The 142,615-nt window shown below is 48.4% G+C and overlaps 3 protein-coding genes and 1 pseudogene across 7 annotated transcripts; 2 read left to right on the top strand and 2 right to left on the bottom strand.

Moving 5' to 3' along the window:
- Nucleotides 1-705: 705 nt before the first annotated feature.
- On the top strand, nt 706-1,472 carry LOC115514264 (annotated as a pseudogene).
- A 59,404-nt stretch (nt 1,473-60,876) lies between these two features.
- On the bottom strand, nt 60,877-67,979 carry JMJD4 (jumonji domain containing 4). Of its 3 annotated transcripts, XR_003968844.1 has the most exons (7): nt 67,629-67,979; nt 67,363-67,528; nt 65,242-65,367; nt 64,766-65,033; nt 64,230-64,376; nt 63,404-63,774; nt 60,877-60,936 (listed from the first exon to the last, which is right to left on the bottom strand). XR_003968844.1 is itself a non-coding variant. In XM_030315526.1 (6 exons), the coding sequence occupies exons 1-6, from the start codon at nt 67,891-67,893 to the stop codon at nt 63,466-63,468; spliced, it is 1,281 nt and encodes a 426-aa protein (XP_030171386.1). In that variant the 5' UTR covers nt 67,894-67,979; the 3' UTR covers nt 63,334-63,465. The 3 variants fall into 3 exon arrangements, 2 of the variants coding, with proteins under 2 accessions (XP_030171386.1, XP_030171397.1); XM_030315526.1 differs by lacking the exon at nt 60,877-60,936 and having other exon boundaries at nt 63,334-63,774; XM_030315537.1 differs by lacking the exon at nt 60,877-60,936 and having other exon boundaries at nt 63,334-63,774; nt 64,278-64,376.
- Nucleotides 67,980-68,221: 242 nt separating this feature from the next.
- Nucleotides 68,222-119,622, top strand: SNAP47 (synaptosome associated protein 47). 3 transcript variants are annotated; one of them, XM_030315506.1, is made up of 5 exons: nt 68,222-68,358; nt 76,376-76,902; nt 97,043-97,533; nt 107,975-108,099; nt 111,353-113,492. In XM_030315506.1, exons 2-5 carry the CDS (start codon nt 76,418-76,420, stop codon nt 111,392-111,394), a joined length of 1,143 nt encoding a protein of 380 aa, XP_030171366.1. In that variant the 5' UTR covers nt 68,222-68,358; nt 76,376-76,417; the 3' UTR covers nt 111,395-113,492. The 3 variants fall into 3 exon arrangements, with proteins under 3 accessions (XP_030171366.1, XP_030171373.1, XP_030171357.1); XM_030315497.1 differs by lacking the exon at nt 111,353-113,492 and adding an exon at nt 119,149-119,622 and having other exon boundaries at nt 68,225-68,358; XM_030315513.1 differs by lacking the exons at nt 107,975-108,099; nt 111,353-113,492 and adding an exon at nt 119,149-119,224 and having other exon boundaries at nt 68,223-68,358.
- Nucleotides 69,077-74,647, bottom strand: LOC115514199 (vegetative cell wall protein gp1-like). Its single transcript, XM_030316027.1, has 4 exons — nt 74,564-74,647; nt 73,975-74,058; nt 72,197-72,282; nt 69,077-70,553 (listed from the first exon to the last, which is right to left on the bottom strand). Exons 1-4 carry the CDS (start codon nt 74,645-74,647, stop codon nt 69,077-69,079), a joined length of 1,731 nt encoding a protein of 576 aa, XP_030171887.1.
- Nucleotides 119,623-142,615: the final 22,993 nt, after the last annotated feature.

Raw genomic sequence — 142,615 nt, 5'->3', positions numbered from 1 at the left:
AAAGAACTTATGATGGGTGTTTGTGCCAGGTTTGTTTAAGGGTGATATTTACTCACCATTATCTATGGTTATGTACATAATTTTGGCTTAAAATATTGAAAATACCCTCAAGTAAGAGCATACACATTAGAGTGAACTTCATCTGCCTTATCCGTCTTCCAGGACTGTTTAGTGTTTGCACCCTCAACCCCAGGAAGAACTAATTATCTCTCTTCATACTGAGTACTGAGATGTGCATTTAGATTTAGAGGTTTTCAATATTTGTGCTAAGACCAAGTTCCTTTTTATGTACTCACCAATAAAATATACATATTTTTTAAATATTTCATTTCTACAGATAGAATCCATGTCTTCCAAATCCCATTATTTTTCTTGGTAGAGTTTTCAGATTTATTGAATATAATCACGGGATGCAGGAACTGAAATTCAGAAAAGTGGCAGTGACTTTTTTGGACGACTATATATTACTTGCATACATGCATTTAATGTGTATGCAATAGTTGGTATATACATCTACTAAAATAATTATTCATCATTTTTCTGATAAATTTAACTGAATGTCTTACACTTGATTGTCCAACTCAAACCTATGGCAAACATGGTAATTTCTTGTCTAGGCTCAACACCAAAACCATCAAAAGTGTCACGGTGGGGGGAATGGCAGAGAACATTATGTATCTACTCAGCAGAAATACACCTTCTGAAATGACCATCTATCCCTTGGCTCTTGTCCACATAATAAAACTCTTCCCTGCACTGTTTTTAATGTCTACAGACATATTTGAAGTACTGAACATTCTAAGTGATTTCAAATTCAAGGCTTTATTCTGCATGATCAGGGAGACACGGGGTCTCTCCTTGAGCACCACCTGCCACCTCGGCATGTTCAAGGCCATCATGATCAGCCCTAGCACCTCCTGGTTGGCCAGCTTTAAACATACGTGCAAAAAGTACATCTTCCATTCTTTTATCATCTTATGGTTTCTCAGATGTCTCTCATTAGTAACTGCATCTTGTATACTGCTGCTCCTTCTAAAGTGACCCAGAGCAGTCTACTGCGTGTCAATAAATACTTCTCACTTTCTCACCTAAACTCCATCATCAGGGAACCGTTTTTCACTTTTTCAATATCCAGGGATGGTTGTTTGTTGGAGGCATGCTGCTCTCAAGTGCATACATTATGATTCTCTTGTGCAGTCATCAGAGGCAGTGCCAGCACCTCTCCTCAAGAGTCTCCCCCTAGAGAAGGGCCACCCAAACCATCCTGCTGTTGGCGAGTTTCTTTGTGGTCATGTGGGCGTCATTATCTCCTTCTCTTCCACTCTGTTATGGGTGCATGACACATTCATTCTGGATGTCCAGAAGCTTGTGCCAATGTCTATGCCACTGTCAGTGCATTGGTGCTAACAAGTTCTAATAAAATAATAAAAAATGTGTTTCAAAAGTGTGGGAAAATTACAATCAAGTTATAGGTACACGTTCTGAAAATCGTTATCTATAACTGATTATTTTGATTTTATTCAAATTATGGACTGTTTATATATAATATTTAAATGTAATTTTAATTTATATGTAATTGAAAGTTTTACTGTATCCAAATATGTTTCAAACCTCTGTTACCAAGTACCCTCGAGTTTCTTAGTATAGTATCAAGGAGGATTTGATATTCCCATGTGTTGACAATTCCTTTATCTTTCATTTTATTATTCAAACACCCTTAAGGAAAATTTTTCTGTATACAAGAGAAATACACTCTAAAGCATGACTACTTTAGTACAATGCTAGTAATTACCTATTGGTAATGCAACATTTGAAAATTCTATTTACTCTTTTTAGTTCAAGATATTTAGCTGTGCATTTAATTTTAATTAAACAAGACTTTTCTGACACTATATTTATTTATCTGTGTTCTGGCATCTATTAAGGCTGCAGAGTGTACTCTCACCTCTGTAGGTTTTCTAATTTATTTTTCTCTGCTTTAAAACGCTGTGCTTTTTAATGTTTTTGTTGTAATTTCTTTTGTTTACACAATTTGATTAAGATTTCTGGTATCTTTATCTGCTTTGTTGCAATGCATTTTTTTTATAACATCATGACTAGTTTTTAAATTAGAAATTTATAATCATTTCTTTAATTTTGCTTTATTATTTTGTATAGACTAGTGAAACAATTAAATGATTCTTATTTCTTCCCATTCTGATCTTCATATTTCATCGTGACAACTCTATTCTCCATAAATATTCTCTATTTATGTCTTTAGCTTCAATATTTTTCTTCAATATCTAGTATATTTCTCTCATCAACTCAGACTAATATAATTAACTAATATATTGTGTACTAAATTGAATTATTTAATTTTCTTTTTTTTGTATTTTAATATGAATTTTATTGTCAAATTGATTTGCATACAACACCCAGTGCTCATCCCAACTGGTGCCCTCCTCAATGCCTATAACTCACTTTCCCCTCCCTCCCACCCCCCATAAACCCTCAGTTTATTCTCAGTTTTTAAAAGTCACTTATGGTTTGGCTCCCTCCCTCTCTTTTTTTTCCTTCCCCTCCCCCATGGTCTTCTGTTAAGTTTCTCAGGATCCACACAAAGAGTTTCACAAAGAGTGAAAACATATGGTATCTGTCTTTGTATGGCTTATTTCACTTAGCATGACACTCTCCAGTTCCATCCACGTTGCTACAAAAAGCCATATTTCATTCTTTCTCATTGCCAAGTAGTATTACATTGTGTATATAAACCACAATTTCTTTAACCATTCATCAGTTGATGGATATTTAGTCTCTTTCCATAATTTGGCCATTGTTGAAAGTGCTGCTATAAACATTGGGGTACAATGTCCCTATGTATCAGCACGCTTGTATCCCTTGGGTAAATTCCTAGCGGTGCTATTTCTGGGTCATAGGATAGACCCACTTTTAATTTTTTTGAGGAACCTCCACACTGTTTTCCAGAGCGGCTTCACCAGTTTGCATTCCTATCAGCAGTGCAAGAAGGCTCTCGTTTCTCCACATCCTCTCCAGCATCTATAGTCTCCTGATTTGTTCATTTAGCCACTCTGACTGGTGTGAGGGGGTGTCTCAGTGTGGTTTTGATTTGTATTTCCCTGATGAGGAATGACATTGAGCATCTTTTTATGTGCCTGTTGGCCATCTGGATGTCTTTAGAGAAGTGTCTATTCATGTTTTCTGCCCATTTTTTCACTGAATTACTTGCTTTTTGGGTGTGGAGTTAGGTGAGTTCTTTATAGATTTTGGATACTAGCCCTTTGTCCAATATGTTATTTGCAAATATCTTTTCCATTTCCATCAGTTGCCTTTTAGTTTTGTTGATTGTTTCCTTTGCGATGCAGAAGCTTTTTATCTTCATGGGGTCCCAATAGTTCATTTTGCTTTTAATTCCGTTGCCTTTGGGGATGTGTCAAGTAAGAAATTGCTGTGACTGAGGTCACAGAGGTTTTTTTCCTGCTTTCTCCTCTAGGATTTTGATGGTTTCCTGTCTCATATTCAGGTCCTGTATCCAATTTGAGTTTATTTTTGTGCACGGTGTAAGAAAGTGGTCCAGGTTCATTCTGCATGTTGCTGTCCAGTTCTCCTAGCACCATTTCTTAAATACACTGTCTTTGTTGCATTGGATATTCTTTCCTGCTTTGTCAAAGATTAGTTGGCCATCCTTTTGTGGGTCCAATTCTGGAGTCTCTATTCTATTCCATTGGTCTATGTGTCTGCTTTTGTGCCAATGCCATGCTGTCTTGATGATGACAGCATTGTAGTAGAGGCTAAAGTCTGGGATTGTGATGCCTCCCACTTTGGTCTTCTTATTCAATATTACTTTGGTCATTCGGGGTCTTTTGTGGTTCATACAAAGTTTAGGATTCTTTGTTCTAGCTTCGAGAAGAATGCTGGAGCAATTTTGATTGGGATTGCATTGAATGTGTAGAATGCTTTGGGTAGTATTGACATTTTAACAATATTCTTCCAATCCATGAGCATGGAAAGTTTTTCCATTCTTTATATCTTCTTCAATTTCCTTCATAAGCTTTCTATAGTTTTCAGCACACAGATCTTTTACATCTTTGGTTAGTGTTTATTCCTAGGCATTTTATGATTCTTGGTGAATTTGTGAATGGGATCAGTTTGTCTTTCTCTTGCTTCATTATTAGTGTATATGAATGAAACTGATTTCTGTACATTGATTTTTTATCCTGCAATTTTGCTGAATTCATGTATTAGTTCTAGTAGACTTTGGTGGAGTCTATCGGGTTTTCCATGTATAATACCATGTCATCTGAAAAAGTGAAAGCTTGACTTCATCATTGCCAATTTTGATGCCTTTGATTTCCTTTTGTTGTCTGATTGCTGATGCTAGAACTTGCAACAGTATGTTAAACAACAATGGTGAGAGTGGACATCCCTGTCATGTTCCTGATCTCAGGGGGAAAGCTCTCAATTTTCCCTATTGAGGATGATATTAGCTGTGGGCTTTTCATAAATGGCTTTGATGATGATTAAGTATGTTCCTTCTATCCTGACTTTCTTGAGGGTTTTTAGTAAGAAAAGATGCTGAATTTTTTCAAATGCTTTTTCTGCATCGTTTGACAGGATCATATAGTTCTTTTATTTTCTTTTATTAATGTGATGTATCACAATGATTGAATTGCCAATGTTGAACAAGTCTGCAGCCCAGGAATGAATCCACTTGATCATGGTGAATAATCCTTTTTATATGCTGTTGAATTCGATTTGCTAGTATCTTATTGAGAATTTTTGCATCCATATCCATCAGGGATATTGGCCTGTAGTTCTCTTTTTTGGCTGGGTCTCTGGTTTAGGATTCAAAGTAATGCTGGCTTCATAGAATGAGTCTGGAAGTTTTCCTTCTCTTTCTATGTTTTGGAACAGCTTGAGAAGGATAGGTATTATCTCTTCTTTAAATGTCTGGTAGAATTCCCCAGGGAAGCCATCTTGTCCTGGACTCTTATTTGTTGGGGGATTTTAAAAAATATTTTTAATGTTTATTTATTTTTGAGAGAGAGAGATAGAGCATGAGCAGAGGAGGGACATAGAGAGAGGGAGACACAGAATCAGCAGGCTCCAGGCTCTGAGCTGTCAGCACAGAGCCTCACGTGGGGCTTCAACTCACAAACTGCAAGATCATGACCTGAGCCGGAGTTGGACACTTAACCGACTGAACCACCCAGGCGCCACAATTGGGAGATTTTTGATGAACTGATTAAATTTCTTTGCTGGTTATGGGTCCGTTCAAGTTTTCTATTTCCTCCTGATTGAGTTTTGGAAGTGTGTGGGTGTTTAGGAATTTGTCCATTTCTTCCAGGTTGTCCAGTTTGTTGGCATATAGTTTTTCATAGTGTTCCCTGATAATTGCTTGTATTTCTGAGGGATTGGTTGTAATAATTCCATTTTCATTCATGATTTTATCTATTTGGGTCATTTCCCTTTTCTTTTTGAGAAGGGTGGTTAGAGGTTTATCAATTTTGTTTATTTTTTCAAAAAAACAACTCTTGGTTTCACTGATCTGCTCTACAGATTTTTTAGATTCTATATTGTTTATTTCTGCTCTGATCTTTATTATTTCTCTTCTTCTGCTGGGTTTAGGGTATCTTTGCTGTTCTTCTATGTACTTGGGATTTTTCTTGTTTCTTGCAATGTATTCCCTCTCAGCAGTGACTTCGCTGCATCCCAAAGCATTTGGATTGTTGTATTTTAATTTTCATTTGTTTCCATATATGTTTTTAAATTTCTTCTCTAATTGCCTGGTTGACCCATTCATTCTTTAGTAGGGTGTACTTTAACCTCCATGCTTTTGGAGGTTTTCCAGACTTTTTCCTGTGGTTGATTTCAAGCTTCATAGCATTGTGGTCTGAAAGTGTGCATGGTATGATCTCAATTCTTTAATACTTATGAAGGGCTGTTTTGTGACCCAGTATGTGATCTATCTTGGAGAATGTTCCATGTGCACTTGAGAAGAAAGTATATTCTGTTGCTTTGGGATGCAGAGTTCTAAATATATCTGTCAAGTCCATCTGATCCAATGCATCATTCAGAGCCCTTGTTTCTTTATTGATCCTATGTCTAGATGACTTATCCATTGTTGTAAGTGGGGCATTAAAGTCCCCTGAAGTTACCTCATTCTTATTAAGATTGCTTATGTTTGTGATTAATTATTTTATATATTTGAGGGCTCCCTTATTTGGCGCATAGACATTTATAATTGTTAGCTCTTCCTGATGGATAGACCCTGTAATTATTCTATAATGTCCTTCTTCATCTCTTGTTACAACATTTAATTTAAAGTCTAGTTTGTCTGATATAAGTATGGCTACTCCAGCTTTCTTTTGACTTCCAGTAGCATGATAGATAGTTCTCCATCCCCTTACTTTCAATCTGAAGGTGTCCTCAGGTCTAAAATGAGTCTCTTGCAGACAGAAATAGATGGGTCTTATTTTTTATCCATTCTGATACCCTATGTCTTTTGGTTGGAGCATTTAGTCCATTTACATTCAATGTTATTATTGAAAGATATAGGTTTAGGGCGCCTGGGTGGCACAGTCGGTTAAGCGTCCGACTTCAGCCAGGTCATGATCTCACAGTCCGTGAGTTCGAGCCCCGCATCAGGCTCTGGGCTGATGGCTCAGAGCCTGGAGCCTGTTTCCAATTCTGTGTCTCCCTCTCTCTCTGCCCCTCCCCCGTTCATGCTCTGTCTCTCTCTGTCCCAAAAATAAATAAAAACTTTGAAAAAAAAAAAAAGAAAGGTATAGGTTTAGAGTCATTGTGATGTCTGTAGGTTTCATGCTTGTAGTGATGTCTGTGTACTTTGTGGTCCTTGCAAAATTTCCTTCACAGAATCCCCCTTAGGATCTTTTGTAGGGCTGGTTTAGTGTTGATGAATTCCTTCAGGTTTTCTTTGGGAAAACCTTTATCTCTCCTATTCTGAATGACAGACTTGCTGGATGAAGGATTCTCAGCATTCCTTTCAGACCTGCCAAGTTTCAGTAGATAGGTCTGCCACTACTCTTATGGGTCTACCTTTGTAAATTAGGGCCTGTTTCTCCCTAGCTGCTTTCAGATTTTTCTGTTTATCCTTGTATTTTGCCAGTTTCACTATGATATTTCGTGCAGAAGATCCATTCAAGTTACGTCCGAAGGGAGTTCTCTGTGCCTCTTGGATTCCAATGCCTTTTTCCTTCCCAGATCAGGGAAGTTCTCAGCTATGATTTGTTCAAGTTCACCTTCAGCCCCTTTCTCTTGCTTCTTCTTCTGTAATTCCTATGATGCGGATATTGTTCCGTTTGATTGCATCACTGAGTTCTCTAATTCTCCCCTCATACTCCTGGATTTTTTTAGTCTGTCTTTTTCTCAGCTTCCTCTTTTTCCATAATTTTATCTTCTAATTCACCTATTCTCCCCTCTGCCTCTTCAATCCGTGCTATGGCTGCCTCCATTTTATTTTGCACCTCAGTTATAGCATTTTTTAGCCCTTATGACTATTTCTTAGTCCCTTGATCTGTAGCAATAGATTCTCTGCTCTCCTCTATGCTTTTTTCAAGCCCAGCAATCAATTTTATGATGATTATTCTAAATTCTTGTTCCATTGTATTGCTTAAATTGGTTTTTGATCAATTCGTTAGTTGTTGCTACTTCCTGGAGTTTCTTTTGGGGAGAATTCTTCCATTTTGTCATTATGGATAGTCCCTGCGGTGGCTCCAAACTGCAGGGCACTTCCCATATGCTGTCTGGAGTAACTTGTGTTGGTGGGCGGGGCCGCAGTCAGATCCGATGTCTGCCCCCAGCCCACCTTTGGGGCCACAGTCAGACTGTTGTGTACCTTATCTTCCCCTCTCCCAGGGACAGGACTCACTGTGGAGTGGTGTGGCCCTTGTCTGGGCTCCTTGCACACTGCCAGCCTTGTGGTGCTGCTTCAGTGGGATCTGGCGTATTAGCTGGGGTGGATCCACAAGGTGCACAGGGGCGGGAGGGGCAGGCTTAGCTCACTTTGCCACCAGTGGTCCCCTGCGGGAGGGGCCCTGCAGCACCAGGAGGGAGGCAGACCTTTTGGAGGGATGGATCCACAGAGCACAACATTGGGTGTTTGCATGGTGCAAGCAAGTTAGGTGACAGGAACTGGTTCCCTTTGGGATTTAGGCTGGGGGATGGGAGAGGCAGATGGTGCTGACCAGTGCCTTTGTTCCCCGCCTAGCTGAGCTCTGTTTTCCAGGGCTCAACAACTCTCCCTCCTGGTGTCCTCTCTCCCTCTTGCTCTCTGAGCAGAGTTGTTGACTTATAACATTCCAGTTAAGTCCCGCTGGCTGTCAGAACTCAGAGTCCAGCCTCTCCGCTTCTGCAAGCCAGACTTTGGGGGCTCTGCCTTGCCGGGCTGGTTGCCCCTCCACTGCCCTGGCTCCCTCCCACCAGTCTGTATAGTGCACACTGCCTCTCTGCCCTTCCTACCCTCTTCCATGGGCCTCTTGTCTACGCTTGGCTCTGGAGAGTCCATTCTGCTAGTCTTCTGGCGGTTTTCTGGGTTATTTAGGCAGATGTGGGTGGAATCTAAGCGATCAGCTGGATGTGGTGAGCCCAGTGTCCTCCTATGCTGCCATCTTCCATGCACCCCCCTTAATTTTATTTTATTCCCACAGTGAAGTTTATGCTCATAAAACAATACTAATGAATAATAAAGCCACCCAATCTTACTAGGCCATTTCTCTTGTGGGATACTTGAATGGGCCATATTTTCTAATTTTAAATTTCTCCTTATATGTAAGCAAAAGAAATCATGACATGGGTGTCTGGGTACCTAAGTTGGTTAAGCATCTGACTTTGGCTCAGGTCATGATCTGGTGGTTTGAGTTTGAGCTCCACATCAAGCTCTGTTCTGACAGCTCAGATCCTGGAGCCTGCTTCAGATTCTGTGTTTCCCTCTCTTTCTGCCCCTTCTGTGCTTATGCTTTGTCTCTGTATGAAAAATAAACATTAAAAAAATTTTTTAAAGAAATCATGGCATGCCTCTTTTGAAATCTCTTTACCACTTATTTGTTTAAAGTTATTGAAATAATGAATGAAAAATGGAATATTCTTCCTGCAACATCATCCTGGATCTCACACAAGTCAAACTCGTTTAATATTTGATGAATGTTGAAGGGTAACTAACTCGGTCACCTACACAGTTCATGAAATAAGGTTATTCCAGCACCTCAATTTTCAGAACAGGAAAAAATGCCAAAATTCTCTAGTAATAATCTTTCGGATTGTGATTTCCTAAGGGTTCATATTGTTTGCCAGTCACACTCAATTTCCTTCCATAATCATCATTTGTATTTCTATCCTTATTCTCCATTTTGGAAATTAAGATACTGAAATCTAGCACAGGTTCCTTTTTAAATGTCTTATTAAACACCAGGGACCAACTTCTAACTGTTACATAAAATGACCTTAAATAGTTCTTTCAATGCTCATAGCTATATTCAATTTTAAGGGGATACTAGCTTTCTGTGAGAGATCCACCACCTCTTATTTGTTAATTTTAAAGTAAGAAAATGAAAGACAGATTTCTTTTCTTTTTCACATTTTTATTTGATTTCTAGTTAGTTAACATAAAATTTAGCATTGGTTTCAGGAGTAAAATCCAGTGATTCATCACTTACATATAAACCCAGTGCACATCCCAACAAGTGCCTTCCTTAATACACATTACCCATCCCCTACCTACTTCCCCTCCAACAACTCTCAGTTTGTTTTCTATATTTAACAGTCTCTTTCATTTTTGTTGATTGTGTCCTTTGCTGTGCAGTTTTTATCTTGATGAGGTCCCAACAGTTCATTTTTGCTTTTATTTCCCTTGCCTTTGGAGATGTGTCAAGAAGTCGCTGCAGCTGAGTTCAAAGAGGTTGTTGCCTATTTTCTCTTCCAGGATTTTGATGATTTACAGTCTCACATTTAGAACTTTCATTCATTTTGAATTTGAATTATTGAGTTAAAATTGAGTCATTTTGAATTAGAAAATGGTCCAAGTTCATTCTGCATGTTGCTCTCCAGTTTGCCCAGCACCATTTGCTAAAGAGACTGTCACCCCCCGCCTTTCCACTCTCTTTCACCCTAAGTTTGTTCTCTGTATTTAAAAGTCTTTTATGGCTTGCCTCCATATATAGATTTTTTTCTTTCCCTTCCCCGATGGTTTTCTGCTAAGTTTCTCAACTTCCACATATGAGTGAAAACATATGATGTCTGTCTTTCTCTGAGTGACTAATTTCACTTAGCATAATATCCTCAAGTTCCATTCATGCTATTGTAAATAGTAAGATTTCATTCTTTTTCATTGCCAAGTACAATTTCACTGTATCTATATACCACATCTTCTTTATCCACTCATCAGTTGATGGATTTGGCTCTTTCCATAATTTGGCTATTGTTAGCAGTTATGCTATCAACATTGGGATACATGTGTCCCTATGAATCAACACTCTTGTATCCTCTGGATAAATTCCAAGTAGTGCTATGGATGGATTGTAGGGTTATTCAATCTATACATTTTTGAGGAAATTCCACACTGTTTCCCAGAGTGTCTGCACCAGTTTGCATTCCTACCAACAATGCAAAAAGGTTCCACTTTCTCTATACTTTGTTTTCTGAGTTGTTAATTTTAGCCACTCTGCAGTGTGATGTATCTCGGTGAAGTTTTGATATGTATTTCCCTAATGATGATGAGTGATTTTGAGCATATTTTCATGTGTCTATTAGCCAGTTGGATACCTTCTTCGGGAAAATGTTTATTCATGACTTCTGCCCATTTCTTCACCAAATTATTTGTTTTTCAAGTGCTGAGTTTGGTAAGTTCTTTATATATTTTGGATTCGAACCCTTTTTTTGATATGTCATTTGCAAATATCTTCTTTCATTCCATTGAGTGGCGCGGGGGAGTGGAGGGCAGGGAAAATAGATAATGGCCATTGAGGAGAGCACTTGTTGGGATGAGCACTAGGTGTTTTATGTAAGTGATGAGTCATGGGAATCTACTTCTGACGCAAAGAGCACACCATATATACTGAATGTGTGTGTGCGCATGCACACACACACACACGTATATATATATATGTATGTATAGTTCATTTCCCTCTCCTTTTTTCCTTTCCCATATTCATCTGTTTTGTTCTTAAAGTCCATGTATGAGCATAATCATATGATATTTGTCTTTCTCTGACTTATGTCACTTAGCATAAAACTCTCTAGTTCCATCCACATCATTGCAAATGGCAAAACTTCATTCTTTTTGATGGCTGAGTAATAACTATTATATACATATATACCACTTCTCCTTTATACACTCATCAGCCCATGGATATTTGGGCTCTTTTCATAATTTAACTATTGTTGATAATGCTGCTATAAACATCAGGGAGCATGTGCCCCTTTGAATCTGTATTTTCGTATCCTTTGGGTAAAGCCAGATCTTTTGAAAGCCAGATGATCAGTTGTAAGTATTTTGTAGTAAAATTGCAAAACGTGCTAGTTTAACTCCCTGATTCCCAGGAGGAAACAATTTTAAAATCATCACCACAACCTGATGACAGCCTTGTCAGAAAAAATAACATAAAAAATAAAAACAAACAAAAACGAACAAAACCTTTTACTTAGTGATGCCCAAAATCTACAATTAAAGAGTCATTCTCTAGGTCACTGTTTTCAAGATTTGGCTAATTTTGATTTACCCAACCCCACCTGAGTTCTAATGAATCAGAATCTTCAGGAGAAGGCTTGGGGATGTGTATTTTTCACAAGGATTCCAGATGTTTCTGGCAGTTTACTATGTTTGGAAATTTCTATTTACATTTCTCATTAAGGGGCACATCACTAGCAAATTCAAGAAACGTAGCTCTTTGATGTGTTGCTTGCATCTGAACCTATATTATCTTATTGTAGCAAGATTCTGAAGCAAGAGCTGTAACACTACTGAGGAAGAAAGAAGAGGGAGTAAACAGCAAAGGCTAACTTCCACAATAGTTCCCAACAGTGGACGTTGGACCCACTCTTGATATCAACAGGAGACCTAAATATTTTTAAATGCAGGGATGATGTGCTTCTATTAAATGAAGTCTTATGAAAAAGATTTGCACATTTGGATGGAAATTCACATATGACATAAAGTAGAGAAATGTGTGTTTTTCTTCTTGAAAATTGAGAGCTTGTTCTTCAGTAATTCCCTCCTAAGGTTATAGAAGAAATTTCTGCAATGGAAAATAAAAGAGAGTGAGCCAACTTTAAAAAAAAAAATAGGGGAATGGTGGTGGTGCCTGGGTAGCTTAGGTGCTTAAGTGCCTGACTTTTGATTTTAGTTCAGGTCATGATCTCACATTTCCTGACTTTGAGCCCTGCCTTGGGCTCTGCTTTGACAGCTTGGAGGCTGTTTGGGATTCTCTCTCTCTCTCTGCCTCTTCCCTTCTCTCTCTCAAAAATAAATTAACTTAAAAAAAGAGATTGATACAGGTTCATGTTGAATAAACATGTTAACAGAATTTATGTCAAAAATAATTGTTTATGTACACTCCTCGAGGATGTCCACATCCAATTTCTAGTACTGTGATGTGAACACACAAGGTTATGCAACAGTGAGAATTAAGGCTATAGATAGAAGGAAAATTGATAATCATATGTCTTTAAGGTGAGGAGATTATGTTGAATTTACAGCACTCAGAAAGATCCTGTCAGGTGGAAAAATAGAAAGTTTTAGAATATCTGATCTGGAAAGTATTTTCTCCCAATTGTTTATTTTGATAAATTTCCCCATTAATATAAAATTATTTCAGTTGAACTATACAAATGCTTATGAGTCCTCTGTATGTACATCACCATTCTCAGTGCTGAATATTAAACAGTGTAATGCGGAACAGTAAAGCAATTCTAAAGAGGAAATTTATGCACCATAGTGTATGAATACTGAGCACATCCTGCCATGACTGTGAAATGTTGTTTGTATCTTTCTATCTCTCTGTCTCTCTGTCTCTGTCTCTCTCTCTATATATATGTATATGTGCATATATATACATATAAATATATATACATATACATATACATATATATATATCCAAACATATCCAACTATATCCAAATAACTATATCTCCAGAATTTGTAGAAACCCCAGAACTATACCCACAAACGTATGGCCAACTAATCTTAGCCAAAGCAGGAAAGAACATCCAATGGAAAAAAGACAGTCTCTTTAACAAATGGTGCTGGGAGAACTGGACAGCAACATGCAGAAGGTTGAAACTAGACCACTTTCTCACACCATTCACAAAAATAAACTCAAAATGGATAAAGACCTGAATGTGAAACAGGAAACCATCAAAACCCTAGAGGAGAAAGCAGGAAAAGACCTCTCTGACCTCAGCCGTAGCAATCTCTTACTCGATACATCCCCAAAGACAAGGGAATTAAAAACAAAAATGAATTACTGGGACCTTATGAAGATAAAAAGCTTCTGCACAGCAAAGGAAACAACCAAGAAAACTAAAAGGCAACCAACGGAATGGGAAAAGATATTTGCAAATGACATATCGGACAAAGGGCTAGTATCCAAAATCTATAAAGATCTCACCAAACTCCACACCTGAGAAACAAATAACCCAGTGAAGAAATGGGCAGAAAACATGAATAGACACTTCTCTAAAGAAGACATCCGGATGGCCAACAGGCACATGAAAAGATGCTCAACGTCGCTCCTTATCAGGGAAATACAAATCAAAACCACACTCAGATGTCACCTCACGCCAGTCAGAGTGGCCAAAATGAACAAATCAGGAGAATATAGATGCTGGAGAGGATGTGGAGAAACGGGAACCCTCTTGCACTGTTGGTGGGAATGCAAATTGGTGCAGCCGCTCTGGAAAACAGTGTGGAGGTTCCTCAGAAAATTAAAAATAGACCTACCCTATGACCCAGCAATAGCACTGCTAGGAATTTACCCAAGGGATACAGGAGTATTGATGCATAGGGGCACTTGTACCCCAATGTTTATAGCAGTACTCTCAACAATAGCCAAATTATGGAAAGAGCCTAAATGTCCATCAACTGATGAATGGGTAAAGAAATTGTGGTTTATATACACAATGGAATACTACGTGGCAATGAGAAAAAAACGAAATATGGCCCTTTGTAGCAACGTGGATGGAACTGGAGAGTGTGATGCTAAGTGAAATAAGCCATACAGAAAAAGATACCATATGTTTTCACTCTTATGTGGATCCTGAGAAACTTAACAGAAACCCATGGAGGAGGGGAAGGAAAAAAAAAAGAGGTTAGAGTGGGAGAGAGCCAAAGCATAAGAGACTCTTAAAAACTGAGAACAAACTGAGGGTTGATGGGGGGTGGGAGGGAGGGGAGGATGGGTGATGGGTATTGAGGAGGGCACCTTTTGGGATGAGCACTGGGTGTTGTATGGAAACCAATTTGACAATAAATTTCATATATTGAAAAAAATATCAAATAATTAATCAATGTAATGTACCATATTCAGAGTATAGAAGAAAAAATTATCATTTCAATACATACACGTTATTATTTCTCCTCTATCGTTGTTAGATAGATACATCAGTATCTATCGTTGTTATTTCTCCTCTATCCTTTGTGATTTTGTTAATTTGAATCGTATCTATCTCTATTTCTCTTTTTATGACTCTGGCTAGAGGTTTATAAATTTCATTAATCTTCCTAGAAACAATCTTTTGGTTTCATTGATCTTTAGTTTCCATATCATTTAGTTTCCATATCATTGATTTCTGTTCTAATCTTTATTATTTCCTTTCTTCTTCTGGTTTGTGGTTTTGTTTGTTCTTTTTCTAGCTCCTTTATGTGTAAGGTTAGGTTATTTACTTGAGGATTTTCTTGCTTCTTGAATTAGCCTATATTGCCATAAACTTCCCTCTTAGAACTGCTGTTGCTGCATCCCAAAGGGTTTGGACCATTTGTTTTTATTTTCACTTGTTTACATACAATTTTTTATTTCTTTGATTTCTTGGCTGACCCATCCATTATTTCATAGAATGTTATTTAATTTCCATGTATATGTGGTCTTTCCAGAATTATTATCGTGGTTGATTTCTAGTTTTACAGAAAGGAAATATGTGAATTTGTGAATTTGTTGAGACTTGTTTTGTGACCTATTATGCGATCTATTCTGGAGAGTGTTCCATGTGCACTTGAAAAGAATGTGTATTCTGCTGTTTTAGGATGGAATGTTCTGTATATATCTGTTAAATCCATCTGGTCCAATGTTTCCTTCAAAGCCACTGTCTCTTTGTTGGTTTTCTGTTCAGATTATCTGTTCCTCCAAATAAGTGGGGTATTAAAGTGCCTTACTATAATTTTATTACTATGGATTAGTTACTTTATGTTTCTTATTGACTGTTTTATGTATTATTTGCTCCCATATGAAGAACATAAATATTTACAGTTGTCACACATCTTCTTGGTGAATTGTCCCCTTTATTATTATATAGCGCCCTTCTTTGTCTCTTGTTACAGTCCTTGATTTAAAGTGTATTTTTTTCTGGGGCATCTGGGTGGCTCAGTTGGTTGAGCATCCAACTTCGGCTCAGGTGAGTTTGAGCCCGTGTTGGGCTCTGTGCTGACAGCTCAGAGCCTGGAGTCTGCTTTAGATTCTGTGTCTCGCTCCCTCTCTGCCCCTTCCCCACTCATGCTCTGTTTCTCTCTGTCTCTCGAAAATAAATAAACATCAAAAGGAGAAATTTCTATAAAAAAAGTGTATTTTTTTCTTATATTAATATTGCTACCCTGGCTTTCCTTTAGAGATCCATTTGCTTGATAAATGTTTCTCCATCCCATCACTTTCAGTCTGAAGGTGTCTAGGTCTGAAGTGAGTTACTTATGGAGACCATATAGGTTTTTACTTATGTTTTATTCACTCTATTACCTATGTCTTTTGATTGGACTATTTTGTCCACTTACATTCAAAGTAATTATTCATAGATATGTAGTCATTGCTATTTTGTTACTTGTGTGGTTGTTTTATAGTTTTTCTCTAACTCTTGGATTTTGGTCTTTTTGTTTGTTTCTGTCTCTTTCATGGTTTTCTTTTTATTTTTTTTTTCAGTAATATATTTGTATACCTTTTCTTTTTCTTAGCGTATCTGCTACAGGTTTTCATTTGTGGTTAACATTTTGTTTATAACATATATTATAGTACTATCAAGTTGATGGCTGCTTACATTTGAGCCAGTTCATACTCCTCTCCTTACCATGATTTACATATATGGCGTCATATTTTACATCCTTTATTTTGTGAATGCCAAGCTTCTTTTTACAGAAATACTTATTTTTACTGATTTTGTGTTTCCTATTTTTCAAATTCTTATTCGTGGTCTTTTCTTTTCACCCCAAGTCCCCTTCAACAAGTCTTGCAGGACTGGTTAATGGTCATAAACTCCTTTAGTTTTTGTTTATCTGAGAAACTCTTTATCTTTCCTATGCTGAATGATATCCTTGACAAGTAGAACATTCTAAGTGACAGAGTTTTCTTTTCAGCATTTTGAATATGTCATGCCAGTCCTTCCTTGCCTGCAAAGTTTCTGCTGAAAAAACTTTTGATAGCCCATGGATTTCCCTTGGATATTACTTTAGTTTTTCCTCTTGCTGCTATTTTTTTTCTTTATCACTACTGTTTTCTATTTTGATTACTCTCTGTGTTGGTGTGGACTTCCTTGGGTTAAATATGTTGGGCGTATCTCTGTGTCTCATAGATCTGGATATCTATTTCTTTCCCCAAATTATGAATGATTTCCATTATTGTTTCTTCAAATATATTTTCTGCCCCCACTTTATTTCTTTTCTCTTTCTGGGATTTCTATAAGGTGAATGTTACTAGTCTTGATGGATTTGTTGAATTAAAGTCTATTCTAATTTTGTGAAATTTTCTTCTCTCATCTGCTTCCATTACTCTGTTTTCTAGATCATAAATTCATTTCTCTGCTTCCTCTAGTATGCCACTTATACCAATTTCATTTTTATTTATCATGTTCTTTATCTCCAATTGGTTCTCTTTTGTCTCTTCCTTTAGTGTCTCACTGAGGTCATACACTCTTTTCTCAAGTCCTGTCAGTATCTTTATGATCATTATTTTAATTTCTCTATCAGGAACATTACTTACATTTGTTGCAGTTAGGTCTCCTGCTGATTAGTCCTGTTCTTTTATTTAGGACATATTCCTCTGTCTCATTTTGTTTAACTCTGTGTCTGTTTCTGTCTGTTAAGAAAGTCAGCTACATCTCTTGCTCTGGAAGGTAATGTTCTCATTGAGAAAAGTTCCTGTAGTCCCTGCAGTACAGTGCCCCCTGTGCATTGTGACCTGGCACTTAAGGATTGTCTCTTGTGTGTGTACTCTGTGCCCTGTTGTGGGTTAATCACTTTTTTCCTTAAGTCCAGTTGTCTGCAGTGGCTCTCCTTGCCTGTGGTGGGGTGTTTTATTCCCAGCCTTAGGTGAAGTGCATTTTAACAATTGACGTGCTGGTCTGCTTGTTAAATGAGGTCTGAAACCACTGCTTCTGGCACCTGAAAGACCTAAGTGTTTCTGGGAAGTGGGTATGGGGTATATGCAATTTTGCCAAGATGCACCTCAACTTGCATAGCAGCCACCTCTATGCCAGCACAGCCCCCAGAAGTACCGAGGCCTTGCAAATCATGTGGGTAGGGATATGAGTTGGTGACATTTGCTTATTTTTTCTGGGGGAGGTTCACTGTAGGGCAGGAAATGAGGCAAGTGTCTGCTCCCTACCACATAACTGCCCTTCCTACCCTCTTTGATATCACTTCCTCTCTATCTTTAGTTGTTAAGTTTGTTCTGCCAGTTTTTGGGTCCTTTTCTGGGTTATTTACACTGATGTATCTAGTTGTATCAATGGAATGAGACAAACAGGGTTCTCCTACTTTGCCATTTTCCTAGCTTTTCTCCATAATTTTTCTTTTTTGTTTCTGTACACTCAAGCTATTGTCTGGAGCCACATACTGAATACAATATGAGATTACATTCAGCCATTTTTGCACATATTGGAAAATGTGTATTTCTCTATTCATAGACTCAATAATTAAACAATATGAATTTTATCCAATTATATACAAAATGATTATATATAAACATAATTATATGTTATGTAGAATTTTATAAAATTAAAAATACAATTACCACATGATCAAGTAATTCCAATACTGGATACTTACCCAAAGAATATTACATCAATAATTCAAAAAGATATATGCACCTCTCTCAACACACAAAAAACAAATAGTTCAGTAAAGAAATGGGAAGAAGACATGAATAGACACTTTTTTCAATGAAGACATTCAGATGGCTAATAGACACATGAAATTATGTTCAACACCACTCACCATCAGGGTAACATAAGTCAGAACCACAATGAGATACCTCCTCACACCTGTCAGAATGGCTAAAATGAACAATTCAGGAAACAACACATGTTAGCAAGGATGTGGTGAAAGGGGAATCCTTTTGCACTGTTGGTAAGAAGGCAAACTGGTGCAACCACTCTGGAAAACAGTATGGAGGTTCCTCAAAAAATTAAAATAAGGGTTATCTTATGACCCAGCAATTGTACTACTAGCTAGGCATTTATCCAAAGGATAAAAAGTGTCAATTTGAAAAGGTACATGCACCCCATGTTTATAGCAGTGTTGTCAACAATAGCCAAATTATGGAAAGAGCCAAAAGTCCATCGACTGACAAATGATTAAAGAGGATGTGGGGTGTGTGTGTGTATGAGTGTGTGTGCGTGCGTGTGTGTGTGTGTATAATGGAATATTAGTGATAAAAATGAAATCTTGCCATTTGAAATGACGTGGATGGAATTATAGTGTATTATGCTAAGCGAAATAAGTAAGAGAAAGAGAAATATATTATCGCACTCATATGTGGAATTTAAGAACCAAAATAGATGAACATAGGGGAGGTATGGAAAAGTAAGATAAAAACAGAGAGAGAGAGAGGCAAATCATAAGAGATTCTTAAATACGGAGAAGAAGCAGGGTTGCTGGAGGGGAGGTGGGTGGGGAGGATAGACTAAATTGGTGATGGTCATTAAGGAGGGAAGCTTTTTGGGATGAGAACTGGGTATTTTATGTATGTGATGAATCACTGGTTTCCACTCCTGAAAAAAATAATACTACACTGTATGTTAACTAACTTGAATTAAAATAATTTTTTTAAAAAAGTATACTGTCTGTATCAACTTTTAATATTCATCATATCTTTTCTAAATTTAATGACTACCTTCATTAATGGGAGTTTGCAATATCCATCATGATTTTCAAATATTATGTTAAATCAATTAATTTTAATAATTTGTTTTTATATGGAATAAAAAATGTTCATTAGAGTAAATTTGTTTAGTTATGAGATAATAGTAATTTTCAAATTTGAAAGTGATAGTATCCCTTATTATCAAAACTATACTCTTAATCTCCTATCTCTTCATTCTCTGATAGTTTCCATTTGTAACTTTTATACAAAAATGTTTATTTACATATGTGACAAGTATATTTCAATTTAGATGTTGAAATTTAAATTTTACAAATTCTACTGTATGAATTCATTAGGAAGAGCGACTTTTTTAAGATCATTTTTTATGTAAATTCCCATTAGTTAACATGCAGTGTAATATTAGTTTTAGGTGTAGAATTTATTGAATCAGCACTCACATACAACACCCAGTATTCATCACAAGTGCACTCCTTAATCCCTATCACCTATTTAACTCAACCCCTCACCCACCTCCCTTTTACTAACAGTTTGTCTCTACAGTTAAGAGTCTGTTTTTTTTCCACTTGCCTCTCATTCTTCCCTGTATGTTCATTTGCTCTGTCTCTTAAATACCACATCTGAGGGAAATGATATCGTGTTTGTCTTTTTCTGACTTGCTTCATTTAGCATAATATTCTCTAGCTCCATGCACGTTGTTGCAAGTGGTAGATTTCATTCTTTTTATGACTGAGCAATATTCCATTGCATGTATATACCACATCTCTTTTATCTGTTCAGTCAATGGACACATGGGGTCTTTCCATAACTTAGCTATTGTTGACAATGATGCTATGAATATCAGCATTCATGTTCCCCTTCCAATAGGTATTTTGTATCCTTTGGGTAAATACCTAGTAGTGCCAGTTTGTAGGTTAGTTCTATTTTTAACTTTTTGAAGAACTTCCATACTGTTTTCCAGAGTGGCTGTACCAGTTTGAACCAAATTAACAATTTAAGTGGTTTCCCCTTTACATACATTGATTCCTGCATTGTTAACTAGTTCTCAACACAGTGGCAGTGACGTTTAATGTCCAGATTTATTTAATTAAGAATGTGAGAGAAATTAAATCAAGAGAGAATAAATATACAATGAGAAGAAAGGTTTTCTTCCGTTTATGATATGTGAGGTCATCAAGCCCTCAAAATTCCTATCAGTGAGCCTTTATATTTTGGAACAGAAGTACGTTTTTGCCTTAAAAACTCATATTAAAATTCTACATTCCATCCTTTAGGGAGAAAAATGTTAGGATAAAGCTCAACTGATCCTAGTCAACATACATAAAGAAGAGGGAACATATTCTTCAAAATTTTAATTTCCAAGAATTCTTCCAAATTCAATGTTTACACATTTGGTATGACTCCCATTTTTTTTTACTCTGATGCCTTGAGACAAGATTATAAAAGATCTGTCATACTTGTGGAAGAATATTGATATAATTTCCTGGTATCTTATTTATGATAGAAAACTCACTACCAACAGGATTTTGGGATTTTCGCAAAACATAAAGAATGGATATATAAGATAAACCCCTCTAGTTTTTCCTGACTACCACATATGTAGTGATATTTTCTTCCAAATGGTATTGCTCAGAATTAAGTGTGTTGAAATTATACATACACTTAAAGAACCATAAAATTCCTGAGTAAACCTGAACAAAGATGTAAAATGTCTGTATGTTGAAAAATATAGACAACTCATGAAAGAAATTGAAGAAGACATGAAGAAATGGAAAAACATTCCATGCTCATGAATTGGAAGAATAAATATTGTTAAAATGTCAATACTACACAAAGCAATCTACACATTCAATGCAATCCCAATCAAAACTGCACTGTAATTCTCAAAGCTAGGACAAACAATCCCAAAATTTATATGGAACCACAAAAGATCCCGTATAGCCAAAGTAATGTTGAAAAAGAAAACCAAAGCGGGAAGCATCACAATCTGTACTTTAGCCTCTATTACCAAAGCTGTAATCATCAAGACAGTATCTTATTGGCACAAAAACAGACACCTAGACCAAAGGAATAGAATAGAGAACACAGAATTGGACCCAATATCCAATGGAAAAAAGAAGTCCCTTTAGAAAATGGTTCTGGGAGACCTGGATAGCAAGATGCAGAAGAATGAAACTGGACCTCTTTCTTACACCATAATCAAAAATAAACTCAAAATGGATGAAAGACCTAAACATGAGACAGAAAACCATCAAAATCCAAAATGAGAACACAGGCAACAACTCTGTCTTCGGAACTTCTTACTTGACATGTCTTAGGAGGCAAGAGAAACAAAAACAAAAATGAACTATTGGGACCTAATCAAGATAAAAGCTTCTGCACTCCAAAGGAAACAATCATCAAAACTAAAAGGCAACCAACTGAATGGGAGAAGCTATTTGCAAATGACATATCGGATAAAGGGTTAGTATCCAAAATCTATAAAAAACTTACCAAACTCAACACCTAAAAAATAAGTAATACAGTGAGGAAATGGGCAGAAGACATAAATAGACACTTTTCCAAAGAAGACTTACCAGCAATCAGAATCCAACCTTACATTAAATGATTAATTCACCACGATCAAGTGGGATTTATTCCTGGGCTTCAAAGGTGGTTCAAATATTCACAAATCAATACATGATACACCAAAATAGTAAAAGAAAGTATAAAACCCATATGATCATTTCAATAGATGCAGAAAAAGGATTTGACAAAGTACATCATCTATTCATGATTTAAAAAGCTTCCATAAAGTAGGGATAGAGGAAACATACCTTAAAATACACAGGCCATGTATATAAAACCCATACCTAATAATATTTTCAAAGAGAGAAGAACTTAGAAATTTCCTCTATGGTCAGGTACCAGAGAGGGATGTCCTCTCATTCTCATCACTGTTATTTAACATAGTACTGGAAGTCTTAGCCACAGCAGACAACACAAAAAAAATAAAAGGCTTCCAAATCAACAAGGAAGAAGTGAAACTTTCACTATTTTCAGCTGATATGATCCATAATGTAGAAAACATGAAAGACTCCTCCCCCATAATTGCTACAACTGGTATATAAATTCAGTAAATTTGTGTGATACAAAATCAATGTACAGATCTATTGTATGCCTGTACATAAATAATGAAGCACCAGAAAGAGAAATCAAGGAATCAATCCCATTGTTAAATATGCAAAACCATAAGATACCTAGGAATAAAACTAACCACATTGATAAAATATCTGTATTCAGAAAATTATACAATACATATGAGAGAGATTTAAGATGACAAAAACAAATGGAAAAACATACCATGCTCATGGACTGCAAGACCAAATATTGTTAAAATGTCTAAATGTTACAAAGTTAAAATGCACCTCCCCCACTCAACTTCTCTCTCACTCTCTCAAAAATAAACATTAAAAAATTTTTAAATTAGAGAAGAGAACACAGGAAGTAATCTTTTTGACATCAGCCATAGCAACTTTTACTAGACATGACTCCTGAGGTATGGGAAATAAAAGCAAAAATAAACTACTGGGACTTCATCAAAAGAAAAACTTATGCACAGTGAAGGAAACAAAGAAATTAAAAGGCAACCTATGAAACAGGAGAAATATTTGCAAATAACATATTTAGTAAAGGGTTATTATCCTAAACATATAAAGAACTTATTAAACTCAACACCCCAGAAAACAAATAATCCAGTTAAAAACTGGGCAGAAAAGGGGCGCCTGGGTGGCTCAGTTGATTTGGCGTCCAACTTTGGCTCAGGTTATGGTCCCATAGTTCATGAGTTCAAGCCCCACAGCTGGCTCTGTGCTGACAGCTCAGAACCTGGAGCCTGCTTTGGATTCTCTGTCCCCATCTCTCTCCACCCCACCCCTGCTTGTGCTCTCTCTCTGTCTTTCAAAAATGAATAAACATTTAAAAAATTTTTAATGGGCAGAAGACATGAATAGACATTCTTCTAAAGAAGTCATCCAAATGGCTATAATCACAGCAACAGTCAGCAAACAAAGGTGATAACAAAAATGATAACATTGCCATTAATGGTGTGTTTGCTCAGTGGCATGCCAGGCATGTACCTGAGTATTTTGCAGTGTTAACTCCCTTAATCCTAAGAACAGGTGCTATGAGATATGTACTATTGCAGAGAATTTAAATCAATAAACTCTGTCCAAGGGAGTTGAGGGAAGATTTATGGGCAATGAAGGATATATAGGAGTCTATCACTGTCAAGAGTGAGAAAGGACATCCCAGGCAGTAGGAATAGCATGAACAATGGCAGATGGAGGGTAGGATGTGTGTGAGGACTGAAGGAAGGATCCATGTTGGGGGACACAGCATCACAGACAGTAGGAAACATAGTCCTGGGGGAAGGGTGGTGTGAGTTAGGTTGGGACCTAATTGTGGAGAATTTGTTAATTAAAGATGTTAGGGAAGAGAAATGGGGCCTTGAACAGCTTTGGGATTTATAACACTATTTCTGGACTTTTGTGGACCAGGGAGAATTTGGAAGCAGGAGACAGGACAAGGGTCTTAAAAGACACTAGAAACATTGTAGGAGAACACAAGGCATTCGGAATGTCATCTCAGTTTTACATGAGGAATACATGGGAAAGAGACATTAAAGACTATGGAATTACTTACATTAAGTCTTGCTAAGGCATATATATGAATATTCAAATGAGTCCTGTGCACTATTCATGTAGAATCTACAAACAGGTTAAGAGAAGAGTCTACACAAGCCTCCCTGAGGGTTATGTAGAGAGAGGGGAGGGGTTGAGAGACTTCAGTGGTAGGACTCACAGGACCTGACAAGTGACTGTATATGAAGGTGGCAAGGCCACAGACTCAGGTAAGGATGGGTGAGAAGGAGAGGAGAAAGGACCTTGCATGATGTTGTAAGGATTAAAAGTGAGGCTCCTCTAGGAGGTGGTGGTGCTCCGCCAGGGATGAGGAACGAATTTCATGGGCTCCTGAGAAGGTGCTTGACTCAAGACTAATCTGCAAAGTGTGCATGAGGGCAAAGGGAGCAAGGAAATCTATTCATATTTTATGTGCAATCAGGCTCAAGAAAGAACCTTGTTTCCATCCCTCCCACTCCTTTTTCTACCCAGTAACATGTCCATCAGTTTTATAAATCTCTGACCATTGTCTCTGGGAGATCTGGGCAGGTAGGCCTGTGTAGAAAACTCCAACGTTCAGCTGGTCTAAATCCATCCCCCTCCCCCTTCTCCCTTGCCTGCCTCCACCATGGAGGCCTAACATCTAAATCCTTGTATTACCAAAAAAGCCATGTGACTCAGATACGAGCTTCCAGGGTGTGGTTGGAGCAGAGCTGGAGTTCTCAAGGGCCAGGTTCCCTTTTGAGGGTCAGTTTAAGTGGGTTGACTGGATCTGGATCACTTCGCCAGGTTGTGGGTTCTTCTGAGTGGGCCTTCTTAACTCTGGTTGATGGACCCATGGGGTGATACCTGAAACTTTAAGGGCTGTAGGAGTTGTTAGAACAACAGTATGTGGCCCAGTCCACCGTGGTCTAAGGTCCCCTCTTCCAATCTTTGACCCACACAGAGTCTCCTGGCTGAAAGGGGTGAATTGGGGTCCCTAAGGAAATTGGGGCCCTCTCTATGGTGTATCTCTGTAACTTATTTAGGACTGCCCCCAAGGTCTGGAGCTGTTCTCTTATTCCCTTGTCTCCAATCTAGTGTAGGTCTCCTGGGAGTTTTCCTAAACATGGGGGGGCGGAGGTTGCCCATATAATAACTCAAAAGGGGAGAAACCCAGTGCCCCAGGCATGCATTGGGCATGCAGGAGGGCCAGCAGTAGTAAATCTGGCCATGGGAGATTAGTCTCTTGGTGGAACTTAGCCAGGGTTTCCTTGAGGGTGCTATTCATCCGCTCTACTTTCCCTGAGCTCTGGGGTCGGTAAGCAGTGTGCAGTTTCCAGGTAGTGTTGAGGGATGTTGTCAGGGTTTGTATAACATCTGCCACAAATGCAGTTCCATTATCACTGTGTATGGTTACGGGTAGACCAAACCGAGGCACAATCTCCCATTAGAAGGGCTTTAACCACCTCGCAACTTTCCGTTCTGATTGGGAATGCTTCACCCCATCCCGAATGTGTGCAGATTATTACAAAAAGGTACCTGAACCCTTTATTTGGTTGTATGTCAGTAAAGTCCACCTCTAAGTCTTCAAAAGGGGTGCCCCCCCCCCATCCTTTGCGTGCCAGGCAGGGGCCATGGGGCAGACCAAGCATTGTTTTTGGCACACGTTACACATTGCTCACTGACAGCTTGGCATAATGCCCGCAGCTGGCTGATATAGTAGTCCTTTTTGAGGAGGACCTCCAGTGCAGTTTTCCCTAGGTGCGTGAGTTGGTGATATTCCTTCACTAGGTGTTTTCCCATAGATGTCGGGACAAAGATGTGCCCATTTGGCATGACCCCATTCCTCTTTGCTTACTGTGTCCCCTTCTGTTGAGGCCCAACTTCTTTCTTCATTGGGGCAGGGAGGCTTCCCTCTGGGGTGCAAGAGTCATAGGTAGGAGCTTCACCTGGGTCACCACAGGTGGCCGCTCTGGCTGTTTTTTCAGCCAGGCGATTTCCTTGAGTTATGGGGTTGTCTTCTTTCTGATGTCCCTTAAAGTGTAGGATAGCTACCTTGTCTGGCAGCCATACGGCCTCAAGAAGCTTTAGTATTTCTTCCTTGCTTTTGATAGTTTTCCCTGCAGCAGTAAGGAGGCCTCTTTCTTTATAGATGGCCCCGTGTACATGCACAGTAGTGAAGGCATACCAGGAATCAGTGTAGATGTTGACTTGTTTACCTTTGCTAAGGATGCGGGCTCGGCTTATGGTGTGCAGTTCAGCCCGTAGTGCCAACCATCCTTCCGGCAAGGACTTGGCTTCCAGAATTTCGGTGGTTACTGCATATCCTGCTCTTTGGCTGCCCTCTTGTAAATAGTTGCTCCCACTGCTGAACGGGGTGATCTCTGGGATTGTTATAGGCTGGTCTTGGAGGCTCGGGCGGCTGGTGTAGACGTCATCCACTACTTTGGAACTGTCATGGTCAGGTTCTCCCTCCTCCTTGGAAAGGAAGGTGGCCGGGTTTAGTGTTCTTACTGTTTCAAGAGTGACCCTTGGGTTTTCGTAGAGAAGGCCTTGGTATTGTGTCAGCTGAGAATTGGAGAGGAAATGATATCCTTGGGGTGCTTATGAGGGACATGACCGCTTGTGAGACCTTAACATTAAATGTTTGTACCAGTATGAGTTTACCTCCTTGATGAGCAGGACTGTGGCTGCCAGTGCTCTGAGGCATGGTGGCCATCCTGCAGCCACAAGATCGAGTTTTTTTGACAGGTAGGCCACTGTCCATTGCCAAGACCCCATGCTCTGAGTGAGCACTCCAAGGGCTATTTTGTCCTTTTCATGTACAAAGAGGTTAAAGGGCCTTTTTATGTCAGGCAAACCCAGGACTGGGGCTCGTCCCAGAGCTGACTTTATTTCTGTGAAAGCGGCCCTTGCCTCCTCAGTCCATGCAAGGGGCTCCCGGTCTTGCCCTCCCAACAGGTCATAGAGGGGCCTCACTATGGTTGAGAATCCAGGAATCCAAATGCGACAGAACCTTGTGACCCCTAAAAATTCATGAAAGCCTCATTTTGTTTGGGGTTGTGGCAGTGTGGTGATAACTTGCTTCTTTTCCAGTCCTTTTTGTGAGGAGGAAGCCTTTTTCCTTTTGTGAGGAGGAAGCCTAAATATCGGATCTGCTGCTGACAAACCTGTGCCTTCTTCCAAGAGGCCCAGGACCCCGAATAGGACAGGAGCTGCAGGAGGACCTTGGTACCTTTCATACAGTCTTCGTGTCGCTGGCAAGGAAGAGGTCATTTACATATTGGAGGAGGACACACCCTGTGGTTTCCCTCGGAAAGTCGGCGAGGTCTGCAGCTAGTGCTTCCCCAAAAAGAGTGGGCAAGTTCTTGAAACCTTGGGGAAGTCGTGTCCAGGTCAGCTTCATCTGGCACCCTGTAACGGGCTCAGTCCATTCAAAGGCACACAATGGTTGACTTTGAGGAGCCAGGTGGAGGCAGAAGAAAGCATTCTTTAGGTCAAGGCATGTAAACCATCTGGCTGACCCCGGAATTTGCCTGAGGAGAGTATACAGGTTCGGAACCACTGGGTGTAAGGAAACAGTCACTTTGTTAATGTCCCTCAAATCCTGTACTGGTAGGTATTCTCCTCCTGGCTTCTTGACTGGCAAGAACGGGGTATTCCAAGCCAATTGGCACTCAATTAGAACACTTGCTTCTCAGCTTGGTCAGGTGCTCTTGTATACCCATTGTAGCCTCGAGTGGAAGGGGGTACTACTGCCTTTGTCTCTGGGGTTGGGCTCCAGGGATCAGGTCAACAATGGTGGGGCCCCAACTCCAAGCTAGTCCAAGTGGGTTATCTTCAGCCCATACAGAAGGGAATGTAAGCCTGAATTCTGAGGGGCTACAGGGTAGGGCTTGGGCACAGAATAGTCTCCATTCTTCTTCCCTTGGCAGGGTAATCGCCAAGACCAGGGTTTATTTCTGCCTTGGGTATAATTGGAGGCTAGTGTGTCCAGTGGGATCAAAAGTTGTCTGGGCCCCAAGTTTAGAGATCAGATCCCAGCCCAGGAGAGGAATCAGGCAGTCAGGTAAGTAGAGGAACTCATGCTGGACCTTGTTCTCTTTTGAGAACATTGTCGAGCTTGACAGAAGGGCTGCTGCATCACCTGTGTCCCAGTAGCCCCAAGTATGGTTTCAGTCTTTTGGCTGAAGGGCACCACTGGGGAAGTAACAATGGAGTATTCAGCCCCAGTGTCAACTATGAAAGTTATTGTTCAGCCCCCCTACCTTCATTTTGACCATGGGCTTGTGGAGGCCAAGAGAGAAAGAGCCCAGTCCCCCTTAGTCCGATTCTACCCCAGCCAGGCCAACGAGGTTCTCGCCTCAAGGTTCCTCCTGAACCCTCCTGGCTGGGTTTTGAGGGCCCCTTCTAATTCAGACATTCATTCTTCCAGTGTCCTCTCTCTTTGCAGTATGCACATTGGTCCCTTGCTAAGGGGGCTCTGGGCTTCCCCCCATTTGGTGGTTGGGGTCTTTCCATCTTCGTAGCATCTGTTTCTTTTAGTGCCGCTGCAAGAAGGATGGCTTTCTTTTTTAGTCTTCTCTCCACTTCTCTTTCGGCTGCAAATTCTCGGTTCATGATAACTTTGTTGGCGACTTCTATCAGCTGAGTGATATTCACCCCAGCAAAGCCCTCCAACTTCTGGAGTTTTCTTCTGATATCTGGGGTAGCCTGTGCCACAAAAGAGGTATTTACCATCTGTTGACTTTCTGGTGCCTCGGGGTCAAACGGGGTATATACACAGTATGCTTCACATAATCTTTCATAGTAGTCTCTGAGAGACTCCCCAGGGTGCTGCATGACTGATGATATTTTAGTCGTGTTCACAGGCTTTCTGGCTCTAGCTAGGACTCCCCAGAAGAGGGCTTCCTGCTATCATTGGATGTGGGCTTGTCCTTCTGTTTTGAAATCCCATGTTGGGCATTCTTCAGGTGTGGCAGCTTGAGCATAGACAGCAGGGTCATTAATCCCCGGAGGTACGTGATCTTCTAGGTACTGTCGTGTTTCTCTCATTCTTCTTCTTCTTTCTTCTGTATTAAACAGAGTAAGGAGTAACTGTTGACAATCTTCCCAAGTCAGTTGGTGGGTCTAGAAGAGGGACTCCATCAAGTTGACCATTGCTTGTGGCTTTTCAGAGTATGATGAAGTGTTGTGTCTCCAATTGAGGGGGTCGGTTGTAGAGAAAGGTTGATAATGCATCATGAAACAGCTGGGCTGGACTGTTCCGTCCTCATTCTGTCTTTCAGGCTCTCTCATCTCCCTTACAGGCATTTGGAGAGCGTTAGGTCTGGGTCTGGGGCACAGCCTGTCTGCTGGCCCTTGTGGGGGAGGTTTCTTCAGTCTGAGAGGGGCGGGAAGATGGGCGGGGTGGCAGCAGTGGTGGCAGAGAGACAGATAGGGGAGGAGTTCCAAGCTCAGGAGAGCGGGGAGGGAGCTTGGCAAGTCATAAGGAGGTAGAAAGACAATATCTTCCTCCATGTCTCCTTTAAATATTAGAGGAGCAGTGAGTCGCTTCTTTGGCTCCCTGGGTGAGCCTCCGGATAAAGTGGCTAAAACCTTTGCCTGTCTCTGCTAATGATGAATTGCACCCAAGGCAGGGGATTTCAGGCAATTTCAAGCCAAGAGTCGATGTATGGAAATTGGTCAGGGTGGCCTGGGTTCCCAGTGACTATTAGCTAGACCCACTGCACTATTTGAGCATCTAATGTCCCTTCTGGGGCCCATCATACATTGAATATGGGCCATTCTAGTTCACAAAAGGTCCTTAACTTCCTGGGTGTCATTTTCACCCCATAATCGCCTGAAAATCCCTTTTTAAAATGTTTGAGCATGACCTCTAAAATCATAGGCTTACTCCGTTTTGATCCCATTATTAATTTCTTTCTCATGCTCGGTGTTGCAAAGAGACAAAGGGAGGGCATCCCCTCAGATGAGAGGACCAATGAGATATTCGTCTGCTCGTGTTCCTGAGGGAAACTTTAGGTGAGGTTTGGCCATAGCGGACTCAGCTTTGTGACCTGTGATTGGAATCTGATCCAATGCTGCCCTATACCTTATACACTCACCACAACACAGGAAAGCCCATTCAGACTCTGTAGACTTTTGGGGGCCTTAAGGGTGCCCATCCGTTGATCCACAAACACAAACTCGACTGGCAAGCCTGGCTGAGCTGCACATTCACACACACACACACACACACACCAGAGTCTATTACATTCCCTCCTGCAAAATTCTCTACCTGTGAGAACTGTTAAGGCCTCTGGGGATTGATCAGGTCCCCCTTCCACCCTTTTGGGTGGGCCTGACTTCTTTGGGGCCCTGGCCTTACTGGTTCCAACATTGGGTCCAGGTCTTCACCTACCAGGTTTCTTTGAGTCCAGTGGGAACAAAGGAGCAGGCCAGCCTGAGGCAACTGATAAGGTGACTCCCAAAATTCAGGCAGGGCATGCCTTCTCCCTTTCGATCCTTTGCTCCATCACCACCTCGCTGTTCTCCCAAACTGGTGGCAACACTGGACCAGCGTGGTTGGGTTTCCCGGTCAGGGAACCAAGTATGTTACGGAACTAGGCTGGAATGCTGGCAGAAAAACCAGGCGGCACTCGGAGATCTTGGTGGATTGGAGATTTATTTAACACAGGTGGGCTCAGAAGAGACCGTTTCTCCAAAGGTCTGAGCCCGGAATGCAAGTGGGGAGGGTAATTTATAGCCAACAGCCTCCATGTCTGTGGGGGTTTTCATAGGCACAGCAAACAAAGGAAGAAGAAACCAGAGGAAAGGTCTCTAAGAGACCAGAGTCTGTTTTAGCCCTGTCAGCCATCTTTGGCATACTTTTTTTACTTCTCCAAGAATCTCATGATTGGTGAGATCGGCCCTACATGGGCTCTGTGTAGGCAGTGCCTATCTCTCAAAATAAATAAACATTTAAAAAAATAAAACAAGACACAAAGACCAATCCGGAAAAGAGAAAAATTGATAACATGGACTTTATAAAATAAAACTTCTACCCTTGATAAACCTTGTTCACAAAACCAAAGACAAGCCACAAACTGGGAGAAAATATTGGCAAACCACATATCTGAATTCAGAATGTACCCTGATCCTAAACCCTAGCTCTCTCAGGGTCTTCTACCTCTAGATTGGAACCCACAAATTCCAGTTAATCAGTCTAGTGCTGTCCCTAATGAGTCTTCTGGACAACCGGGTTCTCCTTGCATCTTCCACTTCTCCAGCCTAAACACATTAACCATTATCTCCAATTACTCAAGGCCCACCCTACTCCTATCCTCATTTCCTAAACCCTCATGCCCTAAACCATTACCACCTGATCTCTTTAATCTCTCAACTAATAAGCACTCAATCCCAAAACCTTCTAAACCCACAGCCAATACTGTCACCCCCTTACCACTTAAACAATTACCCGCTCAGACCTTCACTCACTCACCCTTAAACCATCGCTTCCAAATTCTGAACCCACTAGCTCCCCTACACACCACCCACTAAACCTCCTAAACCCTCCCTCCACAAACATCCACCAGCTTACCCCCTCATCCACTCACCCACAAGAAATATTTCATCTCAAACCCAATAACACTCTTCTTCCCACCTCCTCACACAAAACACCTAAATCATAAGGGCGTGTGACCAAACAGCCATATGCCATCAATCCAAAACCATACACCATTAAATAATAGAATCCTAAAACCATAATCTATAAACCATACACCATGATCCACACATCATGAACCAGAACCGTAATCATAACTAAAGCCAACATAAATATTCATAGCAATACTATTCACAATTGGAAAATGGTACAAAATATGCAAACATGCCACAAAGGGTAAAAGAATATACAACATGGGGTAGATCCATAAACAGAAATGTTCTTCCAGTATATCAACAAATGAAATAAATTTGAGCAGCTACTGAGGAAAACTGAGTGGGAGTTCCTCAAAATCTTAAGGGTAATAATCTAATCACAGAAAAGAATAAGATTCTACTTGTTTGGGGTATCCATAATAATCAAATTCACCTACAAAAAGTAACAAATGGTTGACAGGCAGAGGAGAAAGGGGAATGGGGAGGTAATGTTTAATATACACAGACTTTCACTTGGTCAAAATTTAAACATTCTCAAGGTGGAAGGTGGTGATTTGTGCACAATGGTAATATATTTAGTGGCATACAACCGTAGACTTAAAATCCTTTAGGGTTGCCTGAGTAGCTCAGTCAGTTAAGGGTCCAACTTCAGCTTGGGTCATGATCTCACAGTTTGTAGATTCGAGCCCTGCGTTGGGCTCTGTGCTGACAGCTCAAAGCCTGGAGCCTGCTTCAGATTCTCTCTCTCTCTCTCTCTCCCTCTCAAAAATATATAAACATTTTTAAAAAACTTTTTAAAAATCTTTTAAATGGTCACTATTATATTTTGTAAATTGAACCACAATTAAAATCATGACTAAAGTACTAAAACATATCACAACATGAACAAAGATTGAAAATACTAAATTACAGAAGCCACACAGAAAAGGCTGCCCAGATTGGAGCCCTCTGTGATCTTTAAATCAATCATGGTTGTGAAGTGAGTGAAAGTCTCAAGAACAGAAAAGTGGGTCACAACAGGAGGAGTCATTGTCACAGAGTTCAGGCAGGTGATTACAGTTGAAGTGGCCTCTGGATTAGATTATCATGAGGAAACCATAATGATTTCCCTGTTTGGGAGTTCTATAACAATTCCTGGGGAAGGTGTCCTGTTTTGAGTAAAAAACAAAGAAGTATGTCATAAGAAGTGGCAACTGTGTAAAATGACAGCTGGTGAAGCTGAGTGCAGAGATAAAGAGTATTTCTACTGCTATTGCAGGCTTTCTATATGTTGGAAATTTATGGAAACTACATGACTTCTCAGAACAACTATATTAGTAACATACCAGAAAAGTGCAGAACATATCAAACCTTATGATGGAGGCCAAACCCTACCTGGACACAGTTCACAAGATGCAACATATTACTAAAGGACACTGTGGTAGAATTATATTAGTGGCCACTCTGCTGTGGATGTTGTGGATGACCTAGGATATGGTAGAAACATGCCATTTTGAGTTCCCATCTTTCACCACTCACTCCACACAAATACAAGAAAAAGTTAAAACAAATAAACAAACTCAATGAAATTGTAGGATACAAATTCAAGATACAAAAATCATTACATTTGACAAGCTCATAATGAACCATCAAAAGAAGTTATGAAAACAATTAGAAAAAAATTTTACCACAGACATGAAAAACTTGTATCATGGAAATAAGACATTGATGAAGAAATGAAAGATATTATGTGTTCCTGGATTATAAAAATGAATATTATGGAATTGTCATTTTACCCAAAGTGATGTACAGATGCAATGTAATCCCTCTTGATCAACATTCTAGTACCATTTTGCACAGACCTAGAAAAATCCTAAAACATGTATGAAACCACAGAGGACCATGAATAGCCAAAGTGCCTGTATAAAGAAGAACAAACCGGGAGGCATCACATTCCCTGATTTGAAACTATATTACAAAGCTACAGTAACCAACAGTATGCTACGGGCCAAGAAATAGAAAGACCAATGGAACAGAATGGAGAGCCCAGAAGCAAATCCACACATACGTGGACAATTAATTCGCAACAAAGGAGCCAATAATACACAATGGTGAAAAGACAGTCTCTTCAATTAATGGTGCTGGGAAAACTGGACAGCCCCAAGCATAACACCAGACCCCTATCTTACACACCACACAACAACTAACTAAAAACCTACAACAGCTAAGAGGAAGGAGGAGCACCAGTATGGAGGGCAGGGATGCCCTGAAGTTAATGAGGCCTGGTGTCCTGATGGGATTAATTCCCAGTGGGGACATTGGTGGGACCTGCAGTGGTTCTGACTTCCTCCTAAGCTCCGCTTATTAAGTATCAGCAAAGACAACTCTGGGCTCAGCTGTCTCCTGGTGATGTTTCCAACTCCGAAACAATGGTTTTACAAAGGAACAAGACAATGTGCTTCAGAACTTTCCTCAATGAAGGAAGGAAGAGGGAAATTGAAAGGAATGAACCCTAAGAAGCTTTTCCTGCAAGAGATCCTGTGGGGAGAGGCAAGGACCATACAGTGGGGAAGTGATGGACAACAGCACACCAAATGCCTCCCTCGCACATGAGAAAGGTCCTGTTCTGAGGGCACGAGGACCAAGCACCCACTTCCATGCTGGGGGGCTCCTTCTCTCAGTCCCAACTGAGGATGATGTCCTAAAGAGGGGTGTTCCAAGTTTGCACATGCATCTCATGGTTTAGGGTCAGAATCCTGATTGGGAATTCTTTGCCCAAGTATGTGATCCAGGTGATACTTTGGTCATCAGACACATCAGAGGATACCTACAAGGGGGCCCTCCCATGAAGACTTCTGAGAGGTGGGGCAGAGAGGGATAAAATGCACTGGAAGGGAAGGTGCATGCCTTACCCATGAACACCATCTCTGGGCCCCTCCAAGTATCAGAGTCTTGGGGGATTCCAGCCATTGAATCCAATCTCTTCCCCTACTCACTGTGACCCCCCAACCCCAGCAACTGTCTCTTCAGCCTTCACACTGGGATCAGACAAGTTACTTAACACATCAGGAATGCAAGTAATTCTTATTGACCACTGATGGGCACGGCTTTTGCCCAGGCACTGGTCCTCCAGATACGTCGTGCCAAGCAGGCATCAAGGGAGATACCAGAGCGGCGTGGGTAGGCGGGAGCAGTGTAGTGGGCTGGACTAGTTCTAATATTCTATTTTTAACATCTTCTAAGTGCCTACCTTGGCACCCAGCCAGTCACTGGGGTTACAGAGACAGAAAAGCCCCACTCTGTGCAGGAAGGGCATTGCAGGGGGCCCACTGACCCCAAGCCCACCACTGACCACACAGCCCTGAGCATTGCCATGACCTCTGAACACATCTACAGCTGGCCCATCCCCAGAGCACCCAGGCCTGGGGCCTTAACCATGTGGCCTCTTTCCTCAAAAACATGGGCCTAGAATGCCCCCACCACCCACTACAGCCCTCAAGTTTCCAGAAATCCCACATATTCTGTTGGATATCTGCAGGCTGCACAAGGATAAGCCAAGAAAGTGACATCCCTATGGAGTCAATGCTGAGGAGACTGTCTTACTCAACCCTGTGAGTCCTTCCCTCTGGACCCTTGGACCCCTGGACCTCAGGGCTGGTGAGCAGGGCTGGGCTGAGAGGCTCTCTTTGCATTGTTGCTGATCTTTCCTTCCTCAGATGTGGCTTGGGACCTTGGAAATAAATGCTGAGATTGACTTTTTCAAGCATTTTCCTGAAACAGTGGTTGAGGCCAAAGATGTTTTGATGCTGCCATGGATAGGTGCACAGTGGGGAGCAGTCAGAGCTGGAGACAACTTGCTGCCCTCCACGTCCCTGGGCTGATGTCCCTCACTGACCTGGTAATGGAATTTCTCAGTATCTGCTGGTGGCAGGAGGAGGTGGGATCAGGATGTCCAGGGGTTGTTCCAAAACTATGGACATCTCTCTATGCCATCCCCATGTACCTGGTGGCTCTGCTTTGCATACTGGATCCCCTTATAAATTACATCTGGGATCAGATTCTGTTAGTTCCTGGCTCCAGCCTCCATGTCAGCTGTCCATCCACTTGTGCTGAGGCTGAGTACAATATCATGGACAGGAGGCCAACCCTGGGCCTGATCCCCACTTGGCAGGAGCAGGAGACCTGACACAAGCCATGGGAGGGGAGCTTACAGGAGGGTCTCATTTACAAGACAAATCTTTGAGTTGCTGCTCCATGAGTCAGGGCTCGTTTTCTGGAAAAACCTTCTTGGTCAACTGAGATTTTCAGAAGTAGCTCATGGACTTGATGTCAATTAATGTATTATGAAAGGACCTTATTTTATCTTCTTAACTTTGATGCAATTGAATTAACAAACATGGACCCTATTTACAAAGTTCACCAGGTTGCCAATGAATAGACACCTTGAAGTCAGAAAGTACTGCATCAGGAATCCAGGTCCCCAGTGTAATCCTTTTGCAAACTGTGATGTTTGCAAACTTGTGAAGACATAGGATGTACTTTGTAAGGACCACTGATACCCTTGATCCTCAGAAGGTGAAAAGGATACAAGCTTGAGTTACGCTGACGACCACATGGTAGACATGCCTGGGTGATCCCAGGTCCCACTGGGGCTTTGGCACACATGTCTGCAAGACCAGGCCATGGCTCATTGAACCATAAAGCAATGATGTTCCCAAGGAAGCAGCCCTGACGTGCCTGCCCCATCTACTGGCTTTTTCATTTCTTGGATCTGCTGCTCACAGTTTCCACATCTCTTGCTCATGTCACTGCTGTCAGCATGCCTCTCCTGCAAGAGCAACCACCTCCTATCTTCCATGGTCTATGTTCCAGGCATCCTGCAGCTTCACTTTTTAGAACACAGCAGAGAAGAGAGCAAGCAGTCAGGAGGTGGTGCCTGAGGGCTGCACCTGCATGCAAAGTCATGCCATCACGTGGACATCATGTGACTACTTAGGGCCTCCTGGATGTCTGGGTTGTCCACGCACATGTCACATGGTCACATGCACATATGTGAGCAATTGACTGTGTCTAACTCTTGTTACCCAAAATGTTTGATCTTACAGAGGCTACAGCCCTACAACCCAGGTGATATTTAATCTCCTGAGGTTGATGACCCTGAGGAACAGTTGTTTCTGGGCCAGTCCAGACCTTGTGTCCGACTCACAGAAGGAGAACACAGGGTTTATTTGCTGGGGCCAGTTGCCTCTATAATTGCACAGTCCCTCGAAGTCAGGCAGGAATTCTCCTTCCACCTCTGGAGCACTGGGAGGAGCTTCAGCTGAAGGAGGTGGTGAAGACACCATTTCATCCCCTCCAAGTGCATTCCTGGGCAACCTACTCCAGAGGTCATGGACCACACAGGCTCATCGACCACATCAGTATGCTGGATATGTTACGGAACCAGGCTGGAACGCTGGCGGGAAAACCAAGCGGCACTTGGAGATCTTGGTGGATTGGAGATTTATTTAACACTGATGGGCTTAGAGGAGACAGTTTCTCCAAAGATCTGAGCACTTTATGCAAGAGGGAAGGGTAATTTATAGCCTTCAGCTTCCATATCTGTGGAGGTTTTTGCATGCACAGCAAACAAAGGAAGAAGAACCCGGAGGAGGGGTGTCAGCTAGAGACCAGAGTCTGTTTTAGCCCTGTCGGCCATCTTTGGTGTACTTTATTCACTTCTCCAACAGAATCACAAAGTTCTTTGAATAAATTTGAATGGCACAGTGAGAAGCAGAGGGGATGAGACAGAGGAGCACATTACCTGAATCCAGGGGTGCAAACATTAACATGCCCAGTCTCACTCTGTCACATTAGCCTTTCCTGATTGTGGGGTCCAGAGCTCAAGTCTAAGCAGGAGTCCCACACCTGGAAGGGCCCAGAGAAAATGACACACAGTGGCTCCATCAGACAGGCATGGGGATAAGCATGCCTTATCACAGCGTACCTGCACAGCCCTCAGTGTTCAGATGATCACCTGGCCTACACTGTACCTGAAATATATACCAGTGCAGCAGCTTGACCGCCAACAGAGAGGCTACGAGGAAGGTTGTGGCTTTAAAGACATGACTGCAGGGAACAGAGGACAGGGTCATCTGGGACTTCCAAAGGCAGTGTCTATGGAAGGTGGAGACCCCTTCAGGAGACAGCTGGCAATGAGGCTGGAGATGTAATACCTCTATGGTCTGAATGGTCATGTGCCCCCCAAGCTCGTGTTAGAACCCCAGCACCCAAGATGATGGTGTTAGGAGGTGGGGCCTGTGGGAGGTGGTTAGTTCAGGAGGATGGATCCTCCATGGATGGGAGTGGGGCCCTTACAAAAGGCCCTACAAAGCTCGCTCACCCCTCCACCAAGTGAGGACATGGCAAACAGGTGCTGTCTGTGAACCAGGAAACATGCTCTCACAAACACCTGATCTGTGGGCATCTTGATCTTGGGCTCACCACTCACTGAGGGCAGAGGGGGTGCACAAATAAATGCCTCCTGTCCCCATGGGGAGAAGATTGAGGGGTTCATGCAGCCCCTTGGGCAAGGTTTTGCATTGCCTGGAATCATGGTGAGACCCCAGCCTAAGCCAGACCCTGCTCTCTACTGTCCTGGGATGTGTCACCCTGAGCCAGGATGCCCCCTACACCAACATCCCACAGAACATGCCGATGATGAGGCGGGGGAGGGGGGTGTCTCCAAGGCCCAGGCCAAATGGCATGGTGGTGCTGCTCCCCTCCCCAACCTGGTCTTAGCATAATTCTCAAACTTCCTGGATGTGGACAGCATGCAGGGCTCAAGTATCAAGGGCAGCACAGCATGCGTGGAAGGGCAGGTGCCACTGCCTGAGGACTCTGAGCTTAGCAAGGTGATCCCACAGTGCAGTCCTGAGAGATTCTCCAGAGGCCTGGACACCCTTGAGAAACAGAGGAACAGACAGTGTGTGCCCTGTGCAGAAGTGGAAGGGGCTCTCCGTGGTGATGTTTCTTCCCAGTGGGCACAACGCTGAGTGAATGTTCATTCTCCCACTGTGAAGGCACAGGGAGGAGACTGAGGCTTTCAGAACTAGCTTCCCTCTCTCATGCTGCATGCCGTCGTCCCATGCTCTGCAAGAGCCCTGCCCCCTGCACCACAGCAGAGGGGAGGGAGGCCGGGAGGTTTCTCTGGACAGGCCCCACGAGCCTCTTCTGGACACAGTGCCACACTGCCCTGCCTCTGGTCCTGTGCATCCACGAGAGGCTCCTGGCGGTCTCCTCTGGGGGTCTCTAGCTTCACTGTGCACATGGTGTCCAGCACAGGCACGTGGCTGGGCGGGGCTCCAGAGAAATAGCATTCTGCTTCAGGGAGGACAGATAATTATCTCATGTTGGCAGAACAGTCAATGTTCTGGGTCTGAAGTTTACAAACAAAATCCCTGTCTTTGAGAAGGAAGATTAGCAATGGAATACCTTCCACATCGCTATCTGTGTAAATGATTTGTCCTGAAGTCAATCTCTCTGTATGCCAAACAGTGTTCTGGGTGAGACTGTGAGGTGCTTCTGGGTGAGGTTCACACCAGAACCTGCCCTCGTCAGTGAGGGTGGGCCTTGTCCAGTGCACTGAGGCCTGAATACAGCAGAAAGGGGAGTAACCCCCTCTCTGCCTGGCTGCTGAGCGGGACCTGGTCTTCTCTGCCCCCGGACCAGAATGTGCACCTGCTGTGCTTGTGCTCTCAGACCTCCCGGCTCGGGCTCTGACCCCAACCACCAGCTCCCAGGTCTGCAACGGGTCTGGGTGTAGGTCAGGGGGTTCCCAGCCTCCATAACTATGTGAGCCAATTCCTTATAGTACATACACAGGTATACACACACACATACATACCACATACACACATGCACACCACACACATGCAGGTACACACACATACAGAATCATACCACACACACACACACAAACACACACACACCACGCACACACATACATACATGCACACCACACATATCACCAGCTCCCAGGTTCTCAGCAGGCCAGCCGCAGGTCAGGGGGCTCCCAGCCTCCATAACTTTGTGAGCCAGTCCCTTGTAATAATGTTATGCTTCCCTGGAAAACCCACACTAAGACACTCATGTTCATTATAAAAGACAAGAACCAAAATTACATTTGCATCGCTTTCCCAATTTTCACAATTTTATGTATATAAATACCTACATACACACACATGACACAGTTTGGGAAGAAACACAGCAAAATACCCCGAGGGTTAAAACTGAGTGGTGGGACTCTGAAGAAATACTGCTTCTCTATCCTTCATTCTAATTTCTATGTGTTGTACAAGCATAGTTTACTTTTTTCAGAAAATAATAAACATCCATTTTTTTCTAAACTCATACTATCCACTGTTGAAGGCATTTATTTACAACCATCACAAACATGGAAACCACCCAGTGCCCATCCACTAGTAAATGAATAAACAGGAGTAAGACTGTGCATACACGTAACCACATGGACACGAGCAAATTGCTGGTGCGTGTCCCCCCACATCACTGTGAGGTTTAGATGTCCTGCAGACTCACTGGTTTGGTGGGTTTGGAGGCTTTTCTGCTAAATATTGTTTCACATTTAATTTTATTCCTTCCAAAAATGATCTGTTATGTACCAATGTTGATAGGTTCTTAAACAATGCAAGGGTTAGGGCACCGACCCCCCATGCAGTCAAAAATCGATAAGTAACTTCTGACTTCCCCAAAACCTAACCACTAATAGCTACTGTTGAGCAGAAGCCTCACCAATCACATCAACAGTTGATTAGTACACATTATGCATGTTGTAAGTATCATATGCTGAATTCTTACAATAACGTAAGCCAGAGAAAAGAAAATGTCGTTGAGGAAATCCTAAGAGAAAGTATATTTACAGGACTGTACAGTATGATTTTAAAACCACTTACACTCACATCCGCACTTGGCTCCTGCTGCTGGGTCCTGGACAGTGCGTGTGCTGTTGGCTGCTCCAGGTCCATCGTGCTGGGGCTGAACCCCGAGATGCTCCTGGCATTTCCCAAATGTATATGGTGACAGAAGATTTCACAATTCTGGTGGAGAAACATATCAGCCCTGCTGACAGGTGCAGCTGAGTCTCAGACACATCTGCACACAGGGTTCTGATCCAGATTAGCTGGAAGTCCCAAGTGCGGGCTGATCCCCATTTTGGGGAGCTCCCAGAGAAGGTGTCCTTGCAGCTGGCCCTGCCTGCATCCACCTGGCCTCATCTTACCCTCTGGAGAGGGTCTGCAAGGCCATCGATGCCTCAGCAGGATTCTGGTGGGGAGAGACTGGGCACAAACTCCTTGGATCACTTTTGTTTCAAAGAAAAAGTGTGGGATTCAGGAAACAAATGATGGGCTACTGTTGGCTTCGTTGCTCACGTTGTTCACCTTCCCCACCTAGCCACACTCTCATGGAAGACACTGCCCTCTTCCTACTCACTGGCTCCTCACTTCTTTACCCACCAGAAGAACCCAATTCTGCATTTATGTAGCAGGCAGAGAGCCCTTGACTCAGAGAAAAGGAAGTTCCTACATCCCTTTGGTCTAAACTAGTCACAGCAATAATGTCCCTTTCTTTTGCCACCGATTATTCCAGGGGGTGACTGGCACCTTGCAAGGCAAAAAGAAAAAAAAATCAGTGAGGTGCCTGGGTGACTCAGTGAGTTAAGCATCTGACTTCAGCTCAGGTCATGATTTCATGGCTCGTGGGTTCCAGCCCCACATCAGGCTCTGTGTTGACAGCTCAGAGCCTGGAGCCTACTTCACATTCTGTGTCTCCCTCTCTCTCTGCCCCTCCCCTGCTCTCTCTCTCTATCTCTCTCCCTCTCTCTCTGATAAATAAACATTAAAAAAATTTTTCAATCAGCTGGAGACTCCATCAGCTTCCCCCCTGCCCCGCCCTTCCTTCAAGTGTGGGTTGTAGGTGTCAAGCCTGGAGCTCTGGTAGCTATTTTGTAACTAAGAGGCAGCCAGCATGAGGGTTAAAAGTCTTCATGTTGGGAATGGAAACAGAAGATCAGGACATGCCTGGCTCAGGGGACATCATTCAGCTCTGGCCCCAGCTCTGACTATTTCTTTGGTAACCCCACCAAATGCCATTACTGTAATAGCCCCTCTGAGATGGGTTTTCTCATATTTGCAGCCCAAACTTCTTGTTCAGAAATAGCTTTACCAAATTTCAGCCCGAGTAGATGTTACTTTACCCAAACATATTCATTTTTTTACAACCAGACTGAATTGCTCTGTTTTTCATCCTTTGTCCTGTAAACAGTGTTGGTCAGCAGACAGGGCAAGTGCAGTGGAGCTGGAGGGTGTCACCTTCAGATGAAAGAGAGGTAGGAAACTGCCTGTGCCCTGCAGATTGTGGGGGCCACCTGTAGGCGGGGTGGGGGGGAGGAACTGGCCAGGCAGCTGTCTCCTGGAGTGGGTATGGGGCTTTGGGACAGTCAGCCTCTTCCTGGGTCCCCCACAGCTCCCCAGGTGGGCTCTGTGGCCCATAGTACTCCTGAGGCTCCCATCAAACAGGCCATACAGCTGTGCCTGCTTCCCTTGGGACATCTGTGTGGGTAGTGTCCATGCAACAAGCTGGATTCTGAGGGCACCTAGCAGGGAGACCACATGCAGAGAAAGAGACAGAGACAGACTGAGAGAGAGATACACAGACAGGGCCTGACCTGTGTGCAGCAGGTCATTCAGAGGCCATTTTCCAGCCTCTTGCAGCCCACATCTTGGCCACCATGCCAAGGGGCCCTAGGCTGGATCGCTGTGGAGTAGGGTGGCTGCCCCTGCTGACTAGGGACATTGTGTTGTATCTCAGGGGGCTGCTGAGGCTGCTACAGAGAATCATTTCAGACTGTTGGAGGTCCAGGGGCCCTGGTAGAGCAAAGAGAGCAGACCCATCACCAGGCCCTCCACCATCAGCCTGCCCTCCCAGCATCTAGAAGCTTCTCTGGGGAGGGCAGGGCTAGTGAGAGAGCCAGAGGGATGTATGCTGCCAAGGGCAGCTGAGCTGGAACCACCCAGTGGACTTTGCCAGGGTCACCCACCATGGCATGCAAACCACAGAAATGCCCTTATGGAAGCAACAGGCATGTATTGTTTTGCATGACTGTGTGCGTGGCAAGTAGGTCCCCACTGATTTCTTCTGGGCCCTGGCAGGCCTGAGTGGGGTGCCAGGGCCTCCACACATGTCAGGAAGTCCCCAGGCTCTCCCCATAAGGGGTCTCTAATTCCAAGCTTTCCCACACACAGGGGTCCAGGCATGTTCCCCGGGGCCACCTCCCATCTGAGGAGGCCAGTGTAGAGACCAGCACAGTCTCACAGTGTAGAGACCACCTGCTGAGGCAGAATCTGAGGTACATCTGGTCCATATCTGGTCCACTGCAGGCGGATGTCCAGGATGGATGGGATGGGGGTGCCCGCTCCCTCCTGTCACCCCAGCTCAACAGACAGAGGCTCACAGGTGGCTTCAGTCCTAGCAGGTGAGGGCCCTGCCCTTTCTGTTGACCCACCTGTATCCATCTACCTGGAGTCCCTGGAGGGTAGGCAATGTCACCATTGGTTTGGGACATTTTAGGTATCAAAGTGAGCACTGGAGACAGATTCTCGTGGGCCTGATGTTTGGACTTTGCACCTGTACCCCCAAAATCTCCACACAGGCTGGTTGTTTTATTTTACTTTAAACATTTTAGTAAGAATGGCATCTATTTAGGGTGTTCAGCACAGTGATGTGAGGCACGCATACCAGTGACATGATGGCTGGAGCCAAGTTCTGGACCTGCCTTCTCCCCACTCAGTTACCCTCTGTGTGTGATCACAGCACCTGAGGTCATGCACACTCAGTACAGGGCTGTCAGCTGGTCACTGTGCCGGGCACCAGGTCTCCAACTTCCTCCTGCATCACTGCCACCATGTGCCCTGGGATCAACATGCCCCCACCCCACGCCATTCTGTGCTCAGCTTCTGCCTGTTCTTCAGATTCCACATGTAAGTGAGACCGCGCAGCCTTTTCTTGTGTGTCTGGTTTATTTCACTCAGCATAACATCCTCCAGATCTGCCCATTCTTTTTTACAGCTGAGCAATATTCCTTTGTATATGCATCACTCATTGGATGGACACTTGACCTGTTTCCATGACTGGCCATTGTGAACAATGCTGCCACGAATGTAGATGTGCAGAGATCTCTTCCAGACAGTGATTTCCTTTCCTTTGTGTAAATCCCCAGGAGTGGAATTCCTGGATCATCAGGTGGTTCTATTTTTAACTTTTTGAGGAACCTCCATTCTGTTCTCCACAGTGGTAGCACCAGTTTGCATTCCCACCAGGAGGGTTCCTTTTTCTCCGCATCCTCACCAATACTTGTTATTTTAAAATAATGAAGGTTTAAACAGTGCCTTCATTGCCAGCAAAGAGCCAGGATGCGCCCAGGGAGCTGGGAAGTCTTTTGGCCTTGGAAGTAATAGCAAGAATGTCCTGAAATTCATTGAGTATGGTGAGCCTCTCCTGGACATCCACTTTCCCTAGGGCTGAACGGCTGGCTTGTAGGAATACTTGGCAGGAAGTTAGGGACAGGGAACAAAAAGGCAGAGGGAAAGAGATGAGAGACATAAGACACAAGGAAGATGCTGGAGAGCAGGTGCTGTGTGGAGCAGGAAGGCCAAGCTGCAAACGGGTCCCTGCTGCCCAGGCTGCTTAGAGCAGGCAGGTCCGAGAGGTGCTGTCACCATCTGTCAAGTGGAAACAGTGACTTCCCAGCCACTGTGAACCTTTATGGGCAGTGGGGCCCCTAGACATGTTGGTGTGTCTTGGGAGCAACTGATATAGTCCCTGAAACTGCAGACACTGTGATTGTTAGTAATGATTCATGACACAACAGCCTTTTAGTGTCCATGGGCATTTCCTCTGACCATACTTACAGTAGCATCAGGTGTGATGGTCCCGAGCATGTCAAGGGATGAGGCCTCTTCCAAGTTTCACTGGCTCTTCCATTTCTCTGCTTGTTTCACAGACACCAGGAGAAGGGAGGATGGAAGCGAAGCAGGGACACCACCCCAGGGCAGCGCCCACCTGGGGCCCCATAGTCGCCCACACACGGGTAGAAGAATCATCTTGTCACACAGGCAGACTTTTCCTCCAGGAAGGACATTGTGGAACCACAAGGCAGAAGTTCCACTCATGGGTTTTCCCCTGAGATAAACCACCAGCAATGTAGGATCTGAATCAAGAAAGATCCCAAGGGAAACTCTCCCCTTCATGTTCCCCTAGAACTTTCCAGTTGCTATGGTGACAGGCAACCTAGTGGTGATACCTCAGATACCTGATAAGATGCTCAAGGTTGGTCCCACTTCAGCAGGTGTGTGTACTTGGTGCCTGGATGGTGGGGGAAGGAAGGATTCACAGCCCTGGTGCCAGCTTGACCTCTGATGGTGGCACCCCAGCAGCAGACTGGGGTTTCCACAACACATAGCTGGCCAGCCAGGAAGAGCAGCTTTGTTTCAACGAAAAAATCCCACAGCCAATGAGGGGAGGAAATTGGGGAACAGAGGACAGACCTTGCCCAGCGATTCCTAACTGCTGTCCCCACCTCATGTGCTTCTGCCTTTGGAACATTTATGGAATGGCTTACTGCACAGCTCTCTGTGTGAATCTCCCTTCTCCAATGGCTGCTGAAACTCAGCCTCCATGATCTGACTTACTTTCATTAAATGATTTCATTGAAATCATGCACTTTGCAACTACATGGAAGGAGCTAGAGAGTAATATTCTGAGTGCAAACTTCATTCTAAACCAAACCCTAAGCCTGGTACCAAACCCCTAGCCTCAGAGCCATAAACCTAACCATGACCCTAACCATAACCTTAGCCCTAAACTTCTCTCTCTAGAGAGGTTACTGAACTACAGGATAATGGGCACATACTTTCACACTGGCCCTAACCCAAACCAGAACCAGAGCCCGAACCTGAGCCCGAACCCTAACCCGAAACCATTCCTGATCCTGAACCAGAACCCATATTGTAATCCTAACTCAAAACCTAACACTAAACCAAAACCAAACTCAAATCCAATCCCAAATTCAAACCCAATCCTCAAGGTGAACCTGAACTGTAATTTTATTTTTTTTTTTTCAACTTTTTTTTTTTTAATTTTTATTTTTGGGACAGAGAGAGACAGAGCATGAACGGGGGAGGGGCAGAGAGAGAGGGAGACACAGAATCGGAAACAGGCTCCAGGCTCCGAGCCATCAGCCCAGAGCCTGACGCGGGGCTCGAACTCCCGGACCGCGAGATCGTGACCTGGCTGAAGTCGGACGCTTAACCGACTGCGCCACCCAGGCGCCCCACCTGAACTGTAATTTTAAAGCCACTCCTTAAGCCAGATCTGAACCTTAAATTCCAAACCTTAATCCAAACACCAACCTGAAAGTGGCCCAATTTGAACCTCAGTCCAAACACTAAAGCTAACCTGAACGTGAACCCATACTCCAATCCAGCCCCAAAACTGATCCTGAACCTGTGCCCAACCCGAATCTGATCCCTAACCAGAATCCAAACCTGAACCCTAACCTGATCCTTAACCCGCACCAGAACCCCCAACCTTAACACAAACCCATACGTGAACCCGAACCCTAACCTGAACCCTAACACTAACCCTAAACCTTAACCCATTACCAAACTCAAACCCAAACCCTAACCTTGAACCCAAACACTGACCCTAACCTGAGCTCTAACTCTATACCAGACACAACCTGAACCCGACCCTTAAACCCAAACCTACCTCCAGACCTGAATCTTGAACCCCAAACCAAACCTGAGCCCTTAAACCTGAACCTGGAATCTAACCGGAGCTGAACCTGAACCCTATGCCCTCATCCATAGCCCCACCTACTGGCTATGGGGATGGCTGCTCCATGGGTATGTGACCTGTCTTGGTCAGTAATATTGCAACAGCCCTAGATCTGTGTTGTCCTGCAGAGCACACCGTGTGGTCGACAGACAGGCTGGGATGCTTTCTGCCACTATGGCACAAGTTATTAATGTGCTCGGTCGACACGCTGCCTCAACGTACTGCACACGTGTGTACGTGTTTCCACATTTGGTCAATTTCCAAATAATGTGTGCATTCTCCTTTCGGATTGTGATGGTGTCACTTTTCATTTGTGTCCAATTGTTATTTATAGGCAAATATCACCAATAATGAATCAAAGCCCTAGATGGATTATAAATGTCCTGATGTTAGAACATTCCTAAGAGAATATTCATCCAGAGTCAAGTGTGATTCACTGAATGCATAAATATTTCCATGTTGGAATTGAGAGGAGACTCATCTCTATGTCAACCAGAAGAAAATACAGTGGAATGGCAGTATGGTAAGCTATGTGGCTTGAAGTTAGAAAGGATTAAAATGTTGCAGAGAGGGGCGCCTGGGTGGCTCAGTGGGTTAAGCGTCTGACTTTGGCTCTGGTTTTGGCAGTGCGTGGGATGGAGCCTTGTATCGGGCTCTGCACTGACAGTGCAGAGCCTGCTTGGGATTCTCTTTCTCTCCCTCTCTCTCTCTCTCTGCCCCCTGCCACCTGTGCTCTCACTCTCTCAAAAATAAATACATAAGCTTAAAAAAATAAAAAATAAAATGTTGCAAAGAAAGTTAACATGAATCAGCAGTGATATTATTTCTTTATTAATGCAGATGTCTAAAATGAAATAATTGACATATCGGTGCTATGGTATGAATGTTTGAGCTTCCCCAAAGTTCACATATTCAATCCAAACCCCCAATGTGATGGTGCTAGAATGAGGGACCTCTAGGTGATTAGATCATTGGGGTGGCATTCTGGTGACTGGGATTACAGTGGACCCTTGAACAAGGGTCCTTAGGGGCGCCAGGTCACGATCTCGCGGTCCGTGAGTTCGAGCCCCGCGTCAGGCTCTGGGCTGATGGCTCGGAGCCTGGAGCCTGTTTCCGATTCTGTGTCTCCCTCTCTCTCTCTGCCCCTCCCCCGTTCATGCTCTGTCTCTCTCTGTCCCAAAAATAAAATAAAAACGTTGAAAAAAAAAAAAAAACAAGGGTCCTTAAAATGCATGGGTCCACTCATATGTGAATGTGAATTTTTAAAAAGGAATCCAGAACAGCACTGTAAATGTATTGTCTCTTCCTTATGATATTCTTAATAAAGTCTTATCTTTGCTAGGTTACTTTATTGTAAGGCTACTGTATATGAAACACATATAAAAATATATGTTAGTGAACTGTTTACATTATCAGTAATGCTTCTGCTCAACAGTAGGCTGTTAGTAGAGAAGTTTGTGGAATCTAAAGTTATACATGAATGTTTCACTGCATGGGGGGTTGGTAGTCCTAACCCTCACATTGTTCCCCTTATAAAAGAGCCCCTAGCCCCTTCTCTCCATGTGAGGACACAACAGAGAGTGAGCCCTCGCCCTATCATCCTGCCACCCTGGTCTCAGACTTTCAGCATCCAAAAGTATGATAAATAAATGTCTACTGTTCTTTTTAAGTTTTTTTGTTTATTTTGAGATAGAGAGAGAGAGGGCAGGTAGAGGGAGAGAGAGAGAATCCCAAGCAGGCTCCATGCTGTCAGCACAGAGTCTGACTCAGGGGCTCAATCCCATGAACCCTGAGATCATGACCTGCACCACAGTCCAAAGTCAGATGCTTAACTGACTGAGCCACTCGGGCACCCCCAAATGTCTACTGTTTGTAAGCCCCTGTCTGTGATGTTCTGTTATAGAGGCCCAGATAGACTAAGACAATCAGCAATGATGCATAAAACAAATTGAAATTTGAAATGAAAACAAGCTACAGTACCAGGGCAAAAAATTAAAGTTCATAATATAAATCTAACCAAGTATATATATAATATGCATTCAGAGAAAACTGAGACATGGGTTGGGAGATAAATTGAAATATAAATAAATGCAGAAATATTACTTGTTCAGGAGCAATACACTCAAAATTGTTGCCATGGCGATTCCTTCTACCTTGATCTACAGATTCCATGGCCCTCATCAAATTACCATCACAGATACTGACAAATGGTCCACACTGAGACTAGATGATGTAAGACTGAGGAACACAGTTGAAGAACTCACACGTGTGGGTTCTTGTCATAAAGCTACAGCAGTGAGGAGAGTGTGATATTGGTGAAGGAATAAAGAAAACAGCAAAGCACAACATAGAGCCATGTGAATGTAGTCATTGATTTGTCAAAGGGACAAAGGTAAATCAATGCTGAGGAAAGTCTGTCCCACAAACGGTGATAGAACAATTGGGAGATGGGGGAAATATGAATGCACATGTAAGCATTCACTCAAAATAAACATAAGTAAACAAAATAGACATAAATTTTCAAATGCAAAACTATAAAGATTACACAGGCAAAATCTACATGACCTTGGGATGGTTGATTCATTTTTTAAATAAAACACCAAAAGCCAGTCCATTAAAAAATTTTGCTGGCGTTTACCTTATTAAAATTTAAAATGCCTCTCTGTGAATGTTTTGTTAAGAGAACAAAAAGATAAGCCAGATTGGGAGAAAATATTTGGAAAATACATCTGAAAGAGGACTTCTATGGAAAATGTACAAAGAAAAAAATACATACAAAGAAACCCCAAAAGAAATCGAGACAAACAATCCAAATAAAATTGGTAAATATGTGCAAACGCAGCGAACCAGATGAGGTATACCAATGACAAGCATACAAAATAATGGTCAACAATTTGTCAGTAAGGAAAAGCAAATGAAAACAGCAACATAGCACTGTATGCCTACCACAATAGCTAGGATCTTAAAGGGAAAAAAATAGCAACAGGAAGTTTCATTCACTGTAGGTAAGATGCACAATGGCACAGCCACTTTGGAAGACAGTTGGGCAGCTTTTCCCAAAGGTAAATGATTGCATTCTTGGGTATTTGGACAACCGCTTTGAAATTCATGTCACGCAAAACCCTGTGTGCAATTATGCACATCATCTTTTCGTGATGGCCAAATACTTGTAAAAATCAGGGTATCCTTCAAAAGGTGTATCAATAGCCACGTGAGGGACATGTAAGCATCCATGAATGGAATACTGTTCAACAATATGAAAGAATGGTCTCAAGCCACGCAAAGAAATGGATGGATCTTAATGGATATGATGACACACACACAAAAAAAAACTGACCCAAGAAGACTACACGCTGTGCGCTCCAGTTTCTATGACGTGAGGGGAAAGGAAACATTACAGAGGGTAAAGAGACAGGGGAGATTAAGAGAATAGGGTGATGGAAGGCACTGAGGGGCCGGGTTGGAGTGGACTCCCATGAAGCCCGTCAGGGAAATGCAAATCAAGAACACAGAGAGGTGCACTTCACATCCATTAGAACGGCTATTACAGAAACAGTGGACATGAACACGAGTTGGTGCAGACATGGAGATATTGGCATCCTAGCACGTTATGAATGAGAATGTAAAATGTCTCAGCCACTGTGGAAAAGGGTCTGGCAGTTCTTCAAAAAAGCAGAACGTACATTTAAGATGTGATCTTGCAATTCCATTCGGAATCTGAACTCTAAACAATAAACCCAAATTCAAACCTGACCTCAAACCCAATCAGAAACCCCAGCCTTACGCCGACCCAGAAGCTAACTCCCTGATGGCCGGTGTTGTTGGCACTGGACCCCTGTCTCAGACACTCGACCTGCTCCCCTCACTCAGCCCCTCCCATGGGTCATGTTTTGGGAATAAGATCTTCCAGGGACATGAGAGACTCTGTCTACCACTACCCATGTAGGGTCTGTTCCTCTGCACACCCTCCAAGTCCCACCCCCCACAGGGACGTCCAGGTAGGGAGCATGGATGGGGACCCAGAGGAGAAGCAGGCACTGGAGGTGGCAAGGGGAAAGAAGACTTGAAGAGGTTGAAGACAGCTCTGCCATGGGCCAGGACTGCCATGCATCCAGTCCCCTAGCAGCATGCCCAGGCCCAGAGAAAGAAGAGGGTACAGGTGCTGGGCTGATGGTTTGTGGGGCCCGCCTGGGTTGGGGCCACCGGTGAAACACTCTGGAGAGGACAGGGCTTGGGGTCCTGTGTCCACCATTGGCAGACACCTGGAACTAGGGTGAGCAGCCTTCCCTGGTGAGAGGACTACAGGAGAGAAGGCCTCAGTTTCTTCCCTTACAAGTCGGGTGTGTGAAGTGGGTGACCCAAAGGGTTCCACATGATCAGAGAAACGTGGGTTGGACTTGGTCCTCTAGGGATGGCCCACTGTGTTTGGGAACCCTGGTGGTCCTTTTAGTAGGGTCGCATGGGGACTCGGGGGCCAGGAGCTGGTGTGGTTCGGCACGTGCCGAGCACTGGATTCTGACTCCAGCATGATTTAGAGAGGTGACCATCCTCACTAGAGCCTCGGGTCTTAGTTTGGCAGTGGGGATGTGGCCGCCTATTGAGGCGACCTTGTGAGGGAACAGGGGAGCCTGCCGCCGGCTCCTCCGCCCATTGGACACTGGGGAGCCCCCACCTGCTCACAGGCACAGGCGGGTTTGGCTCCAGGTGTCCCGCCTGGGATGCAGTTCCAGCGCCGTCCACCAGGGCGAGGGCCGCTCCCACCGCCAGAGTGGGCCAGATGATAATTCCGGGTCCCAAATGCTAGCTGCTCACGGGTGCGAGGGACTCCGCATCCCCTCACCTCCTCCTTCACCTACTGACTCCAAGCACTCGGCCCCGATGCCACAGTTCTGGGTGGCCCCTGCCCTCCAGGAGCTCACGGTCTGGAGGGTAGAGGGGCAAAAGCAAACGCATGTGCAAGGAGAAAAGCCAGTACAGGGCGGAGGGGAGAGGAGGAAAGAAGAGGGAGTGAAAGAGATGAGGAGAGAGAAGAAGGGGAGGGGAGGATGGGGAGGAGGACCAGGAAGGAGGAGGAGGAGGTGGAGGAGGGGGGAAGGAGAAGAGAAGAGGGAGGAAGAAGAAGGGGGAGGGGGAGGAGGGAAGGGAGGAGGAGAGAGAGGAGAGGAGGGAGGAAGGAGAAGGGGAGGGGGAGGAATGTAGAGGAGGAGGAGGAAGGAGGAAGACAGAGGGAGAAGAGAGGTGGGAGGAAGGTGGAGAGAGGGGAGGTGGTAGGGGGAGGGGGAGGGAGAAGAGAGGAGGGAGGAAGGAGAAGAAGGGGAGGGGGAGGAGAGAGCAGAGAGGAAGGAGGAAGGAGAAGGGGAGGAAAGAGAGTGGAGGAGAAGGAGCAAGGCAGTCATGGGAGGCAGGCAGAGCCTGGCAGAGGGCATCAGCTACCTATCAATCTATCCGTCTATGGCCTTCGGTCACCCTGCCCAAAGCTTCCTGGCTCACAGCCTGCAGTGCCTCACAGGCTTAGCAGGAGCCTTGGCCTCAGGGTCTCCCAGGAGGCTGGGCTGTGCTCTCCACTGAGGCTCAACTGGGGATGCCCCTCTACCAAGCCCCTCACTCCTGAGTCCTTGACAGAGGGTGCCAGGGCCCTCCTTCAGTTCGTTGCCACGTGGGGTTCTCCACAAGGCAGCACATAAAAAGGCAGCTTGTTCTCCCATAGCCAGGGGTCAGGGGGAGTCATTTAGAGAGAGGGACAGAGACACAGAGAGGGAGAGAGGCACAGAGAGGGGCAGATGCAGATAGAGAAAAACACAGGAGGGAATACAGGAGACAATGAACAAGACAGAGCCTTGGGCTTCTCGCAGTGGCATCCGGCAGGTGACAGCCTCGCACTTTGCATCCTTCACAGTTAGACAGGAGTGACCAGGCCTCCCTGCTCAGGGCAGGGGCGGGGGGCACATTACAGAAGGATGTGGGCTCCAGGAAGTGGGGGTTGCCAGGATGCCACCACATGGCCAAGACAAGGCACTCTGGTCTGATCCTAAACATGGCAACAGGCCATTGAACTTGTGATGCCAGAATGGAAAGCTATCTGCCTTTCTGCTATTTCAGGCCCCTCACAGTGCAGACTGGGGCATGAGGGCAGGAGGGGGAGGTCAGGGCACCAGCACCCAGGCCCCAGGCTACATCTCAGTGTCTGAGCTACATGGGACAGACACCACTTCTCTGCCTGGAAGGGGCATCTCACATGTACCTGATCACATCCCTGGGAAGTAAATGCTGGATAATTCCCACTGTGCAGTGGAGATGCCTGACAGGCAGTGATTCATCCAGGGTTACAGAACAGTCGGGTCTGTGTCCTCTGTGTCCTCAGAGCTGGGGTCCTGGCTGCACCCAGGCCATCTTGGGGGCCGTGTTGGTGTAACTGTGTATGGACAGCAGTGTGAGCAGTCAGAAGCCCAGAGGGGCCTTTTGGGGGATGATCCTATCTGAGGAGGGGCCCAGGGAAGGGGACCCTAGGAAGAGACCTCAGTTCCTTGGTGATAGGTCCCCAAGATACCTTGGGCACCCATTCTAGAGACAGCCCTTACCAGCTCACTTGGACAGAGATACTGCCCCGAGCAAAGTGTCCTCCTGATGTGTACTGACTTCCTGAGGCTCTGGGCTCAGAAAACCCAAATGACAGCCTTTTCTGTTGCTATAGACATTGGCTCAGCCCTCACCCCAGTGCCTGTGGCCATTTGGCAAGAGGGACCCAAGAATAACACAGGAGAGCCCAAGCCACCACTGTGACTTCAGTTACCCTAACCCCCTGGCCACATCACTTCTTGCCTCCATGGTGTCCCATTGTTGGTGACAAGGAGAAAATTAGGGTGGAGCAGAGAAAGCAGGAGGTTGTCAGGACGAGGCCCTGTTTGTCTGAGGAGAGAGAGATGAGGGGTCATATGACCTGACATTAGGAGTGCAGGTCCAAGATGGCCAGCTGATGGCCAGCTGTACCTACTGAGGGCTCACCCAGGCCCCACCCTCACAACTGTTCTCACCACAATCGGGCCCTGGGAGCTGGGATGGCAGATGTTGGGGCCTGGTCCATGCTCTTGCCTAACTTTCCAGTGAGGGGTGTTTGAGAGATTCTCCTCTCAAAGGTCAGCCTTCCTGTTGCCACTGCCAGAAGCTGGCAGTGTCCGAGGAGGTCCTCGGGGACCCTAACCCCTAAATGGAACAAGGGGAAAGGAGTAGGCTTCCGGAGAGGGAAGACCCTTCCAGCTGAGCTGATGGCCTTGGCCGAGGGAAGCTCCACTCCCTGGCAGATACTGGGGGTTAGCCCTCATCCAACTGGTAGATAGCAACCCTCTAGGCCCTACCTTGGCTGCTCCCTAAAGGTGAATTTCTAGGCAGAAGAGGGACAGTAGACATCTGTTTCAGTTCCCTGCTTCAGGGGGACTGTCCCCTCCTTGATGGAGGGGCTACACCTCCAAGTGTGGGCCTTTGGGGTTTGAAGCGTATGGGTACTGTTATGGGAGTGTCTTCCTGGGTGTCCTCTGACTCTGCTGTTGCCTGCCTACCCCCAGCACCTTCTCTCCAATCCTGGGTGCCTGGCTGGACCAGTCCCCAGAGGATCTCTGTCAGTTTCCATACCTTTCTCCCCAAAATGCTAGTGGACCAGCACAACTTAACGTGCCTGGTCTGGACCTGCTGCTCTGCCCAGATGTTCCTCACCCAGTGGAAGCCAACTGAGGCAGAGCCAGAGGGTCAGAAGAATTAGGGTGGCTGCTGTGATGATGGAAGAGGGGGCTGGGCCACAAACACAGGAGCAGAGAGTGGCCTCAGCCCACTCCTTTGGTGAACTCTAGTCTGGGAACCCTTCCTGGGACATGGCTCTTGGGTTGGCTTGGGTTTCTCTTAAAGGTAATAGGGTGTTTTCTGTTTTTGGAAAGTTACATGGAAAGGTAATCATGTTGGTTGAACATTCCTCTGCCTGCAGTTCATGTCAGCTCTGAAGCCAGATCCAGAGCTAATGACAGCTGTGTTGCCAGCTTTAGCAACTGCTCTGTGAGCATCAGTCTACCATCTCCAGAGTTGAAGTCAACTCCAGAGATAGCTTGAGCATGAGTTCTGGCACAAGGTCCATTTCCAACTCCACCACAGCTCCAGAGCTAGCCCCAGCATCTGCAAAATTATTACAGTGAGAGCCATTTCTAGCACCAGCTCCAGTGGTAAAGTCAGCTCTGTTGCCAGCTCTGGAAGGAAGGAAGGAATGAAGGAAGTAAGGAAAGAAGGAAGGAAGGGAGGGAGGGGGGGAGGAGGAGGAGGAGGAGGAGGAGGAGGAGGAGGAGGAGGGGAGGGGAGGGAAAGAGGGAAAGGAAGGGAAGGAAGGAAGGAGGGAGGGAAGGAAGGAAGGGAGAAAGAAAAAGAAAAGATTCAAAGCCAGGTTCAGAACCAACTCTAGCACCATCTCTGGCACCAGATAGAGAGATGGGGTCAACTACAGCACGAGCTCTTACATCAGCTCCCAAGTTTGAGCCAGCTCTGGCACTGGCTCCAGTGCTAGTTCCAGAGTGAGGGTATTCACCATCCTCTGAGCTACAGTCAGCTCCATTATCAGGTCTGGCACCAACCCCAGAGATAGAGACTATGTCACCCACTCCTATGCCAGTTCCAGCAATAGCTCTAGCATGAGCTCTGGATCCAAAACTAATCTCAGAGTTAGAAACAGCACCAAGTTCTGAGCAAGAGCTAGCTCCACCACCAAGTCTAGAACTAGTTCCAGAGCCAGAGCCCACACCAGTGCCAGATTCTGCACCAGCATAAGGGCGAGAGCCAGCTCTGGCATGAGCTATGGCATCAGAGCCGGTGCCAGGTTTAGAGGAAGAGCAGCTATAGCACCAGCTCCACAGCTAGAACCAGTACAGCAACAGCTCTAGCTCCATCAGAGTTAGAAAGAGCTCAAGTACCATCACTACCACCAGCTCCAGAGCTAGAAGCAGCTCAAACACCCACTTCCAGGCCAGCTGAAGTACAGGCTCTAGCTCCATCTCTGAGAGCAGATCCACACCTGCACCGGCTCCAGAGCAAGAGTCAGCTCACCTCCAGTGCTAACTCCATAACCAGAGCCTGGCTTGCTCTCTTCCTTCCTATTTTTTCTTTTGTCGCTTTTTCTTTTTATACTTTACAATTAAGTGTTTTGTTATAACATTTATATAAAATAAAATTTTTCTTTTAAAGTATTTTAAATTGTACAATTCACCAGCATTAAGTACATTTGCAATGCTCTGAAACCACCACCACTATCTAGTTTCAGAACATTTCATCACCTCAAACAGAAACCCTATCCCCCCTCATGAAGTGGTCCCTCTTCATTACCCCTGGACCCTGGAAACCAATCATCTTTTTTCTGTTTCTATAGTTTTACCTATTTTGTACATTTAAGTGGAACCAATCTGTGGTTTTGTGTGTGGCTTCTGTCACCAAGCATAGTATTTTTGAAGTCCCATCCATGCTGTGTCATGTTCCAGTATATGATCCATATTGTGGCCAAATATTTCAGTGTACATGTAAAGAAATGGCCTTTATTCATCCCATATCCATATCCACAAATTTACTTATCTGTTGCTGATGAACATTTGGGTTGTTTCCACTTTTTGGCTATTGCAAATAACGTTACTATGAATGTTCGTGTACAGACATGTGTTTGAGTGTCTGTCTTCAACTGTGTGGGAAGAATTGCTGAGTCAAATGGCAAGTCTGTGTCTAACTTCTTCAGAAACTGCCAGTGTTTTGCACAAAGGCTGCACCATTGTACATCTCCCACCCCGACTCCAGGGATGTATGAGGCCTCCAACCTCACCAACACTTGTTGTTCCTTGTTTTTTAAATTATAGTCACCTTTGCAGGTGTGAAATGGTATCACTGCAATGTCTGTGTTTTATCGATAAAAGACTCTTATCATATTTATTATTTGCAAGTATTTTCTACCATCATGTGGGTTGTTTCCTTACCTCTTGTGTCCTTTGACACACAAAATTTTTTTTATTTTTTTTTATTTTTTTGAATTTTTTTTTCAACGTTTTTAATTTATTTTTGGGACAGAGAGAGACAGAGCATGAACGGGGGAGGGGCAGAGAGAGAGGGAGACACAGAATCGGAAACAGGCTCCAGGCTCTGAGCCATCAGCCCAGAGCCCGACGCGGGGCTCGAACTCACGGACCGCGAGATCGTGACCTGGCTGAAGTCGGACGCTTAACCGACTGCGCCACCCAGGCGCCCCAAAATTTTTTTTATTTTTGACAGAGAGAGTGCGAGCGTGAGCGAGGGAGGGGCAAAGAGAGAGGGAGACATAGAATCTGAAGCAGGCTCCAGACTCTGAGCAGTCACCACAGAGCTTGATGTGGGGCTCAAACTCACAAACCATGAGATCGTGACCTGGGCTGAAGTTGGACGCTTAACCGACTGAGCCACCCAGGCACCACTGACACACACAAGTTTTAAGTTTTGATGCTGTCCAATTTGTTTTATATTTTGTTGCCTGTGCTTTTGGTGCCATATTTAAGAAACCAGTGTAAATCAAATGACATGAAGGTTGGCCCGTGTTTTTTGTCTAACAGTTTTAGAATTTTAGCTCTTAAATTTAGGTGTTGGATCTATTCTGAGTTAATCTTTATATATGGTGTGAGGTAAGGCTTCAGCTTTACTCTTTTGCATATGGATATTCACTTTCCCCAACACTACTGTTTGAAGTTTGTTTTCCTTCATTGGATGGTCTTGGTGCCTTTGTTGAAAAATCCACTGACCACACATGTATGGGTTTAATTCTTGGGTCTCAATTCTATTCCATTTACCTTGTATCTTGCAGCCTGAATTTATTAGCTCTAACAGGTGTGTGTGTGTGTGTGTGTGTGTGTGTGTGTGTGTGTGTGTGTGTTCTTTAGGATTTTCTACATACAAGATCTTGTCATCTGTTAATGGACAGTCTTACCTTCTATTTTCCAATTTGGATGTTTTAGTTTTTTTGCCTAATTGCTCCATCCAGACCTTCGGTGAAATGTTGAGTAGGGGTGGTGGGAGTGGGTGTCTCTGTTCCCGACCTTAGGGAGAAAGCTGTCAGTAAGCTGTGCATGATGGTACTTGTGGATTTTTCATACATGCCCTTATCACATTGAGGACATTTCCCATTATTTCTCCTTTACTGAGTTCTCCTATTGTGAAAGCATGTTGGATTTTGTCAAATACTCCTTCTGCAGCAGTGGAGATGTAAATTTTTTCTCCTCCATTCTAATATAATAGATTTTCATATATGGAACAACCTTTCAATCCCTGGGGTAAATCCGTTGGCCATAATGTATAATCTTTTAATTTACTGCTGGATTCTGTTTGCTATGATTTATTGGGGCATTTTTGCACCTGTATCATAGAGGATATTGATCTATAGTTTTCCTGTGGGGTCTTTAGCTTTGTTTGGTATTAGAGTAATTTAGCCTTGTAGAAATCAGAAATGTTCCCTCCTCTTGGATTTGTCAGATGGGAAGAACTGGTATTAATTCTTCTTTAAATGTTTGGTAGGATTCACCAGTAGAATGTTTTGTAGTTCCTGTGCTTCTAGGAATTTTTACATTTCATCAAGATTATCCAATTTGTTGCTGTTCAATTGTTCGCAGTCTCTTTTAATAAACCCTTTTATTTCTGTAGGGTTGGCAGTGTTTTTCAACGTTTATTTATTTTTGGGACAGAGAGAGACAGAGCATGAACGGGGGAGGGGCAGAGAGAGAGGGAGACACAGAATCAGAAACAGGCTCCAGGCTCCGAGCCATCAGCCCAGAGCCTGACGCGGGGCTCGAACTCACGGACCGCGAGATCGTGACCTGGCTGAAGTCGGACGCTTAACCGACTGCGCCACCCAGGCGCCCCGGCAGTGTTTTTCAAACTCTATTTCTAATCCCCGTCTAGATTTCTCTTAGTCAACCTAGGCTTGACAATTTTTGCATTTTTTCCCCAGAAAAAAAGTTTTGCTGATTTTCTCTACTGCTCTGTTCTTAATTACATTAATCTCTCCTCTAACATTTATTCTTTCAGTTTAGTTTTCTTTGTTTCTAGTTCATGAAGGGCATCTTCTAACTGACCACCTTCTCTAGGTTGTGGCTGACCCGGGCAGCCAGCACCACTTCCCTCCCAACATGTCAGCCCAGGCCACCACCAGACTCTGGTCTCATCACTGAATCTCTCCCATGGCTGGGCATGATGCCTGACAGTTGATAGGTCGACCTGGCCTTCTGTGGACCACCTACTGCCTTCAGTACCTTCTGCTTTCCAGGAACCTGAGGACCAGCTGACCCTAAGGAGCACTGCCAATGAGCACAGTACAGGTCACTGCCACCTGTGCCCACAGGCACCATGAAGCACTCACTCGTGGTGAGTGAAGCACCTACTGGGTCTGATGACAGCAGTTATCTCTTCTTGTCTACATCTCCCCAGGACCCTGCCAAGAGGCCTGGCTCTGCTTGCCAGTGCTCCAGCCTCTTTCGGATAGATGGACTCTCAGATTCCACCATCAAGGCCGACGGAGAGTGAGAGTCCTGCCAAACCCCATCTCCACCCCATCCTCCCCCAGGAGGAAAGGCCCCTTCACATACTTTGCTTTTCACCAGGTGAGGAAAGGCAGATGAGTGCCACTGAAGGGCTCTGAGACCACAGGAGATGGGGTCAGTGGGAGGGGACCATTTCAGAGGAGGTGAGAGGGTAACTGAATTTTTGCACAACAGGTAAAAAAACAACAAAAAAGGGCTTACTGATTTGGACAATATTGAACATAAATGTAGAAGCTACAGGTGAATACCATATTAAAATCCTCTTTCTACGACAGCTGGGAGTTGTGATTTCGTCCTTTCATTTCCTGCGTTTAAATGAAACAGACTCACTCCTCATTCAATAAGTCTTGCAGGGTTATCAGTTTATTTTAGGTGTGGGATGTGAGAAGGGCCAGCCACAACTCCCCAGCCACTGCGAGACAGGCCCAGACACTCTTCCCTCGGAGGACATGGTCACATCAGTATTGTGACCCTGGACAGGAGCAGAGGCAGCCCCTCAGAATTCCTGGCATTTAGCGGTCAGAGGTACGTTCTCAGGTATGGGAACAACCACTCAAGTTTGGGAGTCTTTATACAGCCCTTGCCAGGACTGTTGCCTCTCCCAGGACAGTAGCTGTATTATTACAATTTGGAGGAAGAGGGGAACTTCTGCTTCTCTTGCTGAGATTTCTGACAAGGATTGAGAAATTAACAGTTTTCAAGGTCATACTCTGGAACTCCATCAGCCCATAGTGGGAAAAATCGTAAAAACAAAACAAAAGCCAGAAGCAAGGGAGAACACAATATGGAAAGGATGAGGCCAGAGAAAGGTTATTAGTAAATGTACTGAGAGCAGGCAGGACTTAGCCTCTGCAAGCCTCCCCAAGGACCTCCCATGGTCCACTCTTTACCTACACTTAACACCTCCTGGGAGGTGGTCTCTGACCTCAGAATTCCTTTTCCTGCTGGCTTCTTGTCCAGGGGAAAGGTTTGTGATGCAGAATTTAGAGCTACAGCTGGGCCTCATCCCATAAGCATCTCCACAATGCCTTGCACAATAGCTTACTCCAGAAATGCCCTAGACGGGGACACTATGGTCACTCTGGTCAAGGCCTGTGCCTTGGTTATGTGACAGGAGTGCCAACATTTCCCATGAGGAGGCTGAAAGAGGTAGCCTGACAGGTGAGGGGTGTCACCAGAAATGACCATCCATGGGCACCACAGTCGCTCCCCTACCAATACCAGAATGCCTCCAATCCGTGGGAAACACACTGCCCTGAGCTTACTGGAGTGCCCTCCCATATCCTTCCCCAAGACCAGAGGCTGAAGGGCTACACCAGACATGCCAGAAAGCCTCCAAGGCCCTACATAACTTCCTGTGTGTCCCGTCACAGACTTCCAGTAGCATCCCAACAGACAGCCTACAGAAGCAAGAGCTAGGTGAATTAGGGGGCAATTCTGAGTTATCCCCTCCTCCCCAGTGGCTGCAAGTGTCACCTACACACACAGCAGGGCTCACGTCTGCCAGGCCCAAGGAGTGTGCAGATCGTCCAACATAAGCCACCCGGGTGGCTCAGTTGGTTAAGCATCTGATTGTTTTTGGCTCAGGTCATAATCTCAAGGTTCATTAGACTGAACCCCATGTTGGGCTCTGTGCTGACAGTGTGGAGGCTGCTTGGGATTCTCTCTCCCTCTCTTTCACACTCTCAAAATAAATAAACTTTAAAAAAAGAACAACATGGAGCAAGAAGCTGCTCACATGTGGCATCTCTTGGTTTGGATGGTCCAGAATTGTCACATGTGGCACTTCTTGGTTTGGAAGATCCAGAATTACCACGCAAGGGACGCCAGATGAACGATCACACATGCAGTGGTCATGGGTCTGCAGAGCGAGTATCTGATGGCACACCGTGGCTATGGAGGGAGCTGTAAAGAGAATGACAGTAAGTGATGACCTGGCCTGGGACAGTCCAGGGGTCCTGAATGGGAAGTGTGCGACAGGGTCTGATAGCACCAAGTGGGTGTGCTAGGATCAAATGTTTGACAGCACAGGAGGAGCAAGTGGTAAGCACTGCAGAAGGATGTGCTGGGGTGAAAGCTGGAGAAGAAAACACACAAGCATAGACTGTGGATTGTGCACAAGTGTGTAAAAGGTGACCGAAATGGCAAATAATGGCTGTGCAAAGAGCAAAGAAATGGCAGAGTGGGCATTCCTGTGGTGGAAGCTGATGGTATGGAACAAGGGTGCAAGGGGCAACTGTTCAATAACCCAGTGAATGCACACTGGTTTAGTCAGCATGCCAAAACATGGCTGGAAAACACTTAGGGAAGCGTGCAAACATGACTGTCCAACGGCAGAGTACAGGGGGGCCCGGTGCAAAGGAGTACACAAAGGGTGGCCGTACGACTGCCCACAGCAGCTGGGCAAGGTGCTCAATGTCAGGGTGGGTGGTCAGAGGCAAGGGAACAATGGGGAGTAATTGGTGGTCAGGTCCACATCCTCTTGGCCAGGCCATAGCGCCCACCCATTTGGTCCAACGCCAGGCTGGATATCACTGTTAAGGCATCTCTCAGATATGATTAACTTTTAATTCTGCACACCTCAACAAAGCAGATGACGCTCCACAGTGTGGGTGGGCCTCACCCAATCAGCTCAAGGCCTTATGAGCAAGGACTGAGGTTTCCCAAAGAAGCAATTCTGCTTCCAGGCTGCCACACACACCCTCCTGAGTTTCCAGGCTTTGGACCAAAGGGTACAGTGTCAACACATCTCACTCACCATCTCTCGCTCTAGGTAGATCCTGTGGGTTCCATTTCTCTGGAGAACCCTACCACCCTGTTAAGTGGCACACAGGTGTGAAAACTGAATGGCACAGGTGAGCATGCAGTTCAAATAGACCACAGGGTGCAACGATGAACTTTTTTTGCCTGGCAGACGTGCTCTGAACCACATTCTGCTTGTTTGGTGGCTTAGGATGACAAACATGAGTGAAGGGTGGAAGAGGGTCACAGGGGCCCTGGAGACCATGGGAAGTACTTATCCATAGTTACCTAAGTAGGAGAGTCCCAAACCTGCAAAATGCTAATACAGAAAATTTCCACTGATTTCACATTAACTTTACCAGTGCCATCTCTGCCTATACACCTCCTGGCTGGTGGGGCATAGATATTTTTGATGGTACACACATACATGTAGAGTTGCTCCAGAATCAAAGTGGGACTCATAATACAAGAAAGGTAGAAAAAAACATCTTTAGGTTCATAGTCTATTGTTTTATGTGCAGAGAGAGAGTGTGCTTATACTAAGGGGCACTGCTAAGTACCATCAGAGAGCTGCCAAAATGGCCAGTAGAAACATCTAGTTTTGCTGGTCCTCAGCTCCATTCAATTCTTTACACACCTTTCAGCATCTGGTAGGTACAAGATTCTACAAAGTTACTGTGGGGGTTCAAGATGGTTAACACAAGCTCCTGACTCTTAGGAGCTTATAGTCAGCTAGAGGAGATCAGTAATAAATATAGATACATGCAATGTGGAGTTAGCAAAGTGCCAGGGAAATACTGAAGGGACACTTCTGATTGGGAAGGAGAGAGGTTCACTCAGGAGGTGGCATCTGATGGAAGTTACAAAAGAGGTAGAGTCTGAGTAGATGAAAACATGTAGCCCTCGCTGGGCTCCAGGTCTACCCCTGATGGGAAAAGGCAGGGCTGTCTCAAGCAGGAGAGAAATAAAACCCAGCAGACCCACAGACCCTGAGTGGTGCCCGAGTGCTGCACCACAGTGATTCCTGGGGGCATGCGTGAGGCCAAGGACAGGGCACAGGCCTGCAGAGGGAAGGCAGGTTCTGTGTAAACAGTGGCTCTAGTGTGGGACAGAGACAGAAGCCCTGGCCTGGGGGCTGCCCTGGGCCCCAGTCCCCGCCAACAAGAAAGGGCTTGCTCCAGGGGAAGATGCACATTCACACATACCCTGCCAGACACACCGGCTGCCTCACGCTGCCGTGGACGGGAGGCCTGTGGGCTTGCAGGCTGGTCTTTGCTAAAAGGCCGGGGGCACCGAGAATCCCAGCCACCTTCTGCCCCCACCTGAGTCCCCAGCACACTCCAGCCTTATTGCTGCAGATCTCACTTATCAACACCTCCCACCCAGCACCTCACTGGATCCAGAATACTCAGCCCTGGCTGAACCTCAGGACCAGGAGCCTGGACCCTCTGCACAGGCATCAGGGCCCCAGGGAGGCCAGCGGACAGCCAGGACGCTATCACGCCCTTAAGAGCAGGAGCCATGCCTGGGACACTGGAGGCCACAAGGCTCAGTGGGAGGTGATGTGTCCCAGGCTACATAGAAGCGTGGAGCTTTATTTCCGGAAGGCACACCAGAGGAGACCACCTACCCTCCATGCTGGTACCCCACAATCCTGTCACGTCATGGGGTACCTGATCCACGCAGCATGCATTAAAGAGTCGTGGTGGTGACCACGACCTCCTCTAGCTGCCTCAGAAGCTCCTCAGGCTGCGGCGAGAACATGCTAGTGTCCGCTTTCTGGAAGTCTGGGTGGGCCACCACGGACGCCAGCACCTCGGCAATCCGGCCGATGTCGAAAGCAGCCTGCTGGGGGCCCAGCACGGTGCCCTCGCCACCCTCACCCTCCACTTCATCAGGGCCCATTCCCTTCGCCAGCAGGAGAAGCCTCCTCTCAGCGATGATCTTGAGGAAGCGGTAAAATTCTTCAAAATTGATCCCAGAGCAAGCCCTCATGATGACCTGGCCAGAGAGGAGCAGCCAGTGAGCCACAGCTTGCTCACAGCTCCAGGCAAGTATCTGCTGACTGTGGGCAGGGCCCAGACCACAAAGGATCCAGAGACTTGGCCCAGTTCTCGAGGATGGGGACAGAGATGACTGGGGGTCAGCCAGCAATGGGATGGGTCTGAGTCCTGCAAGCTGGAAACCCCAGTGACCTGCCCCAGGCCCAGAGGGACCTTCACACAGGCAGACCTAGAGGCTACCATGCCCCCAAGACCACAGCTCTAGCCCCCTCTGAGAATATAGGCTGCCCTGGGGGCTGCCCCACACCCTCCCCACACTGCAGCCATGGCTCTGCAGAGCCCCTCCCCAGTCCCCACTGTAGCCCTGTGGAGTCCCCTCCCCAGTCCCCACTGCAGCCCTGCGGAGCCCCACCCAGTACTTCCCACACCCCCGTCCTGTCCAGGCTGGCCTACCTGGCAGTGATGGTGCCAGTCAGGCATGGTGTCCCTCCACTCACTGACCTCCTGCTGCACGGCACAGAGCTCTTGCTGCAGGAAGTGCCACATGTTGGCCAGGTTACAGCCATTGACCCAGTTGTGGTTGATGGAGATGGTGTCCTCCTGGGAGGGGTGAGGCAGAGGTGTCCCCATGAGCCCAGGGCAGGTACCGCCCCTCCCCCGGCCTGGAGGTCCTTCCAGCCCTCCCCAGCCCTGAAAGGGCTGCTCTTGTGTCCCAGAGGTGCCAGCAGGGAGAGCGGGCTGGTGGAACCTGGCCTGCACGCAGGCTCTCCTAGACAGGATGGGGTCAGCAGAGGTGGGCCTAAACCCTCTCTGTGGAGAGGCATCTGAGAACATGCCAGGGGTGAGGACTGGTGGGCCGGCCAAGGGGCAGTCACAGGGGGAGACGGACTCTCTGGGGCGGGAGCCACACCAGGAGGACCCCAGGACGTGTCTCCCTGGCCCGTCTGGGCCATGCTGCAGGCATGTGGGATGCGGTGTGCCCACCCTACCAGGTTGTGGACTTGGTGGTGCCAGCCACTGGGCACAAACACCATCTCGCCCGCCTCCTGCGTGACCTCCAGCGGGGGGCTGCAGTGCTCACGAGTGGGATACAGACGGCGGTCAAGGAGTGCAGGGGAGGTCACATCGTAGGGCAGGCCACCATGGCAATCCCGCAGGGCTTCTTCCTGCCCTGGAGGAAAGAAGAACCACTTTTTCCTCCCACAAATGTTGACAGACCAGCTGAAGGAGCGGAAGATGTCGGCGTGAAACGGTGACCTGTGCAAAACATCCCCTTAGTGCCTCTTGGCTGGGTGCCATCTGGTTCTTTCCAGTGGGACGGCCACAGGCAGAGCCCCGGGGGGGAGAAGTGGGTTAAACTGGTCAGAAACAGGGGCTCTCATGGAGTGGATGGGCTTCAGGACCGCATGCAGGGAAGCAGAGGGGACGAGGTGCCAGCAGGAGGGAGGAAGCGGACAGACTGTACCAGGTGCCAGTGGGCCCCATGTAGACGAAGCGGTAATCGTCCACATCCAGAGAGTCCCAGTACTCGTTCAGCCAGTCGGATGAGAAGTACACAGGCAAGGTGAAGACGTCCTCCGACGATGAGTCCCTGGAGGGGGTGGCAGGGGGCTGTGGCAGGAGTGGCTAACAAGATGCCAGATCCTAAGCATTCTGGAATGATGAGTAACCCCGAGCTGCCTTCCACAGCCAGTGCCAACTGACCACCCAGAGCCAGTCCAGCCACCAGATGACCATAGCCTCCATGGCCCAACCACAGTCACAGCAGGTAAAATGGCTTTGGGGGCGCATCGACCACACAGGCAGGGACCTGACTGCTCCAGAACTTTCCAGCACCACTTCTAGGATTTCACCCTCTGGCTGGGCTATGGCTCCAGATGCCTCATCTGCATCACCCTGTCTTTCCAGAGTCTGGGGACCTCTGTGCTTTCACCCCACCAGTGACCTCCAGTCTGAGTGGATGCGAGACCACAGGCCCATATATGCTGAGATCCTTCTCTCCTACCTCTCAACACTCCAAATCCCTCTGGTCCAAAAACCTGATCCCACAACCAAGCTGATGGGGCCCCAGGCACAAGAGCACACCAAAGCAGCCCAAGGGAGTGGGTAGCCCCCCCAACAACATGCTGGAACAAGCTTCTGGAGCCACTCACACATCTCTCATGGTCACAGGCCACGAGGGGGGGAACCCCAGGAGCCCCAAACCACCTGTAGTTACCCAGAACACCGGCCACTCCCTCTGCGGCCATGCCTTTATGTGCCATCAGACTCCTGCTTATCCTTCAAAACCCTGCTCCAATGTCATGTCTCTGATGGCCACCTCTGCCTGCCTGACCCAAGTGTTGCTTGGTTCTTTCTTCTATGGTTTCCAGGGTTTCCATATGTGACACTCAGCCAAAATCAGCCACCATATAATCACTGAACAAGTTTCTCGAACAAGTTCTCGTGCAATACCTAGAACGCACACCAGAAAACTCACTTATTGTTTACTGGAAGCCTGAATCCACAGTGCGGGAGCATCTGGGTCTACAAGTCCATACGTGCTGCTGGAACAGGAGTCCCTGAGGGCCAGGACCTGTGTCTGGTCTGTGAGGAACAAGCAGCACTGGGGCAGAAAGCACCCAGGGCATGCTGCTGCCAAGTGCACTTTTGGATTAGTCTCAGGAACCTCAAGGGAGCGAATCTAGTCTCAGTTTACCTTTCTGAACCTTACTTTCCACACCAGCAAAACGAGAATTCAGTCATTCACTCATCCATCTGACACTAACTTAACACCCACTCTGTGCCCTGTGCTGCTCGCTGGGGTCTGAGTACAATGGTCGATGCTTGTGAAAAACACACCCCTGAGCAGGGGAAAGGGACCAAAAAACCCCAGGACGACCTCAGAGAGTGGGAACACAGCAGATGGGACGAGGCTGCCCATGCATGTCAGAACTCCCAGGGAAAGAAACGAGTGCTAGGTGGGGAGACCACAACAGGCCTCCTTACAGACAGAGAGTTGCTGGTCAGTGATGGAGACTTGCTGGAGACTGGAAACTCCCAGTCCAAGGTGGACAGGCACTGGCCTAACTTGGAAAAGCAGGGCTGGAAAGGGAAGGCCAGTCCTAGTGGCACCTGAGAGGAAAGGCGAAGGCTGAGTACTACCTGCCAGCTAGAGAGGGTGGAGTCCTCAAAGAGGGTTCTGGGCAAACGTGAAGCAGAAGAGGTGGCCGCGGGAGCCCACATTCCTCACAGTCACCCACCCTGTGATTGAAGAGGACGCCTCCAACCGCGGAAGAGAGCCAGGTCTGTGCGTGCCGAAACACCCTGGCTAGGGGCGGGTCGCCTGGCTGGCTCAATCCACTGAGCGTCGAGAGTCTTGATTTGTGCTCAGGTGGTGGGTGATTCCAAAACCGCGAGATCCAGCCCCGGTGTTGTGGTCTGCGCTGAGCGTGCAGCCTGCTTGGGATCCTTTCTCTCCCTACCCCTCTTCCCCCCCCGAAACAAAATCCCTAACTGGGGAGAAGATGAGCTGCCCCCCGTGTGCAACCAGGGCTCGTTTAGGTACAGGTAAAACGGGGCCCCTGCGCGCGCAGCGCCCCTTTACCTGCACAGGTGCCAGTCTTTGAGATAGAGGCAGCCCCGAGGAGAGAAATAGCCCCCCTGGATGTACTCTTGCCAGTAGCTGATGTAGTCTCTGAGCGGCATGTGTTCTTTGGGGTTCGAATTGTACTCCTGGACCCCGCAGTTGGCAACAGGCACGACGACGTCTCCTGAAACAACAGGGTCCGGCACTGACTCCTCCGAGGCTCTCCGTAGACGACCGCCCTCGGTACGCGCTCCCACCGCCGGCTGCCGGCCCCCGATCCTCACCGTACTTCCGAAGCAGGTGCTCGAAGTTGGGCTTCCCGCTGGACGTCACCCAGTGCCTGCGGCTGCCCCAGCCGGCGGTGAAGGAGCTGGAGAAGACGCACGGCATGTTGGGAAGCAGGTAGCCCTTGAAGAAGTCGGCGTAGGAAAACGAGTCCGGATTCTCGATGAAGTCCACGCAGCCGGGGGGCGGGCAGGCGCCGCCTGGGGGCCGCCCCTGCAGGCCTCGGAAATGATTTTCGGCGTAGACGCGCGTCTCTCTGTCCATTCCGGCACAGGCTGGGCGTCCGCGCGGGGCGGGCGGCGCAAAGGCCGCCGCTGCCCGGTGAGGGGCGTACGCCCGGACTCTCGCCTCCCGTTGTCCGGCCCGAAGACTGGGAGTGATCGGAAGTACTTGCTGAAACTACTTCCGGAGCAGACGTTAGGGGCACCGGCTGCTCACGGCCTCCGTGCCGGCCGGAGCGAAAATCGCGACGCACAGGCTCTCAGAGCCCACGGTCGGCCCGGCGCCGCGGAGCGGAATTAAAAGCATGCGGGTAGAGTTCCTGCCCGAGTACGAAACAGGGAGCGCCGGACACTGGACGCATGCGCGTAGCAGCCTGCGGGCCTCATTCTGCGCAGGCGCGGGGGCGTCCCTTAGCACCTCTGAAGCATCTGGTCCCTCCCGCATCTGAGATTGTCAAGCCGCGCCAGACCCGAGTCTCGCGGTCTGAGCGCCTCCCGGGTGACACAGGTAAGCGGCGCCCGCACTGTGCGGCTGGGCCTCTGCCGGAGCCCGCCCACACCTCCCGCGGCACAGTCCCGCCTTCCACTGCTGTCGCGGTGAGAACCCCTCCTCTTCCCAGCGCGCCACTGACCAGGGGAGATGGTGGGGCGTGCACTGGGCTGACGAAGGGGCATGGGGGTCAGAGGTGGGGCCCTGGGGAACGCTGGGGGCCCAGGGAGTGATGGGGACCAGGAGGGGACGCTGGGCACCTGGAGGGGATGCTGGGGTTCCGAGGGTGATAGGGACCTGGAGGGGATGCTGGGAACCTGGAGGGGATGTTGGGGGACCTGGAAGGGATTCTGGGGGACCTGGAAGGGATGCTGGGGGCCCAGAGGGTGAGTACCTGGAGGGGATGCTGGGAGCCCAGGGGGTTGATGGGCCCTGGATGGGATGCTGGGTACCTGGAAGGGATGCTGGGGGACCGGGAGGGGATGCTGGGTACCTAGAAGGGATACAGCAGCCCAGGGAGTGATGGAGACCAGGAGGGGACGTTGGGGGCCCCGGGGGGATAATAGGGACCTGAAGGGGATGCTGGGAACCTGGAGGGGGTGATGGGGACCTGGACAGGATTCTGGGGGCCCAGGGTGTAATGACCTGGAGGAAATGCAGGGCCTAGGGAGTGATGGGGACCTGTAGGGGATGCTGGGGGCCCAGGGGGTAATGGCCTGGAGGGGATGCTGGGGGCTCAGGGGGTGATGGGGACCTGTAGGGGATGCTGGGGTTCAGGGGGTGATGGGAACCTGGATAGGTTGTTGGGGGCCCAGGAGATAATGGCCTGGAGGGGATGTGGGGCCCAGGGGGTGATGGCCTGGAGGGGATGCTGGGGGCCCAGGGGGGTAATGGCCTGGAGGAGATGCTGGGGGCTCAGGGGGTGATGGGGACCTGGATAGGTTGCTGGGGGCCCAGGAGGTAATGGCCTGGTGAGAATGCGGGGTCCAAGGGTGATGGGGGCCTGTAGGGGATGCTGGGGCTCAGGGGGTGATGGGGACCTGGATAGGTTGTTGGGGGCCCAGGAGGTAACGGCCTGGAGGAGATGTAGGGCCCAGGGGGTGATGGGGACCTGGGTGGGATGCTGGGGCCCAGGGGGTGATGGGGACCTGGGTGGGATGCTGGGGACCTGGAGGGGATGCTGGGGCTCAGGGGGTGATGGGGACCTGGATAGAATGCTGGGGCCCAGGAGGCTAATGGCCTGGAGGGGATGCTGGGGCTCAGGGGGTGATGGGGACCTGGATAGAATGCTGGGGCCCAGGAGGCTAATGGCCTGGAGGGGATGTGAGGCCCAGGGGGTGATGGGAACCTGGGTGAGATGCTGGGGGCCCAGACGGTGAGGACCTGGACGGGATGCTGGAGGCCCAAGGGGTGATGGAGGCCTGGATGGGATGCTGGGGGCCCAGGGGGTGATGGGGGCCTGGACAGGATGCTGGGGCCCAGGGGGTGATGGGGACCTGGACGGGATGCTGGAGGCCCAAGGGGTGATGGAGGCCTGGATGGGATGCTGGGGGCCCAGGGGGTGATGGGGGCCTGGACGGGATGCTGGGCCCAGGGGGTGATGGGGGCCTGGACGGGATGCTGGGGCCCAGGGGGTGATGGGGACCTGGATGGGATGCTGGGGGCCCAGAGAGTGAGGACCTAGACGGGATGCTGGAGGCCCAAGGGGTGATGGAGGCCTGGATGGGATGCTGGGGGCCCAGGGGGTAATGGAGGCCTGGATGGGATACTGGGAGCCCAGGGGTTGATCGGGCCCAGGGGGTGATGGAGGCCTGGATGGGATACTGGGAGCCCGGGGGTTGATCAGGCCCAGGGGATGATGGAGGCCCAGATGGGATGCTGGGGGCCCAGGGGGTGATGGAGGCCTGGATGGGATGCTAGGAGCCCAGGGGGTGATGGAGGCCTGGACAGGATGCTGGGGGTCCAGGGGGTGATGGAATCCTGGATGGGATGCTGGGGGCCCAGGGGGTAATGGCCTGGAGGGGATGCTGGGAGCCCAGGGGGTGATGGAGTCCTGGATGGGATGCTGGGAGCCCAGGGAGTAATGACCTGGAGGGGATACTGGAGGCCCGGGGGGTGATGGGGGCCTGGACAGGATGCTGGGGGCCAGGAGGGAATCCTGGGACCCATTGGGATGGTGAGGGCCGGGAGGGCATGATGGGGGCATAAGGTGCCTGAAATGGAAGTGTGGGGGATCAAGAGTGAGGATTTGAGGCTGCACACACCAGTAGGTCTGAGATGGAGGATCCTCTGAGTGGGGACGTGGGAAGGGGTGACAAGTCAGGGCCTTAGCATATTGGAGAAAGAAATGTTCTGTGAACGCAAACCTACCCACATCAACATGGAAAGAAAGATTGTAGGTTTGTTACTATGTGAAGTTGGCAGATTACACGTACATAGAGAGTCTGCAAGAGAGTATAGAGTTGGGCAGAACGCGTGTCACACACGGTAAAAGCAGAAGAAAGGACAATTAGAGCTCTCATCTCCTTGAGGGAAAAGCAGATGCACCTCCTTGGTCTTTTGAACCTGGTGAGAAGTTTCTGATTCTGTTCTGCAGGTGTGTGTTTACAGCTCTGAGTTGGCAGCTGGTGACTGCCTTGTAAAACCTGGATGCTGGGTTTGTCTCATTCCTGCAGGAAGGAGACTCTCTGTGTAAGGAGGAGGGACAGGTGTCTCTCTTTTATTAAATGAGGAAGATGCCACCCTGCTTACCTTTACAGGTGGGATACGGAGCTTCTGGGGATGTTGGGACTCTGAGCTTTGGAGGAGGGCTTGAGGGGGATTCTTCCCAAGTGGCATGAAGCTTACCCAGAAGGAGAACAGGGAGGACCAGAAGTGGGGAAAGGAAGAGGAGGGGGAGCAGGAGGAGAATGAGCTGGGGTGAGTCTGAGTTCCGGGTAGAAGTGGGATCCACAGTGGGAGCTGAGAACACCGAGGAGGTGGGGCAGGTGGTAGACAGTGTTTGTGGCAAGTAGAGCAGTGTGAAGAGCCGTGTGCTTCTGTGTGTGTGGTGCCGGCTTCCCACTCGGCTTCATTGTGCCCTGAGGTCAGCATGTGGCCATCAGCAAGGACACCTGGGGCCATTCATGTGGGGGAAAAGAATCACCCATGGGGTGCCTGGGCAGCTCAGTCGGTTGAGCATCTGAGTATTGCTTTCAGCTCACGTCATGATCTCAGGGTTTGTAGGCTTGAGCCTGGTGTTGGGCTCTGTGCTGACAGTGTGGAGCCTGCTTGGAATTCTCTCCCTCTCTCTGCCCCCCTGCCCTGCTTGTGTGCATTCTCTCTCTCAAAATAAGAAAAAAAAATCACTTATGATCCTATCCAGATAAGACTTAAAAAACTTTTTGATATAGAGCTATCCTTGCAGGTATGCATTTGTTCTTTAATTCTTTCTTCCTCTCCTTGTATGCACACACGCGCGCGCACACACACACACACACACACACACACCCACACCCACAGTCTGTTTCATACGTATGAAAAGTTACATGTGTAAGCTTATGCTGTCATTACCCTTTTGCAAAAATTTGACTGTGTACTGTCAAAATCTTGCCATCTGTTGGCTCCCTGGTCCTTAATTACTGGATTTCACTTGTGGCTGCAGACCTTGGGAGGCACTTGGGGATAGTGTGGGAAACAGAGTGTTTGTGATTGTTTGAAGATTTAGGAAATACGGCTTTAAGTTTGCGGCTGAAGCTCTGAGGTTGCAACTAAGTTCCTAAGAAAGAGGAGGCTTTGGCCTAGCAGGTCCACACGCTCCCCAGGTCTGATTGCACAACTGAGCCTGTAAGTCAGGGTAGGAGTTTTGTGCTATTACCTGTAGTCCATGTGGTGGCCCTCTGGTGTGGTCAGTGTTGCCACCGCTGCACCAATGGGGCTGTGGCAGCAGGCGTGAGAGCAGGGCTGGGGCCAGAACATGGGCTGTGCCCCTCAAAGGCCCCCAGATGGCAGGCCTGGCATCACTGGGGAACTGTGGGAAGAGCACATTCCTGGGCCTGGGGCAGGGCACTGCTCCCAGCCTGAACGCAGCCCAGTGATGTACTGTGCACAGCCAGAGAGGAGGGCTGCAGGGGGAGTTTAAGTTAGCACTTGGTGGGAAATGTCATGGGAATGAGGACAAATCCTCATTCTCTGCCTGCAGCGTTAGAGGGATGGTACACGCCCTGTGAATAGACCACGTTGTTGCCGCGGGACACCCCCAAACAGCACATGTGAACCTCTGGGTTGAAAGCACGAGCCTCTAAGGAGCAGGAGGTAAAGGTAATGGAAAAGGCGGCTGCCGGCGCCCAGAGACACTGCTCCCACTGTTCTGACTCCAGACCTGCTTGTGCCCAAGAGTCCTTGGAACTTGTGTAAAATGTCGCTGGTCCTGTTACTTTGGAAACTAACTAAAAATAGGGTGTTTACTTGATACTGAGTGTCAGTCCAGGGCACAGGTCTGATGTAAGCCCTGGGAGTTATCCATGCACAATAGCGTATCTCATAAAGTGCTGAGCGTCGCACGCTGCACCCACGTGCCCACTCATCTGTCCCCACGAGCATCCCCAGTTCTGCTGCTTTCCCAGGTCAGCACAGGTCCCCATGGGTTCCAGACGCAATAAGGACTCCAGGAGCTTAGCACAGATCAGAGACCCAGGTCAGGACCTGGAAGGAAGAAAGTCATCCATGGTGGATGCGGTCAATGTTGCCACATGAGGTGATTTGTAGTTCGCTCAGCAGGCATTTACCAAGGGCCAAGGTGTGCCAGCATTGTGCCCAAGGCACCCTCCTTGTGATGTTTGCCTTCTGTGGTGGGTAGACTGAGCCTGTCAGCATGTAGGATCATTCACAAGCTCCTCAGAGCTGTGGGCAGTGCTCTGGTCGGAGCTGTGGGCAGTGCTCTGATTGGAGCTATGGGCAGTGCTATGGGCAGTGCTGTGGTCAGGGTGGGCCCACTATGGCCCACTGGCCAAGCTTGGCAGCCACCTATTTTGTCCATGAGGACAGCCACGCCCCTCTGTTGCTGTGGTGTCTTGGCTGCTTCCATCGGCAGAGCGGGGTGCTTGTGACAGTGACCAGTGCCCACGGAGTCCAGGGTATTTACTGTCTGGCCTTTGGTCAGAAGGCAAGGAGGCTGGTGTTGCTGCATAGGGTTGGGATCAAGGGCAGGAGAGGGAGGCCTGGCCTCTCAAGGGCACTGCTTCGCACAGACTAGTGAGGGCCAGTGTGGGAGTGCTGTTCTCACTTGGGTCCTCCACATCTTCCCTGTCCACTCTGTCTGCCGGGGAAGAACCATGGGAACATGAGGAAGGAGGGGTGCCGGCTGCGGGTTTCTCCTTTTGCTGCGTCCTTGGAATCATCCTCAGAATCATCCACCCTGAGTGCTGCTCCCAGTAGGCAGTGAGGTTTCTCCTCCTCTGGACTGTTCTTTCCTCTTCCCTTGCTCTTCCCTGAGTGAATTCTAGCATATCTGAGAGGTGGAGTTGTCCTGGGGTCTTCAGTTATTTTACTGGCAGATGAACAGGCCCAGCAGGAGCCATGAAGTTGGTAGAGCGAGCTCCTGACGATGCAGTACCGGCCTCAGTCACTGTTTACAGAAGGCGTGCGTGGGCTCACGCGGTGCTCGTGGAGTGACTCCTGGGCCAGCAGCTGTGGTCGGGGATTTACAGTGGGGCTCATGCGGTGCTCGTGGGGTGTCTCCTGGGCCGGCAGCCGTGGTCAGGGATTTCCAGCGGGGCTCACACGGTGTCTATGTATGGACAGGGACTCCCTGTGGGTTGCACACTGTGGGGACTAGGGGCCGATTTGGGGGGGGCTCCTGGCTGCTGGAGGACTAGGGTCAGGCTGGCCCCAGGTGCTGACCAGTACAGTGACAGGCTCCATGGCAGGGCTGAGGTGCCTGGCCTCCAACCTTAGTCTTGGTCTCAATATCCCAAAATCATGTTAGTCGTCCCTGGTTCTGAGAGTAGAGGCTTGCCTGCCATCCATGTTCCGGATGACAGCAGGGGCCTCGTGGAGGAAGGGCACTAGCAGGTCACCTGCAGAGGACATCACAGGTGTGTGCACCTGACTTTCCTGTCCTGCCAGAGCTCCAGGCCACCACCAGCGCTCTGTAGTCTGTTTTGTGTTTGGGTCAGTGTCAGGGGAGTGCCCTCTTGGTGGGGACAGAAGTCTGGTGAAGAGATGCTTGTTTTCCAGTTCCCACTGTCTGGCTGTGTCTGCTGCAGATGGTGACCTTGCGCACCATCCCAGCATGGCTGCAGGGCTGCTGGGAACGCTCACAGGTCATGCCCCTCGGGAGCATGACTCAGTTGTCTGTGCAGAGGGTTGGGACCGTGGATACCTGGGTCCCTCGCACTATGAGGTTGGCGTTTGTCAGGTGCACCTGTAGTGCTGAGGCTCCCCTGGTCTGGCACTCACCATGTGGCCAAGGAGATGGGCCTCCCAGGGGGCTGTGAGCAGGCCTCCAAGGGGACAGTGTCCTGTAATCCTGGCCAGGAGGCAGCAGATGGTGTCTCAATCAGGAGGGACAACCCTGCACCACTATGAGAAGAAGCGCCTGGGACAAAAGCTGGCATGAGATGCAGAGAATTACATCCTGGAAGTGCCTGCCCCTGGTTTCTGTACCATCTCAGCTTCGATGGACTTTCCTGAGTCCCCTATCCGACACACTGGTTAACTAGGCCAGGACCACATCTGCCATCTGTGTCTGACGGTGTTCAATGAAGGCTGCTACCCACAGAACTGTGAGCAGCAGGGTGAGCTGGACAGACACATTCAGCCCCAGAGTGTTCCCTAAGTTGGGTTAGGAGCACAATGCTGTCCTTGCCCCAAGAGCTGGCCGTCACAGGAACCACTGGCTGTCCTGCCGTGCCATCCTCCGATAAGACTTCCTTCCCATATGTCACCACACCTTCACCTGTGAGCTGTGGAGTTTAGTCTGCGTTAGCTCAGTTTGTATTTGGTGGAGCATTGCCAACTCTCCGCTCACTGTGTTTCTCTGTAAGTGGGCAGCTCCGTGCAGTACACGTGGCTTTGTTGTCTTGTCCAGCCGTTCTGCTCTAGTCCGGGTCTTTAAGGTACAACTCAGTGAAGATGTTCACAGGGGTCCAGTGGACTGAGCTCCACGGGCCCAGGCCGAAGCCAGTGTTGTTTCCTCAGGGCCTGTGGCCCGTGGCCGGGATGCAGGGACTCCCTGTGTGTTGTTAAGAGATGACATTAGTTATTTGTTCTCCCTATTTCACAGGGAAGGCCATGTTGTGACTGCGAGGGGTGAAGACAGAGGGTAGCAGTAGAAGCCCATGGTACGGGGGACCCTTGCCCAGAAGTGAGCTGGACGAGGCATTCCCAAGCCCAACTCTGGCCAAGTCAGCATCACGTGCTTGTGGCCTGAGCTTGCATAAGGTCCTCTTCCTGTCCCGGCTTCGGTGCCTTATCTGTTCAGTGAGGGGCGGACTGCGTGTCCTTCAGGGGTTGTTCACATCTGCTGTTTGTGACTTTCTGCCCTTCGTTAGCAAATGCAAACTGTAGGTGTGAACAATGCGCCCCTGCTGCTTGTAACTGTATGAAACTGTACGTGTACGTTTGTATGCATAGCCTGTCGATTACATGGAGCTTTGTGAAGTTAGCGGGCCTTACAAGAAGGGAAAAGTTTTTCTGTGGGATTTTTTCTTTTATGGTATTAAGTCAGTTTCTGCACATTTCCAGTGGAGAATGTTAGTACAGGAACTTGTCAGGAATGTGTGGGGGGAGGTGGGGGTCATCACAGCCAAAACAGTGTATGCATGAGGGATCCTGGGGTGGCCGTTTCCAGGGGTTTCTGCCCTTCAGTCAGGTCCAGCCATGGACCCTGCTTCTGGTGGGGCGGGCCTGCATCTTGCTCACTCTGGGTGGAGGGAGACGGCTGTGCTCCGAGCCTGGCCGCCCCCTCTCCACCCCTGCCGGTGGTGTCTCTGGTCCAGGTGTGATGATGTGGTGTAGCCTGCCCCACCCACTGATTTATCCCTCTCCTGCACAGGCAGAGTGGCCGAGGCCGTGGAGCAGACCCACCGGGAGCCAGATGAGCAGAGAGGTCTGCGTGCACACCTGGCCGTGTTCCTACTACTTAGAGCTGGACAAGCGATGGGTCCCTGGAAAGCTTTCCTTAACCTCCTGCTCCCTGAAGTTTGCGGCTGATGAGGCCCAGGAGACGCTGGTGAGTTTCCCGCTGTCTGGCATCACTGCGATCAAGAAGGAGGCTTCTCACTTCGTCTTCAGCTCCATCACCGTCCTGGAGAAGGACAACCGCAAGCACTGGTTCAGCTCCCTGCAGCCCAGTCGCAATGCCGCATTCAGTGTCATCGAGCATTTCTGGAGAGAGCTGCTGCTCTCCCAGCCGGAAGCACCGCTTCCTGCGACCAAGGGGAAGGAGCTGACTGGCCTCATGGCCTGTTCCCAGAAGCGCCTGGAGGACACGGCCAGAGTCCTCCACCATCAGGGCGAGCAGCTGGACAGCATCACCAGGGGCCTGGACAAGATGGAATCCGACCTGGACGTGGCTGACAGGTAGACAGAGCCACGTAGCCCTGCCCTGTGTGTCTTCCCCGCCATTCCCTGTGTCGTACATATGGGTCACCCCGCCAGGTGGGCTACAGTGGCACATTTGTGGGGGGAGGGCTCTGTGTTTCCAGTGTCTTAGGAAGACCACCTCATTCAGGCGCCTGTGAGGGAACAGGCCATGCGGCCGGGTGACTCGTGGAGGTCACATGCGGTCCACCGGCACATCTGTTGTGCACAGCCACGTAGCAGCAAGCCTGGGGCCGCACTGAGGCGCTCCAGCTGCTCCCAAGCCTTCCATCGCAGGACCCCCCTCTGTTTCACATCAAGGACCCTACGTGGGTCATATGTGCCAATATTAATCTGTTTTTTATGAACTAAGATTCAAAAAATCACTTGTTTGTTCAAAAAGTGCAGTAATAAACCCACGACCTGGTAACATAAACAGCTCTGTGAATGAAAAATAGTTTTTGTAAAACAGACATGCTTAGTGAGAGGGTAGCCTTGTTTGGGGTTTTGCTCCTCTCTTTCCCGCACAGTCCTGCTGCCCGCCTGCTTCTGCAGTCGTCTGCAGGTCATACTGTGTCCTGGGGCCTCTGGGTGCCCCTCACATGTCCGTGAGCACAGAGCTGAGTGCTGCCAGGTGCTGCTGTGAACACACTGGCTCCAGAAGGTCTCAGAGACGATGCTCTACACTGTACTGACTCTAAGATGAGTGCAGGACGAAGGAGATTTTAGCGTCTGCTGGGAACAGCCTCTCCTTGTGTCCCTGATGGCTGTCGGGGAGCTCATGACCAGATGGCCTAGTGCTGGGCCCTGAGTCCAGGCCTGCGTGGCTGCTGCTGGTGGGGACCCTTGACTTGAGTGACCCCACTCTGCAAGCACCACCTGTTGCTATCCTGGGACACTCCTGACTGCCTGCATGGTGTGGGAGGCGTGTGCTCGAGCTGCAGAGAACAGAGCCCCAAATCTTACCTTCAGAGGAGTGCTTGTGGGGACACCTAGGGGGCTCAGTGTGTTAAGCGACCAGCTCTTGGTTTTGGCTCAGGTCATGATCTCGTGGTTTGTGAGTTCTAGCCCCATGTCGGACTCTGTGCTGACAGCACGGAGCCTGCTTAGGATTCTCTCCCTCCCTCTCTCTCTGCCCATCCCCAGCTCATGCTCTGTCTCTATTTCTCAAAATAAGTAAACTGGAAAAAAAAAAAAAACAAGTTGCAAGTAGATGTGTACAGCAGAATACCGTTTATCAGTAGTGGAGGACAAAGTACAGAGAGCACCCGAGTAGGGCGGGGGGAGGGCACACTGGGCCCCTGGGAAGGGCAAAGCAACCGCCTGGCGCTCCTGGCCACAGTCCTTGACGCACATCCATCGGTGCTTTTGTGGGGAGTCCCCAGGGAGCTCTCTGGTTGGTCCATGAGGTCTGGTTCCCCCTCAGTTCTAAAGTGTGTTCCTTTCAGATTCCTGTTGTCTGGTTGTCTGGCCTCTGATCTCATTCTGTGTCTTATCTTTTTGTTTTACTTTCTGTTTCTTGAAGTGTGTCTTCCTCCTACCCTTCCATCTCTGTGATGTTTTTAATTTCTCCTAGTTATTTATTAATCTCCAAACATTCCTTCTGAATAGCAGCCTGTTGCTTCATGGGCACACTGACCTCTGTGTCTTGGGGTTTTCTGGAGAGCCATGTGCGGAAAGGACTTGGGTGTGTGTCCCAGCTCAGGAGAGGAGTTTGCTCCCCTCCCCTGCTCCCAGCTCACCTCCCGCCCTTCAGCTGAACCACATGTGAGCTGGCCAGGCTCCCTGTCGCCAGCTCCCTCCTGACACACGGCTTGGACCTTCTGCTTGTGGGGTGAGGTAAGGCCCAGCTTCACAAACACGCCTGTTGTCGAGGTCCCTGGTACCCTCTGTCTCCACGTGTAGGTTCTTCACCACAGACTGGGTCGTGTCCCAGCTTTGCCACCACTGCCTTTTCCCTTACTTTCCTGGATTCACAAAGTCTGTCTGGTTTCTAGGTTCCAAAATGTTGTTGCTGCTGTGTCTTCTCGTTGTCCTTGGGGAAAATATGTGTATTCGATTTGTCATCTCTGATAGTGTGATTTATAATAAATATGGACTCGGCCCTTGTAACTGTTCCTGGCTCAGAGCTCCTAAAGCCCTTGGGTTTCCCAACTGAAGACGGCAATGAAAGTGTCACGGTGTTCATAACAAGTCCGAGTTCATGTTGTTGCGGTGACTTTGGAAAGCCCCTAGGGATGGCGGCTGGTGGCCTGCGGACCCACTGTGGGACCAGAGAGTTGGAGGCTTCAGTCCTGCCCCTGACCTCTGGGGAGGGGAGACGGAATCAATTACCAATGGGCAATGGATTAATCGATCATGTCTATACAATGAAGCCCCAGTGAAAACTCAGAGGGACGGTCTTGGGGTTGGGGGGGGCTTCCAGGCTGGGGAGCACGTGGAGACGTGGGTAGAGTGACGTGCCTAGAGAGGCATGGAAGCTTCCCGCCCCTTCCCCAGTGCCTCACCCTGGGCATCTCTTCCATCAGGCTATCCCTGAGTCATATCCTTTTGTAATAAACCACTAACCTAGCAAGTGAAACATTTCCCTGAGTTCTCTGAGCCCCTCCAGCACATTTATCAGACCTGAGGAGGGGCCATGGGAACTTGTGATCTGTCAACTGTGGGTCAGAGCACAGGTGATGTCTGGACTTGGGGTTGGTGCCTGAAGTGGCGGTGGTCTTGTGGGGCTGAGCCTGTGAGGTCTGATGCTGACTCCATGTGGACAGGGCCAGAGTGGAGTCCATGTAGACGGGACCAGAGCTGAGTGAATGGCTTGGTGTGGGGATAAAACCACACACACCTTGTAATTGTCAGAATCTGATCATCCTCTGACAATTTTTCAAACAGACATATCCTTGAGCATCCTTTTTTAGTGTACCAACCTACAATTACTTACAATTCTGTAAGTATCTGGTGCGGAGGAAGGAGGAAGAGACGCAGGAGCCAGTGCGGAGAAAGGGATGCAAGGAGCTGTGGCAGGGGGCCGGTACATAGTCTGTTTGCTCCAGCCCTCATGAGGATGCCTGAGTTTTCTGCTCACAGCTGCTTGCTCCATCCTGGAGCAGGTGCTGTCTGTGCAAAGTTCAGGTTTTCCTGCCATCTTTGGACATTGTCCCATTTACAGTCATAGGGTAAAACAGACATAGTGCAAGTGCTTACTTCTCCATCTGTGTGGTCTTCTCCTTTGATTTGCCATTTTGTTGCCAGTTTCTGCCTTTTTCTGTGTCTGGGTTGATATTTCAACAGGAAATTGGGAAGAGCTATCTAAAGTGTGCTTTCTTCTCTTCTGTGTCAACCCATGAGCTCCTGTTATTTGCTTTTGATTCCTCCTAGGAAATGAGGGTAAGGATGGACTAACTAGAAATATCTGAGCTATTGCTCTGTTTTACATGTTGTGTTCCTCTTCCTGAAGACTCAGTGGATGAACCAGAGAAGGACTGTCACAGAAACAGACCCTTCCACTCCCAACCACTGTGCTGCTTCCATGGGGCACCAGGCATCCTGAGTCCCCAGAAGGACTGCCCCTGCGCCCATCCTTCACATCTCCCTGTGTCCCACTGTCTCTCCAGCAGCCCATCGCCGGGGCTGGCGGACTGCTGGCCCCCAACACACCATCAAGAGTTGGCACCTTCAGACATTGGTGTGAGCACCCCTGTGGGCCTGACTGCTTGCATTCTTATTTTTGTGCTTTGTGATTCATTGTCCCCTCAGAGGTCTTTCCCGCGGGTGGGCCAGGCCGGGTACACTGTGGAGTCCTTGATTCTGCTGGAGGTGCCCTGTCACGGTGCTTGGTCTCTGTCCCACCACGGTCCCAGGTGGAAATAGCTGTGGTGCCTCCAGGGGTCCTCAGGGATGGTGGTGCCTCTTTGTCCTGGCCTGTGCCCGCCACTGCCCACCCTTCTTCTCTGTCTCCTTCTCTGCTTCTCTCTCTATTTGTGTGTGTGTGTGTGTGTGTGTGTGTGTGTGTGTGTGTGTGTCCGTCCTACAGGTTCTGTCTCTGGAGAACCTGACAGATAGGGAATCTGGTACTAAGACTGAAGGGTGATTTCTGAATGTGTTCTATAGTTTTGGGGATTAATAATCTGAGTAGATTTAAATCTAATAACTCTCATTTCCACGCACTAATGCATGGCATGTAGCATTAGAGATACACAAAATATCTCTGCAGGACACTCCTAGTCAAATACTTTAAGAGGCAAGGATCCGAGTGACCACATATTTGATGCTAATAGCATTTTTGTCAAACTGAGATTTGCTGGCTGCTCCCAGCTCCACTGGACAAAGTGCAGAAAGGAAAGAATGAGCTCAGGGTGCCACAGAGTGGCCTGAATGCCCTGTCTCTGCCCTGAAAGATGCCCTGAGTGCCTGTGGTTGCAGGGCCGGGGTTTCTTACCTTATTATTATATAAATCCTAGTTAGGTAACTGAAGTGTAATAACGGTTTCAGGAGTAGAATTCAGTGATTCATCGCTCACATGCAATACTCAGTGCTCATCACAACAAATGCCCTCCTTAATGCCCATCTGCCCCACCTCCCCTCCAGCAACCCTCAGTTTGTTCTCTACTGTTAGGAGTCTCTGTGGTCTGTTTCCCTCTCTTCTCTTCCCTCCTTCCCATATGTTCATGTTTTATTTATTAATTCACATATGAGTGAAATCATATGGTATTTGTCTTTCTCTGATGGACTCATTTCGCTAAGCATAGTACATTCTAGTTCTACCCATGTCATTGCAAATGGCAAGATTTCACTCTTTTTTTTTTAATTTTTTTTTTTTTTTACATTTATTTACTTTTGAGAAACAGAGTGAGACAAAGCGTGAGCAGGGGAGGGGCAGAGAGAGAAGGAGACACAGAATCTGAAGCAGGCTCCAGGCTCTGAGCAAGAGGTCAGCACAGAGCCTGATGCAGGGTTTGAACCCACGGACTGTGAGATCGTGACCTGAGCCGAAGTTAGACACTCAATCAACTGAGCCACCCAGGCGCCCCAAGATTTCATTCTTTTTGATGGCTGAGTAATATTCCACTATGTATACATGTATGAATACATGTATATAGAACTTTTTTATCCATTCATCAGCTGATGGATATTTGTGCTATTTCCACCACAGTTTGGCTGTTGTTGATAATGCTGCTATAAACATTGGGGTGCATGTACCCCTTCGAATCAGCACTTTTGTATCCTTTGGATAAATATCTACTAGTGCAATTGCTGCATCACAGGGTTGTTCTATTTTTAGTTTTTTGAGGAACCTCCACACTGTTTTCCAGAGTGGCTGCACCAGTTTGCATTCCCACCAACAGTGCAAGAGGGTTCTCCTTTCTCCACATCCTCATCAACATCTGTCGTTTCCTGAGTTGTTGGTTTTGGCCATTCTGACAGGTATGAGGTGGTATCTCATCCTGGTTTTGATTTATATTTCCTTGATGATGAGTGAGTGATGTTGGGCCTTTTTTCATGTATCTGTTGGCCATCTGGATGTCTTCTTTGGAAAGTGTCTGGTCATGTCTTCTGCCCATTTCTTAACTGGATTATTTGTTTTTTGGATGTTGTGTTTGATAAGTTCTTTATATATTTTGGATACTAACCCTTTATCTAATATTTCATTTGCAAACACCTTCTCCCATTCCATCAGTTGCCTTTTAGTTTTGCTGATTGTTTCCTTCACGTCCAGAAGCGTTTTATCTTGATGAGGTCCCAATAGTTCATTTTTGCTTTTGTTTCCCTTGCCTCTGGAGACATGTCTATTAAGAAGTTGCCATGGCCGAAGTTGCCATGGCCGAAGTTGCCATGGCCGAGGTCAAAGAGGTTGCTGCCTATGTTCTCCTCTAGGATTTTGATGATATTCTGTCTCACATTTGGGTCTTTCATCTATATGTTGAATTTATTTTTGTGTATGGTGTAAGTACGTGGTCCAGTTTCATTCTTCTGAGTGTTGCTGTACAATTTTCCTGGCACCATTGAATATTCCTGGCACCATTGAATATTCTTCCCTGCTTTGTCGAAGATGACAAAGATGTCGAAGATCATATAGTTGTGAGTTCATTTCTAGGTTTTCTATTCTGTTCCATTGATCTATGTGTCTATTTTGTGCCAGTACCACACTGCCTTGATGATTACAGCTTTGTAATATAGCTTGAAGTCCAGAATCTTGATGCCTCCAGTTTTGTTTTTCTTGTTCAGATTGCTTTGGCTACTCGGGGTCTCTTGTGGATCCATACAAATTTTAGGATTGTTTGTTGTAGCTCTGTGAAGAATGCTGGTGTTATTTTGATTGGGATTGAATTGAACGCGTAGATTGCTTTGTGTAGTATGGACATTTTAACAATATTTGTTCTTCCAATCCATGAGCATGGAATGTCTTTCCATTTCTTTGTGTCTCTTCAATTTCTTTCACAAGTTTTCTATAGTTTTCAACATATGGATCTTTTACCTCTTTAGTTAGGTTTATTACTACTTATCTTATTGTTTTGGTGCAGGTGTAAATGGGATTGACTCTTGGTTTTCTTTTTCTGCTTCTTCATTATTGGTGTGTAGAGATGCAACCAATTTCTGTATGTTGATTTTATATTCTGTGACTTTGCTGAATTAATATAGTAGTTCTAGAAATTTTTTGGTGGAGTCTTTTGGGTTTTCTACATAGAATATCATGTCATCTACAAATAGTGAAAGTTTGACTTCATCCTTACAGATTTGGATGCACTTTATTTCTTTTTGTTGTCTTATTGTTGAGGCTAAGACTTCCAGCACTATGTTAAGTACTAATGGTCAAAGTGGACATTCCTGTCTTGTTCCTGATCATAGGGGAAAAGCTCTCAGTTTTCCCCATTGAGGATGATATTTATTAGCAGTGGTCTTTTGTATATAGTCTTTATGAGATTGAGGTGTGTTCCCTCTATCCCTACTTTGTTGAGGGTTTTTGTCAAGAATGGATGCTGTATTCTGTCAGATTCTTTTTCTGCATCTATTGAGAGGATCATATGGTTCTTATCCTTTCTTGTATTGATGTGTGTCACATTGATTGACTTGCAAATATTGAACCAGCAGGTCTGGGATTTCTAAAGACCAGATCCGAGTGTCGTCTGCGAGCACATTAATCACAGCACAAATTGAAACCCCAGCTTTGTGTGCTGTCTTCTGTTAAGCCTAGGATACTGATGAAGAAGAAACTGGATCCTGAAAAGTGGAAAGTGGACATATGGGAAAGTCCTGATGAAACTGGGGGCATTGAACCCCTCCATTCGAGTGAGTCTTTGTCGGCAGACATGTCCCTTCCACCGTCATCCTGCTTTGTCGGAAGAGTCTGTAACGGCCCCCCTGAGGTAACTGCCTTGCAGATCTCCTGAAGAGACCCACCCTACCACCCTCCTTTGCTCCTAGATGAATTGTAGGCTCGGGTCACAGAAGATCCCAAAAGGTGAGGCACAAAGCGTGACCCTGAGGAGGATGTGACCCTGTGGAAGAGTTGCGTGAAGGTTCCAGTGTCCACAGACAGAAGGAAGTCCACAGGACATGCATGGGAATGGGTATCAAGGGTGGGGGACAGTGGTGGAAAGGACATCATTTACAGCAGAGGGCCTACAAAACAAGGGACTGGATTCAGTACTGTTGCTCCCTGGGTTGGAGAGGGCTCCACCGGTCCACTGGTGGGTGAGGCATTATGGAAGGTGACCTACGCTGGGTGAGGTTTGGAACGGTCGTATGGACTTACCATGTGAGACCCGCTCCCCACCCAGCCTGGCCCAGAGGGACACACTTGGCCCAGGACCATGAGAACCCTGTTTATGAGGAGGCCCCATATCCTTGAGGAGCTGTGTAGCTACTCTTCTGCGTAGGCCAGAAAGGATGGTGGGCACTGCTGCCCCTGAGCTGGGACCCTCCCCGTGGCAGGGGTGATAGACTCCAGAGTGTCGGGCCAGGACCCTCCCTGTGGCAGGGGTGGTGGACTCCGGGGTGCTGGGCTGGGACCCTCCCCATGGCGGGGGTGATGGACTCCAGGGTTCCAGGGCCAGTTGGTGGCCTGCAGTCACTGAAGATATGTGGGATGGTCACCACAAGGGACAGCAGAGCAGAAGCAGCAGTCAGAGTGGTGTGAGTCCTAGAGACCTGTGGTGTTGGCTGGTTGGTCACGTGCCCCCAGGGAAGTAACAGATGGGCAGGCAGGGCCTTTGGTCCTTACCAGGGCTGTGTACACAGAAGGGCCCTGGGTCAAGTGAGCGAGCCTCTAACTTGAATTAGAAAGCAGTCATGGCCCCTGAATCATCTTCCAGACTTGAACCAGTTTCCAGATCTGAAACCCTTTGAAGGATCGGGACATGGCCCCCTTGAGGAGAAACCCTGGGATGCCACTATCTGTTGAGACTATCATTTCTTGTGCCAGCCTTCCCCCCAGGGCCCTGTGGTGTCTAACCAGGGCGACTGAGCACTGGAGGCAGGAAGTCATCAGACTTTTAGGGACTAGGGGACACCGGATCTGGCACTGATGCTAGCAGACCCAAAACGGCCCTGTGGCCCACCAGTCAGAGGAGGGGCTTATTGGGCTCAGGGGATCCGTGGAGTCTCAGATCAGGTCTGCCTCACACAGTCACACAGTAGGCCTCTGAACCCAGCCCATGGCTATTTTTCCCAGGCCTGGAGCATATAATCGGAATACACGCTCTCACTAGCTAGAGAACCCCACACCAGTTCCCTGACCTGCGTAGTGAGAGCTATTCTGGGGAAGCCACTGGAGCTACCTAGAAGAGTGAACCATTCTTGCAGGGATTGCAGAGGTGCGTGTCCCCATCAAGGACCTGCAGGGTGCACGGGCAGTGAGCCCTGCACCATCTCCGCTCAGCGCACTCACTGGGCTGTGCAGGGAAAAGTTGGAGAAGAACAGTGGATTGTCCCAACCGTGACCAGGTCGTTCTCTTATGGCGCTCGCTGTACCAGACACTTGAGCAAGTTAGCACATCATGTGAGACCCGGGGCGCAGCGCTTACTCTGGCAGACACTCTCTGTCCATGCTGTTAGGAGGGGCCACCAGAGCAGTTTGCTCCCCAGCAAACTGCAACGCTGTCCCGCCTCATGGCAACACCAGCTCTCCAGCCCCATGCCCATTCCCGTCACAGGGACCTGGACTGTGTTTCCCTCCACAGGGTAGCACCCTGGTCTGTTACCTGGGTGATACCGTGCCGACTGCATCGAGGGCGTAAAATTAGCAACTACTCAGGACACACTGCGAAGGCATGTCAGAGGGTGGGAAAGTAAATCTCCCAGAGAATCAGGGGTTTTCCACCTCAGTGAAATTTCTAGGGATCCAGTGGTGTGGGGCTCACCAAAGTGTCTTCTACCGTGAAGGACAGGTTTTTGCTTCTGGCTCTTTCTACAACCAAAAAGAAGACACTGCCTGGTGGTGAGCATTTTGGAAGCAACGTCCTCATTTGTGGTGCTACTCTGGCCCTTTTACCAAGTGACATGAAAAACTGTTGGTCTTGAGTGGAACCCAAAGCAAGAAAGCTCTGCAGCAAGTCCAGGCTGCCATGTGGGCCACATGATTGAGCAGATCCAGTGGCACTTAAAGTGTCCGTGGTAGACAGGGGTGTTCTCCAGAGCCTGTGGGAGACCTCTGTAGGGAGTCACAGTGCATGCTGTTAGGGTTTTGGAGCAAAGCCCTGCCATCCTGTGCAGATAACTTCTTTCTTTTTGAGAAACAGCTCTTGGCCTGCTACTGGGCCTTTGTAGAGACTGAACGCTGGACCGTGGACCACACCATGTTATCACACAATCTGAGCTGTTCTTCATGAAATGGGTGTTATTTGACCCAGCAAGCCATGACATGGGGCATGCATGGTGACCCTCCCCCCAGCCCCCGCATCCAACGATGGTATGATGCAGGAGATCAGGGGCAAGCAGGCCCTGACAGCACGGGTTAGGCTGTATGAGGAATTAGCTCCCATGCTACGGTGCCTGCTCCTACACCCCTGCCTTCTGCCCCCAGCCTGCACCTACGGCACAACCCATACCTGCTATCAGTTGACTGAGAATGAAAGCAGCAGGGCCTGGTTTACACTTACAGATGGTTCTATACCATGTGCAGGCATCACCCAGAAATGGACAGAGGTGAAGGGAGATCCTTCCAGTGGCAGAACTTCAAGCCATGTGCCTGGAGGTTCACCATGTTGGGAAGGGAGTCTTGTGCAGTCTTCTGACCCACTGTCAGCCCTGTTAGAATGGATCTGAGGGCTGGAGCACACAGCCTATGCCAGGCTTATCACCTAGTAGGGAAATAGCTTTCCCTGTTACAAGCTCAACTGGTACTCATTTGTTCTACTGAAGCACTCTGCCAGCTGTCAGAGTTCATATATCAGAGTCCATGGAGAGGGGGCAGTCCTTGAACTACAGCATTCAAAGGATGTGCATAAGCCTGTTGTCCTGCATTGGCTGCCAGGGGACCAGCGGCCACTACCAGAGCTGGTTCTGTTCTGCTCTTCTCTGCACTAGGAAAGCTGAGTATGGCATTGCTCTGTCCAGTGCTGGACTGTGTTGTGCTCCATGGTAACTCCGATACCAGGATGCTGTGGGTAAAAGTGTTTGAGTCCTCCCCTGAGATTGGTGACCAGTGTGTGGCACTCTGCTCAACAGGGTTCTTGGAAGGAGGAATGGCCAGATGCTCAGTTGCATGCTGATTGGCTGCAGCCAGTGGTTTGGCTGATGTTCAGGACTGGAAGAAACAGGACTGGAAACTTCATGACCAGGAGATCCAGGGCAGAAGTGTTGGATAGACTTCTCTGGTTGGGAAAAAAGGCAAAGATGTGTCTCACCTGAATGCTCACTGAAGGGTGTCTTCAGCAGAGGAGGATTGTAATAATCCAGTGGATAGGATGACCTGTGCCCTAGATACCCGTCGGTCTGTTTCCCCAGCACCTCCTGAAGTTGCCCACTGAGCCCATGAACAAAGTGGCCATGGTGACAGGGATGGAAGCTGTGATTGGGCCCAGCAGCACAGACTTCAGCTCACCAAGGCCAGCCTGACCACAGCCACCAACACCAAGTCTCCAATATGCTTCTAGTCTCTAGGGTGTTCAGCCTGCTACTTGGTGGCTGGCTGATTATGTTGGACCATCTCTTACTGTGAATCCTTTGAACGTGGCTCCTCATTTCCAAATTCTGTTTTTCTCTTTGGGTTTCAACAGTTTGACTATAATGTATCTTGATGTGGCTCTTTTTAAGTTTATCCCCCTTGGAGTTTGTTGAGCTTCTTGAACGTGTACATTCATGTCTTTCATCAGATTTGGGAAGTTTTCAACCAATGTTTCCTCAAATTCATTTTCTGTCCCTTTCTCTCTCTTGTCCATCTGGGATTCCCATAATACGTTTGTGGATATGTTTGATGGTGTCCTTTGGGCTCTGATCATTTTTCTTCCTTTATTTTCCTTCCTTTCTGCTCCTCAGACTGGGTAATTTCAAAGGTATTATTTTCAAATTCACCCATTCTCTGTTCTCCCCTGTCAAATCTGCTGTTGAATCCCTCCGGCAAGTTTTTCATTTCAGTGATTGTACTTTTCAGCTCTAGAATTTGTTTCTTTCTCATAATTTATTTTTACTAATATTCTTGTTTTGTTCAGACATTTTTTTCTTATTTCTTTCAGTTATTTGTCCATAGTTTCCTTTAGCTCATTGAACATATTTAAGATTTTGGTGTAACATCTTCGATAAAATATTAGGACTTCCTCAGAGATGAGTATGGGCCTTATGAATCAGCCATACTTTCTTCTTTCTTTGTATGTTTTATCATTTTTTCTTGAGAAGTGCACATTCTGTTGTGGTAAATCTGTTATGGACTAAATGTTTGTGTCCCTGAAATTCACCTGAAGTCCCTGAGGTCACCACCACCCCCAACCCCCACCCCAGTGTGATAGTGTTAGGAGGCAGGGCCTTTGGGAGGTGATTAGGTTTAGATGAGGTCATGAGAGTAGAGCCCCCATGATGGGATAAGAGGAAGAGGCTAAATCTCTCTCTCTCTGTCTCTCTCTTTCTTCTTCCTCCTCCTCCTCCTCCTCCTCTTCCTCCTCCTCTTCCTCCTCCTCCTCTTCTTCTTCTTCTTCTTCTTCTTCTTCTTCTTCTTCTTCTTCTCTCTCCCCCCCTTCCTCTCTCTCTCTGTCTCTCCCCCTCTCCCTCTCCCTCTCTCTCCTCTCTCTCTGCTGTACGAGGACACAACAAGAAGGTAGCTGTCTCCAAGCCAGGGAGAGAGCTCTTCCCCCAAACCAAATCTGTTGGCACCCTAATCTTGAACTTCCTAGCCTCCATAACTGAGAAATAAATGTCTGTTGTTCAAGCCATGCAGTTTGTGGCATTTGTTACAGTAGCCCGAACTGACTGATACACTCTGGAAACCTAATTCTACTCCTTGGGGATTAGTGGTCTTTGCTTGTTGAGGGTTATGACTGGAATTGGAATCTTTTCCCAACTATTTTTGCAAAGTGTGTCTCTCTTGTTATATGTGGTCATTGAAGTTTCTCTTTCATTGCGTCTCTGTTCAGCTAGTGAACTGACAAAGATGTTCTTAGGAATTGGGTCTTGTCTCTTTGAATTCCCTTTGGCTGGGAAGCCACTTGGGCTTATCGTGGCTGAAACCTCTATGCCAGCTTCTCTGCAGTCAAAAGCAGCATACAACTTCTAGAAAACAAAATGTTAAAATTCTGTGTTATACACTTCCTACTTTTTGGCATTCCGTGTCTCTCTTTAAATGAAATGAAGACAAGTTGGTAACCCAGTTTTGATTTCAGGAGTTTGGTAGAAGCTACTTGCTGAGGTAATTGGTCTGGTTGTGTTTTCATTGGCATCTGTGAGTAACTGGTATTGCCTCTGTTCAGAGGTTGGAAAATGGCACTCTGGAATGACAGTTTGGCTCTTCACAGTTGAGCCAAGTGTAGCTCAGCACTTTGAGGACATTTCCCATTGTGTTCCTAGTGTACATGATTGCTAAGTTGGGTAGGATTGTGCCTACTATTTTTTCCTCCCTATCCTAGATATTCTGATTGTTTTATTCTGATGTGTCTCTGATATGTAGATTTTTTAGAACAGGCTTTTAAATTACATACCATAAAATTTACTCACTGTATGTAAACAATTCAATGGTTTTTAGTAAACTTACAGAGTTGTACAGACAAGACTGTAGTCCAAATTTTAGGACATTTCTATCCCTCCCAAAAGTCACCTCAAGCCCTTTGGCAGTCACTCTGTTCTTGCCCTGCCCAGGTCACCACGGATCTAGTCTTTCTGTGTAGACTTGTCTTTTTATTTTTTTTTTATTTTTTATTTTTTTTTTTTTTATTTTTAAATTTTTTTTTTTTTCAACATTTATTTATTTTTGGGACAGAGAGAGACACAGCATGAACGGGGGAGGGGCAGAGAGAGAGGGAGACACAGAATCGGAAACAGGCTCCAGGCTCCGAGCCATCAGCCCAGAGCCCGACGCGGGGCTAGAACTCACGGACCGCGAGATCGTGACCTGGCCGAAGTCGGACGCTTAACCGACTGCGCCACCCAGGCGCCCCTAGACTTGTCTTTTTAGAGAGTTAACATATGTCTGGCTTCTTGCACTGTGTCGTGTTTTTGAGATTCATCTCCATTGTAGGATAGATCAGTACTTTGTTACTTTATATTTCTGTTCTTCTTTTCTCTTTCCTTTTCTTTCCTTCCTTCCTTCCTTCCTTCCTTCCTTCCTTCCTTCCTTCCTTCTTTCTGGCTCCATGCCTACTTTAAATGGGCTTGGACTTACAACCCTGAGATCAAGAGTCTACTGACTAAGCCGGCCAGGCGTCCCATCAGTTTGTATTTCTGACCAATACTCTGTTATATGATCTATCACATCTTGTTTGTCCATTGACCAATTTTGATGGACATTTTGTTGTTTCTGTTTTGTGTCCATTATGAATAGTGCTGCTATAGACACTTGTGTGCAAGTGTTTGCATGAACATTTGTTTTCATTTCCCTTGGGTAGGAAATTGCTGGGTCTCTCTTTAACATTTTGAGAACTTGACCAATTGTTTTCCAAAGTGGCTGTGCCATGTTTCACCTCCCCACCAATAATGTCATGGGGGCTCCAGTTTCTCCACAACATCACTAACAATTGTTATTGTCTGCTTTATTATATCATAGTGGGTGTGAAGTGGCGTCTCATTACACAATCATTTTCCTAATGATAATAAGCATCTTTTCATATGCTTTTTCCCCATAGGTCTATTTTATTTTTAAATTCTTTGACCATTTTTTATGTGGTTGTCTTTTTATTATGGACTTTGTAGGAGTTTTATATATTCTGGGTAGAAATCCCTTTATCAGATACATGATTTGAAAATATTTTCTCCCTTTCTGTGGATTGTCTTTCTTGAAGGTGGTTTTTGAATCACAGAGGATTTTAATTTTTTTTCTCCAATGAATCAAGCACAATTTATTTTAGAACTAAAAGGACAGACTGAGCAAAAGAAAGTTTTATCCTAAACTTTCCCAATAGACATTTTCTCCCCAGACTGCATGTTATCAATTTTAAGTCCCATCAGTGGTCTTCATACTATTCATAGAGGATGTACAGATTGTGTCGTTTCCTTAAAGAGTCAAGTTTGAAAATAATATTTCTACTTTTTGTGCTTTAGAATTATTTGTAAGTAATCTCTGTGCCCAACCTGGGGTTTGAACTCACAACCCCAAGATCAAGAGTTGCATGCTCTACCTACTGAGCCAGCCAGATGCCCCACTTTTTGTGCTTTAGAACAACTCTCAAAACATACTATTATGCTCCCAGCTCATAACTGTTCAATTCATTCTTTCTTCTTGAAATAACTTAGAGCAAGAGAATCATTTACTTTGTACATTTTCAAAAACAGAACTTGTCCGTTTTCTCTCCAGTGTTCATGGAGGGAAAAACTAGTCCAACCCAACAGATGAGCAAAAAGTCTTTTTCCTATTTTGGCTTCTCTGGTTTAAGTGACCAGAGAAAATCATTAGCTGTTTTTATTTTGGTTTCAACATAATAGCATCTATAGCCTTTTCTTCCTCCGAAGCCAACACTGGTCTTTCACATTCAAAACATGAACATTTCAGAGCTTTGCAGTTTTGCTCCTTCAGATACTGCCCAGCCAACTCAAGGGGAGCACACCTCGGAAGACAGAAGACCCTCCCAGGTCCTCATTCTCCTTCTCCGCTGCTCCTTCCCCTCACCCTCAGGGCACCATGATACGCAGGCCTGATTGCTTGTGCCTTGCGCACAGATGGGGCCCATACCTGGCTGGACACAAGGCCAAAGGATTTTAAGTTTGATGAAGACCAATGTACCTGTTTTTTTTTGGTTTTTTTTTGGGTTTTTTTTGTTTTTGTCACTTGCCTTTGGTGTCATATCCAGTTCATTGCCTAATCCAGAGTCACAGAGGTTTATTCTTTTGCTCTGTTCCAAGAGTCATAGTTTTAGCTCTTCTGTTTAGGTCCCTGAACCACTTGGGGTTCATTTTTGTGAATGATGTGAGAAATGAATCAAATTTCTTTTTTCTTTTCTTTTCTTTTCTTTTCTTTTTTATTTTATTTATTTATTTATTTATTTATTTATTTAGTATGACGCTATTCAGTGATCTCAGCAATATTTGTTGAAAGATGGATGTTTCCCCACTGAATTGTCTTGTCATCCTTGTCAAAAACCAGTTGACCATAAGGATAAAGGTTTGTTTCTGGACTCTGAGTTCCATCTCATTAATCCACGCTGTAACCTTTCGCCAGTACCACACCATCATCATTGTCATGACCGTGTAGTAAGTTTGCACTCAGCAAGAGTCCACCAACTTGTTTCTTTTTCAGGATTGTTTTTGTCTATTCTGGGTCTTTTGTGTTTCCATGTGAATATTGGGATAAACTAAGGGCTTAACAGTGCCCTAACTGGGAGAATTAGGGAGGTCTTGTTACCACCCCCCCTAGAGGTGCACCCCCCTGCACCCGTAAGGTTTCTGTTGTTACCGCTGGCTCTTCATGTGGCCTCCTGTACCGTAATCCCATGCTTGGGGAAGGACCCTAGTGCAGCAGGTAAGGGTGGATGTCCACGCCCCCCCCCCCCTTTTTAAATTGAAGTATAGTTGGTACACAAGGTTACATTAATTTTCAGTGGATAGCATATCGGATAAGTTGATACTTGATGCTGTGCTCACTACCAGTGTAGCTACTGTCTGTCACCATCCAACACTATTATAGTATCGTTGATCATACTCCTTGTGCTGTATCTTAATTTACCCCTATGATTTATTCGTTCCTTAACTGGAAGCCTCTATCCCCCACTCCCCTTCACCCATTCTGCTCCTCACCCAACCCCCCTACTCTCTGGCAACCATCAGTTCTATGTATTTATGGGTCTGTTTCTGCCTTTTCTTTTTCTGTTTATTTGTTGAGTTTTTTAGATTCTGCATATAAGTGAAATCATGTAGTGTTTGTCTTTCTCTGTCTTATTTTATTTAGCATAATACTCTCGAGGTCCATCCATGTTATTGCAAATGGCAAGATTTCATTCTTTTTTGTGGCTGAATGATATTCCTCTGTGTGTGTGTGTGTGTGTGTGTGTGTGTGTGTGTGTGTGTGTGTATCACGTTTTCGTTATCCATTCCTCTATGGGTAGACCCTTGGGTTACTTTCATAGTTTGGCCATTGTAAATAATGCCTCAGTAAGCATAGGGGTGCATATATCTTTACCACTTGTGTTTTCATTTGCTTTGGGTAAATACCCAGTAGTGAAATTATTGGGTCATATGGTAATTCTATTTTTAATTTTTGACACACCTCCATACTGTTTTCTAGAGTGGCTGCACCAGTTTGCACTCCCAGCCAACAGTACAAAAGGGTTCCCCTTTCTCTGCATCCTCACCAACATCTGTTGTTTCCTGAGTTGTTAATTTTAGCCATTCTGACAGGTGTGAGGTGGTATCTCATTGTAGTTTTGATTTGTATTTCCCTTATTATGAGTGATGTTGAACATCTTCTTATGCTTATGTGTCTGTTAGCCATCTGGATGTCTTCTTTGGAGAAGTGCCTAATCAGATCCTCTGCCCAGTTTTTAATTGGGTTGTTTGTTAGTTTGTTTTGGTGATGAGTTGTATAAGTTCTTTATGTATTTTAGATATTAACTGCTTATCAGATGTATTATTTGCAAATATCTTTTTTCCATTCAGCAGGTTATCTGTTTGTATTATCAGTGATTTCCTTTGGTGTGCAGAAGCTTTTTATTTTATGAAAATAAAAAATGAAACCGTTTGTTTTTCACTTTTGTTTCCGTTGCTTAAAGAGACATATCCACAAATATGTTACTAAAGCCGATGTCTAGGTGATTACTGTGTGTGTTTTCTTTTAGGAGTTTTATGCATTCATGTCTCACATCTAATCCATTAATCCATTTTGAGCTTATTTTTGTGTAAGTGTAAGAAAGGGTCCTATTTTATTCTTTTGCATGAGGCTGTCCAATTTTCCCAACACCATTTGTTGAAGATACTGTCTTTTCCCCATTGCATATTCTTGTGTCCTTCATCATAGATTAATTGACCTATAAGTGTGGGTATATTTCTGGGCTCTCTATTCTGTTCCTCTGATTTGTGTGTCTGTTTTAGTGCCAATACCATACTGTTGTGATCACTGTCACTTTGTAGTATATCCTGAAATCTGGGATTGTGATAACTCCAGCTTGGGTCTTATTTCTCTAGATCACTTTGGCTATTTGAGGTCTTTTGTTGTTCCATACAAATTTTAGTATTATTTGTTCTAATTCTGTGAAAAATGCTCTTGGTGTTTTGATAGAGATTGTATTAAATTTGTAAATTGCTTTGGGTAGTATGGATGTTTTAACAATATTAATTCTTCCAGTCCATGAGCATGGTATATATTTCCATTTCTATGTGTCATCTTTAATTTCTTTCATCAATGTCTTAATAGTTTTCAGAGTACAAGTCTTCCACCTCCTTGGTTAAATTTATTCCTAAGGTATTTTATTATTTTTGGTACATCTGTAAGTGAGATTCTTTTTTTCTCAATTTCTCTTTCTGCTACTTCGTTATGGCTATTCATACTCTTGAACTACTTCTTGCTTCAGTTTTGGAAGGTTGTGGTTTTTGAGTGTTTTGTCTGTTTCATAAAAGTCCAATTTATTGGTGTGAAATTGGGTATGGTATCCCCTAGGAGCCTTTCCAGGGCTAAAGGCTCTATGGTGATGCCTCCATCACTCCTGATGTTGGTGATATGTGTTTTCTTTGTTTTATTTTGGATCATTTTTTGTAAGGGTTTTCTTTTTTTTTTTTTTTTAATTATTTCAAAGAACCAACTTTTGGCTTTTTTAATATTTTCTTTTTTTCTGTTTTCGATTTCATTGATTTCTGCTTTTCCTTTATTCTACTTACTTTGGGTTCAATTTATAACTTTTTGAGACAGAAGCTTAAATCGCTGATTTTAAATCCTTCTAAGAAGTTTTCCAACATCCACTGAAAGCTATAAATTTTCCTCATGACTGCTCCACTTGCACCCTGCCATTTTTTGCATATTGGTTTGTTTCACTCACTTCAGATTTTTTTTGATTCCCTTTACTTAGAATCGTATTTAATTTCCAGATATTTGAGTATTTTCTATTAGCCTTTTGTCATTAATTTCAAATGTCATTTGTTTGAGGACAGAGGATATGCTCTGTATGATTTCAATACTTGAAATTTATTGAGATGTGTTACATTTTTTTAATGTTCTGAATACACTTTAAAGAGTGTATTCAGCAGATGGATGTTGGTTCCATAAATATCAATCAAGTTGAGTTGTTTAGTGTTTATATTCTTACTAATTGTTTTTGTCTTCTTGCTATATTATGAAGAGAAATTTGTTAAAACCTACAACTGTGGTTGTCTATTTCTTCTTTTAGTTTTATCAGTTTTTGCTTAATGAATTTTGAAATTTTGTCAGATATACTTGTTTAGTATTCAGTCTTTTTGTTGGATTGGTGGATTGTTGATGGATTATTATGCATTGTCTGTCTTTATCCTTGGTAACATCCTTGTCTTAAGGTTTACTACTGGCACGATGCATCTTTTTACCAATACCTTTGCTTTTGACATGTCTGTGCCCTTATATTTCACAGTCTCGTAAACAAGATATAGCTGTGTCTTGTTTTCGTTTTTGAATCCAGGCTGACAATCTGCCTTTAAATTAGAGGATTTGGTCTATTTACATTTAATATAATTACTAATATGGCTATATTTAAGTCTACCACCTTGATTATTTTCTATTTTTTCCATTTGATCTTTGTTCCTTTGCTTTTCCTTTCCTGCTTCTATTTTTTTTTTTCATCACAAGATAGATCTCGTGGTGTTATTAGTGGTTATTTTACAGCTGTACTGTCTGATATGGTAGGCACTAGCCACGTGTAATTAAGTTTAAAATTCAGTCCTGCATTAGGAGCCACACTGTAGATGCCCAGTAACCACATGTGCCTATTACCATATTGGACAGACAGATTACTGCAGAAATTTCCATCCGATGGCTCTCTACAGATTCAGATCAGGATTTATTTGGAGTCAGAATCACCCAGGGTCAAACCTGAAAAGAGCAACATTTTTCAGAAGACATGTGTTTCTTTTCCTTTTTATTTTTATTTTAAAAAATTGTTTTTAAGTTTATTTATTTATTTGTAGAGAGAGACAGAGAGTGCCAGCAGGGGTGAATCAGAGAGAGGGAGAGAGAGAATCCCAAGCAGGCTCTGCACCGTCAGCACTGAGCTTGACTGGGGCTCAAACTCACAAACTGCGAGATCATGATCTGAACCAAAATCAGGAGTCAGACACTTAGCTGACTGAGCCACCCAGGCACCCCAGAAGACATGTGTTTCTATTGTGGGCTTATTACTGATAGCTTTGTGTCTGTAGACAGAAGAGATATGCTCTTGGCCTCGGTTTTCTTTTCTAAAACACGGGGTAGTAATTCCTGCTCTTCTGCTTCATGGAGTGCTTGGGTAAAATGTAGCCCTGTAAAATGGCTAAGTGCTGTATGAAGGCTAAAGCAGTCTTCAAGAAAACGCGCTGAAACCCCGTTGACTGTTCTGTGTTTTGTTTGGTCTTTTAGGTTGCTGACAGAGCTGGAGTCCCCTTCCTGGTGGCCCTTTAGCTCCAAGCTTTGGAAGATGCCATCAGAAACAAAGCTTAAGGGAGACGTTTCAACGGCTAGTCCCAAAGCTCTTGGGAAGGAAGGGGTAGTGGTCAGAATTCCTGCTGTTGTCTCCCAGAGAACAGCATCCCATGTCAAACCAGGGAGTCTCACCGTCCTAGTGTCTGGACTGGAAATCCATGATTCGAGTTCTGCGCTCATGCACAGGTTCGAAAGAGAAGACGTGGATGACATTAAGGTTCACACGCCCTATGAGATCAGCATCCGCCAGCGGTTCATTGGGAAGCCTGACATAGCCTATCACTTGATATCTGCCAGGATGCCAGAGGCCATCCCCATTTTGGAGGTGCAGTTCAGCAAAAAGATGGAGGTGTTAGGAGACGCCGTGACACCCAGCAGCACCAAAACCTCCTCCCCAGCAGAGAAGGGCTGCTCCATGTGGCACACAGGTGAGTGACCGCTGGTACAGGCCCTGCACAAGTCTCCAGAATCATGGTCAAATGCAGCATGCCTGTGGCATGTCCGTCATTTGAGGCATTGCTTGGAGCAGCTGCTGGTTTCCAGGCACCAGCAACTGTGCATTTGTTAGTAGGTGAGAACAACTTCGGGCCTCTTTCCTTAGTTCCTACCAGCTCGAAGTGGGCAAGTCCCAGACTCAGGTGTACCACACACTCAAATGGGAGCCAGGCAGGTTTCTCCGGAGTCTGCTTTCTATCCAGAACAGAGGAGGGCTCCAGGGTAGGTGTTTTCACCTCTTTCCTCTGTGGGACTTAATTGACACTAACATGCCGGCTCTGCACCCCCGACCTGGGCCCATTCCAGGAATGTGTCTGGGAATCAGAATCCTGGACAACCGTGCAGATACATTTTGTGGGTTTGTAGGCCTTGGCGAGGGCCCATGGAGTCCTCCCATGTGTCTCCATGGAGAGCGTGGGGCTGGACGTATGCCTTTGGACAGCCTGGGACCACCTGACTCCTCAGGCTCGCCTTCCTGATGGGTGTCAGGTAACATCTTGGTCACATCTTTAGTCTTTTTTTTCTTTTTAAAAATTTTTTTTACATTTATTTATTTTCTTTCTCTTTTTTTTTCAATATGAAATTTATTGTCAAATTGGTTTCTATACAACACCCAGTGCTCATCCCAACAGGTGCCCTCCTCAATACCCATCACCCACTTTCCCCACCCTCCCACTGCCATCAACCCTCAGTTTATTCTCAGTTTTTAAGAGTCTCTTATGGTTTGGCTCCCTCCCTCTCTAACTTTTTTTTTTCCTTCCCCTTCCCCATGGTCTTCTGTTAAGTTTCTCAGGATCCACATAAGAGTGAAAACATATGGTATCAGTCTTTTTCTCTATGACTTATTTCACTTAGTATAACACTCTCCAGTTCCATTCACATTGCTACAAAAGGCCATATTTCATTCTTTCTCATTGCCAAGTAGTATTCCATTGTGTATATACCACAATTTCTTTATGCATTCATCAGTTGATGGGCATTTAGGTTCTTTCCATAATTTGGCTGTTGAAAATGCTGCTATAAACATTGGGGTACCAGTGCCCCTCTGCCTCAGCACTCCTCTATGCCTTGGGTAAATTCCTAGCAGTGCTATTGCTGGATCATTGGGTAGATCTATTTTTAATTTTTTTTTTCAATATATGAAGTTTATTGTCAAATTGGTTTCCATACAACACCCAGTGCCCATCCCAAAAGGTGCCCTCCTCAATACTCATCACCCACCCTCCCCTCCCTCCCACCCCCCATCAACCCTCAGTTTGTTCTGTTTTTAAGAGTCTCTTATGCTTTGGCTCTCTTCCACTCTAACCTCTTTTTTTTTTTCTTCCCCTCCCCCATGGGTTCCTGTTAAGTTTCTCAGGATCCACGTAAGAGTGAAACCATATGGTATCTGTCTTTCTCTGTATGGCTTATTTCACTTAGCATAACACTCTCCAGTTCCATCCATGTTGCTACAAAGGGCCATATTTCATTCTTTCTCATTGCCACGTAGTACTCCATTATGTATATAAACCACAATTTCTTTATCCATTATTCATCAGTATTTTTAATTTTTTGAGGAACCTCCATACTGTTTTCCAGAGTGGCTGCACCAGTTTGCATTCCCACCAACAGTGCAAGAGGGTTCCCATTTCTCCACATACCCTCCAGCATCTATAGTCTCCTGATTTGTTCATTTTAGCCACTCTGACTGGCGTGAGGTGGTATTTCAGTGTGGTTTTGATTTGTATTTCCCTGATGAGAAGTGACATTGAGCATTTTTTCATGTGTCTGTTGGTCATCTTGATGTCTTTTTTGGAAAAGTGTCTATTCATGTCTTCTGCCCATTTCTTCACTGGATTATTTGTTTTACAGGTGTGGAGTTTGGTGAGATCTTTATAGATTTTAGATACTAGCCCTTTGTCTGATATGTGATTTGCAACTATCTTTTCCTATTCCGTAGGTTGCTTTTTAATTTTGTTGATTGTTTCCTTTGCAGTGCAGAAGCTATCTATCTGGATGTGGTCCCAGTAGTTCATTTTTGCTTTTAATTCCGTTGCCTTTGGAGATGTGTCAAGTAAGAAATTGCTGCGGCTGAAGTCAGAGAGGTTTTTTCCTGCTTTCTCCTCTAGGGTTTTGATGGTTTCCTGTCTCACATTCAGGTCCTGTATCCCTTTTGAGTTTATTTTTGTGAATGGTGTAAGAAAGTGGTCTAGTTTCATCCTTCTGCACGTTGCTGTCCAGTTCTCCTAGCACCATTTCTTAAAGAGACTGTCTTTTTTCCATTGGATATTCTTTCCTGCTTTGCCAAAGATTAGTTGGCCATCCTTTTGTGGGTCCAATTCTGGAGTCTCTATTCTATTCCATTGGTTATGTGTCTGTTTTTGTACCAATACCATGCTGTCTTGATGATGACAGCTTTGTAGTAGAGGCTGAAGTCTGGGATTGTGATGCCTCCCGCTTTGGTCTTCTTCTTCAGTATTACTTTAGCTATTCGGGATCTTTTGTGGTCCCATACAAATTTTAGGATTGCTTGTTCTAGCTTCTAGAAGAATGCTGGTGCAATTTTGATTGGGATTGCATTGAATGTGTAGATTGCTTTGGTAGTGTTGCCATTTTAACAATATTTATTCTTCAAATCCATGAGCATGGAAGGTTTTTCCATTTCTTTGTATCTTCTTCAATTCCCTTCATAAACTTTCTATAGTTTTCAGCATACAGATCTTTTAACATCTTTGGTTAGGGTTTATTCCTAGGTATTTTGTGATTCTTGGTGCAATTGTGAATGGGATTAGTTTCTTTATTTGTCTTTCTGTTGCTTCATTATTAGTGGATAAGAATGCAACTGATTTCTGTACATTACTTTTGTATCCTGCGACTTTGCTGAATTCATGTTATCAGTTCTAGCAGCCTTTTGGTGGAGTCTGTTGGTTTTCCATGTACAATATCATGTCATCTGCAAAAAGTGAAAGCTTAACTTCATCTTTGCCAGTTTTGATGCCTTTGATTTCATTTTGTTGTCTGATTGCTGATGCTAGAACTTCCAACACTATGTTAAACAACAGCGGTGACAGTGGACATCCCTGTCGTGTTCCTGATCTCAGGGGGAAAGCTCTCAGTTTTTCCCATTGAGGATGATGTTAGCTGTGGGCTTTTCATAAATGGCTTTTATGATGTTTAAATATGTTCCTTCTATCCTGACTTTCTCGAGGGTATTTATTAAGAAAGGATGCTGAATTTTGTCAAATGCTTTTTCTGCATCAATTGACAGGATCATATGGTTCTTTTCTTTTATTAATGTGATGTATCACATTGATTGATTTGCAAATGTTGAACCAGCCCTGCAGCCCATTAATCACAAACATAAGCAACCTTATTGAGAATGTGGTAATTGCAGGGGACTTTAATACCCCACTTATAGCAATGGATAAATCATCTAGACACAGGATCAATAAAGAAACAAGGGCCCTGATTGATACATTGGATCAGATGAACTTCACAGATATATTTAGAACTCTGCATCCCAAAGCAACAGAATATACTTTCTTCTCAAGTGCACATTGAACATTCTGCAAGATAGATCACATACTGGGTCACAAAACAGCCCTTCATAAGTATAAAAGAATTGAGATCACACCATGCACACTTTCAGACCACAATGCTATGAAACTTGGAATCAACCACAGGAAAAAGTCTGGAAAACCTCCAAAAGCATGGAGGTTAAAAACGCCCTACTAAAGAATGAATGGGTCAACCAGGCAATTAGAGAAGAAATTTAAAAATATATGGAAACAAATGAAAATGAACATACAACAATCCAAACGCTTTGGGAAACAGTGAAGGCAGTCTTGAGAGGAAAATACATTGCAATCCAGGCCTATCTCAAGAAAGAAGAAAAATCCCAAATACAAAATCTAACAGCACACCTAAAGGAAATAGAAGCAGAGCAGCAAATACACCCCAAACCCAGAAGAAGAAGATAAATAATAAAGATCAGAGCAGAAATAAACAACATAGAATCTAAAAAAAACTGTAGAGCAGATCAATGAAACCAAGAGTTGGTTTTTTTGAAAAAATAAACAAAATTGTTAAACCTCTAGCCAGGCTTCTCAAAAAGAAAAGGGAGAGGACCCAAACAGATAAAATCATGGGGGAGCCTGGGTGGCTCAGTCGGTTAAGTGGCTGACTTTGGCTCAGGTCATGATCTCACAGTCCGTGAGTTCGAGCCCCGCGTCGGGCTCTGTGCTGACAGCTCAGAGCCTGGAGCCTGTTTCAGATTTTGTGTCTCCCTCTCTCTGCCCCTCCCCTCTTCATGCTGTGTCTCTCTCTGTCTCAAAAATAAACAAACATTAAAAAAAAATTGGATAAAATCATGAATGAAAATGGAATTATTAACCAATCCCTCAGAAATACAAGCAATTATCGGGGAATACTATGAAAATTATATGCCAACATACTGGACAACCTGGAAGAAATAGACAAATTCCTAAGCACCCACACACTTCCAAAACTCAAACAGGAAGAAATAGAAAACTTGAACAGACCCATAACCAGCGAAGAAATTGAATCAGTTATCAAAAATCTTCCAACAAATAAGAATCCAGGACCAGATGGTTTCCCTGGGGAATTCTACCAGACTTTTAAAGCAGAGATAATACCTATCCTTCTTAAGCTGTTCAAAAAAATAGAAAAGGAAGGAAAACTTCCAGACTCATTCTATGAAGCCAGCATTACTTTGATTTCCAAACCAGAGACCCAGCAAAAAAAGAACTACAGGCCAATATCCCTGATGAATATGGATGCAAAAATTCTCAACAAGATACTAGCAAATTGAATTCAACAGCATATAAAAAGAATTATTCACCATGATCGAGTGGGATACATTTATTTATTTTTGAGAGACAGAGCGTGAGCAGGGGCGGGGCAGAGAGAGGGAGACACAGAATCAGAAGCAGGCTCCAGACTCTGAGCTGTCAGCACAGAGCCGGACCCAGGGCTTGAACTCACAAATCGTGAGATCATGACCCTAGCTGAAGTTGGATGCTTAACCGACTAAGCCACCCAGGCACCCCATGTCTTTAGTCTGTATTTTTGTCTCTGTGAATGATTGTGAGAAGGCGTGTCTCACACCTTTTATTTGTTTTGTGGCCTCACAGGTTTGTCTCTGTGGACTGCCTATCCCGTTTGTTTTTCTACCGTGCTGTTTCTTCATTTGATCTGTAGTAGCACCTTATTTGTTGTAGATATGTATCCCTTGTTGACTTCAGGGGCTACCAGTACCTCTCCCAGATGGTCATTTTCCACCACAGAAATGTTTAATGTTGCTGCGGTCACATCCACCATGTTTCCCCTTCAGTTTGTTTTTGAGTCCAGCTTAAGAAATCCCAGAGTCATAAAGTATCGTATTTTCTAATACTGGTGTTATATGTGATCTTACTTCTATATTATAGCAATTTTTCTGACAGGCCAGTAGTCCTTCCTTATTAACTTTGATTGCCAGGTGTCTGTTAAAGAGACATGGTTTTACTGTCCTGGTTTCTTTTTTCTCTGAAGTGATTGATTTCAGTGCTAATGTATAACCAATTTCCCTAACACATGAATATTGTGATGTTATTCTAAATGGAAGTTTCAAGAAGAAATGTGCTTAAAAATAGACCTGGTCCCATAAATACCAAGACATTGGGAATGTTAACGTAAAAACTTAATTTAAAAAACGTATTTTTTTGGTACACCTAGGTGGCTCGGTTGGTTGAGCATCCAACTTCAGCTCAAGTCGTGATCTTGTGGCTCATGGGTTCGAGTCCCATGTCAGGCTTGCTGCTGACAGAGCCTGGAACCTATTTCAGATTCTGTGTCTCCCTGTCTCTCTGCTCCTCCCTTGCTCGCATGTGTGCACTCTCTCTCTCTCAAATAACAATAAAACATTTTAAAAAAATTATTTTCTTGGCGCTCCCAGATTTTTCTTTGGCCCCTCTCTCAAGGCCAGACTTAGAAGCCCATGACAGGGCCAAGGAGGGTGAGCAGTACGAGCCAGCATAAGACCCTGACCCAAGGGGCCTGGGCAGTGAGGGGAGACCAAGGACATGGTGCTGGGCACCCACAGCCCTTGTCCTCGTGGGGCTCCACCATATTCATGGTTCGTGGGTTTCTGTTAGAGCTGGCGTCTTCAGAGACAGGACATGGCTCAGGGGCCAGAGCCCTGCGGCCAGGGTTTGGATCAGGAAGGGCACCAGCCAGGGCTGCTGACCACGGGCCAGACGTCTTCCTCCTCAGGGAAGCCACAGTCACCTACCGTCAGCCATGTCCGCACACACCTCCCGAGCAAGGTCCAGATTCGGGTTGGATTGAGTGATGGGGCCTGTGTTCGTGGAGTGAGTGGAGCCATATCAGGATGACACATGAGTTTTCACCTTAGGGCTAACATCAGCCTGTGCAGATCAAGACATGGAGTCCTCCCTTGGGGAGGCCACCCTGCCTGCCTGTGAGCTTCTGCAGGTGGTGAGGAGGGAGCTGGGGAAGGAGCTACAGGCCCCGGTTGTGAGCAGAGTGGTGTCTGACTTGCTGTGTGTCTCTGCTGTTGGCTGCAGCACCTGAGGTGGAGACCATGGCGGGACATCTCCAGCTGCTGTTGTGATAGAGCCTGTGGCCAGAAGGTGGCAGTGTAGTCACAGGACCCAGAGGAACTTCCCGGAGATCTCTGCAATCCTGTGCAGTGTAGGCGGCCCAGCCAGCGGCCCGGCCGGCCCAAGGTGTCTCCAGGGGCTTCGGGAGCCCGGACGACACAGGTGGGCAGCGTCCACCTTGGGGGAAAGCAGTGGAAAAAACTGCTGTGTTTGCCTAGCTTCCAGCTTGGGGACAAGCTGCGAGGAGGGTACAGAGTCCCCGTGTCTCAGACACCGATTCCCCTGACAAAGCGATGCTCACACACTGTCGCTCTCCCAAGTCCGCGTTTTGTCCACATTCCCTCACGCCTGCTGTCCCCAACCGCGTGTGGTGTCCCATGGGATGTGTCTGTGTGGAGGTTGGCACGTTGTCTTATGTTGTCTCATGATCTTGGGCTGACAGGTTTCAGGAGGACTTAAGAGCAAGGCCCATGCATAGTGTTCTACAGAGTTTTGGGTACTTACTTTCATCTTTGCCAACTGGTCACCTTCTCTGACTGCCTATTTAAGAGGCCCTGGTCACCTGCTCACTCACCAAATGGAGATCTTACCCAGCGCCTGCCCTCAGTGCCCCCTTGGCTGTCCTGCTTCCACACTGGGACGTGTGCTCCGGACCAGACCTTAATGACCGCATCTCCAGCACCCAGGACGGGCCCGGGTGTCTAACAGTACACACATCTGTGTGACAGTAATGTCCCTGTGCAGGATCGCTCATTTAAGACTCTGGCTCCAGGTGGTAGAGTCCTGATCCCAGGGCGCAGGGACCACAGTGACCACAGACAGACCCTCACCCGTGTGGTCTCTAGGCCACGGGAACCATGCTACCACATATACCCTCCCTGTGTGGTCACTAGGACACAGGTACTCCCTGACCCCAGTGGACCCCCTGGAAGCTGTGTGGCTCTGACCCACTTGATCCCCTCCAAGAACCCATGGGTCCGAGCTGTGTGCTCTATAGTTTTTCACGTTTGCAGAGTACGGTGTTGTGGTTGTAGTTAGTGGAGACTGCTGTTTCCCTCGTTTCCACTCTCTGTCCTGTGCTTCCTGCGTAAGCAGAGTGGGAGCATCCTCTGATGTTCTCTGGGCCCATCCCTCAGCCATCGTTGAGGTGTTGGGGTCCCAGGGACAAGGAGAATGACCTCTGGAGGCTCTGCTCTGCTCCCAGGTGCAGCTGCTGGGCCTTGCTCTGGGCACACAGTGAGGCCAGGTGTGCGTCCACAGCTGCCCCTCCCAGCCCAGTCGTCGTTCCTAGAAAGTGAAATCATCCGTACATTCCCTTGTACCTTGAACGATTTGTACTGATTCTGTTTAACTGAGATAATTAATGACTTCAGAGACAGAAACTATTTGTACTGAAATTGATTTTTCTTCGGAGATATTTCAGAGCATTGAAGTCACTTAGTCAGTGACTCAGGTCTCAGTACAGAGCACGGGGGTGCTAAGCTCTGTGTGGATCTGCTGACCCCATAGCTCTTCATGAAAAATAGCCCTGACTTAGTATATTCCAGGAAGAAAAATTCTCTGTTTCGGCTTTCTGGTTAAGTAAAAACCCCTTTTGTTACACATTCAGAAGAGGTCAGCAAGCCCTCTAGAATACAGCTGCAGGTGTGTGAGCAGCGGTGGAGGCACACAGTGTTGGGCCCCGTGGGCTGCAGTCTTGGACACGCCGGCTGGAGAGGCCCAGCTGGAGAGTGCAGGGGCGGCACGGGACTGCCGGTGTGCAGGTGGAGTGATGCTGGGACAGGTGACGAGGAAAGGTGGTTGCTGCTGGTGTGGCCAAGTGGGGGGACACGTCGGTGTGATGTGGGACAGGAGCCCCGGGGGACCGGGGAGTGGACACCGAGGAAGAAATTTGCCATAGAACTGCACTCACTGTGTTCTCACTGATAACTCTGTGACATCACGTGTGTCAGCTGGCTTTCTTTTAGTCTAATAACAGCTGTAGACCAGGTTTTCTGTTTTGGCCTCCATTCTTCCAGCCGGGCTCTGATGCTGCTTTTCTGTGGCCCACTTCAGAAAAGTGCTTTTCGTTATGTAACATTGTAGGTGGTGACATCTTTGATCACGTTAAGGCCAAACAGCACTGAATTGCGGCCTATGGAAAGTTCCTTGCTAATTAAAAGCCCTGAGGAAGTTGGAGGAGGATAGGGCTTTGGAGATTTTAGAACACAGGTTGTGAAAGCAATTTCATTGGTTGCAGTCAGCATTTATTTATTAAAAATGTTTATTTCTTTTGAGAGAGAGAGAGAGAGAGAGAATCCCAGGTAGGCTCTACACTGTCAGTGCAGAGCCTGACATGGGGCTCAAACTCACAAACCACAAGATCATGACCTGAACTAAAATCAAGAGTTGGATGTTCAACTGACTGAGCCACCCAGGTGCCCCGGCTTTTTTTTTTTTTTTTTTTTTTTTTAAAGAATGGAGTAGAAAACCTGATGTGTGTGCATGGTTTTGTCTGGGAGGACATTTGGACCCCCTGGATGAGGGTGTGGTGTTCTCCATGGACCCACTACTCATGGGACACACACACGGTATGCACACACCTGCACAGGGCCTCCTCCAGCAGAGGCCAGCCAAGACCCAGGGTCTTGCCTCCACGCAGCCCCCGATCTGCCCATGCATTCCTGAGTGCTCTCTGTGTGGCCTGGGCCCCTTTCCTCTGCAGGACCCTGAGAAACCTGTGTCTTGTCCTCACCCAGCCTGCACTTGTCCTGGACGAGGCCGTGCTTCCTTTGCTCCTCAGGGAGGATGACTGTGTAAGAGTTATGTGGAGAAACTCAAGTAGCAGGGGAGTCTGTGTATGTGTGGAGCTCGCCCCAGACCAGCATCCTTCTTCCTTTCCTGACTGTGCGTTCATCCGGCTGCTATGATGACTGCTCACCACCTCTGGGGTGGCCCTTCTGCGCCTCCTGTCCCACAGAAGCCAGAGATGCTGGCATCCAAACAGCTGACTCTCGTCCTGTGCACTTTCTGCTCTGCAGCTCCCTAATATAAACGTGGCTATGCCACGTACCTGGATGCTTTGCATGATGGAGAAGGGCAGACCACAGACCCTGACTGATGCCCCAGGGCTGCAGATGGAGGTTGGTTGCACCCCACAGGAGGGCCTGTCTGCCCTTCCGCTCCTCAGGAGTTCACCGGGCGCAGGTGTTGGGGGACGGGAGACACCCCTGAGCAGTGCCGGGCCACATGTAGCGCTCTGACTCACCCCCAGCTCGGCGCAGCTGCACACTCAGCTTTGCTTGGCCCAAGCTGCTGGCCATTTCCTGTGCTCTGGAGAACCACAGCGTTGTGTGGGGTAAGACTCGGTGCTGCAGTTTCCAGCAGGGGATTTCCTGGGCGTTTCACCAGGGGTCAGCACATGGTACATCTGATACTCCAAACGTATGGTCTTTTCCCCCAGAGAAGGATAACGACCACTCGTGGGCCTTTCTTCAGATGTTAGCCACAGAACCAGACCTTGACTCTCCAGTCAGAGCAAGGCTAAGGGAGCAGCGTGGACCTGGGGTGAGAGTGAGGCTCGGGCAGCCCCCACCCAGCCCAGCGTAGCAGAGCTCAGGGACAGGGCCCTGCCACACCCACCTCCCCAGCAGGCACAGAGGCTGTGGACCAGTGCGTGTGTGAGAGAGCCCTGACGGCCCTCGAGCCCTCAACATCAGTCCGTGTAAAGTTCTGAATGTTCTTGGTCATTCGCACCTCCAGGAAGATGTCACGGCTGTTTGACTTTCCTTTCCAGCGTCTGGGCTTGATGGACCGGGCCGTGCACCACGAGCCCTGCCCAGGCAGCCAGGACAGCCAGCCACTCCAGCTGCAGACGACCCAGCCATTCATTTCCGAGGGGACGCCCAGGAACTGAGACAGGTAATGTGCACTCCCGGTGCCGTGGCGCCTGCAGACATCTCCCTGCTGGTGTACATGGGCCACCGTGCATCTTGCTCTCTGTAAATGCAGAGAGCAGAGAAAGAGCGGTGCTTGTTCTGGGTCTTTGCACTTGGTGACGTGCAGACACGCCAGTGGGCCTGTACACACATGGTCTGCCTGTGGCCGCTCCTGCCTGTTGTATATGTGCAGATATGTGCATACATGTGTACTGTGTTTGTGTGCACTGTGTGTGTGCTCTGCGTGGTCTGTATATGTGCGTGTGCTTTGCGTGTGTCTGTGTGTGCATGTGTCCTGTGTATGTCCGTGTGTGGGCTGTGTGTGCATATGCTGTGTGTGTGTCTGTCCATGTGTGTACTCTGTGTGAATGTGCTGTGTGTCTGTAGGTCCATGTGTGTCTGTGTGTGCATGTGCTGTGTGTGTATGGTATGTCCACATGTGTGTGCATGTGTCTATGTCCATGTGGGCTGTATGTGTGCATGTGCTGTGCATACGTCTGTGTGCGTGTGCTGTGTGTATCTATGTATGTCCACGTGTGTGTGCATGTGCTATCCATGCATCTGTGTGTATGGTGTGTGTGCATGTGTCTGTGTATAGGCTGTGTGTGCATGTGCTGTGCATATGTCTGTGTATGTGTGTGTGTGCATGTGCTGTGCGTGTGTGTGCATGTGCTGTGCATATGTCTGTATGTCCGTTGTGTGTGCTCTGTGTGAGAGTGCTGTGTATGTGTCTATGTCCATGTGTGTCTGTGTGTGCATGTGCTTTGGTGTGTATGTGTATGTCTACATGTGTGTGTGCTACGCGTGTGTATGTGTGTGTGTGTGTGGTTATGTGTGCATGTGCTGTGCATGTGTCTGTGTGTATGCTGTGTGGGTGTCTGTGTATGTCTGCGTGTGTTCTGTGTGTGCATGTGCTGTGCATGCGTCTGTGTGTGTGGTTATGTTGTGCATGTGTCTGTATGTGTGTGGGCTGTGTGTGTGCATGTACTCTGTGTGTGTCTGTGTATGTCTGTGTGCATGTGCTGTGCATGTGGTGTGTGTGCATGTGCCGTGCCTATGTGTATATCTGTATGTGTGCTGTGTGTGCATGTGCTGTGCATGTGTATGTGTATGTCTGCATGTGTGTACATGTACTCTGCGTGTGTCTGTGTGTTTGTGTGCTGTGTGTCTGTGTATGTCCATGTGTGATCTGTATGTGCATGTACTGTGCATGCGTCTGTGTTGTGTGCTATGTGTACATGTGCTATGTGTGTCCATGTGTTTGCTGTGTGTGTGTATGTGTGTCCATGTATGTGTGCATGTACTCTGCATGTGTGTATGTCTGTGTGCATGTGCTGTGGTGTGGTGTGTGTGCATGTGCTGTGCATGTGTCTGTGTATGTCTGCATATGTGTGCATGTGCTGTGCCTGTGTATATGTCTGTGTGGTGCTGTGTGTGGCATGTGCTGTGTGTGTGTATGTCTGTGTAGTGTGCAATGTACTCTGTGTATCTGTGTATGTCTGGGTGCATGTGCTTTGCGTGTGGTGTGTGGTACATTTGCTGTGTATGTGTCTGTGTATGTCTGCGTGTGTGTGCATGTGCTGTGCGCGTGTATATGTCTGTGTGTGTGTTGTGTGTTCATGTGCTGTGTATGTGTACATCTGCTGGTGCATGTATCTGTGTGTGTGCTGTGTGTGCATGTGCTGTGTGCATGTCTGTATGTCCGTGTGTGTGTGTATGTATGTGTGCAGGTGCCCCACAGGGGGTGTACAACTGAGCACACTCACCCACATTCTCTCAAGGGCTGTGACACTGGATTCTTGCCTCTTTTTGTCCAGAAGTAGAACTTTAAACAATATTAGATGGAATATTTTAATTGTCTTCCTATGTCTTGCTGGACAATAGTGATTTAACTTTTTTCCTTTTTAAGTAATTTTGAAGCAAATGCCTAGACATCATGCATGTGCACGCTCGTAGATGTTCAGTGCAAGTCGTAGAACGGAAGAACTGGTAGAAACCCCCATACCCTGCCACGCTCACCTGGGTTCACCAGACATCAGTCCTCAGTGTTCAGGGAGGTGTGTGTGGTGTTGTGCCGCTCAGGACCCCACGCGGCCCCACGCAGGACACTCAGCAAAGCGCCTGCGTGTATACAGCTTCTCTCTCTGCCCTTCCTCGTTCACATTCATGGTATATTTGTAGAGAAAACTTGGATTCCCTGGTTCATAGCTAGACACTTTGTCAGACTCAGGCTCTGCTTTGGAGAGGCTATTCCGTCAGTGGCACCTCACTCTTCCACACAGGGCACACAGGAAGACCGTTCGTCTTTTAAACCTGTTTTTAAGAAGTCCTATTGATGCATCTGCAGAGGCACGGTCTCCTTTAAGCTGGGCCATTTCCTCCTTGGAAAAAGGCATTCATCTTGCTGTGGGATATTTTAAATATGCATGAGCTGTCACTCTTTCCCCTGGTCTAACTTAGTCACTTTCAGTAATGACACATAGGAACGCTGCTTTCTAGCTGCAACCACAAATTCTGCAGGTTACTGACTACTCCTTGTGACCCGCGTTATTGGACTGCAGAACACAGCTTCAGGCCTTGAGAAACCCTTTATCCTATAACAGACAAGTCCCCCGTTCTCCGAGAGAGGATGAGAGCACACAGGCCTCAGGCTGGGGGGATCGGGGACCCTCTCCCACCCTCCTATGAGGCATCCCACCGGTGTTGTGTTGAGGCCGAGGCAGGAGCGTGACTTTTTGATAGGAAGTGTAGGGATTTCATCTGTTGGTTCTGGTGGCGTCCAGTGGTTTGAAAGGCCCCTTCAATTCAAACCAGCAGTCTGTTCCCTAGGTGGTACAGGTCAGGATGTGAGTAGATGGGCTCCCGTGCCTCCTTCCCCATTAGACACTGCGTCCCTGGGGTTAGTCCTGACCGTTGTCCACAGTGACCAAGCCGTGATGTCAGGACGCCAGTTGCAGGGCGGGGGAAGCAATGACCCCTGGGTAGTGGGCTGGGGAGCACTGGCAGGAGAGCAGGGCTCTGCACCAGCCAGCTGCCTCCCCCCCCTGCAGGGAGGGCCCAGCTCCACAGGACCTCGTCCTCTAGAGGTGAAACACATGTTTCATATTTAGACAAGAATTCTTAGCTGTAGTTGAAGCTCAAGCGAAAGTAGGAATGAGGTAAATTTCTGGGGAAAACAGAAATGCAAGACCCACCCCCCCAACCCCCCTCCCGTTCAGCTGTGGTTTCTGTGGCAGATGCCGTTACAGTTGTTACGTGGAAAGCAGTTCGGATGCTGACAGAGACGACCGGCTGTGGTTTCCCCGGGGCCAGCGTGCTCAGCGCAGCGGGCCAGCTCTCACCGCTGCGGCCACTGTCCACGGGACTGGAAGAGGCACCGGATTCCCTGGGACGGGTTTGGCAGAGCGCCGTGAACCATGTCCTCGCGTCTGATGCGCTGGCCTTTCCTGCCTTGGGACTGCGGCCTGTTTGTCAGGACAGCAGTGTCCGCTGCCTGCTGGATGCAGTTTCTCCCCCTCGCTGGGAGTTTTCTCCATCATGTCTTAACCCCACTGCCCTGTCTGCTCCTGATCTAGCTTTCCCTGCTGACCGTGGTACAGGGACCGCAGCCTGACGTGTAGCCACAGACGTGGCAAAGGAGGGTTCACCAGATGCTCCTGCCCTTCCTATAAAGGGGGTGCGGGTGAGGACCTGGGCTGTGAGCTCACGGTCCCCATTCTGGGGGTGGGGTGAGGACCCGGGCGTGAGGTCACAGTCCCTGTACTGGGAGTGTGGGGGTGATGAGGACCCAGGCTGTGAGCACACGGTCCCCTTTCTGGGGGTACAGGGTGGGACCCCGGGCTGTGAGCTCATGGTCCCCATTCTAGGGGTGCAGGGTGAGGACCCGGGCTGTGAGGTCACAGTCCCCATTCTGAGGGTGTGGGGTGAGACCCAGGCTGTAAAGTCTCGGTCCCCATTCTGGGGGGTGCGGGGTGAGGACCCGGGCTGAGGTCACAGTCCCCATTCTGGGGGTGCAGGGTGAGGACCCGGGCTGTGAAGGTCACGGTCCTCATACTGGGGGTGAGGGGTTGAGAACCCGGGCTGTGAGGTCACGGTCCACATACTGGGGGTGAGGGGTGAGGACCCGGGCTGTGAGGTCACAGTCCCCATACTGGGGATGCGGGGTGAGGACCCAGACTGTAGAGGTCACGGCCCCTGTTCTAGGGGTGTGGGGGTGAGGACCCGGGCTGTGAGGTCACGGTTCCCGTTCTCGAGGTGCAGGGTGAGGACCCGGGCTGTGAGGTCACGGTCCCCGTACTGGGGGTGCGGGGTGAGGACCTGGGCTGTGAGCTCACAGTCCCACATTCTGAGGGTGTGGGGTGAGGACCCACACTATGAGGTCATGGTCCCCGTACTGGGAGTGTGGGGTTATGAGAACCCGGGCTGTGAGGTCATAGTCCCCATACTGGGGGTGAGGGGTGAGGACCTGGGCTGTGAGCTCACGGTCCCCTTTCTGGGGGTGCGGGGGTGAGAACCCAGGCTGTGAGGTCTCGGTCCCCTTTCTGGGGGTGCAGGGTGAGGACTCAGGATGTGAGATCCTGGTGAGATCATGGAGGGGCATTGGCACAGGCAGGCAGGCACCTTGCTGGACTGGGCTCTGCTCGGGGATGGGAACTGCTGGTGTCCTTGCTGGCCAAGAGGCTGGATTCAGTGCCCTGAGCTGTTTGGAGTGACTGCTGATGTTTGAGCAGTGGGTGCTGAACTCATTTCAGGTTTCTACCCTTCCCCCTGCCCGTTCTCTTACTGTCCTGTATCTTCCCTGAACCCTTCCAAGTCATTTTCATCACTTATGGGAAAAGCAGTGCTGCTTGTGGGGTACGGGAGGTTACGATGCCACTCGTATTTATGGTTTTGATGCCAGTCCAGATACTACTGGTGAGTTAGGCCCCTCTTTTCAGTATCTGTTATTTTGTAAGTTATTAAAATGCCCTGATATCATGTCCTGTGTCACTTGTGTGAAACCATAAGAAGAGCCTTGGAAACCTCTGACATCCTTGACCGTTGACATCTCAGTGAGAAGACAGGCATCCTGGGATGGGCCCTGCACTAGGAACTAGGGTCCTGGCTCTGGCCTGCCTGCTGCGGCTTCATGCCCTCCCTCCTATGCTGCCCCCTGAAATCGCTGGCCGTGGTGATCGGCCCCAGGGCATCGCCAGGACACAGCTGGGCTTTGAGGAGGGGCAGCTCCCTTGCAGTCTGGGTGGTTGGGAACGCGTTGTGCCCTTTCCACTGCCCCGGAGACGTGGATGGGGAGGCAGTGCCGCAGACAGATTCTAGAATGTGCCAGCCCCAACTAGAGCAGCTGCTGGGCTGTGTGGAGGGAGGAGGTGCTAGAGACAGGAGCTCAGGGAGGAGGAGCATGGTTGTGGGGGTGGGGGGAAAGGGGAGTAGCATGGGAGAGAGGAGCTTGAGGAAGGAGCTCAGGGGCAGGAGCAGAGGTGAGTGGGCAGAGCGCAGGACGGACGGCAGGAGTGGGTAGGGTCAGAAGCAGGTATTGGGGAACAGGAGCAGGGGCTATAGAGCCTGGGTTGAGGGCTATAGAGCCTGGGTTGAGAGCAGGAGTGAGGGGGGCAGGAGCTGGCGGGGGAGCAGGGTGGAGTGTGGAGTGGGGTGGGGAGGACAGGAGGTGGGGGGAGCAGGGTGGAGCGTGGGGTGGGGTTGGGAGGGCAGGAGCAATTACGAGGGAGGGTAGGAGCTGGGGGGACAGGGTGGAGCGGGGGCTGGGGTGGGGTGGGCAGGCAGGAGCAGGGGGAGCCAGGCAGGAGTGTATGCTTTCCTCTTGCCTCAGCTCCAAGGGAACCCCACACCTTAAAGTGCAGACATTTCAGGATGGCGCGCCTCAGCACTTTACCCTGTGTGTGCTGTTGTAGTGAATACTCACATGTAAGTGTGCGGTTGTGTCCAAGTCCGTACAGTGTCAGCTCCCAGCCGTGGCCCTCCTGTGCTGCTCCTTGAGGTCACCTGCTCTGGGAACCTCCTTCAGGTTGCAGTCACCTGTGTGTCCATCCACACTAGGCTTTCCTCGCTGCGCACCGAGCTTTCTGGCTGATGGTCTTGAAGCACCTGCACTTTCCTTTCTGCAGCAAGTACACAGTGTGTGGATGGCCCACGTGTGTGCATTCACTGTGTCTGTATGTCTGGGCCCCACTGCCACTCCCAGGTCCCAGGGTCACTCCCCCTGTAGTATTTTCCACACACTCCTTCCCACACTGGTGTGGGGAGCTGTGAGTCCTCCTGCCTCAGTCTCCTTCTCCAGGGTTGCTTGGCCCTGAAGGGCTCGTTGCAATTCAGACAGATTGGAGGAGGGATTGGAGATTCCTCCTCCTTCTGGGGAGGAAGAAAGGCTTCTGGAAATTGACACGGATTGTGGTGAATGTGTAGGTCACTTTGGGACGTAACGCCATCTTACAACCCAGGAACACGGACACCCTTCCCTAGTTAGGTCTTGAACATGTCTCCGTGTGGGATGCAGGTCTTAGGCCTTTACCTCTATTTTCTTGCATTCTGGGGTGAGTCCTACTTGGATCCCATGGTGACCTGATGGTGAGCTGGTGCCCGGGCCTCCCTAGTCCTGGGCGGCGTTCCGTGTGCCTGCCTGCCTGGACCCTGAGTTGGACAGGCCAGTCGGCCCACTTTGAGGGCTGAGGGATCCCTGAACGCAGCTGCCCATGTCTCACTCTCGGGATAGGATCCTGGTGAGTCCACTTCTCCACCCACTGCACAGGGAGGCGGTCTTGAGGAGGGGCCTCCCTAGAAGAGAACCCTGTGCTGCTGTCCACAGACAGCCCTCAGGGCCTCGAGGAATGCAGCAGAACGGACGAGGTGGGACATGGGGGTGGTCTATGAGTGCTGAATGTGACAGATCGTAGCCTAGAATGTTCTTTACAGCCTCCAGAGCTTTGGCTGTGCTGGAGGCCAGTGTTTCCCTCTTTACCTTCTCTATAGCATATTAATGGCCCCAACTGGAAGAACTATTTGGACTTGCAGACAGCTTGATTTATCCCAGCTCTGTTCTTAAATGGTTACTAATTCTCACTGCAAGAAAATTCACAGTTTTTCAGTGAGTCAGCTTAATAACAAGATCAGGGCAGACAGTCTCACTAATACTAACTCACTTTAGGTGCTGAATATTGATGTAGTGGTACTCTGAATCCTGTGGGTTTTATCATGAGGCAGAACAAGGCATTTCTTCTTCAGACGGTGGGAGTTAGCACATTGCAGATGTGCACACGTGAAGGTCCATCCTTCTGTGCTCTGTGTCCCTCCCCTGCACAGTGACGTGGTCAGAGCCGGAGGCTGGACAACCAGGGCCCTGGAGGCTCACAGCGGGGCTGGGCCTCTGCCTCCTCCTCTGATTCTCACACCTTGACAGCTTGTGGTAAGGGGCTTACATTGAAACACACGTGTTGTAAGTGGACCTTCCTTGCTGGATGAGCTGTTTTTCCATCATTTATTATAAACAGAATGAGAGTGTCATCTGCGCCACTATCTCACGGTCCGTGGTGTCGGGAGGTACAAGCCATCCTGGCATATGGCCAGTACAGAGAGAGCACAGTAACTTCTCTGCCCTGGGGACCACGTGGCGCCACCCGCTGCTGGCCCGAGCCATCCAGGCATCTCTCCTGGTTGTTGAAGCTGCCGAGTGGGCCCAGTGCCCTGCCGGGGGACCGAGCTTTCCCGGCAGTGCCTGTTCGTGTCTGTCTGTGCCTCGCCTGTGCTGTGTGCACCATGTGTTTCTCTGTAGTTTACGAAAGTTGCTTCCTCCCAAAACTCAGTGTGCTTTTACTCAGGTCATTTCTGTGTAGGTTCACATGTGTCCAGGAAGATGGCTTGTCACTGGGGCAGGGACCTGAGGACGAGCCGTGGAGCCGGGTTGAGGCAGTGCCCAGGGATGGCTCCTCTGAGCGGCCTGCTGATCCTTCAGAGACTGGCAGCATGAGACATTGCTGACGAGACAGCTTGTCATCCTGGGCCACAGCAGTAACAACTGTTCAGGTTTTGGCCAGACTTGCTACTCCCCCATTCTTTCACCCTGTGTTCTGTGGAATGCACATGGTGCCGCTTAGTGTCTCCAGCCCCTTTCTTAAGGAAGAACACCACACCAGCATGCGAGGCGCACTCTTAGCCTGACAGTGTCCTCAGTAATTTTATTGGCAGACATGGTGGCTATAAAGGGCACTCGTTATTTCTGCAGTATCAGTTCATTTCAAGCACAGTTTTGGCGGGCCGGCCAGGGTCTCCTCACGGGCTGCACAGAAGGCGTCTCAGAGAGACATTTTCAGAGTCCGGCAAGTCAACAGGAACGTGCCGTGTTTTGGACTGTACACTCAACAGAATGCTCCGCGTTTGTGGGCGAGTCAGCCGGTCCTGGATCCTGGCAAGAGGCATGCGCTGGGCCACGAAGGGGTGCGGCTCTGTTGGGAGAGCTGTCACATGGTGGGGTGGTCTTGTGCTCCCTGGCACGATGGCCATGGGCCACATGTGGCTGCTGAGCACTGGAAGTGTGGCTTATCCAGCTTGAGGTGTGCTGGGAGTACACCATTCGGCAATTGATGAAAGCATGTGTCTCGTTAGCGTTGTTCGCGTTGACCTCACGCTGAAGTGAGAATATCTTGGTTTGATGGGGTAAAATAGGGTGCATTGTTGACAGTCATAATACTTACTGTTGAAAATGTGCACGTTAGAAAATTTCAAGTCCCAGCTGTGGCTCTCCATAGGCAGGACATCTGCCATAGCCTGCTCAGGGCTACGAGAGCAGGCCTGGGTCCTAACCCCCTCGCATGGCTGTCTGAGTGCTATGACCTGGGTCATCACACCATGATCCCTGTGGGCTCATCACATCAGGGCTGCACTGACTGGCCCTGAGCTTAGGGTCTTGGGCAAGCTACCTGGGCCTGGTTTGAGACACAGCTAGTTTGAAGGCTCTTAGAGACCAGTTGGGGTGCATGGCAGGGGATCCACAGTCCTTACCCAGATCTGGGCTGACCGGGATGAGGTCGTGGGTGTGTGGCTTCAGCCCCCAGAGTCACACGTCTGTGCGAGCGTGTGGGCACGGGGTGGAAGGAGGCCAGATGCTCAAGCGCCACAGCGTTACTAGCAGTGCTTGTCTGACAGCACCAGCTGGGTTGGGTTCAGGACAACATACTTCCTTTTCTAGTTCTGTGTCCCTGTGTGCTTTCCCAGTGAGATCTGGCCAGTAGCTGCCTTACTAAAAGCCCATGCCATCAGCACAGGTGCACCTGTGCCTGCTCAAGTGCAGATCCTGCTGGTCTGGAAGATGCTTGGTGGGGTTGACAGGGACATAGATGGCCCAGCACAGGGGGTCCCTCGTGGGTGTGGAATAGGGTGCACATGGGTAGTACAGGCCGGCCTGCCGGGGACATGTGTGTGCATACCTCCTGGAGCGCCGCGTTGGTGCACTGAAGGTGGAGGCCTGCTGGGAGGGGTGGTTGGTGGGAGAGGGACCTGCCTCACACGGTGCTGAGCGGTGACTGTTTATTGTGCTGTTTGGGCCTCAGCCATGTGAGGTCATAGGAACGCGATGGAAAAGACCTCCTGTATTAGGTCATCCAGCCCGTCCCTCAGAGCCGACTGACCCCACAGTATACTTCCAGAGCTCCGTCCAGTTTTTCCAGTGACTCAGCGGCTCCCAGAGGGCGCGCAAGGCTGGTGTCTGAGGCCTGCTACCTCGGGTCAGGATTGTTGTTCCGTGCCTGGACGGGGCTCCGGGGGTGATGCTGGGCTCGCAGAGAGGTGAGGGGCCCAGCCTGCCTCTGTCACAGCGACCTCTGCTCCTCACCGCCGGCCCCTCCATGAAGCAGGCTGTCGCGGTGCTCCTGCAGCTGAGCCTCCAGGACTTGGCAGGGGCGCGCCTCACATGGCGCTTTATAGTTTTGACAGCTTGCTCCCATTTGTGAGCTCATTCCGGCCTCACCACTCCTGAGGAAGGAGCTGATCTGCTCATCCTCCCGGCCACCTCCCTGCCTCCATTCTCTTCCTCGTGTGGCAGCCAGCAGTGCAGGTGTGGCTTCTTGCGATGCCTCCCGAGACGTCACCTGGGGACTGGTGTGCTGTCCCCTGAGGTGTGGCCAGTCCTAGGCTGTGGTGTCACCTGGTGGTGCCAGTGGGGGTGATATCAGTGCGCGGTATGGCGCCCTGTGGGGTCCCCGCTGTGTCCCCTGGGCCAGTCACTGCTGACATTCGTCCTTGCATGACCAAGGACTTAGAAGTCATCTGCGGGCCATGGACCCGCTGGGAGAGGGCAGGACAGGCACCCCGTGCTCCCTCGACGATCACATTCTGCAGGCCCTTTGTCCTGACCCGACTTTCCCTGAAACTGGCATTAACATTTATTGCAGGTAGTTGGTCATAAGATTTCTCTTAAAATCATTCCTTTTTGTTGTCAGCTTGAGGATATTAAAGTTTTAAAGCCAGGCTCAGCACGCACGTAGTTAAAGTACCTTTCACAATGCAAGTAGTCTCAGTAGAATTGCAGTAAAACGCCTGCTCTTACAGCGTGTGAGACTTTGGACGTGTGACGGAGCCACAGAAATGGGGCGCGGGGCCACCAATCCAGCCTGTCAGCGTCCCTCCTCCCCTCTCAGCCCGCAGGATTGTGCTCCACTATCTCACCTCCCTTGGGTGCTTTGTATGTGAAAGTGTCAAAACACAAGGAGAAAGTGGTTTGGCTTTTCTTTGTAAATCCTGTGTTTCCAGCTAGTCTGGGTTTGGGTCCTTGGGTGCAGACAGGTACTGAAGACAGTGACTGTACAGACCCCCAGGCTGCATTGTCAACTCCAGCCTGCTGCCCGCCCTGGGGGTCAATGCTGCTGAGTGGCCAGCTGAAGACCCAGATCCAGGACTGGAGGGCAAAGTGTGCATCACCCCTACTGACTCACACACATTTCCTAAGCACTATAAACGTGACGGAAGATACTGTTTTTGAGAGTTTGAAGAAAGGCATCCCCCCCTGCCACATGTGCCTCTCTTGCAGATTCCTGAGGAACTCAAGGGTCTGCCCTGGACACCGAGGCAAGAGCTGGAGAGGCGGACGAGGCCCTGGATGACATCACCGCCGCCGTGGACCGGACCCACCCTAACCCATCGACAAGCACAATCGGAGGGCAAAGAAAAACTGACTTAGAGGGACAAGAAAGCATGACAGTCACTTCCCTGAGTGCTTTGTTCTCAACACCTGCACGCTTCCTTGACCAGAAAGCCCGGGAAGTTGGGTCCAGGGCTAGGCGGTACCTGGAGGCCCTTGCCCTGGGAGGTGCAGGCCTGCCTGGCTGTAGGGGCCTGGCTCCCTGTGTACTGTATGCTGACCATGGCCCCCAGCGGGGAGGAGAAGCTCCAGGAGGCCTGCCACCCCCATGGTGGCCCAGCTCCTCTTGCTCTCACCTGTCCTGGGCCCTGATTCCCTGCTCCCTACCCTTACTCCCTCACTCCTCCCCCCCACTATCCCCCTTCTCCCTCCCTCTCCTCCCCCCACTGACGCCCCTGCTCCCCCCCCAACCCCACTCCCTGCCCTCCCTTCCCCATTCCTCCTCCCTGCAGGGCTCCCCCCTACCCCACTCCCCCCTCCTGTGCAGGCCACTCCCCTTCATACTGAGCCCCTTGGAGCCTGGACAGCAGCTGAAGCTGACCCCAGTGCTCAAGGCTGCTTTGCATGGCCAGCAGCACAGCTAGCAGAGTCTTCATTGTTTCTCTGTCCTTGCTTGGTGCAAAAGGGCAATTTAAGTCTCTGGTAAAGAAGTCTGCTGATTTTTGACTCTGCCCCCCTAACTCTGTGTGCTACGTGAGCAGAGCCCTTCTGCAGGACCACATTCAGGCCCGAGACCCCCCCCTTCTCTGGGCCACTGTGCGTGGGCCCCAGTACCCTCAGTCTGTCCTTCTCTAGGGACAGGCCAGTTCCTTCCTGGTTGTGCTGTGATTTTCTACCCGAAGTCTAGTACATCTGGAGGTCATCCTATAAACACCTGAAATGTTCGTCCCCTGCCAGTTTTTAGCCAAGTGTGAAAATAATACATATTGCACCTATTTTAAAAAGTGTCGATTTTTTCTTTAGATGCCCCATTTCTGCCCAGAAATAGAAGAGATACCGTAGTTTTAGAATGTATTTTGAAGATACATATTGATGCTGCTTTCTGCTTGGGATCCCAGTGGGAGGGCCCCTCAGGAAAGGATGGGGGCAGAGTGCGGAAGTGGGTGAGCCCTTCTCTCACAGGCCGGGCCACCTGCAGACTGCTTTGGAATAGGCTCTCCTGTGGCTGTCCTCTGGCTGTGCAGGTATAGTGCTAATTTTCTGGGGCTGCTAATGAAGTACAAGTGGGGGGCCTAGGACAGCAGGCTTGTTTCTCTCACAGGTCTGGAGGCCAGGAGACTGAGGTCAAGGTGTCACAGGGCCATGCTTCCTCTGAAGGCTCCAGGAGGATCTCTCCTGCCTCTCCTGACTGCCAGAGCCTCAGGAGTTCTGGGCTCATGGCCGTGTCTCCCCAGTCCTCTGCCTCCATCACCAAATGGCTGACTGAAACTCCCCCCTCCCTTGTCTCATAAGGACACCTGTCACTGACTCAGGGCCCGCTCTGATCCAGGGCTAGCTTTTGCATAATGTGGCCATTTCTGCTAATGTCGCATTCCAGTTCAGTGTGGATGTGAATTTGGGGTCACCTAGGAGTGCGCAAATTTCTGGAAGCTGGCTTGTTCAAGAAGACACAGGAAGTAGCACGTCTAGAAAAATAACCTTCATGGGTATCTCTGGTTCTTGTTACTTTGGTGAGATATAGTCCTCATCTCTGTCTACTTATTTGGCCTGTGCCCATACCAACCTCCAGAATGACAAGTGGGCCTGTGCTTTCAGGGCCCCCAGGTCTGATGCTGGCGTGTGAGCGAGTGCCCAACACTTTTCTGGCAAACCGTGAGATTGGAGCTCTCAGCCCCAGAAGCTCCTTCTTCCTCAGGCTCAGTACTGGGGAGGACAGGGAGGGCACAGCAGATGTGTACGTGTGTCACAGGACAGTTATTGAGAGCTTCTGCTGTGCCCAGATGCAGTGGCGGGATCATGTCCTGTGGAGCTTGGAGTGAGGCGGGAGGATGCAGTTCGTGCCCTGGGCCCTGGGCACGTGCAGGTAGGCAGGCTGCCCTAACTCCAGAAGCTGCAGTTCCTGCAACAGCCCATGAGGAACGAGGTTCCTAGAGGTGGAGCATGTGGTTCTTCTCTGTGACAGCTGAACTCCAGACTCACACCAGGGACTCAGAGTGCACACACATGGCATACACACATGGACTTGCATGTGCACACACACACATGCTGACCCAAGGCTCCTCAAAAACTCCGTGGGTATCTGTGCATCTCACATCAGCAGTCAGAGGAAGAGCCACAGGGCCAGGTGACTTCTGCCATCAAGAGCCCTGAAGTCGGAAGGAAAGCAAACCTGTCCCACCCTTGGCCTGCTAGGGCGGTCCTGCCAGCATCCGCTCATGCTGGAGATAGCCACTGCCCTTCATCTCCTGGCGGCTGGGCTGCACAGACTTCTGCAACTGACAGTACTCAAAGCAGAGCCAGGACTCCCGGTGAGTTCTCCAGAACTAGCCTCTCCTTTTCCAGCACCTGGGGATGCTTGAGACCCCAAGCACCAGCAAGGATGTGGCACTGAAGACACTGGAGCGTTAGGGCATTATCTCTGGGCCATTGTCTCCCGTGATACATAAATTGATGGAGACAACAGTCTCTGCAGAATTAGACTGTTAAAAAAAAAAGGTACATCAGGATCATTTTATGCTACTTATTAACCTTGACTCCAGAGTTAACTTTTTCATCTTACACACTTCCACTAGCAAAAACTCCATTGCCAAATCAGGCTGGAACCTAAGCACAGACACCTACCTGTTTAACCACTGGACTCCAAGGCACAGGCCAACCCTAACTATGAAGGGCAACCTAAAAGGCCAGCCCTTTTTAAAAATCCCTATGAACCAGGCAGTAATTCCAACACCAGTTACTCCTAATCCCAGGTGCTCTAACTCCACCCCCACTGCTCCCACCCCAGGTGCCCTGACTCTACTCCCCACCTCTCCCCTCCCCAGGTGCCCCAACTCCACCCCCATCGCTCCCCTCCCCAGGTGCTCTGACTCCACCCCCACTGCTCCCCTCCCCTGGTGCCCTTACTCCACCCCCAGCTCCCCCCCAGGTGCCCTGACTCTACTCCCACCTCTCCCTCCCCTGGTGCCTTAACTCCACCCCCACAGCTCCCCTCCCCAGGTACCCTGATTCTACTTCCCACCTCTCCCCTCCCCTGGTGCCCTAACTCCACCCCCACCGCTCCCCTCCCCAGGTGCCCTGACTCTACTCCCCACCTCTCCCCTCCCCTGGTGTCCTAACTCCACCCCCACACTCCACTCCCCAGGTGCCCTAACTCCACCCCCACCACTCCCCTCCCCAGGTGCTCTGACTCTAATCCCAACCTCTCCCCTCCCCAGGTGCTCTAACTCCACCCCCACTGCTCCCACCCCAGATGCCCTGACTCTACTCCCCACCTCTCCCCTCCCCTGGTGCCCTGACTCCCCCCCCACAGCGCCCCTCCCCAGGTGCCCTGACTCTACTCCCCACCTCTCCCCTCCCCAGGTGCCCCAACTCCACCCCCATCGCTCCCCTCCCCAGGTGCTCTGACTCCACCCCCACTGCTCCCATCCCCTGGTGCCCTAACTCCAGCCCCCACTGCTCCCTAGTCTGGGTGGACTGGCCATGCCCCACTTTTTGGACTCAGGACATAACTGGGACTGGACACTGAGTTGCTTCTGGAAGCTGGACCAGGGAAGCAGGTGAATAGTTAGGTGGTGATCTCTCTGGCCATTTTCAGGCAGGTCAGGTGTTGGTGTGGTGGTTGGAGCCCAGTTCTTTGCATCAGGTGAGGAGATGCTCTGGAGGGTGTCATGAGGACCCCACTGACGCTTAGCAGTGGCAGCGGGCTGTTGGCAATGGGGCTTGTGGTGTCCACCCTGTTTTCTGCTTTCCTGATGTGGGCCTTGACCCCTGACACCGACGTTCAGTCCATTTGTGGGGTTGAGGTCACCCATGTGCTTTATTTCTGCACCAAAATATTAGTGTTTGCCCTTTAACTGACGATTGGGGCTGGACTATGTTGGTTTGTTGTCACCCTGGGAGGTGTTTGCACTTCCTAAAACACAAAATGCTCTGAGTCCAGTTTTACTCCATATAAAGGTGGGCAAAACGCAAGACCCTTGCAGCTATGGCACCAGCTTAACGCTGACATGAAACTGCTTTCACATCTCATCAAAAACAACCTGGGACTCTGAAACAACCCTGAGTTAATTGGTCTGTTTCAGGCACAGGTGGGTTTTGTATAAAAGGCCCAGAAGTAACTACTTCATCTTGAGCCATGTGACGCATATCACAATGTCCAGGCTGTGCTACTTACAAGAGAGCGTCCAGGACTTGTGAGCAAACGGGCTTGATGTGTTCAGATAAAACTGTGACATTACAGTGTCATTTATATTTCACGTGTCAGGATTTGTTATTCTTGCTTTGATTTCATTCTTTCAACTCTCTGAATTTTAAACACGCCCTGGGCATGCAGGCTGCAGGTGCGTCACACGCCAAGGTGTGTGGGTCCCTCAGGAAGTAACTCGCTGGCCTCCTCAGCCCTGGACTTCAGTGTGGCCGCAGCCGGGGGACCCCCCCCCCCCGACTCCATTCCCAGGCTGTGCCTAGCGGTCCACAGCTTCAGAGGCTGCACGGATGGGAGTCCGTGGTCCTGGTCCTGTAGAAGGCGGAGCTTGGAATGGGAGGAGTAAAGTAAGGAGCAACTGATGTGGATTCCACAAGTGATTTTCTCTGCAGGCCCCAAATGAGCACACATAGAGATTTTAGCCGAGGAAAAGACGAACATCCTGGAGACATTTTCAAACACACAGACACACGCACACACAAGGAACGCGACTGTATGCAGTCAGGGTGGGGGCTTTGGTTTGGTTTGGACTTTGATGAAATGCCTTCTCAGAGGCAGGGCGTCAGCCCTGGCATGAGACCACCAGCCTCACCTGTGAGGAGCCCCCTCCCTCCTTATTGCTGCCAGTTTAATTATTAGCCATAGGTTTGAGTAAAACTTGAAAGACACACAAATTGTAGTCAGTTTTCACATTTGCAACTGATTTCCACCCACATAATATTTCAAACTTCTGGCACCCATCTGGAAACTTGGAACAGCAGTGGGCCTGTTGAGGAGGTAATTTTCCCTGATTCATTTTGAAAGTGAAAAGCCGCAGGGCGGGAGGCAAGGGTGGTCCTGCTTCCCAAAACGGCTGGTCAGTCTCGCTCCTAGGCTTCCTCAGCACAAGCAGGCAGGAGCAGTGGGAAGGTATCGCTTCGCAGCCCCAGGAGCTCCTGCCAGCCCAAGAGAGCCACACACAGCCAGGCTGTGCTGCCAGGTAAGGACCCCCGGGCTGCAGAGGTGGAGAGCTATGAGCAGGACCAGAGACGGTGCCCTGTGGGACCAGACTCCCACAGGCGTGGACAAGCATGTCCTCAGTGTGGCTGGTATGCCATCATGGGCAGCTGCTCTCCCAGTGGGCAGCTTGGGCACTGGCACCACCCTGTCTCTCTGGCACATTTTCCCCCACCAGGTGCCCCAGGGTCCTTCAGACTCTGCTCGACATCTCCTGTCCCCACCTCTGCCATTTCCTCTCACTCTCAGGATGGGGGACTGGTGACTCACTTTCCCCAGCTGACCCTTCTGCTTGGAGCATCTTTCCCGGAATGAGCAAAGGGCTTGTGTCTATCAGCTGGTTGCTGGGTGCAGAAACCCAGCTGGACGTGGAGAAGGCTGTGCCCACCCACAGTGGCCTTTTCTTCCCATGCCTGGCCGTGCAGCAGGTGCCCGGAGGGCTGACCCTTGTTGGGAGACTCGGGGGCAGATGTTCTGGGAGGCGTGGGGGCAGCAATGGCACTAATCCCACACTGTGTAAGGCGAGCGTGTGAAATTAAAGAGAAGCCCCACTAACGTGGACTCCGACACTAGCCAGGGATGCCGAAAGGGGAGCCTGCCCTTGGGGACCCCAACCAAGCATCCACAACTGGAAAGAATCACCAGCTACAGTCCCCCCCAAAGGAAGAGGTGTGGGTTGCATCTCCTACAAGAAGACCACCTCTGTAACCCAGCCAATGAGAAACCATTAGAATGTCCTAAACTGCAACTCTCTTTTATCCCTGAATAAACCCATTTTTGCTGATAAAATATCTATTTATTTTTGAGGTGAACAAGGACAGTCAGGCAATGCACAGCCTCCTGCCATCCCTTGGCTGTTGCTGTGGGACCTCAGGCCACAATGTCCAGTGAACTGAGGCTCTGGTTCTGAATGTGGCCAAGGCGCTAAGAGCACAGCTGGGGAAGAGTGATGCAGATGGGTCAGAGGACAAGCCCAGGAGCCACCCCAAGTGCTGAGGAAGCACTTCTATGATTTCGGACACTCAGGTCTGCCCTGCATGCAGTCTTGCCCCGAGGGCTCACAGAGGCACCCCAGAAACAGCGCTGAGCCTCTGGAGCATGAGATCCCTCCCAGCTGGGCCAGTGGGACGAAGACTCTGGGAGGACAGTGTGGAGAGAGGGAAGGGGTCTCAGCGCTAGGGCAGGATCCAGACCAGCAGGCTGCTCAGCGTGCAGATCCAAACCCACCATTTATGCCCCATCTCAGAAAATGAGCTTCCTTCTGTAGTCGGTGGCTTCCTACTAAACCCACAGACCACCTTTCTTCCCAGTTGGCTTGACCACACAGGACCTGGCCCTGACAGAGGGTGTCACAGAGAGGGGCTGGAGCATTAGCTGGGGAAGAAGAGCAAGATGCCCTGGGTAGCAACAGTGATCCCTCGAGACTAGCCCAAATCGGAGGTGCCTGAACCTGCAGCCTCACTGGCTTTCTGGGCTTGCAGGGGTGTTCAGGTCCTGAGGAAGAAGATCATGGCATCTTGTCCAAGCTCACTCTGAGCTCTGGGTCTGGGGAAGTAGGTACCCTGCCGTCCTGTATTCAAACCCTGACCCCAGGAGGCCCCACAGTCCAAGCCCTGCTGCCGGTAACACTGTCAGGGCCTCCCTTCTTACACTGCTTAGTGGGGCGGGGGGGGGCAGACCTCACAGCCTGGACAGGATCCAGGATCCCCCCCTCAACCCACCCCTCACTGTGCACAGACCTCATAGCCTGGGGAGGGTCTCCCAAAAACCCACCCCTCACTGTGCACAGACCTCACAGCCTGGGCAGGGCCTCCCCTCAACCCACCCACCCCTCACTGTGCACCGACCTCACAGCCTGGGGCGGGGTCTCCCCAACACCCACCCTTCACTGTGCACAGACCTCATAGCCTGGGGAGGGTCTACCCAACACCCATCCCTCACTGTGCACAGACCTCACAGCCTGGGGAGGGTCTCCCCCTCACCCACCTCACCCCTCACTGTGCACAGACCTCACAGCCTTGGGAAGGATCTCCCCCATCACCCACGCCTCACTGTGCACAGACCTCACAGCCTGGGGTGGGGTCTCCCCAAACCCCACCCCTCACTGTGCACAGACCTCACAGCCTGAGCAGGATCTCCCCCTCACCCACCCCTCACTGTGCACAGACCTCACAGCCTGGGGCAGGTCTCCCCAACGCCCACGCCTCACTGTGCGCAAACCTCACAGACTGAGGAGAGTCCCACCCCACCCACCCCTCACTGTGCACAGACCTCACAGCCTGGGGTGGGGTCATCCTCCTGTCTGTGGCCTGACTGCAAACTGAAACAAAAAGCAATAGAGGTGTGTGATTTTCCTGGGGCTTCCGTAAGGAACTACTACAAATAGGTCAGCGGAAACCATAGAGCTTATGCTCACGTAGGTGTGGAGGCCTGAATCTGAAGCCAAGGTGTGGTCAGGGTACTGCTCCCCCCAAAGGTCCCGGAGAAGACTGCTTCTGGCCTGTGCACCTCATGGTGGCCTGAAGCTGCATGTGCCCATCCCCCCAACATTGTGGCATCGCTGCCTCATCCACTGTGTGTCTATCACACACTTGTCAGTGGATTAGTGCCCAGCAAATGACCTCACGTGATCTCAACATCCTTACATAACTGCATCTGCAGAGACATTTTTTTCCAAGTAAGGTCACATTTGCAGGTTCCTGGAATCAGGACTGGGACATATCTTTTTGAGAGCAATTAAGTCAGACCATTATAGGCTGCCCTCAGTTCCTCCTGAACTCACACTCGGCCCACCTACAAAAATATTCACTCCATCCCAACATCCTCAAAAGTCTCATCTTTTTACCCCTCATCTTTGTTCAGTGTCATCTAAATATCATTGGCTCGTTATGTGAATCTCCTCAATCTGGTGGGGAGAGACTCAGTATGGTCCCCCCTGGGGCAACATTCCTCCTCCATCATCTCCAAACTACTTGGTGGGACAGGCATAGGGCAAGAGTAGCAGACTGTCCCTAGCCCAAGAGAAAAACACAGAAGTTAGAAAGGTTGCCAGAGTTCCTGTTCTGATCTCATACTCATGGAGCTGGGAAGTTGCTACCCCATCCTCACATCCAGACAAAAGCTGAAACAAGCTGAAAACACAACTCTCCTTTAGTCCCTCAGAGAATGAGGTCACAGGGCCAACCACTGCCCCCAAATCTGGAGACAGGTGAGCCCAGAGAATCACAACCTACTAAACCAGAAACCCCCCTTGGGACCAGTGCCCAGGCGTGAAAAACTACACTGTACGGGACAGGTTGCTGGAGGCTCAGCATGGACAAGTCTGAGAGTGAGGACTCCAGCAGGCTATCACAGCGAAGACTGGAGGAGACGTCCCCCTCATGCTCCTGACAGGGAGGGGAAAGTAGTCACCACGAAACACCAGAGCTCTGGCCCATCTTCCGGAGAAATGAGTCTACCAGAGCCTAACCTGCTCACCACATCACTAAAGTCCTGTTTACAGTGGTTTCTTTCACCTGGTACATCATGTCTGTCACCATCAAGAAAAAAACACAAGGCACACTGAAAGATAAGAAACACAATTTGAGGACACGGAGCAGCATCAGAACCAGACAAGGCAGTTGTGTTGGAATTATCAGAGCAGGAATTTAAAACAGCTGTGATTAATATGCTAAGGACTCTACTGGATAAAGTAGAGAGCACGCAAGAACAGGCAGGTAATGTATACTGAGGATAGAAATGCTAAGAAAGAATAAAAAGAAATGCTAGAGGTCAAAAACACTATAGTGGAAATGAGGAATGCTTTTGGCAGGCTCATCCGTAGAGGGGACACAGCCGAAGAATCTGTGAGCCTGGGGATGTGTCAATAAAAATTTCCAAGATGAAAGCGAAGATAAACAAGGCTGCAAAACAGAGAACCCAGATTATCCAAGGACTGTGGACGACAAAAGCAAAGTGTACATATGGAAGGGAAAGACCAGACAGAGAACCAAGAGGAAGAGGGACAGAAGAAAACATTTGAAGCACACTGAGTGAGAATTTCCCTCCAAATTCATGCTAGGCACCAAACCACAGATTCAGGAAGTTCAGAGTATACCAAACAGGATTAATGCAAAAACAAAATAACAACAAAAACCCTAAACCTAGGCATATCATAATCAAACTTTAGAAATCAAAGATCAAGAAAAAAATCTTGAAAAAAGCCAAGGGAGAAAATCACCTTACCTGTAGAGAAGCAGATCCCATGAACATTAAAATGATACTAAAGAAATATTATGAACAACTGTGGCCACAAATTTAATAAGCTAGATGAAATGGACCAATTCCTTGAAGGAAAAATCTGCCAAATACCCATTAAAAAAGATAAACAATTTGAATAGACCCGTTTCTATTAGAGAAAATGAATCAGTGATTTCATAGCTTCCCCAAACAGAAAGCTCCAGGCCCCAATGGGTTCACTGGTGAATTCTACTAAATATATAAGGAGAAATTTACCTTATTATCTACAGTCTCTTTGCAGAGGATAGAAGCAGAGAGAATACTTCCTAACTCATTCTATGAGGCAGCATTACCCTAACACAAATCTGGCAAAAACATTACAAGGAAACTACAGACAAATATCTCTCATGACCATCGATGCAAAAATCCTTGACAAAATGTTAGCAAACAAAATCCAACAATGCATAAAATAATTATACACCATGACCAAGTGGTATGCAAGGCTGGTTCACCATTCAAAAATCAATTAATAGAATTCATCACATCAACATACTACAGAAAAACCACATGATCATATCAATAGATGTAGAGAAAGCATTTGACAAAATCGAACACCCATTCATGATTTAAAAAAAAAAAAAAACACTTCCAGTAAACTAGGTACAGAGGGAAACTTCATCAACTTCATACAGAACAGCTACAGAAAATCTATGATCTATGGCTAACATCATAGTTAATGGTGAGAAACTAGAAATTTCCTGCTCAGGTCATGAACGAGGCAAGGTGTTCCCTCTCGCCGTTCCTTTTCAACATCGCACTGGAAGTCCTAGCTAATGCAATAAGATAAGAAAAGTATACTGATTGGAAAGGAGGGAAAACTGTCTTTGTCTGCATGTAAAATTCAATACTGTCAAGATGTCAGTATTTCCAAACTTGATTTATAGATTCAGTGCAATCCCAATTAAAATCCCAGATGTCAGCAAACTGATTCTGAAGTGTCTTTTCAGAGGTGAAAGACTCAGAAAAGGCAACTCAGTATTGAATGAGAACAGAGGACTGACACTACCTGACTTCATGACTCACTACAAAGCGACTGCAATCAAGACAGTGTGCTGTTGGTGGAAGAATAGACAAGTGGGTCACTGGAACAGACAGAGCGCCCAGACATAGACCCAGAAACATGCAGCCAAAAGATTCTGAACGAAAAAGCAAAGGCAATACAATGGAACAGAGATAATCTTTTCAAGAAGTGGTGCTGGGCATCTACATGCCAAGAAAAAAAAATCTAGGCAGAGTCCTTATATCCTACACAAAAATTAACTCAAAAATGGATCATGGGCCCAAATATAAAACATGCAACCATGAAACTCCTAGAGGATAACATGGGGGAAAACCCAAAAGGCTTTGGGTGTGGTGAGGCCTTTAAAACCCAACAATGAAGGCACAGTCCATGAAAGAGAATGGATAAGCTGGAGTTCATTACCATTAAAATTTTCTGTTCTGTGGAAAACACTGTCAAGAGAGTGAGAAAACAAGCCACTGCCTGGGAGAAAGTGTAAAAGGCACACCTGATAAAGGACTATTATCCAAAGGACTGAATGGATATGTGAACAGTGGTCCATCCAGACAACCCTACAGCACTCAGTGCTAAAGAGAAACGCACCACCCAGCCGTTAAAGGACATGGGGAACCTTAACCACGTATCACTAAGTGAAAGGAGCCAATCCAGGGGATTAGGGGGGGCCAGGGATGACTCAGGGTGCAGGAGGGCTGGGCTGTCAAGGCGGTGACGTCACACACTGTGTGAGATACGGCTGCAGTGGTGGATACACTTGTCACACAGAATGCGCAGCAGCAAGACTGAACCCTACTGGAAACGGTGCACTTTGGATGACAATGATGTGTCAGCATGGGTTCCTTTCTGAATAAAGGCACATCTCTGGTGTGGGGTCAGGGCATGTCTGGGAAATCTCTGTACCTTCCACTCAATTTTGCTATGAACCTACAACTGCTCTAAAAAAGAAAGTCTACTTAGAAAGGCAGTGAGTCGGGGGTGGGGGTTGGAAAAGAGTCCCAAGAAATATCAGAATCCAGCAGGGTGAGCTCCAGTGGGTTTCAAGGCATGAGAGCAATCCTCTGTGAATCAAGGCTGTGCTCTGTGCTCTTGGAGTCATTCAGCCTTTTCCTGAAGAGCAGCGCGGGTCCACAGCCTGTTTTCCTCCTGTGCAACTTTGGAAATGCAACAGCCCATTTCCCTTGGTCCCTTCCAGTCTAAGCACGCAGTATTTCTACTGATACTACGTTCTCTGAGACCCGGTGGGCCACACCATCAGAACGCAGTCCTGGCTGGACTGCCTCTGCTCCTGGCCTGTGCGGAGAGGCCTGTGAGCCACATGGAGGGTCTCTCAGGGACATGCGTTCCCACCCCCGAGTGGGTGCCACCTGGACCGGCTGAGGACGTCCCAAAGCTTCAGGAGCTGCTGTCTTCCCCCATCTCTCTCCACCTCACTACAAACCAGATGCACCTTTCTCCCCTGGCCCAGGAATCTCCCAGGGTCACGGCTCTCAAGTTCTGCCCTGCGTCCAACAGGAGGACACAGTTCAGCCGGACACAGTTCAGGAGGACACAGTTCACTCTGCTGCTGTGACAAGTGCCCCTCCCCCCATCTCAGAGTGCCCACTGGCGCTCTGACAGCACATTTCCACCAACAGTCTGTTCACGGCAGCCTGGGATTTTCTCTTATGTGTCTCAAGAATCTCAAGCCGCTGCCCGATTCCCAAGCCACTTCCACGTTTTTAGGTGTTATGACAGTGGTGCCCCACGTCCTGGTAAGAGGATCTGTGTCAGTTTCCTGTGGCTGCCATAGCAAAGCGCTTAAACTGGGTGGGTGGACACAAGAGGAATGTGCTGTCTCCTGGGTCTGGAGGCCAGAAGTCTGCAAGCAGGCTGTTGGCCAAGCTGCGTCATCTGGGCTCCTTCGAGCAGAATCAAGCTCCTTGCAGCAGTGGCACTGAGGCCCCCCTTTCCTCTCTGGTTGTCGGCTGGGCCGCTCTGAGCTCCTAGAGGTCACCTGCATTCCTTGCCCCATGACCCCCTCCATCGTCATGCCAGCATCCTTTTCATGCTGGGAATCTCAGACTCCCCTTCTGTGACCAGCAGTTGAAAAGTCTGCTTATAAAGGACCTCATGTGATGAGGGCAGGCCCACCTGGACAGTGCCCTGATCTGGGACCTTGATTCCATCTGCAGAATCTCATCACAGCATTGTCTCATTATTGTTGGACCGAGTTACTGGGAACAGCTGTGTGTGTACCAGAGCTGGGATACTGGGGGAATCTTGGGATCTGCCCTTCTGTTTCCAGGAGAGCTGTGGTCCAGCCCTCACTCCTCATGTACCCACAGGGAGTGGACAGCTCCACCTTCAGTGACCCTTCTCACTGTTGGGGAAAGTCACTTCCCGCCTCTGCATCTACAATGTGCAGACCCTACAGAACCCATGTCTCAACCAGCAGAGCCCCTGGCCCAGGTCACCACTGCCTCTCTGCTCCTTGTCCTGTTCCAGGACCCTTAGAGCTACAACCCTGAAGAAGCCCCCTTCTTTCCCCCACATGGCCGAAGAGACAGCAAGAGCACAATGGAGCCCATTGTGGGGGCAGCAGCCTGGCGGGTGAGGGGTCCCGGTGCCTCCATCAGCTCAGCAGGAACTCCCTCCTGTCACTCCGGACAGGCTGACCACAGGCTGGCAGGCAGACCAGGACCTGCAGCAGGCCAGGGAGGTGCAGCTGGGGGCTCACGGCGATGGGCCGGTGGACACCGGTCCCATCCATGGAAACCTGCCGATGTGTTCCACGTGTCTGGCATGTTTTCAATGGGGTGGTTTCTGTTGTGGTGCATGGTGTTTATAGCAATGAAGCCCGGACAGATGGGAAGTCATGGTGGGCCCAGGAGTGAGTGGGGTCCAAGAGGGGACATCACTGTTTGTGGGCACAGCAGTGCAGTGGGGGGTGGGGGTGGGAAGAGACAGAGGCCTGAGGGGCCAGGCCTCTCTGGAGCTTACTCTGCTCCACAGGGTCCCTCAGCCCTGCAGATGCATGGGCGAGAGAGGCAGGCACCCGCTACTGCAGGCCGCAGTGTCTGATGGAGACCAAGTCCTGAGCACCCCAGCCTCTGGGCTTGCCCACTGCCTGGGTTCTCTGTGGACAAGAACAGGCGGGAGATAGGGGCGCCTGGGTGGTTCAGTCGGTTGAGCATCTGACTTCAGCTCAGGTCATGATCTAGCAGTTCGTGAGTTCGAGCCCTGCGTCGGCTCTGTGCTGACAGCTCTGAGCCTGGAACCTGCTTCAGATTCTGTGTCTCCCTCTCTCTCTCTGCCCCTCCCCTGCTCATACTCTGTCTCTCTCTGTCTCTCAAAAATGAATAAATGTTTTAAAAAAAATTTTTAAAAAGAGCAGGCGGGAGACAGCGAGGCAGGACAGGTGGCTATGGCACATCAGTGTCCGGGGCGAGGCCCAGGCAGGCCCACAGGGGACACTGGAAGTCCCGATTAGTGTGTGAGTACATCAGGAAAACCCACTGCAGCTAGATTCCTCTGCCACCCTACAGGGAACTGCCCAGGTTAAAGTGGGCAGCACACAGTTGGTGCCAAACCCTGCTTAGGGCTGTGGCTGCATGAGGCCTGGCTCCTGAGGGCTGTGCCTCTGGAGAAGCTGCTTTTTACTGCCCTAAATCTTTTTTTTTTAATGTTTGTTTGTTTGTTTTTGAGAGAGAGGGAGACAGAGAGTGAGCAGGGGTGGGGAAGGGGCAGAGAGAGGGAGACACAGAATCCGAAGCAGGTTCCAGGCTCTGAGCTGTTAGCACAGAGCCAGACGCGGGGTTCAAACCCACGAACTCTGAGATCACGACCTGAGCCCGAGTCTGACACTTAACTGACTGAGCCCCCCAAGTGCACCTTTACTGTCCTAACCCTTGAAGCCCCAGTTCGCGTGCACCTCCAAGCCCAGGAGTGTCTCCTGGGGTGGGGGCAGGAGGCAGAAAGTCAGAAGGCTTGAGGGGGACCTGGGGGGAGGAGGGGTGGATGTGCCTGCGTCCCCCTCCTGTAGAGAAGAGGACTGTGAGGAGACAAGCACAGTCCCCAGTCTCCGTGGAAGGGCTCCACCCTGGGCGCCCACCCCCGACCGGCCTCCTGTTTTAGAAAGGCGGCTGGCGCTCGCGAGGCTGACGTTGCTGCATGCCAGGCACCACCGAAGTCACACACTCTCACCAAAAGCAGACGTCTATCTCCAGATGCCATCCCAGAGAGCGTGCGGCCTGAATAAACAAATCACTCTGGATTCAGAGGAGAGTGTGCCTGTCAGCACCGGCTTTCCGTGATTTTCAAAGGAGAAGTTTCCAAAACAAAAATCTTTGCTTAGCTTTGGAAATGATACCTCCTTCAAAGCTTGATTCTTTCCTTATGTTCTGAGTCCGATAAAAGTGAGAGGCAGAATGAGGCCCATGCTGACACAGCCCTGCTTGCTGTCTGCATGGGGCTGAAAGGGTCAGGATAAGTTCTGTGCTGGAGGAAGTGATTCGCTCGTTCATTTGTGGAGCACAGACCTCTGTGAGTGGCACACCTGGACCCTGCCCTCCAGAGCCCTGGGAAGGTGCAGGACTGAGCCAATAGCAGAAGGGGCATTGTGGCGAGGCCCGAGAAGTGGGCAGACAGCAGGGATTTGGACCTGGGTGGACAGAGGGCATCCAGGAGGACAGACAGGGGATGGAGTGGGGGAGTCTCCTGGCAGCTGGAACACTGCACGTGTGGAAGGTGGGAAATGGGTGGGTGCTGAACTGTCTTCAGGAGGGAGATCTTCCCTACACCCTCCAGGCTGCAAGCCTCAGCAGGAAGACAGGGTCAAGTCCCAAGGGGTGATCTGGACACAGAAACGGAGGTGACAGAGGTGCGCCAACACTGTGGAGCCCTCCACACAAGCACATCTGCACACAGGCTGTGCCCAGGTGGGCACCAGCTCACCGCTGCAGGCTTCCGGCTCCTCACAGAGGATCCCACCTTCTAACCAGACCTATGGCCTCCTCTGTCCCTAACCTGTGCTCCTTGGGCCGTGGTCACCAGTGTTTGCACAGGAGACATACCAGGAGCCCTGCCCAGGACTGGCCTCTTTCCCTCCTGACTCCAGAGCTGGGTTTGGTCAGGGGACACATGCTTGGTACTGTGTGGGTGCAGTGGGACAGCAGCATGGGTGGGAAGGGGAGGGCGAACCTGACTCAGGGACTGTGGGAGAGGGTACTGCCCTGTAGCTCACCAGGCTCTCTCAGTGCATTGCTGGCAGTGTTCCTGGTCCTGGGTGGAGACACCTCACAGGGCACGTGGTGTGTGTGCATCGCATGTGTGTGTGTGTGTGTGTGTGTGTGTTTGTATATGTGTGTGTGCATGAATTTGGGCACATGAATAAGAGTATGGGTGTGTATGCATGGGTTTGGGTCTGTGAGAGTATGTGTTTTCATGTGTGCGTGTGTGGGTTTGGGTGTGTATGTGTGTGTGCACAGTTGTATATGAGAGCTTGGGTGTGTGTGTATACATGTGCATGGATTTATGACTCCATGTGTAGATTTGGGTGTCTGTAGGTTTGGATGTGTGTGACTTTGGGCGTGTGGGGGTATGTGAGTGTGAGTTTGTGCACATGTGTGTGAAGGTTTGGGGTATGGGGCGTGTGTGTGGGTATGCACGGGTGTGGGAGGGGTTGAGGGTGTGGGGTATATATGTGGATGAGTGTGTACACAGGTATGTGAAGGTTTAGGGTGTGGGGGTGTATGTGAGTGTGTGCATGGGTGTGTGAAGGCTTGGAGGTGTGCATCAGAGTATATACATGTGTGGGCGTGTCTGGGTGGTGTGCCCCAGCAGGCTCGGGGGTGTGCATCAGAGTATATACGTGTGTGGGCGTGTCTGGGTGGTGTGCCCTACCCATGGAGTACACTGGTGTCAGTTCAGGAGATAGAAGTTGGCAGGACTTCAGTTTTGTCACCCCCCATGCTTCCCTGGAGCCAGGCCTGGCATGTGGTGTAGATGCTCATTGGCTCTGGTTCCTTCTGTGGGCGAGCAGCTGGTCTGGCCCCTGGTGGCACCCTGGCCCTCCTCTGAGCAGCCTTATGCCTGAATCTGCAGGTGGCATTGCACCCTCCAGACCACTCACCAGTGTGAACCACAGGCCAGGTGGCCAGTGCCGGTGGCAGGCCAGCAATCTGTGCCCCACCCAATGCCCAACTCTTGGACCCAAGGACATCTAGTGGAAGCAGGGTCCCAATGCATCAGCCAAAGTGCCTTCCCAGTGGCTGGATCCTTCACCCGGATTGTCAAACAAGGGTGCACGTGTCCTTGGTAGCAAGACCCGCACTAGCTTCCTGTGTTCTCCCTCCACAGTACAGGGACTTTGTACTCACTAGGCCACTCCCAGGTTCAGCCCAGGGCCTGCACGTGACCGTCACCCAGGTAAGCTCTGAAAAGGTGGAGAGGGCTGGGGACACCAGGCCAGACATGTGACACGTCCCTCTGACTTGTCTAGGTACACACGGCCCCAAGGAACCCCCCAGAGAATCTCTTCTGAAAGGACAGGAGCTGCAGCCCCTCACTCTCTGTGGCCGGCGGGAGTCCATCATGGCCAGCATTGCCTCCCAGGATTTCTCTGTGAACTCACGAGGGCAGCATGTCACTCCGGTGGCCAGGCCTGGACATCCTGCTGAGGATGGGAGGAAGATGGAGAATATGGCAGCCACAGCAGTCCTCCCGATGGGGCCCTCTCCTCAGCCCTGCTCTGGGGGGGTGCAAGACCCGCATGGCCTCCGGTCTCAGCCCCATCCTCCCCGAGTGCTGCTGGTTCTTCCCCAAAGCAGGAAACACGGTGCTCTGTCACAGCCACAGGCAGGCTCAGGACCAGCTTCCCTCTGAGGACAGGGGGGCTGATGTCTGCACAGAGCTGAAGGAGAGAAGGGCTACAGAAGTTTTAGAAAGAGGAGAGACCCCTGGTTCAATCCCCATCCCCTGACAGAAGGGAGGGAAGCTGAGGCCAGAAGGAGAGTCACCTGCTGAGGCCACCCAGGACTGCAGGCTGAGAGCCAAAACACGGAGTGACACGGAGGGGCAGGCCCTGTGCACAGAGCCATCTGCCCAGGGGGTGGGCACTTCTCCCCAACTCCACTCCTGTTTGCAGGTCTTCACTGAAAGGGGCCAAGCAAGTTGCCAGACATTGAAAGAAATCTGAATAAAAAAGCAGAAAAATTAACAAATACAGAATCTGCAAATAATGAGGATCCCAGGTAATAAATGAATGTGCCAACCAGCTAATTAACAGTGTATCTGTCTTAAAATAAAAGCATGTGTACCAAACACTGAAAACTGGAATAAAGGTCAGGGAACCTAAATGGTGTTTTGGAGGCAGAGCAGGCCAGGAACTGGGGCAAAAGAACCTTGGGAGGCTGAGGCGTGACTCCAAACAGGCGTGGAAATGTGCACCTGTCCCATCTCTGGACGGACGTGAGTAAGCTGAAGAGTTGGTGGGAGAAACAGACTTTTACACATGGGGCTGTTTGGGTCCCTCTTTTAGGTGGGGACAGGGCAGGTGGCACTGCGGGCTGCTGTCCTGGCACCGGCCTGGTACTTCTGTGACCCACACGTGTTGGAGCCCAGTGTCTGGGTAGATTAGAGATGGCTCCGGGGTGCCTGCCTGTGCTGGATTCTCCCAGCTGGCTTGTAGCATCTGTAATTAACAATGAGAGCAGCTGTGCAGAGCTTTGCAACACAAGCTTCCTGTCCTCTGGAGCTTCTGGATGAGTTTAATCAAAATGTGTCTTGATATCGCAAGGGGAGTTTAAGAGCCAAAATACTTAATTCGCTGTGACCAATGAGGAACATTGTAGCGGGGACTTGCTGGTGAATCAGCCTCTTTCTCCACATCTGGGTAAAGGTTACAGTTTAAACACAATAGTAAGTGTCTCATTACACAGACTGACTTGAAACCCAGATCTCTCTGGGGTTGTTCATTTTTATTGTATTGATGTGTGGACAATTCAATTGCAGTGATTTCTTCAAGGGATAACTGAAGAGCCACTTTAGCAGTTCCTGTGCAGACACGTTCTGCCCGGGGGCCCTGAGGGTGGGGTGACATTCCCAAGACTACGACAGTCGACATTCCTTGTGAGAAGGAGGAAGGGGGAATTCATGTTGGAAAGTAGTTTTCTTCTCTAGTTGCTTTTTCACCTACATCAGGAAAGGGAGGTTGTTTTCAGGCAAAACTGTGGCTTGCAGACATGGCAAGTGTGAATCTAGATATCCACATGCCAGGAGCCATGTATGCCCTGGGCTACCAATGCCTGCCATGGGTTGCAGGCCACTGTTCTGTCTTACTATGATGTTAGGTGCATTTGTAACGTGCTATGTGTCTGTGTATTCGGCATTTTGCCACACAGACCCCTGCCCATGGAGCTGGGCCGGAGAAAGTGTCGTGTCCCAATGTCCTCTGGTGGCCACTCCATGCAAGCATGGCCTTCCGTCACATGGGCTCCTGGGACACGAGCCAACCCATTAAAAACAATGTGAGAGAGGTGCCTGGGACTTCTCCATCTCCCACCGACCCAGATGTACTTATGAAGTTATTTATTCGTGTGTGTGCGCGTGCACACAGAGGCCTGTGGATTCCACGGAAAGGTGCGGACACCTGGAAACACACAGACATGACGCGGCCTGCAGACTGTGCAGAAGCATGCATACGCACAGAAACATGCAGACAGGCATGAACACACAGCACTCAGTGCACCTTGTCCCAAGTTTTTAGAACAGCCTGTAAAGAATGCATGAGATATCTCTGAAAATTAACTACAAGACAGAAAATCGGAGAAAAGGAGAGCAACATCAGACAGCAGGAAGAAAGGATGAGAGAAAACCAATGACGATAATATAAACAACAGCAGTGCTCCTAAGTCGCTCACTATGTGCCTGGACCGAAGGATGTGTGGTCACCTCTCATTTCCGAGGTGGGCAGGTGCCAGGCTCCCATCTGGCATCTTTTCACAGCATCACCATGTGAAGGACAGAAGCCACCAGTAGGACCCCCCTCTGAGCCACATTTATGAGTGGCACAGGGCAAGCCCTGTCCCACAGCGGTGCTCTGGGTGACAGAACGGGCTTCCCTCCTGAGGCCTCTATGGCTCACACAGCCTGTGCCTGGTGTCTCTCATGCCCCAGGTGGATGCTGTGACTTTGGCATTTACAAGGGCCATCGCTGGGCCAGTGGGGGCTGTTGTTTGGGGGGCCAAATATGGCTGGGAGATCAAAGAGCGTATGTTGAGAAGGGGTGGGGGGCTCATGTTTGGACACCCCCTTGTGTCTCCATCTCGTCCCTTTGCTGGGATGGAAGAAGGGTTGGCAGCCCAGACACGGTCACAGCTGTGTGGACATGTGATCGCAGGCATTTCCTGGCCTCTCCGGGTGCTTTCCAGCTTGGCCATCTGTTCAGTGAGGGGAAGCTCTTGTGAGTGGGTGTGTTGTTCTGGTCAGGCCGGCCCCTGCACTCACACTGCAGGAGGGCAACCACAGCTGTGGCCTCAGACCAGGGCAAGTACAAGTGCCTGACCCACAGATGCCACCGGCAGCCAGGAGAAGCTGAAGAGGAAGAGAGGCACTGACTGGGGTGAGAACCCCACCCGGTGACCAGGATGCTCCTGGGGCAGGTTCCTGTCATCATGCGATCCGGATCCTCCCAGAGTCTTTACGGAACTCACATCATCTGTTTGTCTACATCCTGTCTTCCCCACCCAACAAATGGAATGCCAACCCATATGCTCCAGGACTTTATGCAAAAGTATTTAATGAATGAAGCTAGACAGTCTGCCTCAGGTTCACGTAGGTCCATGCTGGCTGCCTGGGGAGGTGGGGTACCTGGGGAGGTGGAGCACCTGGGGAGGGAGGTAAAGCACCTGGGGAGGGAGGTGGAGCACCCAGGGAGGGAGGTGGGGCACCCGGAGAGGGAGGTGGAGCACCCGGGGAGGGAGGTGGAGCACCTGGGGAGGGAGGTGGAGCACCTGGGGAGGGAGGTGGGGCACCCGGGGAGGGAGGTTGGGCATCCGGGGAGGGAGATGGAGCAGCCTCAGGAGGTGGATCACCTGGGGAGGCAGGTACAGCACCTGGGGAAGGAGGTGGAGCATCAGGGGAGGGAAGTGGAGCACCTGGGAATGGAGGTGGAGCATCTGAGGTGGCAGGTGGAGGATCTGGGGAGGGAGGTGAAGCACCTGGGGAGGGAGGTGAAGCACCTGGGGAGGGAGATGGAGCATCAGGGGAGGGAGGTGGAGCACCTGGGACGGGAGGCGGAGCACCTAGGTTGGCATGTGGAGGACCTGAGGAGGGAGGTGGAGCACTTTGGGAGGCAGGTGGAGCACTTGGGGAGGGAGTTGGAGCAGCCTCAGGAGGTCGAGCATCTGGGGAGGTGGTCTCCTTAAGCCCTTCTCGGGGGTAATCCCGTTTTAGCATCCAGAGTGTGGGCTTCCTGAGGACAGGTTCCTAGTGCTCTTCTCCCAGCCCAGCCCAGTCCAGCTCAGGAAGGAGGAAAGAGACCCCCAGAAGTGTGTGGATATCTGTGTGTACAGGTGTGTGTCTCTGTGTGTGCATGGATGTGTGTGTGTAGACTTACATGTGCATGCCTGTCTACCTATGTGTGCATGGGCATATGTACCTCTCTGTACGTGCATCTACATGCATCTCTCTGTGTGCATGGACCCACATATGCAGTGCTTTCGGATCCACGTGTACAAGCCTGTGTCTGCATCTGAATGTGTTTCCCAGCCCACTTGCAAAGCTCCTTGGATGTCAGAGGTACATCATCTCCCAGCAGGACTTGACAGGTCACACACTGCCCCACAGTGAGGGGACCTACAACTTTTCCCAGGACGTGCCAGGATGCTTGAGACCCTCAAAGGTATATAATGGCCTCTGAATACAGAAAGTAAGTGGAAAGTACTGATTTAAAAGCAAACAGAGACAACTCCTTTTGCAAAAGATTTTCCCAGCAAACACCTGTGCCCCGAGGGCTCCCCACAGAGGGTCTGCCTGGTCCAGGAGGGCTCCCGTGTGTGTCTCCGGATAAGGGATGGTCCTCTGGGCACCCTCCATTCAAGAGCCTCATCTGCGCCAGCAGGTCAGCAGGGGGTGTGGGGGTGCAGAGGGAGGGGGTCCCCCCAGACCAAAGTAACACCCCCAACTCTGAGGGCTCCTGCCTCACCTGGGCTGTGAGGTACAGACACAGATTCCTGGGCCCCAGAGCAGTCTGCGACCAGAACCCCAGCCACCCCAGGGCTCCACATTTTAGGCTGCTGACCCTGAAACCTGTGCACATGTGAGTCCTTCTCCAGAAGAGCACGTGGCTACTGAGACCCAACCCCCCCATTCCGAAAACAGAGTTCTCCTTGCTCCATGTGACCCACAGCCAGGGAGTGGCTTCCTGTCACAGCTCTGTGCCTAGGACTCTCCTATGGGTCTGGAGGGCACAGTGAGGGACAGGGGTGTGGGGGAGGGGTCAAGGAAGATAAAAGAGAATACCGCATTGTGTAAGGGCCTGGAACTGGAGGGGGCCTCATGTGCTGAGGCTTGAGGGGTGGCCAGAGGCACTGAGATGGCATCATTGAGCTTACATGGGCCTGGAGTGGGGGTGGGGCACACCTGGGTGGGGGATGGGGCACCCCTGGGGTGGGGGGTGGGGCACACCTAGGCTGATGGATGGGGCACCTCTGGGGTGGGGGTGGGCACACCCAGGCTGATGGATGGGGCACACCTGGGGTGGGGGGTAGGGCATACCTAGGTTGGGGATAGGGCACACCTGGGGTGGGGGTGGGGCACACCTGGGGTGGGGGTGGGGCACACCTAGGCTGATGGATGGAGCACCTCTGGGGTGGGGGTGGGGCACACCCAGGCTGATGGATGGGGCACACCTGGGGTGGGGGATGGGGCTGGGCAGACCAGGGGTGGCCTAGGACACTGACCTGCACACAGGTCCTGCCAAGTCCTGGGCCCCACCATCAGGCAGCAGCCTGGCATGCATCAGGGGAAGCCAACAGCCCAGGGTGACTCCAATGGCCGTCTGCCTTGGCCCTGTCTGTCTCTTCTCCAGCTCCTAGACTGACTTTGGGGTCAGCATGAAGTCCAACTGGGGTATTTTTCTTGTATGGCTTGTCATTTTGGTGTCATATCCAAGAATCCATGACAAATTTCAGGTCATAAAGATTTGCCCCTGCGTTTTACTCTAAGAGCTTCATGGTTTTGTGTCTGATTCGTTCTGGTGTGTTTAGGGAGTTAAATTGAGGAAGGGGTCTATGCAGTCATCCCTGCATTGTTTGTTGGTGAGACTGTACCCTCCCCCCAAAGGTCCACCTGCCTGGGTGTGTCCCTGGGCTCCAGCTCCACCCGGCTGGTCCTGCCCATGCATTTCAACCACCCCTGGTGGCTTGGCCTCACCTCCACTCCTATTCCCCGCCAAGGGTCCCTGCTTCTCATTTACCATCCCTGCTCAGGCCTCAGTCCCCCATGTGCAGGATGTGTGTGTCCTGGGTGGTGTCCCCACTAACACAGAGTGCTGGACCCTCCTCCTCCTGACCTCCACCCAGCTCCTTGCAGCCAGTCCTTTCCTGAGAGGCTGGACCTGGGCTCCTGCTCCACACCCTCATCCATGGGCCACCCAATCAGGAGTATCTGGGGCCATGAGGCAGTCCTAACTCCAGAGATGCAGCACTTGATGGTGAACTTGT

The sequence above is a fragment of the Lynx canadensis genome, chromosome A1 (assembly GCF_007474595.2).
Source record: "Lynx canadensis isolate LIC74 chromosome A1, mLynCan4.pri.v2, whole genome shotgun sequence".
Classification (NCBI taxonomy): domain Eukaryota; kingdom Metazoa; phylum Chordata; class Mammalia; order Carnivora; family Felidae; genus Lynx; species Lynx canadensis.
This window is presented reverse-complemented; position numbering and strand designations above follow the sequence as displayed.

Bases quoted from the DNA above. Each gene is read 5' to 3' on its own strand.
- SNAP47 (XM_030315497.1), top strand. From the start codon at position 76,418: ATGAGCAGAGAGGTCTGCGTGCACACCTGGCCGTGTTCCTACTACTTA. The intron at 76,903-97,042 runs GTAGACAGAGCC...TTGGTCTTTTAG, and splicing joins GACCTGGACGTGGCTGACAG to GTTGCTGACAGAGCTGGAGT. The intron at 97,534-107,974 runs GTGAGTGACCGC...TTTCCTTTCCAG, and splicing joins CTGCTCCATGTGGCACACAG to CGTCTGGGCTTGATGGACCG.
- JMJD4 (XM_030315526.1), bottom strand. From the start codon at position 67,893: ATGGACAGAGAGACGCGCGTCTACGCCGAAAATCATTTCCGAGGCCTG. The intron at 65,368-67,362 runs GTAAAGGGGCGC...CACCCCCTCCAG, and splicing joins AAAGACTGGCACCTGTGCAG to GGACTCATCGTCGGAGGACG. The intron at 63,775-64,229 runs GTAGGCCAGCCT...CTCTCTGGCCAG, and splicing joins ACTGGCACCATCACTGCCAG to GTCATCATGAGGGCTTGCTC.
- LOC115514199 (XM_030316027.1), bottom strand. From the start codon at position 74,647: ATGACCTGTGAGCGTTCCCAGCAGCCCTGCAGCCATGCTGGGATGGTG. The intron at 74,059-74,563 runs GTGGGAACTGGA...CTGCCGGCCCAG, and splicing joins GCAGCAGACACAGCCAGACA to GAGACACCCCACGAGCACCG. The intron at 72,283-73,974 runs GTGAGCCCACGC...TTCTGGCCCCAG, and splicing joins AGTCACTCCACGAGCACCGC to CCCTGCTCTCACGCCTGCTG.